At 41.1% G+C, this 144,179-nt stretch overlaps 1 protein-coding gene across 1 annotated transcript; it reads right to left on the reverse strand.

Annotated features, from left to right (window-relative positions):
* Positions 1-27,607: 27,607 nt before the first annotated feature.
* LOC148014911 (uncharacterized) lies at positions 27,608-70,214 on the reverse strand. The gene is made up of 9 exons (XM_087665018.1): positions 70,009-70,214; positions 68,425-68,472; positions 54,623-54,703; positions 54,455-54,499; positions 53,564-53,816; positions 53,009-53,105; positions 52,405-52,485; positions 49,048-52,235; positions 27,608-28,691 (listed from the first exon to the last, which is right to left on the reverse strand). Exons 2-9 carry the CDS (start codon positions 68,442-68,444, stop codon positions 28,407-28,409), a joined length of 4,050 nt encoding a protein of 1,349 aa, XP_087521144.1. The 5' UTR covers positions 68,445-68,472; positions 70,009-70,214; the 3' UTR covers positions 27,608-28,406.
* Between the last annotated feature and the right edge of the window lie 73,965 nt (positions 70,215-144,179).

Below are 144,179 nucleotides of genomic sequence, written 5' to 3' on the forward strand. Positions count from 1 at the left end.
CTTCAATTTCTTGATCAATTAAAAAAAGGATCTCATAGTGACTCAACATGATAAACATATCTCACAAATCATTTTCAAAATCTACTTCTAAGAATCCGAATAGTCATTGCCAAACTGTGGCCCTTGCTCTTTCCAAGTCAACTTTAAATTGTCACACCTCAAGTATGATCATGGAAAATGTATGATAGTCTAATGAAATCGCAATTTTCAAGGTGCCAAAGTACTCTATCTCCACACTACAAATATGTGGCTCATCGTTGACTTTCTTGCTCAAAATTTGCCAATGATGTCACAACCTATTGTCAAGCACAATTTATCAATGTGTTTTACTCGAAAATGTCACCCAAGCAACTACGCCATAACATAAACTTTGCATTGTGGATTGAAAATTAGGATTACTTATTATTTAGACTTATTGAAGACAAAAAGGATGAAACAACATGGTTAGCGTTGGGCTGTTAACCATCAGATGAACAAGGTGGAAAATTTGGAAAAGCTAAAGCAGAAGACAAAGGCCAAGGCAAAGTGAAACGGAAGACGAAGGCGCGCCAAGAAAAATCTAGAAACACAAGAAGCACAGAAAAGTCCTAAATAAGGGAAAAATGCACACAAGAAAAAGCGCAAGTCAATCCTTTTGTAAAGAAGCGCAAGGCGCACCATGATTTATTTTAAGGAGCGTCCGTGCAATTTGTAAATGTAGATGGGCAGTGGAAAGAAAGCTAGGAAGATAGAAGGACAATGGGAAAAAAAGCCTAGGCCACGGTTGGCCATGTAAAAAAGGGGATAAGGTGATGACCATCCAAAAGGGATTTAGGGTTTTGTATATAAAGTTGAAAAGTGAATGAGAAGCTCATTCTTGTGTGTGGCCAAAAGTGGCTCTCCTCTTCTTCTTCTTCTTCTTGCTTGCTTGAGCTTGTGCTTGAGAGAGGGAGTGTGAGAGTGTGAGGGAGTGTGTGTGTGAGGGTGAGGGACCGGCGAGGAGAAGCTCTCCATCTTCTCCTCTCTTCTTCTCTTCTCTTCTCTTCTCCTCTCTTGCTCGCAGCTATGGAGCTTGGAGTGTGGAGCTTGAGGATAGAGCTTGCTTGAAGCTTGCACTTGGATCGTGGAGCTACTGGAGTGTGCGGAAGAGGAGGTAACTCGATCGGCATGGAGGTAAGCTCACTACACCCGTAGATATGGATGGCGTGTCGACTATGTGAGAGGTAGCCATTAGTGCTCGGCTTGGAACGCTTGAAGCAATAAGCGGTCCGTGGGTCTTGGCGGTTGAGCGAAAGCTCCCACATTTTGGTTCCGTTGCCAGGACAACGGATTCAAGCTTGAGCGTTTGCGCACTTCGAATCGAGCATCGAAGTAAGGTTTTGCCCTGAACCGGTGCTTGAGGTAGATAAGTAGGAAGCGAGGAAGTTTGAAGAGGTATTCAATCTCCTTAGCAAGTAGATTTTTGGTTTTTTGGATTTGGAAAAGCATGTTGGACTAGGGTAGTTATTTGCTTTGTGATTTGGGTGCATTAGGGTAGGAAAAAAAAAAGAAAAAGAAGAAAAACAAGCATCAAGGTTTCTGCTATCATAACAGGGCATGAGGGTTTGATTCGGTTGCCGATTTGCATTTTGGAGTTTATTGGCTATTCCAGGTATATACAACTCTTCCCCTCCATCCATAGCTTTGATCTGGAGGTGTGTGTGATAGGCCGTGACTTGAATCGTGGGATTCGAGCTATTTATCGTTGCACCGGTCAGAGTCGCGCCACGGTCAGCTAATCCGAGTGACGACGATTTTGGGCCGAGTCCCAAAATCGGCCCTCGGCCCACTATCGCTTGGATCACCTGACTCCTCGGACCACTCGACTCGGACGCATCGAAATTCAGCCCTCGGCCCACTCAACTCGGACATCCACCGCTCGGCCTGGTCCGAATCGACCACTCGGACCAACTTTGAAATTCGGTCCTCGGCCCTGTCAACTCGGCCCAACCCCACTCGGACAAGTTGACATTTGGCTCGGCCGATTCACCACTTGGCCCTGGACCCACTCGAATACTCGACCCCCTCAGACAACCACACTCGAACTAGCTGAATCGGGCATTCGGCCCTTGCAATTCGAACCTGTTAGGCTGAATTTGTATTTCTTCAAATTTTAACTCGTAGACCCTAAAACTGACCGAGAGACCATATAGAGCCGAAACCATATCATAGATCGATCACGGGGCTGAAATTTAGAGTAAGTAGTTCAAAATTTGGCTATAAATGGTCCTTCAAATCGTGCATGGTGTTTACCGTAACGGCCTTGCAGGCCAGGGGGACTGCCCCCCCCAAACCCCCACCACAGAGGGGGCTCTACCCCCTCTGCACCTCCCCCGAGGAGGTTGGAGAGAAAACATGCACCGTGATAGGTCCTCCAAATTGGACCCTAGTGTACTAATCGCTCTACATGAGCATGGATTCTCACTTGAGAAGAGCAACCAAAAGCCCATACCCGAACAGAGACAGCAGACAGAGTTTCCTAAAACCTCAATGGGCCAATCTAGCCAACAAGGACAAAAAGGCCACACTGTAGAAACACATGTGTGTTGCATTCGGACTACATCTAGTCAAAGCGGAAAGCAACAACATCAAGCTACAACAGCGAGAATGACTAGATATGACAGTCCTGATGATAAATGCTCCTGGAATAGCACTACATTGATGATCCAAGACATCAGTGGAGAATCCACATCTGGTCGTACAGTTCGGGACTCAAGGGCATTTGTCAGAAGGCTTAAATTTACAAGCCAAGACCCGGAAGACGAATACATAGTACCGCCTGCTTATCTTAGGGTCAAACTCACCGCGAAAAGAGAGCACACTATCGATGCCCTGATTGATGAAGGAGCAGATTTTAATATCTTGACCTATGAAGCATGGACCCTACTAGGCCAACCAGAGCTCACACCGACTAATGCAACTCTTAGCTCTTACGGGAGACACCCACAAGCACTCATAGGAAAGTGCAAAATCCTTATGACAATTGAAACTGAAAGCTTTCCTATCCTATTTCATGTTCCTCTAAATAGTGCTAATTGCGGGAAGGAAACCCTCCTAGAAAGATCCTTCAAAAGGGTGACCAAGTGTGAAGCTGACTATGTAGCACAGAGGATACACCTGACACTACCGGGTGTGAGGATAGTCACAATCTTTAGCAAGGGTGACCTCATCGAACCTCGAGGGAAAGGCAAGGAAGGTGCTGACATACCAGTCAAGCCTACTAACGAGAGCAAGGACTTGTTGGAAGAGTTGATACAAGCACAGGCCGAACAACAAGAACCAGTGAGTGAGGCCATGCCTGAAACAAGAAGGTCAAGAGACAATGCCAAGGACGGGCTTTGGATTTACAAATATTGTAGAAGACCCCAAAAGAAGACCAAGCCTTATAGACGAAGGCATCAATGGAGGGGTAGCACAACGCTGCAATGGATATCCAAAGCGTTGCTACGTGCTCAACGGTATTATGTAGGTGACCAATGGATTTGGGTGCCAAAACCCCCTGCTAAACCTCCTTTGTCAACTGAAGGCCGGATCGTATCAAGAGCAAAGAAGCGTAGGAGGAGATCTAAACGAAAAACCAAGTCTCGAAACAAAAACATTGGAGTGACTGAGCCCCTCACGGTCGAAATCAAGAAACTAAACGGGACTAATCGGAGGGTAGATCCTCACCGTAGTGTGCTTGACAAGCAAATATCAGATCTAATAGTTGAGGATATGCAAAAGCCACTAGTGCCCATGGAGCCTTTGATTCCCCAAGAGGATAGCAGGCATCATAGGCACAACATTACTCATGGCAAGGTTAAATACTCAACAAAGCAAATGGTAAAATCATCTAACAGCCATGAGAAAATCTTCCAACCAATGTAGGAGCCACTTTTAGGAGTCCCAAGTCTTCTACACCCTCTTTCCCTAAACGGACACAGGAAGCACAATAGCAGTCATCATCAAGTGCAGCTACTATCTCCATCTAAGCTTCCAAATGTCCAAGAGGTGGGACATGACACCATCCGTAGCTCTCGGCCCAAGGGTATGCTTGTGCAACCTAATGTGACTAGATCAACTCATATTCGATCTACACAAGTGAATGCTCAAAGGGCAACAAAAGACACGACCACTTCCGATCGCCCTAGGGACTTGGCACTGCAATCTACTAGCAGTAGCCAGTCCATTAAAATAGCTACTACTACTTCCAATCAAGGATTAGAGCAGTCACAGCCCTTGGCCGTGACAAAGACCCTTGCGGAACGTGTCCTTAGTAGTTCACCTATGGAGGAGGTGCCGTAACCAGCATCCTTGACAACTCCATCACTTCCAAAGCACCTAAAGCCTAGGCTTGAGAAGAAACCTCTCAAAGATGTAGCCAAAGAGATGGCACATCTAACCAATCAACCTAGCAAGGCTGTCCAGCAGGTTGCAGCTATGTCCCATGAGGACACACTAGAGAAAGAGAATGCTGAGGCCCAACCAAGCACATCGACGCGACTGACCTAGTTCAAGGTCCCAAATCTTCAAGGGATACACCTCAATTGCCTAAGAAAAAGAGGAGAAAACAACGAAAAAAACAGCAGTTACAGGTGGTTGTGGACCCCAAGAAGATTGAAACCAAGAGTGCCGAAGAGCTGAGGAATAAAGCATCGAGACCATCCACCAATGAGCCCATTGATGTCTCTCCTAATAGCAGTGAAACCTCAGACACATCTGTGTGTTCTGAAAAATCAAAGTAGCCGTTACCATCAACTGTTGCTTGCAACACTCAATCCACTGACAACAGAACTTGCATTGACCAATCAGGAGTGGATACAACACTGTCATAACAGGGTGACAAATTTATACGAGTCACATCTAAGGAGAACCATGACAAAATAGCAACAAAACCTCAGGAAAAATGCACAAACCCCGAGAGCATAAGCAATCCTAGTGTTGACCAATCTTGCTCGTCTAGGCCTAAGCCCCCAGCTATGCTAAAGCCTAAGGAAACTCCCAGAACCTTGCATGAGATAGAAACTCAGCAAGCCCTCATTGAACATAGAAGTGTCGCTGAATGCTTAACTGAGTTGGATGCTAAACTCAAAGTATTCGCACGTGTCTACGTCCTGGCGGACATGGGTGCATTCCCTAAGGAGTAGCTTGAAGAATACTTTCCATTTATCCTATCCTGGGAAGAGCAAGAACATCTTGACGAGCACTATGACAGGCTTCTGCATGAACGCATGTGACTCATCTCTGACGAGGAAGCCGACGAACTACGCTTAACTGTAACATTCAATGATATGCTCTGCCAACCAAATCTCTTAGAGATAGAGCAACTAAAGCGACAATCAGAGGGTCGAAGTCAATTTGAAAAACGTTGGTTTGAAAGCCGCATTGCAATGGCCGAACTAGGAGCCCAAATTATGATAGTCTCATAGGAGCAATTGGCCAAATGGCGGTCTCAAAGAGACCCAACCTATGTGGCACCAACTTCCTTTCGAGTGCTATCTGCCATTCGGGGTACAGACTTAGCTGGAACTAGCCAAGAGAACTCTCTGGCTAATAAGGTTATCACTGAGGAGGAGTTACATGTTGCGAGTAGACTCGGACAAGGTACAATGCTACTCGATATTGCAAATTATCTATCGTTATTGAGTAAGCTGCCACGAGTATTGGATGCGTGTGCCACACTCCAGTACAATCCGAAGTTCTACAATTGGTTTTTATCCTCATGAAGTGACATGGATTTGTAAACATGTACATAAATACACAATGAATTTTGTGACCCTGTATAGATAATATCAACACACACAAGCAATGATAGTCAAGTGCAGGGACAAGAGTTGGGTTTGACAGGCTGAACTCCTCAGGTCCTTCTCTCACAACACATTTAGAAGTTGTGTGACCATTCTCTCCTCCAGGTGGAGGTCATGCAACCCTCATTACCGCCATATAAGAGTAGGCCTTAGCTATACATGGTCAAGAATGCTTCAAAGGTACTTCGAGTCTTTAAGTCTTCAAAACTGATGAGCTCAAAATGAAGTAGACAACTTGATGTATAAACAGACCCTATTGAACCAAATCTTCCATAACTTCTAGTTGTACAACTGTCAAAATGAGGTGTGCCACATGTCAAAATGTAGCTCTTGAAGAGTACTTTAACCCTTTGTAGATGGCATGATTTTGAAAATTAGGCAAAATAAAAACTGCCCTAAAACAGTCTGCTATGAGGTCCCCTCTCTACACCATAACTGGCTCCATACTCAGTAAGCTTTAACCACCAATGTGTCCCTTAGGAAAGGAAAATCATCTAATATGGAATCAAGCCTCCAATAAGCCTCCTCAAATGGTAGACCTCTCCATTTTATCAAGTATTCAATGATGGAACGAGATCTAAGCTTATTCTCACGCTAACCTATGACAGTCTTCGGGATATACTGAATAAGACCTTCTTCATCAATAGGTGGCAGCTCATCAACTATATCAATAGAATCACCATAGAAAGGCTTGATCTAACTAACATGGAATAAATTATGAATCTTAGTAGGAGAGGGTAGCTCCAATCTATATGCCAAGTCTCCAATGTGCCTAAGGATTTGGTAGGGGCCATAAAATCTATAAGTAAGCTTATTACTTGATCCGTTTTTCAAAGTAGAGTACTGAGACTTGGGCACCTTCAGCAAAACTAATTCTCCTTCTGGGAACTCTAAAGGTTGCCTCTTCTCATCAGCATACATCTTCATTTGATCTTGAGCTTTCCTAAGATTCATCTTACACTATTGAAGAAGAGTCTGCATTCTTTCCAATTCTTCTTTCCCATGAGGATTGATTCTTTCATTAAAGATGACTGTGGGTAAGGGCACCCTTATAGCCATACTATATAGCCTCAAAGGGCAAAACTCCAATGTTGGCATGAGTGGAGTTATTGTAGACATACTCAACCAACAGTAATCAAGAATCCCACAAATTCTGGACATTTAAAAAAAATGGTGTTTCCAACCACTTATTTACCCTTTTTGTCTGCCCATCAGTTTACGGATGATAGGCCATAGAGGGAGCCAATTTAGTGCCCATGGATGTGAATACCACCTATCAAAAGTTACTCATGAACTTTGAATCTCTGGAAGCCCTGGTCAACATCTCTGATGGTGTAGATGGGGCACCATCCCTTTCTATACACCTTTCCCCTTTTTCAGTCTATCCTTCCAAGGATGAGCCCTGCCCCACTCCATGACAACCAATCCACCCAACTTAGCATAAGCCAAGATCTGCTAATGAATGGAGGCAAAACGAACATCATCATGGGGGCCATCCCTCTACAACAAACACTACATGCCTCACCTCTCCCCTCCTCGTCATATGTGCTTGATAACCCACTGTATAATCCCTTCCATGCGAATAGTATTATCCTGCCTCATGGCCTAATCCTTGATTCGCATTTTGCAAGTCCCCCTACGGTAGCAGTCATGGACCACATGGTGCAGCCCGCATGCAAGGAAGCTCTCCGTCGTCGAAAAGAGCATAAGGCATTAGCGCCTCCACTAGAGCGCTATGTGCCTACTCTAAAGAGGTATGCTCCAAAAAGAACGACACCGCCCAAGACGCAAGCGAAAAATCCCCCAAGCCAAGAGGACGATGGCTCAAGGGAGCAGACAAGGTGTGGCAACACCAGCCGTGCAGGCTCCCACCAGACACTCGAGCACCAGGTGCTTGAAAAAGGAGAAGGCAGCTCGAGACAAGCAAGAGTTTAACGCATTGTTTAAAAGCATTTTGGAAACAGTTGTGGCCAAAGACTACACCATCCGGGTCCCAGCCGACATCTTCCCTACCCAGCCTCATAGGAGCCCCTCACCGGCACAGCCTCAATCACCCGACCACCCGGACTCGCCCCACCTCGTGCAATTAGAGTGGCCCCTATGATATATAAGCAACTTAACAAAGGCCATCTTGCCATAACTTTTTGTCTTTAAATGGTTAAAGGGGCAGGCTCCCCACCTGTATACACTTTCCTTGCCTATTGCTAATATGTGCCACGTCTTTAACAAGCATCAAAATATGCATCGCAATCAATATAATAGGATTTTGATAAAGTAATGTCTTGACATGATTGCATCTATTCGTTGTACTTGAGGCATGCGACTTGTATATACTCTCATGAAGTGACAAGTGGATGCAGGACGACGCAGGTCTTCATGCGAATGTGTTCAATGCCCAAGTCACTACAAGACCACCAACCTCATAAAGAGCCACAACAAAGCCACGCTGTCAAAAGTGAAAATCACCCTTGCGAGTGTCCACATCACATGGCCCAAATCATGATCTTAACCACTTCCTCTTTCTGGGTTACACTCTACATCGGGCACTCACGGCAGCTGTTACCCCAGTTGTACCAATATCGCACGTTCCAAAGAGGGTTGCAATATCTCAAGTGTATCTCCCCATCTCAACAATTGCTTCTCTAACAACGAGGCTAGGACACAATCATCACTGTAATATCCATTTCCTGAGTCTTCGAAGCTTGACATTTCCCAACCCATTGAAAGGCTGATAGCCTCAACATATTGCAATGGTTGTACTCAGGCAAGTCCAAAAAAAAAGGGAGAAAAGAGAAGAGAAAGAAAGAAAGAAAGAAAAAAACACAAGAAAAGAAACGAAAAAGAAAACGGAAAAGAAAAAAAGAAAAGAAAAGAATGAAAAGATACGAAGCACCCACGATCACAGCACAGCAACTAGGGGTCCTCAAATTAGGTACGTCCAGTGACCTTGGTCGAATGGCTCCGTCCCTAGTCCCCTAGCCCTTTAGCATCACCCACAACTGTTCAGGGTACATCAAGGGCAGAACACACCTAGGGAGCTTGTCTCGCCTATGGTTAGACCTGTCACCCTGACCCATTCGCACAATTCCCTCTTGCACTCTACCTTAATACCATTGCAATTAATTGTGGTAAGCACCGCACGAATGGCCATGAAAAGTACACTGTCCTCATCAAGCAAGTCCAATAGCTCCCAACTACCGAAAGTGCAGTGTCCCTATGTTCAATTATGCTACATCGTGCAGTCACAACGCAAAGGATGTCTCATACACCTTCACATGTGCTTCTTCTCAACATGGACAACTTTGCTTCATCCACACATTGTAACGAGAAACCAGCCCGCGGTCTTCTAACTACGTAATATCTAAGTATGCACGAGCACTCATATAAGATCGGCACCGAAATATATACACAGTTTGGGTCCTCAAGTGCAAGACAATACTCTCAGCTTGCTTAGAGTTTAACATGTCTCTCAAACTAATTGAACTATGTCTTGTGAATGATAGAGAAGACTAGCACTACCCCTAGGAAGAGACCACCTATGAGAGGTTTTCAATTGCAGGTATTGAAGACTCCAAAACATGGACACCCAACTCTGAATTATTATCCTTTAACATCCTGCAAGCCCGCCAAGAATCATCATGTGCAGAATCCCCAACAAACCAACACTTGTATTGGCCATTAATGCAATCCCCAACAAATAACAACCCTACCACCAACTCCAAAAACCCCACCACCAGCCACCTAGGCCACCAACGTGCCCCTGACAACCTTCCTCCACACCACCACCAACACTCCTCCATGGCAACCACCGATGTCCCTTCCACCCACGTCTTCAGTGCAAGCCAAAGCCTGCTACCTACGACGATGAGTGCCATGGGACTGGCACTCGTCTAGGAGGGGGGTAATGTTAACTGTCAGACGAACAAGGTGGAAATTTTGGAAAAGCTAAAGCAGAAGACAAATGCCAAGGCAAAGTGAAATGGAAGACAAAGGCGCACCAAGAAAAATCTAGAAACACAAGAAGCGCAGAAAAGTTCAAAATAAGGGAAAAAGGCGCATAAGAAAAAGCGCAAGTCAATACTTTTGTAAAAAAGCGCAAGGTGCACCATGATTTATTTTAAGGAGTGTCAGGCTCTCACCCGTGCAATTTGTAAATGTAGACGGGCAGTGGAAAGGAAGCTAGGAAGATGGAAGGACAATGGGAAAAATGGCCTAGGCCACAGTCGGCCATGTAAAAAAGGGGATAAGGGGATGATCGCCCAAAAGGGATTTAGGGTTTTGTATATAAAGTTGAAAAGTGAATGAGAAACTCATTCTTGTGTGTGAAAAAAAGTGGCTCTCCTCCTCTTCTTCTTCTTCTTCTTCTTGCTTGCTTGAGCTTGTGCTTGAGAGAGGGAGTGTGAGAGTGTGAGGAAGTGAGTGTGTGAGGGTGAGGGACTCGGGAGGAGAAGCTCTCCATCTTCTCCTCTCTTCTTCTCTTCTCATCTCATCTCATCTCTTCTCTTCTCTTCTCTTCTCTTCTCTTCTCTTCTCTTCTCTTCTCTTGCTCGCGGCTATGGAGCTTGAGGATGGAACTTGCTTGAAGCTTGCACTTAGATCGTGGAGCTACCGGAGTGCGCGGGAGAGGAGGTAACTCGATCAGCATATGGAGGTAAGCTCACTACACTCGTAGATATGGATGGCGCGTCGGCTATGTGAGAGGTAGCCATTAGTGCTCAGCTTGGAACGCTTGAAGCAATAAGCGGTCCGTGGGTCTTGGCGGTTGAGCGAAAGCTCCCACATGGGCTATATCCCTTGAAGAACTCCCATTCCTCTAATCTGACCACCTCACCTTCATATGATGCTTTTGTCAATATCTTGTGCAACCACCTCATAGGCACAAATTGTGCTAGTTCCTCTAGGACCTCACGGCATCAAATAGGTTACTGATGTGTAATAGGTTGAAGCTCTAACTGAGTTGCCTCTCCTTCAATTCTAGTAGCCTTGTACCTATGAACTCACTTCTTCATGGATGTACGTTTCCATTTTCCAACACCACGTGCTCACTTAATCTATCATCCTCCTTCAGAGTCCATGGCAATTCCTTGTCCATATCCATCTCACCACAAGCCATCAAAAATATGTACCATTGCATTTAGCCTTCAACCATGCTACCCTCTAGATGATCCCCTTGTCACATAATGCCCTTTAGAGTCTTCATGAACCACTCCAAAAAGAAGATCCACTAGCTATATACTAGTCCTGCAACCTCCACTTCATCCACAAGATATACTAGGAGATAGGTTTGTATTGTGAGTATTTTCATAGGTAAGTAATTAACAAAAATAATACTATCTCCATTTCTCTCTACCTTGTTAATTCAATTGAGGTTGTTCTTATCTCCTTTTGAGATTCACTACACCAAGTTGACAACACATCTCTCACACACTCTCGGCCTTGCTCTCACTCATTCTCTTTCTTTATCTACTACTTACCCCACCCCTCTATGTGTGTGTGTGTGTGTGTGTTTTCTTGAGCAAGAGAAAGTGAGGAAGAAGAGACTCTATTGCTTCTTTGTGGAATTTCATAAAGCCTTTGATACAATTCCACAAGTTAAACTACTACAATTCCATGACAAAGAGTACGATAGAGGTCATTGACATTGGCACTCGACCTTCGGCCCATGAATCAAGGAGTGCCCTCTCGGGGTAATCCATGGTCCGATCTTGGAGATGATCCACCCATGAAAAATATCCTTCCTTAATTATTCCAATTAAGAATCAAGCATAATCAAGGCAATCAGCCTAATAGAAACATTCCTTTATTTCCCATGGCTACTTGTCATTACTGACCTTTTCCATGCCTTTACCATCAAACACAAGCACTTGGAATATTTATTCAAATCACAATGCAACAATCAGTTGATTGTAAAAAGCATTTAGGGTGTTGTTCAATCAACCAACAAAAACTAATTGTATTTTTCCCAAACAATACAAGAACAGACATGATAATAATTCCATCTCATATAGGCTCTCCCCCTTGGGATCAAAGAGCGATTCTATGTAAAATTTACTTAATACTTGTATGCACAATTCCTAATGTTATTTTTTTACGATTATGTTGTTCATAACCCCTGAACGATTTCTCTATCAACGAATAAGCCATACACAACTAAGTGCAATTAACTTCCCTTTATACATGCACTTTGCAAACTCCATCTTTTGAATATGTGAGAAGAGCCTATCCCTTCCCATGACCTATTCTCGTACATCATAGTATGGAGCCTAATGTATCTCATGCGAGAATCAAAGCAAGCATCTATCAATTTAGAAATATATTACTTACGACCGGAATCGCAGTTGGATTGGTAGTAATGCCCTTGCCCGAGGCTCCGTTGCTTGTTGAGGGATTGCCATCTGCCCGTGACATTTTCCGCTTGGGGGCCATGATTTTCTTCTCTTCTAAACATGACTCACACAAGACTTCAGCAGCCACTTGCTTGAGAGGAGGAAAATTGGAAAAAATCGGCTTGTGGGTTAGGGGATGAGCTCAGGGAAAAGGAAAAGAGAGAATGTATGTGGCCACCCTCTAAGGAGGGGGAAAGGGAAGAATAACCCTCTCTCTCTCTCTCTCTCTCTCTCTCTCTCTCTCTCTCTCTCTCTCTCTCTCTCTCTCTCTCTCTCTCTCTCTCTCTCTCTCTCTCTCTCTCTCTCTCTCTCTCTCTCTCTCTCTCTCTCTCTCTCTCTCTCTCTCTCTCTCTCTTTGTGCCTCTTGGGGTCTCGTTGCACTTCCTTGTGCCTCCCCATGCCTCATATTTATAATGAATTAGAGAAGAGGGGATGTGGCTAAGAACAAGAGTTCTTGGTGGAGGAACTCTTGGAAAAATCAGTGATCTGATGCTTAACTCATAAATCTGATGGTTCCATTGGCTCTAAAAGGGGGGTAAAACCCCAAGACACTTGGTTAGAAAGCTTTCAGATCACTCCTTTCTCTCCCTGTTCGAAGTGTTGTCTATTGTATGTAGACTGCAATCACGGCGCGCGCGATTTCGCCAATCTCTCTCTTTAGTTTTTTTCTTTTTATAAAATCTGAATCACTTGTATTTTCTTTTAAATGACATCCATTTTTAGAAATCTCCATATCTTTTTAGGATAATATCTAAAATATCTAGACTATTCTAGTTTTGCCCAAAATCTAATATTTTTGGACATCCATACTATACATATTAACACTAGTGATTAATATGTCTCATAACTCTCGTTCACGTTGTAACTTCTGTGAAGGGTAGCTATGGTCCTTGTTAATCCGAGAAAAATATCAGATTTACAACGCTTGATTTTGTTTAATAAAATATTTTTTATTAAAATTAAATTGTTAGTTATTAATGTTAGTTATTTTTTACCTTAGTTAGTCTTTAGTCAGTAACCTTACTAACTTATTAATTTACTAACTAACTTTCGAACTAGCCAACTAACTTTTAATTGCATGGAAATATTACATCCAAGGGAAGAGAGGAATCACCCTCATTCTACAATAGAGAAGTGCTCTACCATGAGGCATACTGTCAACTAATCCAAAATTTCTATCACTTGTGGGTGTACAAGAGTGGTATTCTATCATAGTAGTGTTGTCCTAGCCAAGCCAATGCAAACCATCCATGCCCTTTAAAAAGAGACAGACACGAGTGCAAGGTTGTTAATGGGCTCAAGATGAATGTGGACATGGGAGCACGTAAATGAGGACCACAAAAAGAGAAGAGTAAGGAGCATAGAGAGCATAGAGTGAACTAGAAAAGCACTTAAAGGAGACTTAAAGTGAAATTTGTGATCCATAACCATGCAATAAGCATACCATAGATTAGATTGGAGTTAGACAAGGTAAACCAATGCATAGTTTCCATATCAACCTGAGAAGAATGATGTACATTTTAACTTCGCCAATGATTTGAGAAGTCACCCACACTGGAACCACATTGTAAGGTTTGACTACCCATATACATTTCAAAAACCATAAATGATATTGCGACACTAGCATGTTGTTCCTCTTAGTTTGCAATTTATTCTTGCTACTTGTTATCAAACTAGTTTCAAAAAGGGTTTTTCATACATGGACCATGGTAGGACCAGAACTAATAGGCATTTGTGAGCTTGGGCTAAATTCCACTCATAATAGTATCAACCCAAAAGGTGCGATCATGCATAGTGTGGACTATGCAAAAGGGACCCACCCATAGAAGCTAAAACTTACTAGGGAGCTAACCTTTCTTAGTGTTAAAGACCAACACCAACTAGCCTTTTTAAACATCTAGGACTTGCACTATGGATCACCCATTTCCAACACCTCCACCACTCTCAAGTTTCCTTTTTTGATTCCATATCCTAAATCCAAAAGGGTAAGGGCTTCCAATAGGCAATTCGTGCCCATAAGTTGAATGCCAAAAACCACATATTCCATAGGTGTCATAGATTCTAGAACCTACATAATCTTAGCGGGGAATATTTGGATGCTACTTGCATATTATCTAAAAAACTCGAAGTGCCAAATACAACATCTCATCCTAGTGTTGTGCTATTTTTTCGTGCTTCAATAGAAATCCTTTTAAATATCTTACTTGCAACTTTGCCAAGCCATTCACCTTTTGGTAGTCTACATGAAATTCTTGTGCATGATTGTGTAAAAGATAGTTAGTTTTCTAATGACCTCATTAAGGATGGAGTCCCCCATTGTTGATTAACTTGGTTGAGTATCTAAGGCAACTCTTTATAGCTCTATATAAAATGCTAGTCATGAATTTATCAACTTATTCATATCAACCCACTTCATAGAATACTCCTATTTGGGTTCCATCCATTTCATCTACTACTTTGTAATAGACAAGATGTATTGGTCTTCTGTATTTGTCGGGGACATTAGGAGAAATATGGACTCTCTTTTTTGCCCCTTAAGGGGTTTCTCTCACCCCTCTCTCTCTAAAAAGAGATTCCAAAATAATGTTATAATAAGAGATCTTCTACAATCAAGCAAATCTCATATTTTTATTTTTAATAGAATTCACCTACTATTTTATTCCCAAACTATAGGATAATGTCACTTTTTCTCAAAATCCTCACAACTAAAAAAATACAATTCTATTTTCTCCAAAAATGGATCCAATCATTGATAAACGACCCTTTAATACCCTTATGACTTTTCAATATTAAAATATATTAGAATCGTTCTCATTCTCGCTTCTTAAAAGGATGGAAGTTAAAAAATGGTATAAGATGACATACACATCGTATTTTAAGATTTTTTTATTCAAAGTCACCTTTTTTACTTAAGAGTTTCCTTCTAAATTTTTATCTATTTTTGACTCGAGAGTTTCCTTGAAATTTAGGTCCCACTTCTAAAATGGCTCGAAGAGTATGGCCAAATTTTGTGATGTATAATCCTTTAGAGCTAGGTGACCTAAACACTTAAATGCATCACATGAATCATGTTAGATCTCATCTAAGATGAAACTCAAGATTCAAGTAATACCGATTCTCAAGGCTTTTCCCCACAATTGGGGCCTTACAACTTAATGCACCATGGATCATTGGCAACACCCTTATGAGGGTGGGCCATTGAGCACATCTATCAACCAAACCAATGCCCACTTGCATGTGATCTACTTCTAAGGCCAACTTTGAGTCTCTCAAGATGAACTTGAAGTGGATCCTTTGTAAGTGCCTTCATGAAGATGTTTGCTTCATTCTCCTATGTTCTCATAAACTAACTCCATTATCCCATCCTTGATCAAATTACACATATAGTGACACTAAATGTCAATAATGTTTGGTGCATGCATGGAATATCAAAGTTTTTGGAAATGGAGATGCAATCTTGCCACAGTTGGCTCTTCATCTTGCACCCCATGTGCCAAGGGATCCTCCTTAAAATGGCACTGCTTCACTTATGGAAAAATAAGTTGCCTTGTACTAACCACAAAATATGTGTTGGTTTTTCTTACTACTTTGAGAGAAATTTCATGAATATAATGAGAAACTATAATAATAATCCCATTTTCTAAAACCCAGTGTATATCACACAATGCTCGACCAAAGAATTGCTAAAACTATGAATGCCACATACAAGAGCTTTCTTCAAGTACTTAAGCACTTAAATCATAGCTTTTCAATTATTCTTGGCTTGTTGAAAATCCTCCTCAATTAAATGCCAATAAACTAAGTCACATCTAGCTTCGTATAGCATAAATATATGAGACCAAAGGCCAACTTTTGTACCTTCCAATATCTGCTACTAGCGGTGAGATATTCTCAACAAATAGCTCTTGCAAATCTCAATCCCAAAACAATAGTGCATCAAGCAAAGTCTATCATTTCAAACTCAATGCTCAAAGCCCTTCAAGTCTGGTGGATTGTATATTCATAGTCCCTTGTAATAAGAAGACTATGCCAAATACATGATGATGGCTACAGACATTTCACTATCCTTACAAACATATATTTTAGCATCCAAGGCATATCTTTTGAATTAAATCCAAAACCAATGTATATATCCATTGATATCATGATGAGTCTAGGAGCTTGGTTCAACATGTGCAATGCAATCTTCACTAGTTTTCTACATTGCATGGGTTTTATGGGCTTGCATTGAGCACAAAACCCATGAAATGTACAAAATTAACAAAATCTCATAGATCATGGGTGATAAGTGCAATCAAATACAATGTTAAGGAACAAACAACCCCTACTAGTAGCCATCACCATGTTCCATATTGTAGCAACAACATGTTAGAAACTTAAACACTACAATACATACAACAACGGCAATGAGATAGGACCATGGATATCTAGACAATGGGTGATCAAGCCATTGCCAAGATGCCTTAGAAAGACCCTAATGTCGATATCAATCATCACCAATCCTTGACAACATAGAGTGGAAATAGTTGAATCTTGATGCTTTTCAAAAACTAGCTCTATGAAAAGCACATCATGATCATGGATTCCATGTCTTGGCCTGACATTCCAAAGGGGTCATGTGAGAAGAAACTATGAGTAAACATTGTTCTCTATCTAAACTTCGTATCATGAACTAAGAAGGTAAATCAACTCCAAGATTCAAAGCACTAAACTTCATGGTTGCATGTAGAAAGCCATGCTTAAGGTCTCTTGCAATTGAATACGAATGAGGATTACATGCCCACTTCCACCACCCTCTTTGTCTCAAAGAGTCTTGAGGAATGAAAACACTACTAGGGCTAGAAAACCAATTTCTTGATCATCATGTCTTGATTGAAATCTGAGGATGGTGAAGAGTGAGAGGACTTCTTGCCCATGTTCCTTCTTTTCCACATAGTTGCTAACTTCTTACAGTCCCTTCGAAGATACCTCTTCTTGCCACAAGACTAGCATTGCCCCTTTGTCTTCTTCTCTTCTTTGTTATGTCACCCTCTTTGAGCCAACCAATGCACAATTATTTATGCCATCAAAATGACCTAGTAGGCTCGCATGTATTCCGATTGTAGACTTGTGCTCTAATAATATAGAAGGCACGTGGTGAAAACTTTTTGGAGTCATTGATGTTTGAGTTCATAAGGCATTCACCACACCATCATATTCAAAGACAAGTATAGTAGAATCCCCACCAAATGAGCCTCATGTAGGGCTAACTTCATGTTATAAAGCTAGTCGCGAGCTAGGGCACTCAAAATCATGAGTTAGAGCTCCACCCACATCTTGGAAGGTATCCTGCAAGAGGTGATCATTAGAGGGACTTCCTTCAAGATATATTGAAGAAGCTTTGAATATGCTTCGGCTTCCTCTATATCCCAATCAAGTATCTCTTACTCAAAGTTTTGTTTGTCTCAATTTGATGATAGAGGAGATTCCATTCAAGGACAAGGAGTCAATCCTTGAAATAAGGTGTCATAGAACCTTTTGCAAAGGCCAAGCTTCTGTAAACCACACTCTAAGTTAGACAGTCCGAGTTTTTGAGTCTATCATTAGCATTCGAACATGGGCAACCATCGAATTATGAAATGGAGATATGAAAAATAATGTAAAGGATATGAGAGAGTACCTGGAGAACTTATCGTCAATAAGCCCAACAAGTCAAAGGTTCAACAATTCAACATGAAGTTCAAAGTGAAGAGAGTGTAGTGAGAAAACATGTCAATTGACATGCAAACCCTCTCTTAAGGTAAGAATGAAATCAAAATAACCATGATAATTAAAGGCAAAGTTGACACAATGCCAATTGGTAGTAGGAGTCTAAACCTGAAGCAAATAAGGTCAAATCCAAATTTGTGACAGGCTATTAGAGGTCAGGTGAAGATACCTACAAGTGAGATGAAGCTTTATTATATTGAAAAATTCAAGACTATTAACAGAAAATGCTTAGCAAAAAACATTCATATGGTGGAAAAATATGTTATGCTACAAGAATTAGGGTCACCCCAACAAGGAATATTGTTTTCTCACACATTAAATGACATTCAATGAGAAACACGATACTCATTCTCTTGCACTATTAAATGTAGCATGATAGGTTTGAAATAATACTCATAGTAGTAGAAAGATTGCACTAGAATCAAGAACTTGGTCATATGATACCATGTGAGAATGAGATATGAAAGCGGAAGAATAATAGACGACTACTATATAGTGAATGAGATGAATAAGAAAAGCAAGAACACATGAATGGAGAAATGCATCATGGAATCCATATATCTCAGCATGAGAAGATGTCTGAAACTAGATGGGCTATGGTTGACCACTAGAGTGGCCCCTATTGCCATCTCTCCACAAGATGTAGGTGCACAATATGTTTTCATAGAGAGTGAAGAGGAGGTCCATACAAAGGAATGAGGGATGACACATTACGTAGGCTAGAAATAGGCCACCTAACCACGCACTTGGGGGCATTTGAGAGGATGTCTTAGTGGATAGCTCAACCATCTAATTTTCTTGTTCATCTCATTCATTATTCAGTAGTTGCTTATATTGATGTATCTCATTCTCACAATCTTCAACTCACAAACTTTGTTCTCAAAATGGAAGGCTTAAAATCATGTGGTTGATCCATGTGCATCTCCTCCTTGAGATCACCAGTCAATATGGTATCCATTGATAGACTAGTCACTTCTTATGAGTAGCCACTATGAATATGGTGCTAATTCTACTAGTTGTAGCAAATGATTCATGAAAATCAAAGCCTTAAGCTCTTCAAAGTCCTTTTGTAAGTAGTACTTTTCTATGTCCCATTGACCTTGTATTTCACCTTCTAAACCAACTTGGTCCCAATAATCTTCCTCTTCATTATCCAATCCACTAGCTTCTAAGCGGCATGCTTTGTAATGTTTTCATGCTCAACTTGCACATCTAAATTCAATGTTGGACCTACACATTCTTCTTTCAAAATAATTGACCACTTTTCTTCTTACATAATCTCATCAATATGCCATGTTGATTATGTGAACAAAAGCCTTCCTTTCCTTCTTTATTCTCTAAGAGTGTATTGTTCCATATGTCTTTTCCTCAAGAGACATGGGCATAGGATTATTTTGATCGGAGTTGGTTCCCCTATCAATGTGATCACTTTTCTAATTGTGGGATAGCAGGTTGGTTTTCTTTTCATCATTTAAAAATGATGATTCTTCCTTTAGAGTAGGGATAGCTCTTTCAATGAGTTCATAGTGGACTACTTTGCTTGGTGATGAAGTGGAAGGGCTTTCCTTTGTCTCCATTGCATGTAGCTACTTGAACACCATGTCACTACTATGATCTTCTTCACATGCTGATCATATAATTCGTAAGTGTTTTGGTTATCACTGTACCCAAATACGATATTATAGTGCTCTTTACTTGTAACTTCACTCTCTCCTCATGAAACATATGCATAACATTAACAATCAAAGTCTCTAAAACATAAAGAAAAAAAATTTATGAGTGTTGGTCTCATGTAGACCTTTCCTCAAAAACTTTTGTGTAGCTCTAATTTAAAACCTCAACTACAATCTTGAGTCTTGCCCCAAATTCGGGTGGGCTGAAGAGATACAAAGAGATTAGTGTCAAAACAAAGACAAGTTGAAGAGATGTAGATGTTGGGGTAAAAGGCCCTTGGGCCTGCCCATGTATAGTGACCGCCCGTATTCTTCATTCATATATATGAGATAGTGCAATAAGGCTGTCATATCAGTTGGACAGCACCTATATTGTGTGTGCTCTTGTCTCCCGCATCTTCCTCTTCTCCTTCTCCACTGCCATTGCATCCCCTTCAACTGGTATCCGAGCTTTGGATCAGAACTTGATCGTGGAGCTTGGCTTAGCATTACTTCAGCCCGGATTGAAGACCTAGAGCTTGGAGCTTCAATGCCAGCCATGGCTTCTTCCCTTCAAGGTAAGATTTCATCTCCGCCTCTCCCCGGCCCTCATAGGCTCTTTGCAGGTGTTCCTTCGCTTCATTGGGCACCTTGTATGCCCCCATCATTTTCCCCCTTATCCTAAGCATAACCAACGTACCCCATACTAGCAGCTCACATTTTTTGCGCCTATTTCAAAATCTGGCTTAAAAATCCCATTTTTTCTCATATCTCGGGCATCTGGAACCTGATTTAGGCAAGGTAAGAGTCCAACTTGGGGTTTTGGCACGCTTCGGATGCAATGGTGATGTCAGATCTATCAAATTCTAATCACTGAATTTTTTGTAACAGATCTAAGTTGATTTATAGTAAGAAAATGTCATGCTCTTAGCTTATGTGATGCTCTCGAGGCTTGGTATTTGATGCCCAAATGCTTTGGGGATGTTTGCCCAATGTTTTGAGATGCTTTGGGACTTGGTTTGAGCTTCCATTGCTCGATTTATGTAGGGATTTACTACTGTACATTGTTTAGGCAACAAGATTTTATCAGGGACGGCTTATGCATAATGCTCTTTGTTGACATTCAGGTGTCCTATTGGATGTATTGATGCTTGGTCATCATGGTTTATGCCCGGATATGCTATTTGAGAGCTATTGAGCCTTGATTTGGATGCGAACACTTTGTTCTTGGTTGGGATTTATGCTACCTTGGTTGACAGGTTATTTTACCTCTAGTTTGGTTATGCCTATGTTCTATGGGTGCTCCTGACTACTCGAGATGATATGTTGATGTATTTGGATGATGCCACTTTGATGTTTATGCTCCCGGATGCTTCTTGAGCAAAGAGTAGAGCTCAATTCTTGGTTCACTGTCATTTTCTTTGCAGCTGGCATTTCACTTGACAAGGTTTATGCCCCGTGCTACCCATTATGGGACTGATGTCTGATGTGGATGCTTTTGGGTTCTACAGTATGGCAGATATTTGGGCTTGAATCAACTTGCATTTGAGAATTTTGTGGAGCATTTTGCATTTGGTTGGCTTATCACTCATGCAGCTTGGATGCTATTTGGCCCTTAATGCCCCGATTATGGATCTTGGATTTACTTGGATGCAAATACATGTTTTGAGCAATGCTTGCTCCATTGTCTTGGCAGTTGGTTATTGAGATTTCATTGCTCATTGATGCTTGGCTCTTTGTGGTTTACTCCTTGATCACTAGACTTCTTGATAGTGCTTGGGTTTAGCAGTTATGGCTTTGTTGCTTCTGTGTTGCCTAGCTTCTACGCTAGTTGGGTTGCTTTTGCCCACACATGTTAGAAAGCAATTGCTCTTGATGCTTACCCAGCTATGTATTTTGTCTACTATCATGTACTTTACAGAGCCACTTATTTGAATGTTGTTGTACAGATACTTGGGCTTCTCCTGGAGCTTGACCATTGCAGGATCTTATGCCACTTACCGGTCTTGCATTGACTTGGATACTACTATGTGGTCTAATGTACTGCAGAGTCATGTTTGCCATTATGGTTATGGGCTGATTTCATGGCTGAGTACCGTATGCTCTTTTGACAGATGTCTTGGCCTTCACACTATTGTGATTGGTTATGTCATGCACTTAGCTATGAGTCTTTTTCATGTGGGAGCTTCTACATCCCTAGTTGATGCTTATGTGCTTCCCTCTCCAGTGAGGATGGAAGAGTACTTGCAACAGCATGCTTCTACCACTTGTGCTTCTACTAACATTTGTCTTGATGAGCAGGTTCCCTATGTTGGGACAGCCCTCGACTCCTTGAGCTCCATGGTTGCTATGGATAGCCCTATTCATGGTGACTTGGATTCCTTGTCGTCTTCTACAAATTTTTCTTTTACAGATGTATGCGTCCATTGTGGGAAGCTTGGGCATGTTAAAAGAAAATGTTTGAGATGGATTAGAGAGCATCAGAGATAAAGACTCGACATGAGCAGAGAGTCAAAGATGCATGAGATGCAGCGGGTGTTACCATTGTTACTAATGGTGAGGTACATGTTGTTACCCATGATGATGCAGTTGAGCATGTACTCCTTTCATCTAGTTTCCCTACAAATTTCTTGCTCAATGATACGGCCTACGCCTCAAATTGGCTATTGGATTCTATGGCATCTTGTCATGTGACCCCTCATAGAGCATGGTTCTCTTCTACGGAGGTTAACAAATGTATTGATTTGGGCCTTCAGCAATCTTATCCTATTGTTGGTACAGGGGATATACACCTAGCTTTGCCTAATGGGACTTCTCTTATAGTCAGGGATGTTTTACGTGTTCCCATGCTCAGTAAGAGCTTGATTTCTGTCAGCTAGTTGCATAATGCAAGATATATTATTTCTCTTCAAGATAGGTCATGGAAGATCTGTCGTGGTTACTTGGTTTTGGCCAAAGGTTCTAGAGTTGGTTCTCATTACCCAGTGCATGTCTCTCATGTGGGAGATTCTATGGTTGCAGTTATCCAGATACCACATGCATTGGAGAAATGGAGATCTTGTCTCGTTCAGACTCGTTGCTACCTCTTATGTCACTTACAGATCTTCATGCTTGCCCTGATTGTACTCTTGATCCTTGCAGAGCCCCCTTGGCTTATGGCGATCGTACGAGGCATGCTTCTCTAGATCTTGTTCATTGTGCAGTATATGGGCCTATGCCTTCCCAGTCACTTGGTGGAGTGTCGTACTTTGTGACCTTTGTTGATCATGCTACCCACTGTGTTTGGGCTTTTCCCTTGGTGCAGATTGAGGATGCTACAATTATGCTTGACAGGTTTATGGATTCTGCTAGTAGCAGGCCTAGGGGCTAGCAGATGGATTATGAGAGTCATGCTCTCTCTCCCAGCTTTCGGACCTCTTATCAGCAGTATGGATTGGATTTCTTATGCCCACAGTATTATGGGATTGCTCATGGCATGTGCCTAACCTTACAAGCAAAGGTTGCTTCTATGCTTACCACAACTGGGTTGTCTTATGGCTTTTGGGCTAAGGCCCTTATGACGGCAGTCTATTTGGTTAACAGGATGTCATGCTTGACCTTGGATCTTATTACACCCCATGAGGCATGGAGTGGCATGCAGCCTTCCTATGATTACTTGAGGATGTTTGGCTTCCAGGCATCTGTATGTATGCCACATTAGCCTATGTCACGTAGATGTACCCTCCTTGGTTATGGAGATGGTGACTTTAAGGCCTACAGATTATGGAATTTGGATGCCCAGCAGGTCATACGCAACTGTCATGTTGTCTTTTATAAGACGCAGACACCTCTCAGGCCTCTTGATGAGCATTTAGTATGCTTTATGGCTAATTTTATAGCAGCTATAGTGCCATTACAACAAGCTATTTATGCTGAGAATGAGGCACTTATTGGCCCAAATGACATAGCTATGCATAGCACTCAAGGTTAGGATGTTGGTGGTCGGTTGCTAGACCCCTTGCAGGCTCATGAGAGCCGTTTTCTTGTAGTTTTGCAGGCTAGACAGCCAGCCATATGTTAGTCTTCCGCTTCGCTGAGACCACAGTAGTCTTGAGACCCTGTTGGACGAGTGTCCGGGATGTTGGCTCTCTTTCAGTGATTGACTCTGGAGAGTTTGATTGCTCTCCGCTGTCTTGTGTGCGCTATGGTGATGCTATGCATGACTCTGATGCTTTACAGTCGTACATGATGAGTTGTGCTTGCTTCATGAGAATCATTCTTAGATTGCTCCATTGTATGGAGCTACGGGATCGCTTATCTCCTGGATGTCATGGACTCGGGGATGCTTGACTCTTCTTCTGTAGAGGTTCCCAACACTTCTTGCACAACTTGCTTTTCAATTGGGCGTTGGGTGAGATGTCATGAGTCCTCACCTTGTCTTTTTTTTTCATTTTCTTTGTTTTCACTCCCCAGCCACATTGGCCTTTTAATGGAGGTTGTTGGGGTAAAAGACCCTTGGGCCTGCCCATGTATAGTGACTGCCCATATTCTTCATTCATATATATGAGATAGTGCAATAAGGCTGTCATATCAGTTGAACAGCATCTATATTGTGTGTGCTCTTCTCTCGCGCATCTTCCTCTTCTCCTTCTCCACTGCCATTGCATCCCCTTTAGTAGAGAGACTGAGAGGAGAGGAGAGAGAGAGAGAGAGGTATACACATAGAGACTATAGGGACTCGATTAGGAAACATGGACTATATGGAGAGAGAGAATGTGGAACATAAATGATAGTGATTGTGGACACAATTACATAGCTAAGAGAGAGAGTTCCTATTAATGTTTTCTATTGAATTGTCATTATGATTGTACTTGCATACTACAAACTTGGAAAGAAGAAAGTATATTGTACTTACATACTATGGTATTTGAACCCTTCTATAGTGACTTTGCTACCTCAAATAATTGTCTAATTCCCTTCTTTTTTAGCTACCTTCAATTATTAATAATCTCACAATGTCATGCTTTGAGTTGTGTTTGCGTCAGCTCATTTATGATCCACATTTTGATTCCCTTGAGCCATTTAGATTGCTTTAGGACTTGCAACTTTATCTTGTATATCTCCAAACTTGAAAGTTACTTGGTGATACAATAGGACACCACCTAATTGAACACTTACTTTTTCAATATTGGTCTTAGCTTGGTCTTTCACTATCTTAGTGGACTTCATCTAGTGCCTCTTGTGTTTATGCCACTCATTAGAAGGTCTCTTAATTGTGCACGAGATGCTCTCTTTTTTCACCATGTAGCTTCATTAACTACTTGAAAAGGAGTGGTTGTCATACCTTGTTTATCACATCACTTCCTTGTTTTGATTACCTTTATACTTGATCTTGTACTCTTACTATCATTTTTTTAATTCGTTTTCAATCCTTTCATTGATTATGGTCATCTCCATAGCCAACTTCACTAGCAAGTCCAAGCATGTGTGCATTTTAGCAAGTGAGTCCTTCATGGCCACATTTCTCGCTTCCAAGTTCCACACTCACTAATCCAAGTCCACTTAGCTTTTGAGTTGGCTTGGATGGTGCTATCAAGACAAAAGAGAATGCCTTTGGGTGTAGATACTTGTTAGGGCAAGAAGTCAAGTCTAACCCTCTCCCTGTGATAAAAAGATTGAAACAACTCAAAGAGCATTGAGCATCTAAATGAAAAGATTGAAAGAACTCAAAAAGCCTTGAGCATGTGAACCGTCTCATATCTAAGAGAGGAGAGAAAGGGCCCCAATAAAACAAATCTATGGGTGAGAAAGTCTGATACACGAGACTAATTGAGATTGATTGTGCCCTACAATCTAGATAGACATCCATTCCACTAGTTATATATGAGAGAGAGAGAGAGAGAGAGAGAGAGAGAGAGAGAGAGAGAGAGACACACACACACACACACACACAAGGCAAACTATACTCTTGCAAACCATGTCAGACAATCTTGTTCCTACCCATCAATTTCAACTACATCCAATACATAGATGTTTATTGGCAAATTGATTTTATATTAAAGGGCATGTTAAATATGCATCCACTAAGATTTGAACAACCTCAAAGAGTTGCTTTAGCATTCTACTCACTACCTTGAAGGGCATGTACTTGCTTCAACTTCATCAACCAAAGTTTAGCAATTTTCCCACTTACGAATGTTGTAAAATCATGTGACATAATGCCCTTTGTAAATAAAGTATACTTTTAAATGCTTTTTTTTCATTTCAAAATAGAAAAAATGTAGCCTCTAATAGAATTTGGACTAGTGCTAGCAAGCTACATGATAGTATAGTAATGGACATACTTGAGGAAGATCCACATAACTTCCTCCTAATAATAATTGAAATTTCATGTTCAATTCCAAATTTTGTAGATGTTGCTATCTAGATGATGTCAAAGGACCTTTGCAATTTGTTGCTTAAGAAAGCTTGGATTACACAATCTTGTTTCTCCACAATAAACATCCTACTTCAAGCTAGAAATATGTACGCCCTTTTGTCAATAACCTAAGCACAACATTAATCACCACATCAAGACCATCACATACTAAAGGTTAGACATTCTTTAAGGGAAAGAATGTCTCCAAGATCATTTATTCCTAGTCACTTGGGTACTTATTTTGACCTTCCCCTTAATTGTAGGGGCCATGGAAATTGCCCAACCTCTATTTGAAGTGTGAACTATACCACCACCAACAAATCGTCCCTCCATTCTCCATATGCTAAGCATCTATCCATCTCTATATGTTCTAGAAAGATCAACCTTTCATTGATCCTTTGTATTGGGGGCATCAATCGTGTGCACCTTACAGAGGACAAAACAATCAATCAATCAATCAAACTTCCCATGAACAAGAGGTTATAAGCACGTCAAAATCTCTTGCCAATATTTTCTCTCTTCATTCTCCGTATGCTACGCATCTATCCATCTCTATATGTTCTTGAAAAGCCAACCTTTTGCAGATCCTTTGTATTAGGAGCATCAATCATGTGCACCTTACAAAGGACAAAGCAAACAATCAATCAAAACTTCCTATAACAAGGTTATAAGCATGTCAAAAACTCATGCCACAACAAGAGCAAAACTTCTATATTCTATAACATAACATCGAGATTCATTAAAAAGTGCATGCACACAACCAAAGTTGCTGGCTGGAAGCATTGATATTGAGGTGAAGCAAAATAAACAAAAATTAGAGTGTATAAGCAATGAAATTGAGAGCTCAATACACATTCAATGCCAACGCTTTAAATTGAGAGTTGATCATCTTGCCTTCGTCTCAATTGTGAGTGTGAAGAAAATAAAAGATGAGGTTTCCCAAGTTACCTATTGAATTTAGCAACTCCTAATAAAATACATGTTTCAAATTTGCTAGCTAGAAGGCCTACTATTGAAATTAATCCAAATGGATCAAAATGGAAATTGTAAAAGGACGTGCAATAGAGGATAAAGTTTGGAGTACAAAACAAACACCTACTGACTTCATCCCTCAAAAAAAAACCTTAGATAGTCTATCCCACAATCCTTCTCAAAGCCCAACCATATGACTCGATTGTCCTCTCATAAACCACTCTCAATCCTCAAAACCAAATGAGCCAATCTTACAATCCTTTTCAAGTAACCATCTTTCAACAAGACATCATAGTTCCACTCAATTATAACCAACCATATGACTCGATTGTCCTCTCATAAACCACTCTCAATCCTCAAAACCAAATGAGCCAATCTTACAATCCTTTTCAAGTAACCATCTTTCAACAAGACATCATAGTTCCACTCAATTATAATGTTCAAGTAACCATCTTTCAACCAACATTGTCTCGTCAATTTCACTAGCTTCTCATTGTCTCCTCAATTTCATTAGCTTCTTTCATATTAATGTGCATTAATGCTTACGGTGTCCTGTATTATGATTGCAATCAATCCTAGTATTAGGAGAGAACATAGCTTTGCAAAATATGTAGAAAATAGATAATTGGAATCAAAGTATACAATTGGCATCAAAGATTATAATTATAAACTGGAGTGATCTATAAGCAAAAGTACACCTCGTTTTGGCTGTAGGCAAAGGTCCTAAAAGCAAAATAGTGAGCGGAATCTTTGGCTTTATCGCTTGCACTTTTTGTCCAAATAATACCACTAAATCAACATGAGACTTCAAGGGGTTGAAAGGCCAATTCTCTGTTGGGGCTTTTGGGGCATGCAAGGTTTTATCCTCTAAGGAAGCATCCCCACTACGCATACTACAGTTGATCGTCATCATAAAATGTAAGATGACAAGGTGGGCTATAGATGTAGTAAACGTATTCTGGCCACGCAGGTTCAAGTACAAATAATAATCAGATAGGATTTGACACAAGGACCTGAAATGGCTTCTTTAGCTTTCTGCTCACTGCTGGCCAACGTTTATAGTAATAAATCATGGCCTCAAAGAACCAATGTTTTCATTTGCTAAAAGTAGGACACAATTGTGTCCACTAAAGGCGTAAACTAGTGCGGAGGCTACACAATTATCAATTTATACATTCAAGCTAGATATAATCACACTACAAGATATTCAGTACACAGGTCTTGAGGAAGATGCTCGTCTTCCTGCTAATAATCAGAACTTCCTATTCAATTCCAAATTTTGTACAGTGCTGCTATCTGGATGATGTCAAAAGGGACCTGAGCAGTTTGTTACTCTAGGAAAGCTTGGATAACACATTCTTATTCTCCACATAGAATGTTCCACCTCAAGCTAGAAGAAAGAGCCCCACTTCCTACCAATCAGCTGAGCATAACACCAGTCACCACATCAAGAGCGTCGTGTATTGAGATTGGACATTGTTGAAAGAAAACAAGGTCTCCATGATGGGCGATTCCTACTAAGTTTCATACTTACATTCACCTTTGCCTTAAATCCTGCCTTAAATGCAGGAGCCACTGGAACTGCCCAAGCTCTAACTGGAGGATGAACAGTACCACCAACAAATTGTCTCTCCATTCTCCATGTACCAGGAGCTCGTCCGTAACTGTATGGCCGTCTCGGAAAATTGGCCTTCCATTTTGCTTCCATATTGGGGACATCAATATTCCGCACCTTCAAAGGACATAAACCAATCAACCGATCAGAACTTCCCATAAAAAGGTCATAAGCACAACAATATTTTTGGGACCAGGAATACAATACACCTAAAATTGGCTTGTTGGGATAGAAAGATTCACGATAAATTACATGCATATAAGTTACAACAAAGTTTGCTAGCTGGAAGCCCTCATATCATGATAAGCCCAAATCAACAGAAAGGAAAAGGAATACACAATAGGGTAAAGGAGCCAATAGATTGTCATCTAACAATCTTCCATTATTTTTAAAAAATTTCGTGAGTTGCATAAATGTTTTTTAATAGTCAAACTATTTAGATTATATAGAGCTCAAAGAAAAAATATTGGGATATTTTGATATTTTTATCAAGTAGCCTTAGTTACAAACGAAAGGTTCATAAAAGAGGAGCAGTGAGGGGCCAATAGAGTGACACTCGAGGATGCATTGCTTTAGGGTTTTACAAAATCTAAAATATAAAAAAATTTACATGGCTCAAATGTTTGGCTTAAACTCATCTATAATTTTAAAAAATTCATATTATATTGTTAAGTGACTAAAAAACCACATCTTTCTTGTAAAATTGTCACTCAATTGGGGTGGGGTGTGTTTTCCTTTTGGAAGGCGCTACTTTATTGGCCCCTTTACCCTAGTCGGAAAAGCTTGGAATTCACAATATAACGCCCAACATTTCAAACTAACAGATGGTCCTCACATTATCTGCATGTCTCGATTCAAGTTAGTACACACCAACTATAAACACAAGCCTTCCAAAAGTTTCCACTGCACTTAGCAACTCAATGCAACTTAATGCATAATAGATAAGCCACCAATTAGCGTCATATTCCACATAAATAAATTCCATTACCGCCTTACGTGAACCAGCACCTCATAGGCAGAGGCAGTGTTGCTCTTATTTGTGTTTGAATACACCATATCAATGAAGGCATTGTAAACAAACTACTAACATTGGCCTATGAAAGTGTTGTCACTGTAGACATGCCTACTACAAATAGCATACCAGTATAGTTTGTCCTACCATTGACTTGCACAAGAGGAACTGGTTACCAATGACCATTCTTTGAAAGTGATGTAAGGGACCAACAAGAATGTCAATACGTCTACATCATGCCATTCATATCAACCAAAGGCCCTTTGGGTGTCTAGTTTGAGCTAACATGTTGCATCTTCAAACCAGGGTGGTTTTGTACGTTTCGTATGATACGTTCAGTAGGTGAATATGTACAGTACGGTACATACACAAAAAATTTTGAGAGTAAAATACATTGTTTCATACATTCATTTAAAAAAATACATACAGAATTATATATAAAATCAGCCTGCACACATAAAATGTGCTACTTTTAAGATAGATCATGGAAAGCACAAAGTTTCATAAATTAGAGTTTAGAAAACAATTGCAAGGCCATATAACAGTTGAAGCTAGAGTCATGTAACTTGTTCTATTGACTACTCCAAAAATATACAAAAAGGCATATGCCATGGCACATGATATCACTCGATGCTCAAAAAAGGACTCAAAATGACAAAATACAAAATGACTCATGACTTATGAGGATAACTCAGCATCAGGCTCAGATACATCAGAAGGTGGAGACTCGAGAGCCACCCTCACCAAAAGAGGCCTAAGACGGCTCACCAAAGTCGCCATCACTGCTGACATTCCCATCATCATCGTACTCAGGCTCTCTAATTGGAGTATCCTCTACCCGGGCTCTATAATTGAAGAGGCCTAGGCATTGTGGAGAGAAATGGAGAGAAAGCACGAGAGGGAGAGGAAGAGGGAAGAGGGAGAGGGAGAGGGAGAGAAGGTGAGGGAGAGGAAGAGGAAAAGGAAGATGGAGAGGGATGGGGAGAGGAGAGTAAGAGAAGATGAGGGAAACGCAAAGGAGGAAGAGGAAGAGGGAGAGAGAGAGAGAGAGAGAAAGATTAGGATGATGAAGCTTGAATGGAGGCTTGAGCTCAACAAAGGAAGATTAAAGAAGATGTGTAATGAGATGAGGGGAGACCTACCCTTTTATAAGGGCTAAGGTGAGGGGGAAGAAATGAGGGAAATGGAACCTGTATAGTACCATATGGTATGAATGTACATTACACTACCATGCGAAACATAGTGTACGCAAACAAAATGCAACCCTACTTCAAACATACTAGAACGAAAAGATACACCACTTTAACGATCAACTAGTGACAAGAGGGTACCAATGTAGAGAGGCTAGTTGAATACTAAAGTTTCTAGCACTATGATAACCCCCAAAGCAATACAAAAGCTAGCACTGCTAAGAAAAATCCCACCTCTAAGAGAAGAATTAAAAGCTGCAAACAACGCTCAAGCCGTCACCAATAAAGCCAAGAAGAGAGAGAGAAAGCTCAACAAATTGAGAAGAAAAAGAAAGCTAAGAATGCAGAGCGCCTAGAAGCTACACATGAAGATGCTCAAGAGAGGTGGGTAATCTCTCAACACCACATTTGGATAAAGAGGACTACTTTAAAAGTATCCTCAAGTTCTAAAGAAATTGAGCAAAGGAACCCAAGGATGTCCATTAATAGAAGCTCCAAGCATGCACATGCGAGCACGCACATGCAAGAGAGAGAGAGAGATGGAAACACATTTACTTACACCGCTCAAAAATGGGTCATTAACCACTTTGCCCCAGTATACATCACAAGTCTTCTCCAAAAGATTGAGAAAGCAGAGATCTATCTTGACCATACACATCTAGACCAATGAGGAATCCCCACAAGCACCGAGAATCAACCGTTTGCTCTGAGACTTAGAGAACCCTCGCGGTATATTGACCAAGGCAAGAGACTCCAAAATTTGAAAACCTCTTGGTTGTCTACAGCTATATGTCATTGTCTTCTTAGTGGGTATTGTGTCTCTAGAAGTTAGATACTAAAACCAATCTTCCTTCCCCGAAGGGTGGTGATGACCTGATTAATCAATGAGTATAAATCCACATACATTAAAAATGCACACTTCACAACTTTTATATTCGACAATTGAAAAGGTGTTGGCCCCCAAAAGCAGTGCCCTATGTGGTATTTCTTTAGCTTTTATTGCAAATGGATGGAGTATAACTAAAATTCTCTGATCTCCTCCGCTAATCCAATTGCCTTTTACTGTCAACTCTGACCAACAAGCCTTCAAACCAATTTGCCCATCTGTTTGTTAAGAGATTGGCCTTCACCATACACCTTGAAAGACAAATTAAACCCCAAATCTAATCTAGGCCGGCTGGTCTCTTGAATCACCTTGAAATTCTTTAACTTTACTCTACTAAAATTCAAGTCCAAGGCCCTCAATTTTGAGCACACATCTTGAGGTGGCTGTCCAACCCTAATTTTTGCTATAAACTAGAATTTATGACAATAATTAATCAAAATCTCCATCTCTGATGACTCAAATGATTGGATTTTGCCAAGATAACTTGAGACTCAAGAGATAGACCTCGTGATAGACCACCCCCTAGAAAAGCCTTGCAATCGTCTTCAATTGCACTGCAATGTGCCAAAGCATCAATTGCCACTACTGGAAATACATATTGGTATCATAGTCAAACAACATATGCACCTATTGCTTAACCATGCTCATGCCCTCTACATGTGAAATTCCAATCACGTAAACCAGTTAACAATAACCACTGCCAAAACCAAGAGAGAATCACTCGCATGCCAAAACCCAACACTGTTCTGACCACCAAGGCATTGTAATGCGTAAACTAAGCATAAATAACGCCTCATAGCAATGATGTACCACATGATAGTCATGTTAAGTATACAATCAACTGTAAACCACATGTAACTTATGCAATTGTACTTCTTTTGCATGACCTGTAAATGTATATTGCATACCATCTATGTATTCAATACATACCTTGCAAATGCGAATCACATCAAAATATACATTCCATGTATTCCATACATGCCTTGCAAGGCATGCAACTATATAGTTTCAAAGCCTAGGTGCAAACCATATCATACACATATTGACTCATAATGACTAGTAATTGAATACTATAATACCCTAGATGCAAACCAAGTACATTCAAGATCAACTACATAACCGAGCTATCCACCACTAAGGGAGTGGAGATGCAACCTCCCCATTGAGCATCAAGTAATACTCTAGACCTTTTGTGCTCTGCTAAGCCTGAAAGAGCCCAATCCAAAATCAACTCTAATTGTATACATCAAGGTAAAGTACATCACTAAGAACAATCTGCTCAATCACCTTCCTCCCTCCAATTGCATTCTTTTATATGTGAAACAATGTTGAAGCTTCACCAAGAAGTACATGGAAACTTTATCTCCAACTTTACTTGTCTCAAATCCTCCACTAGGTTGTAGGCCTTTTTTCCTCTTAAGCATTGCGATGCTTTATACTTTCACATTATTGCAATTCTAACTTAACTAATATGCAACATTGCATCCAATTGACTAGCCCTCATGTGTACTTAACATGCTAGCAACACCAAATGCATCAGGAAATATTCTTGTTTACATACTTTGGACCATTACAATGTGACTATGCATCGGAATTTGCATCTATTGCATTTCCTAGTCCACAAATGGATGGATCCACTTTGGCAACAGCACTCTTACCAAGCATGTGCATGTTAGCACTCATAAAGACCAAATCTTTTGCCTTTTGTGTGCGAAGACGATTCCTTTTCTTGAATTCTATATGGCTGCAATGCTCCAAACAAGATGAACTAATTACATGGCGGAGTATAAAAATAGCCAACAATTATAGCTCATGCCCATCTGCACCAAAAATCCTCCCACCATAATGCTACCCCTATCTTTAAACAATCCAAAAATGCACCAAGACAACCGTAGATATATGATATGCTATATACTTACCCAACTAATTTTTTATAGTCCTTCCAATAGGCACCAATCTATCCAAGATAGCATCCAACCATCATGGACTTCTCTTCTTTATTTGTCACGAGATTTCCTCTCTAAGACTCCAAATGCAATAAAAATGTTGTTGCTTGCATGGGAGGTTGTAGGAATTCCATCTACCAACAACAAAGAAGTAGTGGATAGATAGTCTCATATCTATCTCCATCAAGCTCTAAATTCTTTAACCTATCTATGATTTTGTACATGTTCTCATAGACCTTGTCAATGGATAATTACATAATATCCATAAGTCTCACCAAACTCAATATTGGTTGTACCAAGTCATGAATACACTTCACATTGCCCCAAAACACAATATTTTCAGTCAACCAACTATTTTCATGCTTGGTCTCGAGGAGTGTTAATCAATGTTAAAATAGTAAAGAAAGAGTTGCTTTAAAGCATCTTTACATGTGCTCAATCAGCCCACACCCAATGTAAGGGAACTAAAAACAAATTGCGAATCCGAATGTTTCCAAAGCATTTTATTGACTCTTTATTGAATTCATTAAGTAAGGAACTAAAAGCAAATGGCGAATCTGAATATTTCTAAAGCATTTTTATTCGACCTCTTGTTGAACCCATGAAGTAGGAAGTAATGATTCAGCATTAATGACACCAGGTGATTTCCCCCTATCAATGATGGGCTCTATCCATGACAACTTTCCAATGTCTTTTCATAAGCTATTTAAACATTGTTGCCCTCCTAGCATGCTCACTATCAACAACACCAACCATAAGTTTCTAGTTGATAAATCCAAAGCAACTACCCACTCAAACAACTAGTACTGGATGATGTTTTGTACCTGAAGCATTGTGATGTAAAATGAAGCACCTCTCAACACAAGAGTTATCAACCATCTGATGGACAAACCTCTTGCGCGTCACTCCATCCATCTGCATTAAGTGACGACACCATTCTTTTGCCATGCACACTTCACATTTTCTAATGCTTGCTCTGCCAACCCCATTTCCTTTTCAAGCAATGTACAAGATCTTTGAGAAAAGATTGTAAGTCAAGCAAGACTCCCCGATCTTTTCCACATTTCTTTGAAATAGTAATGATCTTGCACATTAAATACAATGTGGACATGGAAAAGCAAACTTGAATCAGCAACGTCAATGTTTAAACCTCTTGTATTCATCACACCATCGAACTCTCACATCTTATGTGCAGCATCTATGGCTTCAACTAGTCACACATCATCTAATTCCAGATGCAACTCCACCAAGTCAATCTTGTAACCGTGCATCCACTAATCCTTTCAAACAATACCACATTCTTGATGTGTATAGGATCCACCAAAAAAAAAAAGATATCATACTCTCCTAGTTAAAGACCAAGGCTTATAGCCCCACATCCTTTTCCATGAACTCTTCTCTCTCCTCAAGACATCTAACACATTGGAGTATAATTGCAGCTTATGCCTATCAATACAAAGAAGTGAGCATAAACTTTGTCAGTCCTACTTGTGTGATGGTATGATTACATTATGCACATATACACACAAAATCCTCCACTCCCAAGACACTCTACATTCACCTTGTCTTACCACCATGATGATCGCCTCGACGAGAGTTATTGCCCGTTGCTTGGGATGATGAGTCACATAAGGATAGAAGATGGTCACATGGAGAGGAGCCTTTTTTTTTGTTTTGGGTGGGGGGGGGGGGGGGGGAGAGAGAGAGAGAGAGTATAAGTTGGACTAGCCAAGCAATGGCACAATGTTCACTAAAGCTGATGACGCCAAAAAGGCAAGATGATGACAAGCAAACAAGAGATAAGAGAAAAGGAAGCATAAAAGAATAACAAAAGGCAAAACATAAAAAGTAAAAGTCGATAACTATCAATCGATCCCATCCTTTGGTTCTACCTTTGTGATACAAGGCCTAGATCTACTCACTACATGTCCAATGCTCATGTCCTTCACTACTAGAGCAATGGTCACCATGCCCAAGCCTAGGTGTATCAAAATTGAAGTACGCTAATGAAAAATCACATGTTAATTTAATGAAAATACTAAAAGTTCTTTCACATTTCACTTTGATAACAGCTTTGCTTATATAAAAAGCCTTCATCCTTGGCATGCACATATTGCATCAGACTCCATCCCCCATTATTGGCAAACAATTGCATTCCTTGGTGCCTTTGAATTACCTACGCAACTCCTCAATAACTCATGTATATCGTCATTTAGTTATTTCATGTTTAATTACTTATCATTGTCTCTATCGACTAATCATTTTCCACATGCTTGTGATGATTTTACAATCTATCTGGCCCCCTCTCTATGCAAGCGTTTGATACGTTATAGAGCAAGGTTCTAGTGAAAGAATAATCATTTCGACTTAAGCGGTTAAGCATATACAAGAGAAGACATTTTCATCTCTTTGGCTTTAGATGAATCAAATTCTTACATTTAGGGTTTTGGGACCTGGAAGCATGAGTTCTTTATGAGCATGATCCCACTGATCATTTCTTTTTGCATGGTTAGTAATTAGGATTTTTTGGCTTGAGACTTTACATTAGGATGCTCATGAACAAGACGATTGCCATTGGAAAGGACTTATAGGCCCAAGTGTGGAGTGATTACATAATAAAGAATGTAAGATACTACAAGAATTAATCGGTGCACTATCATACTCCATCACAAAACAAGAGGTGGTGTATTAATGACTACAAGAGAGTACAATGCTCAAGGCAACCAAAATGAATAATGCCACACTTCTGTGTTTAGTGGCACACAGTGCCTTTCTATGATACGACATAACCCTAAACAACTTAACCGTCATAGGAAACCCTAAGTAAAACCCCAACCCTAGTGTCACTAGTGTCACTAGTGTCACTTAGTGTCTAGGACACTAGGGGGCAACAGCTTCATTTAATGATGACAACTTAAATGCCTAGCAAGCCCACATCATGGATCAAATGGCACCAAATCGTAGCCCATGAGAATGGCTTGCAAACCCCGCCCCCCCCCTTCCAATGGAATGGGTGGACTAATCAAGAAAGAGTGACAAGATCCTAGAAGAGATAATATATAGTCATGGTTCCACATGTTCATCTTGATGGATATAGCAACATGGCAATACAATGAATGACAAATCACATTTTAAAAGGTGTCAAATGTAGAGATAGCCGGATAGCTTGAAACTCTTGATGGAGGAACAACCTTCATAAAAAGATCTGCCAAAATGTCTTAATGAATAACCAAGCCAATCTCAAACCATGGATCCATGCATAAGCAAAGAAACAACCTTGAAGAAAAGGCTTAAATCCTTGGTGTCCTTGAGATATGCAAAGACACTTTTCACTACTTGCCAATGGTTCCCAAAAGGGTTGTCAATGATGAAGCTTGATAGGCAACTAAATACTTTGTCAATGATGGAAGTACGCCCCCCTCAATGGTGACAAATTGAGCAACCAAAGTCACTACTTGAAATAATGTGATAATGCTGCAATTTGAACAACATTGATCCCACTAATAAGCAAATCATCAATACATGCATAAAAATCAGCAAATCTGAAATATGTGGCACTGAAGTAACGTTTCACAAAAGGATTACTCGCTAAAGGAGTATGATCAAGAGAAATTTCAGCATGCTGCTGATCATAAGAATCAAGACAATAAAGTCCTGATGGAAGCGTGTTGGTCAATACAATGGAAGAAGGTACCCAATTATCATAAACTGCACACCAAGAGCCATCAAAGAGAGCACAGCCTGAATTAGCAATGGCTGAGATGGAAATGATGTTATTCTTAGTACCTGGCACATCGAGGACATCCTCCATGGTTCTAGAAGAGCTGAAAACAATAGAAACTTGCACACTATCAATGCCTTCAACTGCATAGGAGGCATTGTTTGTGCATCCTAATAGATCATTGCAATTGCTTGCTACGAGTGCAAAGTATTAAATAATTTCCAAATGAAGAGAGAAAATAAATCCCCAAACAATGGTGAACCACCAATAGAAGAGTTGATGGACACTTTAATGGAGTCAAATACAAATATATTTCTCCATATGCTAAGCATATTATGAGAAAAATTTTGTGAGAAATATGCTTAAAAATAATTTTGTGAAATGCAATATTATGTGAACAATGGAGCAATCAGCAATATATTGAAATCAAAGATAAATGGCTGACACTGCTGCTCCTTTCATGCAAAGACTTCAGAAGATTCGCCCAAAAATAGTGCCTAAAATCAAAGATAAATGGCTGACACTGCTCCTTTTATGCAAAGAATTTAGAAGATTAGCCCAAAAATAGTGCCCAAAAAAACTAAATATTGCTCCAATGTTGAGAGAAATTGGGAGCAGCATAGCAAATAATAATAATTTTGTATACACCGAGACCAATGAGGGTGTTTTTACATAAAAGCCTCGGATTTAGGGTCGCTTGGGTGGGAATTCCGGCGAAAGCCAAAAAATTTTGTCAATTCATTAATTGTGAAGAAATTTTTACCCAAATAGAGATGAATGTCAATCCAAACATTGGATTATGCCTTGACTTAAATAAACTTGTGCTGAATTTTACAAAAACCACAATTTTTGCCAAAAATTTGAAGAGAAATTTGAAGATTTTTCACAAAAATTACCAAGATCGTGCTGAATGTCACTGAAATCATGCCAAATGTCGTGCCTAAAAATGAATCTGCCTCAATTTCAATGATGAACACCAAATCCTTGAGAAGCCCCAAAGTCTCCAATGAAATTTGGTCAATTTTGACTAATTTCATTTTTCAATACCCCGAAGTTGAGAATACTAGTACCAAATTTCCTAGATTTGATGATTTTTTTTTGGAAATCGATGAAAGGTCTTGAACTATCTATGGAAGTTGGGGCTGAATTCGATGAATTTGAGGAAAACCCCCAATTTGAACCCAAACTATGCTTGGATGACAAGCGTGGAAACAAGGGCTTGTGATTGGAAAGTCAAAGAATGACGACATGGCTAGGTGTTGAGTTAACAAAGTTGTCGAAAAGATGAAAGCATCATGGTCCTACACTTGATTGCAACTAGCAATGGTGCAGACATAGATGATGTGATGGACAATGGACGGCTGGAATAGGTGTGACACGCAATGTGGGGACCTCAAGCAAGGAGTAACAACATGGGGCTCACATTGCAACTTTAGTTTTAAATCAAATAATTAACTTTTATTGTCAAATTTGGCCTTCATGACATGGCAAATTACAACACTCAAGGCAACCAAAATGAGTAATGCCACCTTATGTGCTAGTGATGCACAAAGTGCCTATTAATAATAAAACCTAACTCTAAACAGCTTAATGATCATAGGAAACCCTAACCCTAGTATCACTTAGTGTTTAGGACAATTATCCTAGGGGCAACAACTACATTTAACGATAATTCAAATGCCTAGAAAGCCCAAATCATAGATCAAAGGGCGTCAATGTATAGCCCATGAGATAGCCTACAGGACTATCCTAAAACCCCCTCTCAACTATTGGATCAATAAGTCCAAGGAAAGTTAAGCTAAGCAAAGGTGATTGTGCAAGTATAAGAATACACTAGGGTTCACGGACAAATATAAGATTGTTCAAACATGATTTTGACACACAATGAGCTCAAACAAAAATGCAAATGAAAATGAAAAGAATGAAGAAAAATGTGTAATGAAAGAATGATGAAGGAAGGAAAAATATACAATTCAATGCGAGACACGGTGTTTCAATGGTACGAGAGACAAGCAGCTAGAACCTTTGACAAATGTGACAAACTGAAGTATGCTTTCCTCACCAAGTTTAGACATGAAGGCTTTGAAGACCATTGAGAGAGAAATTCATGAACTTAAGTCAATTGACTAGAGAATAGGTCAAATCATGCGTCTATAGAATGGAGTCAGTACTGAAAAGATGGTCCACCAACCACAACCTAGATGATGGAATATAAAAGGGATTCCCAAGGAGAGGTTAACTGAATGTCCAAATGTTTGTGGAATTGAGAAGGCCAACCAATCAACAAGCTGTATTGAAATGTGTTATTCTATATGATGAAGTAGAGGTCTCGATTAGCCATAAATCAAGAAAGACGAATCTTGTCTCCCTCAATGGAAAGAGCAATGTATCAGCCAAATTCAATCCCAAGGATTGTACCTTGCCCCTATCCACAAATGCCTAAATTGCCCCAATATGGTTCTCCAACTCAACAATGGCCACAAACAATGCCTCCAATGATGACTCAACCACAACCACAATGGTCTCAGTCAGTCCTTAAGAAGTGAAGGCTATCCAAGCATAGTTTCCATGCATTTCAAAAACCGAAGTTTCAAAAACTAAAAAAAATGGAGTTTCAAAGTTTCAACCATTGGAAACTTTTGTGGACATGGCATTTCAGAAAATACTAATAAACTATAATACACATAAAAATATATGTGTTTATGCATATAAATAAACGTATAGATACACATATTAAGCATACTAGAGGCTAGAGTCACTGAACAATTCCAACTTTTAACGTAAGAAACCAAGATCCATGATTCACATGGAGCAATTTCATATTGTTGTCAATTTTACATGCTACAACTTATAAACATATCACATAGAATCTAAATCAAAAATATACCATCAAAACATCTATTATTCAAGAATCATGACTCAAAACTTAAAAGTCAAGTTTATGGATCTCATGATGATGTGAGCAATGATAGATCATAGTACATATATGATACATTTAAAAAAGGTAATCTAAAGACTTAGGAGTCAAGATTAAATGTCAAAATGATAAGGGACCATTGGTCAACCATGGAAAAAAACATGAAGTAAAATCAATCATCTATATGTGAGAGTGCGCTGCGGAAGAGGGAATACGAACACGGAGGAAGAGAGAGAGAGAAAGCAAAAAATAAGGAAGAGAAATCTGCACTGACTGAAATGAATGCTGAATACAAACGGGAAGGTGGAAGGAGACTGATCAGTCCTTGCACGCAGCCCACAGCGTTAGTGAGGGCACCAGATCAAGCTGATGATGATGGCAACACCACCACGAGGGAGGAGGGTCGGAATCTGCAAGAAGACAAGTGATTAAGTGGGGAGGGGGGCTGCCTATAAATAAGCAAAAGGACAAACTCTAACCCTAACCCTAAAATGGGCGCAAACCCTAAAAATGCCCTAAAATGGGCGCCCCACATCAGTGACCAAAAAAGTGGTCGGGCAGCCAATGGCTGCCCACTAAAAGAGGCCAAAAAGAAATGCACATCCTAAGATAGCCAATCGAGAGTGACTAGCCTCCCCCATCATAACACATGACAGACATGTCAAAGCTCCTAATGTCCTCGTCTGACTCAGACTGAGGCTCACAGGCAGGAGATGACAAGGCATGACAAGCATGACTGCTAACACCCCCTCTCAGATCCTGGATGTGACTGAAGGCCGAAGAAGAAATAGATCCTAGGGTAGCAAGAGGAATGCCAATGTCAATGAAGTCCGTCGATATAGACTACCGCTGAAGGAGTTCTTCACGATCCTGGGAATCCCCCTCTAAAACACTAGGGGCCACGGAATCCACAGCCGCATCACCGAGATCGTCCCCCGCTAAAAAGGATGGGGGGGTACGAGAGAACCACTAGAGGAGAAGGTTGGGGATGGGAAGGAACCTGTGGAATAGAAGGTGCACAAGCGGGAACGGTAGTAGCAATAGACTGCGTCGGAGGACCCTGCATCAAAGAAGGGAAATGGAGCCTGTAAAGCCCGCTCTCCTGCCAACCTATAGATAAGATAGCTCCTGTAAAAGAATCCTCAATAACAACGGCATGCTCGGTGAAGATCACTCGTGTGCCAAGCCTTGTAAGGCCATAAACTGAGAGGAGGGGAAGGCCCAAATCCGGAACATATAGGACCTATGAAAAGGAGCTCGAAGGTCGGTCGGTAAACAAAGGCAATGTGCCAACACCACTAATAGGTACCGATAAAATGTCACCAACAATGACTAAACCCTCTGATGGACGGAGATCCTGTAACAAATCACCTCGAGGAGTCATATGACTCGAAGCACCACTTTCCATTAACCAAGGCTGCGCAGAAGACACTGCAGCCACGGAAGAAGGATCCTCCTCCAAAGCATGGATATGAAGGAACACTAACTCATGGGTAACAGCTGGTGTAAAGGTAGAAGGCGGCTCCGATGTAGATCCACCCTTCGCTCCCGGACGAAGGTCAGGGTACTTCTTCCAGCATTTCTCCTCGAGATGTGTCCCTTTCCCACAATGTGGGCACTTCGGTCTCTCTGAATCTGAGTCAGAGCCTGAGGAACTGTCCTTCTTCTTAGCCTTTGACTTATTCTTCTTCTTCTGTCCTCCCGAACCTGCAACAAAGGCTCTAGTGGAGTCGGATCCACTAGCACTGACCTCTCTGAGTCGCTCGTCATGCTCCAAGACAAGCAGGGATAGCTCCTCCCATAGAAGCTTCTCACGGGTCCTTGATGTAAGAAGGCTGGTGTAGAAGACATCAAACCGAGGCGATGGCAGCTGAGTCAAGAGAATCATAGCCATGTCTTCAAAAGATATCATCCGACCGAGGGATGCAAGCTCATCCCTCATATCTTGTAATCTATTGATGTGGTCCTTCATGGAAGGACTATCATCAATAGCGAGCATCCGCAACTTCTTTTCGAGAGATATCCGGTGGGCAAACATCTTTTGTTGATAGAGAGACGCGAGCTTTCTCCACACGTCTGCTGCAGTCTTCAACCTGTGAACATGAACAAGGACAGAATCCTGCAAACTCAGAAAGAGGAAAGATCTGGCTCTAGAATTGAGCCGATCCCATAAGGCTGCACGATCCATAGATGTCCCATCTGCGGGACCCACCTTAGGCCGGGAAATAGGAACAGAAACAAGCTCCCAAAGATCGAAGGAGTCCAAGATACACTCCACCTTGCAGGACCATAGAGAAAAGTTGGAGCCATCCAACAGGTCCTCTTTGGGCAGCTGAGAAAGTACGGGTACTTGTACAGGGGGTACCAAAGGCTGCATCTTCGGCCCACTGGAAGGGACTCGCCGAGATACATGAATAGAAGGGGGAAGGGAAAGAGGAATAGACTCCGGACGACGGTCCTCGTGATAGAAATCACGCCTCCATTCAAATGAGTGTCGAGACAAAAGCTCGTCATCTGAGTCATCAAAGCCTGTAAACTGATGAGAAGACATCTTCCAATCTGCAAAACACCAAACACCAAAGAAAACTTTGCCGATGCCGAATAATGACCAGCAGTATGGTCACCAATCACCAAAACGCAGGCGGGAGAGGCCTATAGACACCTGGAGCTGCAAAACGCAAGGTTGTCTGATGAATAGCACCAAGACACAAGCTGCCAGCACCAAAACACAGCCTGGGAATAGGTCACCAACAGGAGAAGAGCCGCCTGGAGATGAAACGATAGCCAGATCAGCAAAACGCAGACTGGAGAAATGTCACCCAGCTGTAGGAGTGGCCGCCCTGACTGAAAACGCAAGCAGGAAGTGGTGGTTAATGACGTGGTAGCCTCTGGAGGGGATGCCTGCAACAAACGCAAGGATGGTGACCTCCTAGAAGGGCCGCCTTGGCTGTTGGGGATGAGGCCAGCAGCAAACGCAAAGATTTGGATGATCTCCCGCATAAATCTCAGCTCCGTGTACTCTCCTTCGGCTCTAATACCATGTGAGAGTGCGCTGCGGAAGAGGGAATACGAACACGGAGGGAGAGAGAGAGAGAGAAAGCAGAAAATAAGGAAGAGAAATCTGCACTGACTGAAATGAATGCTGAATACAAACGGGAAGGCGGAAGGAGACTGATCAATCCTTGCACGCAGCCCACAGCGTCAGTGAGGGCACCAAATCAGGCTGATGATGATGGCAGCACCACCACGGGGGAGGAGGAGTGTCGGAATCTGCAAGAAGACAAGTGATCAAGTGGGGAGGGGGGCTTGCCTATAAATAGGCAAAAGGACAAACCCTAACCCTAACCCTAAAATGGGCGCAAACCCTAAAAATGCCCTAAAATGGGCGCCCCACATCAGTGGCCGAGCAGCCAGTGGCTGCCCACTAAAAGAGGCCAAAAAGAAATGCACATCCTAAGACAGCCAGTCAAGAGTGAAGAGGCCAAAAAGAAATGCACATCCTAAGACAGCCAGTCAAGAGTGACTAGCCTCCCCCATCATAACACATGTCAGAGCTCCTAATGTCCTCGTCTGACTCAGACTGAGGCTCACAGGCAGGAGATGACAAGGCATGACAAGCATGACTGCTAACACTATAATCATCTATAAAAGCATCATCTATACCAATGGAGGTGATATTATCTTGATTCTTCACTGGCCCATCGCTATCAACATCAACTAATGAGCTCAAAGCATCAAAAGCCTCTAGATCTCCTGGAACAATTGAAATGCTAGCTCCATCTATGACTCTCTAATGCTGCAAAGCAATCCTGTTGCACATGGTATGACTCAAAACTATCATCTCCTCATAGAGTATGGTATATGTGTCATGCTCCTCTGGTGTGATTTTTGCAGTAAACCTTATCTTTTCTATATTAATCTTGTCATTAATTAACTGGGTTTTATTTGACATAAAGAAAGAAAAATATGTCATCTTTACAATTGGCATTCAAGTGTCAAAGACCAAAAGCTATTAGGAAAATAAAAATATCATCCATGTGCTAACTTGGAATTGATAGCGTCTCTCAAGCAGTTGGAGATTACAATGACAAAAAACTAACCTCTCTAGCTGAGCAACAGTAAGATTATTCATTGCAATGGACACATCACCATCTATCACCTTTGTCATATACTCCATGAATCCCTCATCTAGCTCCTCGCTTCCATACTGCTAATCATCTCACCAAAGAAGATACAAGACATGGATTAGTGTATGAATTGGTCTATGAAACTGCAACCAGTCTTCCTTCCGTGGATGGGTGGTAGATCCCTGATTACAACTTAATTACAATAGCAAACAATTAATGCAAATCTGAAAATACAAATTTACCTACTGATCTTAGACACTACATACTCGATTGGACCCAAAATTGATGCCCCTTTCGGTATTTCTTTAGCTTTATTGAAAAAAAAGTTGATTTACAATGGGATTCTTCCAATCCCTTTCGATATTCCAACTCCTCCTGCTGTTCAAAATCACCAGCAAGTCTTTAACCTGATTTGCCCCATGATTCGGGCAATCAATTGGCCTTCACCCGCTTTGATGGAGATGGAAAATGCCCCAAATTCAATTATTTGCTAGTCCCTCCACTTGAATAGGCTAAAAACAGCTTCAGTCTTGTTGAATCCAAGTCTTGGAGCTTCCAATTTCTAGCACGCTTCCCGAGGTTGCTACTAAACCCTAATTTCTACCGCAAATTAGGGTTTACAGCAAAGAAATCTGAAATTTCTCAGCCTCCAAGGGTCCAAATGCTGAGATCTTTAGAGCAAGGCTGAGAAATGGCTGGGAGATGAGAGGGAAAGCTGTAGAGAGAGAAAATTCAAAGTTTTGTTACGAAGAATGACTGAAAATCAATCAAATGCAACTGCTGCCCTGCCACAACAGCTTATAGATGCAAAGAACTGAAGAAAATCAATCATTTACTACTACTGCCCTGTCTCAACAGCCTGTAGATGTTGTCTCCTCCTGTTGATTGGTCTTCTCCTGCCCTTGGCAACCTCAAAAGGTCCTCCAATGGCTGTAAATCAAACCAGCAACCTCCCCTCCAGGCTCCATTTATAAAAATGCCTCTCCAACCTCTAAAGACGTTTTTCAATCTTGCATGGGCATTTTTGACAAGTGGCAACCTTCCCAAATGGTTTTTCCAACATTTTTCATAATTAAATATTCATTTTCAGTCTTTAAATACTAAGAATTAATCTAATAATTATTTCGATGCCCTGAAAAATAATCTGAGTGGCCAATAAAAAAATTTGGCTTGGCAACTTCCATTCGCGAGTGTCTTTCAACCATCTTTGACCATCAGATTAGCGTTAGGTATCATTAAACACCACTTCTCTAGTGTCACCAATTGACACTTATGGCCAAATGGATGACCTAGGCCAACAACTGACACCAAATATCACCAAGTACCTATGACGCATATCTTATAGCAACTTTTGCATTTGACATCCCATGATTTCTTCGGGTCTCGGGCTCGTAAATTTACTTTAATCCCAGTTGCACCTCACATGTGCAACATTTACTTAATCATGTGATTAAAAATTAATCCACATATTAAGTGAGGTTTGAAAAATACATGTCCTCATGACACAAACCAATTCCATCTCCCCTCCCACATAGCTATAATTTGAGCAATCCTAAAAAAATCAAGATGCCGGCATTGACCACATATGTAAAATGTCAATTCAAGAACAGTTATTCAAATATATTATCAATTTATGAAATAAAGAGTTACCTACTTGTTCAAGGGCAACAAGTTGTTCTTTTTTAGAGTCTCTCCTATCTTATCCATATATTCATAAAGGAGATCCATGATGCTACGCTCCATATTGGTGATGCACAACACTATATAGATAGATTAAGGATTCTCACCAAAGGCTCCACCTCTTTTCACCAAGTATCATTCATCACATTTAGCCGAAATGCCATGATCTTTGAATAATCACATTCATTCCACTACATGAACTCATCACACCATATAGTGCACATCAACTCCTTGTGAATACACACCAACCTCTCAAGCACAATGAAGATGGAGACAAGTTTGGTGGCAAAAGGGTTTCAAGTGCTCAAGGTGGCTAAATGAGAAAAGATGATAAGGACTTTGAGCCTCCTTCTCACAAATTTGACTATACTTATGGCAACCCTTTGAATTTTGTCTATATTCTCAATCAAAAGATCAATACAATGAGAAACGCATGGTGTTTGTACAATGGTTGAAAGCTCCTCTAACATGCTGCCCATGGAGACACAATTACTTCAATTATCAATCACAACCTGCACACCATATTTGGGCCCAATTTGCAAGATGACATCCTACAAGTGCTATTATATAAATACACCTGTCACAGTAAGGCCTAGCAAAGAGGCATCAATGGCCTTCACAAACATAGTGCCCTTACAACATGAGACTACGGACATCAAAGTATCCATTACACAAGATGGTACACCCATATTTCTTTTATGCATCTTTTCAAGGCTCCAACTAAACCTCAATGCATATCTTCTTCTTTTGGTAGTGCCTCTGAGAATGAACCCTCCCATACACATCCAATGTGACTGATGACTCTTATGGTTCACTTTCATTACTTTGTTTTAGCCACATGGAAGAGAATGGCACGCCTAATGAACAATCTCATCAAAACTCAAGTTGCCTTAGCTATGGCTTGCTTTTGCATAGAAACCTGTATACTAGCCCTCTACAATGAATCTCTTGATGCACTTGAAACATCGAGCTAAGACAAAGGAGTCCTCGTTGCACATGACTCAAAGACCAAAGCTAAAACTAAGATACTTGTAGCAAGAGTTGATGCAACCCTTCTTCTCTTTGATAGCTCAATTGCACTTATGCTACCCTCCTATTAAGCTATATGGCTAAGGCTTGGTCTTGTTCTGTGTTGATCGGAAGACCAAGCCATTGACTCCTCCACAAATCAAGAGAAAGCTTCACATCTCATGGCACATTTGCACACAGAGTTGTGTCCCTTCTCGGCACATGAGCAAGATGGTCTTTAACCTGAGTGACACTCCCTGCTTTCACCATGCCACAAAAAATGCATTTTCATTTTTTAGATCCACCTGACCCCACGTAAGAGTATAAAAGAGTAACATGGGACCCATTAGGATCGAGAGCCATGGTAATTTGTTGGCTGCAAGCTGCCCAAACATCAAACAAACAACATATAAGCCTAAAATAGTATGCACATGGTTGGCAAGATTAAAAATTTAGCATATCTTGCCTGAAAATTGCAGAAATTCAGGTCTGAATCTGCAGCAAAACAGGCTGAATGATCATAAACAGATGGCACAAAGGGCTGAAATAGTGTACACACAACTAGCAAGACAAAAAAATTCATATAACTTGGCTGAAATTTGCAGAAATCCAGCTCTCAAATCTGCAGGAAAACAGGCTGAATGTTCACAGTTGAAGCTTACCTTTCGAGAAGAGAGCTTTCAGCATTGCTCAGGTGACTGCAGGCTGGTGTGCATCAGTTTCAGGGGGCTGAGGCAGGTGTGCAGCAGTTTGTGCAGGTGCAGCAGGCGAAAACAATCAGGCAAGAGGCGAAATGAGCAGCTGAAAATGAAAACACAGCTTGAAAAGGACTTTTACCCTGCCTGAGACGGCATTCCCAAGAAACAGACACGGCAGGCCCAAAACGCCGCTTCTGGAAAGTCTGTCCAACAGCATCTAACTCTCATGGGAGTGAGCGCAAGGAGTGTGAAACTTTGTCGTCGAATGAGAATGGATCATGAGTGATGAAAGATGTTGAGGAGGTGAGAAAAGGACTGAGAACACCAAAACGCAACAATAACCCAGATTTGATGGAGGGTGTCTGATGCAAGGGAACAGCAACAGGATAATCACTAGCAGTGGAACACCCATCTAGGACAGAAAATGTGACATCCATGGTGCATGCAACAGGTACAGCAGTGGAACACCCATCTAGGACAGCAAATGTGACATCCATGGTGCATGCAACAGGTACAGCAGTTCCACATAGCTACAAGCAGGCAATGCCCAGGCCGCCAGATGATGTCAACAACCTGGTAAAGATGACAGCAACCTGGCAATGATGCTGGACAGCAGGGCAGGCAGGCAGGCAGCAGACATGCGGCTCCTCCAGAGGTAGGGTGGCTGGGCAGCAACCTACAGCAGGTAGACAGAAAACGAGATGATGGAGAGATGATGGTAATGATGAAGAGAGTGATGGAGGGGAGCTGAGATAGGTGATGGAACAAGGCATAAGAGTGGCATTGCTTGGTGAAAGCAAGAACCAATCAGAAGTGGTGGTGTCTAAGAGGGCCTTTCAACACTCTCACCAAAAATGTCCAACTCACATCTCCAGGAATGCCTTAAAGTTGGCTATTTCTTGATGCAAATTGTTTTGTTTTGTGCCTTGGGACAGATGATATACTGGTGCATGGGAGTTGTACTCAATGGTTGGGTGATGATTCAGCCTCTACATTGACATTGTATGATCTAGGTCAGCACAATTACTGGTAAAGAAGTAGGTCTACAGATTTCCCAGCTGCACTTAATCTAATTCAATGTAAATTCTAAAGACACTTCAAAAGTCTTCAATCAGTACTACAACAAACATATTCATCTCGATCAGATACACATGCATTTTATTTGCAATATTAAATAGAAAAAAGGTCTCGGCACACAACAGCTTCTCTCGCAGTTTTTTGTTTCATGAAATTTGGAACACATTTCTGCAATTTTCAACTTTCTATTGGATAGTCAGCAGCAAGATACCTTAAAGTGATTCTTATGCCGTTCAATGGGAGTATCCACTTTTGCTGTTGATGTTTCAGAGCTTCCTTTGCTTTCTAGACCAGATGATACTATAGAAGGAGAATCAGGCCTCCTTTTTTTCTCAGCCGGTGACCTGGGTCTCCATTCTTTCTCTATAACAGCTTTCCTGTCATTGGCTGGCACATAACAGGCCTTCCAATCCCGAGGCCTGTAAGACTTAGTATCCTGTCTGGCCATATGAGCAAGAGTCCTAGGCTGAGGAGAATTTACTGTTAATGTTTCACAGCTTGCTTTGCTTTCTAGACTGGGCTTTACTTCATCAGCTGCCTGGTAACCTTCCACAGAAGGAAAATCAGGTCTCCTTTTCTTCTCAGCTGATGACCTGGGTCGCCATTCTTTCTCAGTAACAAACTTCCTGTCATTGGCTGGTATATGCCTCACCTTCCAATCACAAGGCATGTACACTTTGGCATCTTGCCTGGCATTTTCAGCAGAAGTTCTGGGCCGAGGACTACTTGCTGTTGATATTTCAGAGCTTGCTTTGCTTTCTGGACATGATGATACCTCATCAGCTGCCTGACAAGCTTCCATAGAAGGAGAATCAGGCCTCCTTTTTTTCTCAGCAGGTGACCTGGGTTTCCATTCTTTGGTAGTAACAGTCTTCCTGTTGTTGACTGGCATAAGACTCGCCTTCCAATCCTGAGACCTGTAAAACTTAGCATCCTGCCGGGCCTTTTGAGTAGTAGAAGTCCTGGGTTGAGGAGAATCAGGTTTTGATATGGATATCTCAGAGCTTGCCTTGCTGTGTATGCCCACTGACGCTTTATCAGCTGCCTCATGGACTTCCATATCAGAGGAATGTTTCTTGACAGGTGACCTGGCTCTCCATTCTTTCTCAGCAACGGCCTTTCTGCCACTCACCAGTACCTGAGTTGCCTTCGAATTCCAAGGTCCACACACCTTTGGATCCTGCTTAGCATCTAGAGCAGATGATTTAGGCTGATAAGTGTCTGCTTTTGCTGTTGATGTGTTAGAGCTCACCTTGCTTTCTAAATTAGAGCCAGTCACCTGATAAACTTCTGTTACAGAAGTGATGTGTGTTTGAGCTGGTGGCAGGCAAGGTCTATTTTCTTTTTCAGTGGCATCTTTCTTCTCACACGCCAGTACTTGACATGAATTTGTTTCAGGTTTCCCCTTATGAGACCCAGACACCACTGAATCCAGCTTAGGCTTCTCAACAGGTGATTTGGGCTTCCATGCCTTCTCTCCTATAGCCCTTGCCTTTGTGTTAACATTATTTTTCAGGGTTAGATCTCCAGCAGATCTCTCCTTGATGCATTGAACACCGTTGCTTTCTAGCCTAGACTTTTCAAAAGGTGATCCAGGCTTCGAACTCTTCTCTGCCTTGTTCATGAGATTGACTTTTGGCTTTGCTGTGTGGTCATCTTTAGAGGTTGTGGTGTTCTTAGTGCACTCGATATCATCAGTCTTACCAGAACAGGTAGGACCTTTGAGGGAAGAATATTTATGATGCCAACTTTCATGATCATGATCACTTTTCAGGGCTGAATCTCCAGCTGGACTGTCCTTGATGCTTTGAACACCGTTGGCATCTAGCTTTGACTTTTCGACAGGCGACCCAGGCTTGGATCCCTTTTCTCCCTTACGCACAGTACTGACTTTTGGCTTTCCTGCATGGTCATGTTTAGAGGTTGTGTTGTCCTTGATGTGCTCAACATCATTAGTAAGATCACAACAGGTGACGCCTTTCAGGGAAGGATTTTTATGACGCCAACCCTTTCTACTGCTTTTGCTGTGTCCTTTACGATTGGCAGCAGCATCAATCCCATTCAATTTCCCTTCAACTCGACCATTTGTCTCTTCATCAGTAGATGAAAGAATTTTTGACATAGAAGCATCTTCTGAATAGGAAGACAATGTCAACAAGCTTTCACAGCCTGTTGACTTGGACGTTTCAGATGCTAAAACCTCAGGAGCACATGCTTGCCTTGATAGCTCTTCATTGCGGTTAGATACACCAACTTCCTGCCTGACTTCATGTTTTCTATTATCAGATGCTACTGCACTTGACACTATTGTATCCATATATTTTGCTTGATCAGCATCATGGGCCTCATCTTCCTGCTTGTCATTAGGTTTCCCTTCTCTTCCTTCAAGCAGCTCCGCCTTGCAAACATCAACCTTGACAGAATCACAGTCGTCACTGGAAGAATTTGCCTCCTTGCTACTTTCTTTCTCGAGGCTCACCTTCTCTGCTCCAGCAGAAGAGATGGTGCCCTTGCTAATGTCCTTCTCAGGGCTTGCCTTCTCTGCTGCAGCAGGCATGTTTAACAACTCTGCATCACCAGTCCCTTGACTCTCCTCTAAAGGAACTTCTGAAATAACACTCAATGAATTTGTTGACTGCTCCTGATTTGCCAAGTCACGCTTAGACCCCTTGGTCAACAAAGTAATCTTTTTCTCTGGAGCAAGCAACCCATCTACCTTGGGTGGCCTCCTTGAAGAATCCCTTTGTTCATCCACAGTACCAACATTGCCACCATTCCGTACTCCAGAGTAGTGTCTGCCCGCCTGTTTAGACACACCATGCTTCGCTGACTCAGAAAATTCACCAGGAACAGTAACAGTAGATAAGACACGTCCATTCTCATCTCTACACATTCCAAAGCATCTACCGTCTCTGGAGCTCCCTGTGCTCCACCCATTTCCATGTCTTTTGTACTCCTGTTTAGCTTCACAATGGCCTTCTCCTTCATAGCAAAAGAATTCTGTTCCTTCTGGGAAGAATCCTGCATTCATACCACTGTGTGAAGGCCCTGACATGCCAAAATGTTCGGGGGTCCCCTGTTGTAGAGGATAGCTTCCATAAAATCCAGGACCCCCATAATGCTCTGGGGGTCCAGCATGGAGATAGCCTCCATAAAAACCAGGATTGCTAACCATAGCCACTATAACCATTTCCCTCTCTTTGAAACTGCCAAAGCGAGGAGAACGGTAGATTCCTTCAAATTGTGCTGGGCCTGAATAGACTCCAGGTGCCATAGCTACTGCATGACTGCCTGTTAAACGTATTCTCTGCCTAATTAAAGGGGGATAAAAGCTATAGCAGTCTCCAGGATGACCAAAGCCTTCAGTTACATGACCTGCACCAATAAAACCATTTGCACCTGCAAAGGCACAACACGAAGCATCATATACAACCAAAGGAACTATTGAGTGACTCACTAACTTAAGTCCAAACACTGACCTTTACATAAACATACTTGACAGCCCAAAACATCCTAGTCTAGGATAAAAATATCCCATATCATCCAGGACAAAATCTCCTGCACTAACCTGGATAAACTCCAACAGGAGGTTGATTTTTCTCTGAGAAATCTCCATCTGCTGACGTGGGACAATTAACTGGCGTGGTGCCTGTAGGCAGGTCACTATTGATGTTAGCCAAAAACAAGTTTTCCACGCAATATGTCACATACTTCTTGCTTCATATCTGCCAATCAAAAAAGTGAGCATGTAAATCATGTCCGATATTCCTAATGCTTAAACACACTGCCCGTAATTCTTATCAACCCACATTTGCTCCCTCTAAAGGAAAGAAGTCATTTCATAGAATCCCATATTAACAAAGAAATGAAACACCAACCCCCCTTGGTGAACAATGATAAATGAACCCTCACACCATGCTCAACCTTCAGCTATCTCTGAGGAAATATGAAAGACCTCGGTACAGAGAGTCCAATCAGTGATAGCTCATGATCAAATATGTCCAAATAACTTCCTCCAAGACGTGATTGTTCCACTCTATGGCTTCTTAAGTTCCTAGACCACTAATCAAAGCAACAATGGATGGATAATAACAATTTACGGAGACAATGTAGGTGTCAACTGCAGCAGGCCATTAAGATGCCTAACTAGATTTAATCAAACAAATGCTCACTTGGTTGAGGCTGAGATTGGGAATTCTTCTGAGGTTCTGGTGCCGCTGAGTCCACAATACTTGAGGTAGAACCATCAGGATGCGCTTGGTTTTCTAGCTGTGGATAAGTGGCACAACAAGAAAACATTTGAGAGGGAAGTAGACAATCTTTCACTTTCCAAGTCATATAAGTCTAGAAGGAAATAGAACAAAGAGGTTTTCCAAAATATTCTTTTCCCCAACTTGCCCAAGGGCATCATTGAGCTGACATCAGAAAGGGTGAGAACTTGAAGCAAGAAATAACTATGGCTCACTGAACACAAAAAGAATCCAGACCTTCCAAATATGCACAGCACATTAAAAGCAACCCAGCCTTGAACAAAAAGCATCCGGACCTTCTAAATATGCAAAGCACATTAAAAGCAACCCAGCCTTGAACAGAACCCTTGGAACAGCCTGGCCCACTTATCACCCAGAACGAAGTCAATGCAGCTTACACTGTAATCGATGCATAATACCTGCACTAGAAATCATGAGGTGACAGTTATGACCCCTATAACATTTCCTAAGCCATACCTTTGAGGGTACATCTGAAACCCTGCTAGTAGCTCCAGGCGCAGAAGAAGGTTGTGTACCATTTCCACTTGAAGAAGTTTTTGAAGCAGTCTCTGAAGATCCTTCTATGTCATTATCTGAAATTGAACCACCTTGCACTTTTGCAGGACTAGTCAAAGTCCCAACTGTAGCAGAAGGCACAGGTGCTGTGTCTGTGTTTCCTGTTTTACCACCTGCAGGAGTTCGCCCAGTGCTTCCCCAGCTGAATGTCCCTCTGCAATTCACATGTCAGTTCTCCAACTTGTTCTGTCCCATTCTAAACACTACCATATCACTAGGACACTCTGAAACTATAGAAACATTGAAATAGACAAATTTCTAGTATAACCAGGAGCAGGACAAATAACCAAGCTATATCTACAAAAGCACACACAATTTAACATCTTTAACATCGACTGACCCAGGCTAAAAGCTACTCAAGCATATGGAGCCATGCATTAGGTCTCTTTATCGATATGCAAGCCTTAAAAACAAATTTCAGCAGTGGAGGTTGTGGTTGATAATCACATGTCTTTCAACACTGGAGACTGTAATTAATGATAAAGCAGTCATGGTACAGTTGAACTACTCAACATTGCAAATAGCAACATGAAAGTAGAGATTTGTAAACCTTGAAACCAGCCTTCAACAATAATGTTTGTGATTAATAATCATGCAATTATGGCCCAGTTGGTCAAGATCACAATAAGAGAATTCATCTATGTTTGACTCAACTTGAAAAATGACCAATACAGACTCTACTCCACCTAAAAGGATTTTCTTCTCCTAAATAGTCTATTCTACATTGCATAGGCTTTGCCTTTTATTCCTTTTCGGTGTATAGATTTATGAGTATGTAGGACTACGGAATACCGCGGTACAATCTCCACATCATTCTCAGCACCACGGTTCTCCAACCTGCAAGTTAACCAGGCCATAAACTAAGTTGAGGCAGAGTTCATGACACCCCAAAAGGCAGCTAAAGATTTCTTAATAAAAACTGCATATCCAACTCGCACTTCAAAAGCAGGTATTTAGTACCTCTGACTTGGTAAGTTGATTGGCTTCGGCACAGCAGGAACCTTTCCCAGAACTGTCATTCCCCTCCGTGAAGAACTAATTCTACAAATTTTGTAGTGTAACAAGAAGACAAGTTTAAAAACTTTAAATAGGACTTTGGTCATCGGGCATAGTGAAATAGAGAACAACTGTAGTCCAAATGAAGAAAACACAACAAAACAATCCTCAACTTTAAACACAAATGCATATTGTTTGCGTCTATAATTTCAGCCTTTAATATCATCAACAGTTCCTATCTCTCTTCTATTCTCATCAACAACTGCATACAAACAATTCCTTGGCTCTCTTTACATTGTGCTCAACCTTACTGATCCAACCAAAACAAGGAAGTCCAAAATATATGGGTCTCTAAATCCAGTTAGCTTATACAAGGAGGGACAGGATATCTTCAGACAAACAGTGTGATTGCAATCACCTCATGAAGTCAAGATAGAGCAAATCTGAAACAATTTGTTGGTCGTCCTTACATTGTGCTCGACCTTACTGATCAAGCCAAAAAGAGAGAGTCCAAAATATATGGGCCTCTATATCTGGTTAGCTTACTCAAGGGGGGACAGGATATCTTCAAACAAACAGCTTACTCACAATTTCCTCATGGAGTCAAGATAGGATAAATCTGAGAATCAACCTCACCTGGAGCTTTGCACAAAAATGACATCACATAAAAGCTGCACAAGAAGCTGTGAACAAGTAGTTTAAGACAAAATTAGTGGCTTAGAAGGACAACTTTGTGGCCAGCACCCTGGAAGGGAAACTGCATGTTGATTTTCTTCTCCCCATTGAAGGACATTAAGAGCTGGATTTGGATAGCCATCCAACAAGACATTGAAAGTAAGGTTCAATTTTGAGAGTGGCAGTGGGCATTTCACATATTATGCAAGAGTGGCTGAGGCTGGCCAGTTCTCAGCTGGCCGACTGGCACTTTGGGCACCCAGTTCGGGCTGCCTGACTGGTCTTCTACTTTGGTATTCTTCTAGAATATTTATAGGCTAGTTCCCTCCTCATTCATTTAGTTCAGTCTCTTCTTGGTGGAGAGAGGGACTCCATGCCCACTACCAGTGACCCAGAGCCCAAGCTTTGTACTATCTTTTGCCTTGGTATATAGATTCCATTTACCGAGCATATTCTTCGTAAGTTCTTTTGCCCTTTATAGTGTTCATCTTTCTTTTTTGTATTTGTGCAGTCTATTATAGCAGTCTTTTTTGTATTTGTCCAAGTTTTCTTTGTTCTGGTGTTGAACACTTTACTTGCAATTGACTACTGCACATGGTTCCGCAAGGCTTGGGTGTCATAACACAATTGGAAAAAGAATTTGCATCCTTCCTATTTATTTGTATATTTAATTGTTTATTAAATTTGTTTCATTTGCACTTCTATTCCCCAAGGCTTGGGTGTCATAACACAATTGGAAGAAGAATTTGCATCCTTCTTATTTATTTGTATATTTAATTGTTTATTAAATTTGTTTCATTTGCAATTATTAGATATACAAAAAAGTGCATTAGAGCTGGCCACTGATGAGTGGTCACAAGTTATGGTGGACCCACGAAGTGGGCTGAAGAAAAGATAGTACACACTTCCGCCTAAACGTTGTGGCCAATTCCAGTGTCAAAAGCTCATTTGAAAAAGTTGATTGACCTCTTGAATGAAAAGATTAAGATGGGAATTTAAGAGCCTTCCTCAACTCCTTACTCATCAAACAGATGATTCAATGTACCCAAGAAAAATGGAACTTTAAGATTCATACAAGATATGCAGCCAAAATAGGCCCATGTCATCCTGTTGTAATCATCTACAATAAGCATGAAATACAAACTCCCTCAAAGGGATTCCGTCCTCATCGATCCACAAAGATTGGTGGAAACAAGCTCCAAGGGTGTTGAAGACCACCTCGAAGCCTTGCTGGGAACAACATCACGAGTCTGCTTCCCACGGATGCAGGATACACAAGGCTGCTAACTCACCACAATATATCTGGCAAACCTCGAACAAAAACTGGTCCTTAGACGCCTTTAGAAGGTATTCATAATTGAGGTGACCAAACCGAGCATGCCAAAGCTCGAACTATGTTTGAGAGGTAAGAAGAAGAGAAGTCAAGGCAAAAGAAGACCGCAACTTGTAGACTCCATTCTCTTCATAACCTAAAGACAAAACCACTCTCGATCCTCAATCAAGAATCCGAAAAGAATCCACATCAAACTCGATCAAAAGGCCGAGGGCACAAATCTCGTGCACCAAGAGAAGATGATACCCCAAAGCTCACACATAAAGTACCTCAGAAACATGGGCACCACCACGCCCATCTGGAAGAAGATGCATGTTACCCCGTCCCTGAATAGGAATAGACAAACTATCTCCAATAAGAATTTATCCATGAGAAGGCCACAAATGAGTAACACTTGTTGAAGGAGTCAAGTGCTGAGAGGCACCACTATCAACAATCCACTGTGCGTGGAGCCTTTGCCAACTCCACCTTCTCACTGGAAGAAAGCCTAGACTCGTCTCATGAAGGACGGTTGATAGCCTCCCTAACAAGCACTGCCAAATCATAGGACTCCAGTATGGCAAGCATCATGACCCGCCAAATGCGGTAGTTCTCACCATCGAGCTTTTGATCTAAAGGAAGAGCCAGTAGGACAGGTACCTTCTGATCCATGATGGCTTAAAACCCTGTCTCGGCCTCAAAAGACATCTCCACCTACAAAGCCTACACAAAACACAAAAAGCAACCCCCTCTAACTGTGAAAATACAGCATGCTAGGGTTGAGGTTCGCTCGTTCCGTTCCTTCTTCACCCGCCAAAGGCGATGAAAATGTAAAATCTGCACTTGAAGGCCAAAAACACAGCATTCTTCCTTCTCTAACAGCAAAAAAACAACAGCAACTTCAGCAAATCTTCTCTTTTCTTGCACGCCCACACTCGCTTTAGCCTTGTTCTGATGCGCAGCCCACCTGCTCGCAGTTGAACGCTGAAAACGTAGCCTTGTGTCGCGCTGAAAACTCCTCTTCAAATAGATCCATCCTAGGTTAGTCCTTCAATGCTCTGATACTATGTCAAAGTGAAGCAATGAGGAAGCAAATGACCATGACAAAGAGTGAGCAGAGAGAGGAGAGAGAGAGAGAGAGAGAGAGAGAGAGAGAGACAATGAAACGCAGAAAATCTGCAGTGAAGGATGTTGTATAAGGATGCAGAATTATACACGAGTGCAGAGAAAATATCTGCGAATGTCTCTACCTCGAGGACCTTGATCTCCGTCAGCCCCGAGTGCAATCTCCATCACCAACAGGCTGAAATCTGTCAAATACAAGTATATAAGACTGCTGGAAACTCGGCCTTATAAAGGCTGAAAAGAGTACCTCAAAATAACCCGAAATAATCAAGTCGACTGCATTTAATGCAGCTGACTGCAGTCGGACAGTCCGATTGCTACCATGTGGCAGACTGCCACGTGGCACTGCTGATGTGGTACAAGAGATGACTAGTGACTCTCAACAGTGTCTCACCACCCTATCACTCCCTCTCTAGCACTAGAGAGCCATGAGGGATGACTGCATCGCCTAGACTAGAAAGAAGCAAAGAAAGGGGCCACTAAGCCCTTCCCTTGATTTGAAGAAGCGGATCCCTTCCATGCCTTGGATTTCTCCATGGCCGAAGGATCAAAGTCGAAGTCTAAGGAAGAGGATGACTCAACAAAAGAGACCGGATCTCGCTTCTTCTACTCCTCCTTCCTCAAAGCCACTAAGTGTCATTTCTTACCATAGCAACAACAATAGGCCTTCGACTTCTTATTCATGTCACCCCTCTCTAAAGCTATAAAGGCTTCACCCAATCCTCCATAATGAGATGGAAGCCTCCCTTATAAACAAGAAGATGCCTCATGCTCAAGCAACATCGAGGACATATATGTGAAGCTCACAAGTGTAGATGAAATTTGCACCCTCAAAGCATTTGCCACTCCATTAAACCCTATGGGGAGCTTGTAGAGTATCATTCCCACAAGATGAGCCTTTGGAAGGGCAAACTACATGTGTCAAAGCTAGTCTTATACCTGTGTAACACGAAGCAAAAATGACTAAATAGTGCCCTTAGGCTCAAACTTCATCTACTGAAGCTCGCCATAAAGGGTCACCGAACACATGGTGAAAGGTGCCTCATGGGTAATAGCTCCACCAACAATGAACCAAATCGGCTTCTACACAAACCAAGCTTTCATCACAGCACTCCATGTAAGATAGTTAGGTCCATAAAAAGAGAAAACAGAAGGTAGACAAAGAGAGAAGACAACCAATCAAACAACAAAGATTACACATTAAGAGAGTTTACACACTATATTCATAGGCTAAGCACAAAAATATAATTCTACCAATACCAAAACCTACAAGAAAATAGTCAAAAGATGTCACCCAGCAATAGAAAAGTGTTAGATGCTAAAAATGCAAAAAACCTCAATAAAAAACAAGCAACAGCAATACAAGAGCCGCCAAATGCAACAACAAGGTCACAGCCTGAAAATACAGGTCTTGTTGGGGACTGACGCCAGCTGGCGTTGCATTAAATGCAGCAAATGCAAAAGGGCACGCAGCAAACACATCATCTCTTGAGCAACAAAGAAGGTGAAGGCCTGAAATCAGTAGAAAATCCGGCAACAAGAACCTAGATCCTGCAATCCGATACCAAGTCAGAGTAGTGCAATGGAAGCATACGCAAGTGCTGAAATAAACTATTGAACACAAGACAGAAGCGAAAGAAAGAGAAAACACTACAAAGAAGAGAACTCGGAGATGTGCTCAAGAAATGGAATACATAGACCAAACACAAGACAATCGCCTACAAGAGTGAGTGGCAACGGCTCCTCTCTCCAACACAAAGTCAACCTAATGAATGATGATGACTCAAGAGGAGGAGAAGGAGCCCCACAATAAATAGGCACAAAATAGACCAAATACAACAGCTGGTCGGCCACCATTAAATGCCACAAATAAATCACTACAATAATGCCTAAAATAATGACAATGTGCCCAACCCTCACAGGCATGCACAAACCATGAGCTGACAATCCTACTAACATGGGTGTGTGGTGTGATGCGTGGGGTGGTAGTGAGCATGCTCATTTTCAACCCTCAATCTTGTCTCCATTTCTTACATTTCCATGGCTATAAATTGTCATATTCACCTTTAAGTATTTGTTCCGTCCATTTCTTGAAATATTAAGTCATGAAAACAAATAAATATAATAATTTGAGTATGCTAGGTTATTCAAACCGTTTACAAGGTGCTTGCTATTCCTAGTGATCCGAGCTGTTTCCTGCCCTGCCACACCAGCATCTTTAAGTCTATACCCTGCATTTTCTGTTTCCATTTCTCCACATTGCGTGCTGCACGATCTGGTTTCAAACCTCATATATCTGCACTTATCAACCAAAAAGCTGCATTTCCACTTTCTGTCCCTTCTGCAGGGCTTGGCAACACCCTGGCTGGCTGCATGTCTGCTATTTCTACTTCCAGACAATGGGTTTGTTCCCTATCCGGTTAGCATTTTTCTTGTTCTACAACAGTCACCTTCTTCAAACACATGTTTCTCTTGTTTCCCAAGACTGGGTAACAATAATCTTAAGCGGTTGTATACTCTCATTTGACCTTCCTCTAGCTAATTTTGGTTTGATCTCTCTTGTTTGATCTCCTCTCTGTGCTAAAATCGTTTCATGTGATCAACTGTTCTTTATACCATGTGAACTCTTGAAAATACTTCTTCAGCTCAATCTTGGCAAAACTCTCTCTCTCTCTCTCTCTCTCTCTCTCTCTCTCTCTCTCTCTCTAGCGGTTGTATACTCTAATTTGACATTCCTTTAGCTAATTTTGGTTTGATCTCCTCTCTCTGTGCTACAATCGTTTTATGCGATCAACTGTTCTTTATACCATGTGAACTCTTGAAAATACTTCTTCAGCTCAATCTTGGCAAAACTCTCTCTCTCTCTCTCTCTCTCTCTCTCTCTCTCTCTCTCTCTCTCCGTAAAAGGTAATTGTATTAATTACGAAAAAAGGTACAAGTTTACATGATTACATGATTACAAAAGACACGAGGGCCCTAGGCCAACGTGTGGAAAATCCCAGTACTAATCCACGAAAAAGGTTACACCAATCATCGCAAGACCCAGAGGCAATTGCCATATGCCAGGGAAGTAAGACCTCCCGAGGGAGCAAGTCCGAGTGCCGAATGAGATCTATCTGCCAATGCAAGAGCCCTTTAAGCTGGGCAATGTGTCTCGGTACATTAGAGGCCGAATCAAAGAGAGAGGCATTCCGCGTGGTCCAAATGTGCCAGCATCCCCACTATCTGAAAAAGTGGAATAAGATCTTCATATGTAACTGTGGCGGTGTGGGGTACTTTGGGCGCACAAAAACCCAATCGAAAGGAGTTAGTGAGGACCCCACCACTACGCGCCAGACTTGTGACAAGAGTGACCAGTTATTCTTGGCGAGCGGGCAAGAAAGAAATCGATGTTGGGCCGATTCCACAGTAGTGGTACAGAAGAAACAATTGCCATTCGAGATTCTACGCTTGGAAAGGGCCGAGGCAAGAGGAAGACCACAATCATTACCCACCAAAGAAAGACCTTGCATTTGAAAGGTGTCTTATTCAACCAGCCCTCCATCACAGTTGCCTTCCACCATGACTGCGATTTCCGCAATCCCCATACAGTATTAGCTTTCACACCCAGCCATTGATGATCTTGAATGAGAAGATGATACACCTGATTAGCAGAGGCCTTTTCCAGACTCAACCGGCCTGCAAGGTCCCAGTCCTGCCAAGGACTGGGACCTTGGCTGTGGAAAGGGTCCCAGTCCTGCCAAGGACCGGGACCCTTTCCACAGCCAGGGCAGGAAAGGGTTGCCTACCCTGAAGCACCAACAAAATCTGTTCCCATAAATCACGGTATCCGCGCGGGATCCTGAAAAGTCTCCTAGCAGTCCGAAACGATGCGAGGACATTGCGAGTGGCAAGGGTAGCATCCGCAACCGAAGTCACACCCAAACGGGCCATGCGGTTAAATCTCGGTCTGAGCTGATGTTTGTCTTCCCATGAAAGTAATCTCGAGACTGCCAACAATTCCAGTTGAAAGGAGTTAGTATGCAAGCGGTCCCCCATTGGATGCCAACGGGCCTTTTGGAGCACCACTTTCCAAGAGCCGACCAAGTGCAGTAACACAGAGGAAGAGGGACTAGAAAATCGAGAGTCAGCATTAAGGACATGCCACCAGGAGGCCCGAAGTCGTGTATTACCATGGCGTAGCCCGCTGTCCTCAAGAAAATAACGGGCTATAATGGTCCACGAGTGATGATCCACACACATGGTGCAAAAAAGAGACCAATGAAGAGCCAGCATAGGAGTTTCAGCATCCAAAATAGCTCCACCACCCATGCATTTAGGGGTACATGTATGTGACCATGAAATCCACGAAATACCTGCTTGCAATGAATCCTTCTTCCATAACATGAAACGAATGGGGCGAGTGAGAGCCTTCAAAGTAGTAGGCGTCCACGGCAGCAATGGCAAGAAATACGTTAGCATTGGCAGCATAATTGTCTGATCCACTTTGAGGCGATCCTTCAAATAAGACTTCAATTACCAGAAAGCGGCCCTGTACATCATTTTTAATAAGAACAGGCTGGTATTTCTCATGGACAATCATTAGCACGCCCGAATAGTCCATAGCATGTGTCCCCGCATAAAACAGGCGAAATCCATGACAATCCACAACTTTTCCTGCTTCACCGTGACTTTTGTGCTCAACCACACACAAGACATCCCACTGGTTCTCATGCAAGACAATCCACATGGCATGTTGCTTATGACGAGAGCAAAAGCCTCGCACATTCCACGTGGCTATCTTCATATATCTTCAAAAAAAGAGAATCAAGAACGAGGAACTTGTTGCCTTGATTTCACCTTTTCCGCGAGAGCGTCCAGGACACCCTCATCCAGAAAATCAGCCAACACTGCAAAAGAATTCTGGCGGTCCGCTTTAGAGGTAGATGGAAAATCCACTGCCTTGGGAGTGGGGCGGGGATAACGCCAATCCCAGGGTGTAATCACATTACCTTTAGTATCAAACGCCAGCTTAGCAGGTGGGCCCTTGGGACCGTCTGTATAGACTTTCCTTGTAGACTGATTACGGGGGGCAGACGGGGCCATAGTACGTGCAGCATGCTATGAAGTGAACATTTCTTTCCTGCGCATATACGTACGCATGGAATCCTGTGAAGCATTAGGCCCAGAATCCGCCAGGCCTGCATCCAACTTTTTACCTTTTTTGGACGTACCTCGATCCAATCAGTGCTACAGGAATCCAAACACAAGACCTGTTGTTTGCCTTTATCCACAACATTAGGTGGCTGAAGGACCTCCTGTGCCAGGGCATCAAGCACCATGTCATCCTTAGGCAGCACAACATGCGCATCATCGAAAGACGGTTGTCTTTCTGGGCATTCGGCCATAAAATGCCCCAATTTACCACATGAAAAGCAGTGTCCTGCAAAGTTGCCCCATTTCAAGCAAAAGTGCAAAGGATGCATGCCAGAGCAATTGAGGCGAAGCCACGCAGGCCTTTTCCTGGCCGTGTCCCATAACATGCATAAACGGTTTCGATTCATAGCCCTTAAGCTTGGGGAAACCAGCACCGTTCCCACAACTGCCATCGCATCCTTTAACAATGGCCAATAGACCGCCGGACAATTTTCCACTTCCACCCACACCGGGCATTCTCGTTGAAGCAGGCGCTGGAAGTCTGCCATAGGGCGCCATGGCACAGCATGGACCAAGCGGCGATCAAAGAATAATGGCAACTTGGACAGGAGCTCAGCCCGATGTGTCTCTGATTTCAGCAGCACCTCATAAAAGCCGCGAGGTCCAAGGAAGATCTCCTCAACACACTCCCCTTGCAATAAATGGTGCAACCACTGGCGAATATGGGAAAGCATTGGGATCTTGCCAGTGAAGAAAAGTATAACGGCACAGTCATAAAACACCGAAAAAGACCGCAAGACTGATTTCGGGTCCACTGTGGCTTCTAGCACGTCATCAATTCCCGAGTCAGAAAAAGTTTCATGATTATGCTCGACATAATCGCCAAGCAGAGTATTAGCAAAGTCCAACAAATGCCCCTAGTCAATCTCCTCCGAATCCACAGGATCAGAGGCAACCTGCGCATAGGAACGTTCCTGAGGGCCCATTGTCTCATCAGAAGTATGCTTGGAGCGTTTGCCCACAGGCGGCAGTTCAAAACCCGAAGGCATCTCCTCCGTGCACGGCACCATATCCTCCGGCTCCTCTGTATCAAAATCAGGGCCAAGGGCTGCCACCGTCCGGTCTAGAAAATCCATATCTAGGCCAGCCATACTGCTGTCGTCTCTCTCTGTCAGGGCGCGTAGCCAAGGGCAACTCTGTGTGTGTGTGTGTGTGTGTGTGTGTGTGTGTGTGTGTGTGTGTACAGGAGCATATTAGCTCACTGATCTGCGCAGAGTTGCAGACACGTGCTACCAGGTAAGGGCTCCTTGTCTTTGTCACGGCCCAGCAAGATGCACAGGGCAGCCACCCGCAGGAAGGCGGCGTGCAGATGACTGACGGGGCAGCAAACGAAATGTACCTGATTCTGCAAACGTCGTGGCCTGTCAGACTGTCCTGTGGACCCCATCCGCTCTGTGGACGTCCGTCGCTCCTTGCACTGAGCCCCAGTGGTCACGAAATACAGGCGAAAGTGAAGCAGACTGCAGGTGGCGCCTGCAGACAGGGCAGCAAGTCGAAATACAGGCGAACGTGAAGCAGACTGCAAGCGAAAGTGAATCAGACTGCAGGCGGCGCCTGCAGACAGGGCAGCAGGTCGAAATACAGGCGAAAGTGAAGCAGACTGCAGGCGGCGCCTGCAGACAGGGCACTCTCTCTCTCTCTCTCTCTCTCTCTCTCTCTCTCTCTCTCTCTCTCTCTCTCTCTCTCTCTCTCTCTCTCTCTCTATGTATCTATCTATCTATATATCTATATATATATATATATATATATATATATATTCTTTACTTTACTATCTCTCCTTATCCTTTATAAAGGCACCTCCTTATTGTTCAACTGATGATATGCTTAAAGGTTCTATCTCTCTCTCTTAAGAGTGCCATGACAAAGCCATGATTTGTGCAAAAGCATTTGTGGTACAATGTTTCAAGAACTAATGTGTGTCCTTGAAAATCACATCCTATTCCACCAAATTGGGGACTGCAACAACTATAAGAAGCCAATTCTTATTTGGAAGATAGATGATGCTCATGCATATTTTATCCTTCTCAAATGCACCTCTAAAGAGGTCCTTTTGGTGGTTCTCTCCTACAAGATAACTACAAAAGTATGAGAAGTTACAAATGTTGTATGAGGCTCCGTATAGCATACGATCTCTAATCCTCTATGGTCATCTACAAGCTATGAAATTTGAGCAGCCTAAGGGGATGTTGCCGCCCAATTTTTAGCCTGCGGCCTACCCTCATCAATTGTCCAGCCTTCACTCGCTGCAACCTTCACCTAGCGACCTGTTTTTACTGTTGCCAGCCACCACAAGACCCCTGAACAGGCTGCATTTGCTTCAAATCTGCCAGTCAGCCTTGCTATCACCAATTTTCTTCTACAGCAGTCTGTGTTTTTCAGCTTGCACTATTGGTGTCTGCTAATGTCCAATTTTTGCCACTTTAAAACCTATGTTTACCTGCTGATCAGGCCACCCTGCATCAACACACTTCCCTACAGATGTTGCCTTCCTCCTCTCTGCTCCACTGATCAGTTTTCAGCCTCAAATAAGTGGTACATTGCTGCATTTACCAGATTTCAGCCTCCAAACTGCCATCTCTTAACTACATTCACCACTTTGCCTTTGGGCGTACCTTACACTCTTTCCATCATTTACAGCATTGATTCGTTGACTTCAAAGTTCTCTTTCTTCCTCTATTTGTGTTTGTATTATTGTGTTTTGCATTGAAATTTTTGGCATATATTGCATTACTATCTTAGTTATTATATTTCAAGCATGTCCATACATTCTGTGTTTTCTCAATGCAAACCCTAGCATATCTTCAAAATTACTTTTGAGGCTACTATGACTGACAACGCCATTGGGTTTCCTTTGAGGCACCTTGGTGATGGCTTAATCACCCACTGCTCAAGTATCATCTAAGAGAAGTTTTTAACATACACCATTTCTCCAAGTCCTATTAGGAAAGGGGAGCCAATGCCCACAACCAGCAACTCAGTTGAGTTCTAACTATCTCGTCTCAATGTATAAGGATTCCACTTCCCAAGCATCTCTCTTCTGAGCTTTTTTGTTCTTTACAATCTTTCTCTTACTTCTTGTGTTTGAACAAAACCTATAATAGCACATTCTCACGCTTCACTACACCCTATTTTGACACACTAGGTCTAGACTCTAGAAAAACAATTTGATAGCTGCCACAGCCTATGATGCATGGTGGAAATCAAAGTTGGAATCTAAGGATATGAAGAATTGGAGGAGTCCTTGCCCTTCTTCCTAATCTCTTTCTAATTCCACATCACCACTAGTTTCTTGTAGTCCTTATAAAGGTGCATCTTCTTGCTACAAAAATAATAGTGGTGCTTTAAAAAGAATACTTGACACATCTTATGGTTACTAGCCCAATACTAAGAGTTCAAAAATTCAAGCAAGAAATATCAATTGAAGCCAGGAGAGACAAAAAGGAAAGTGAGAGCAGTGAACAAATGCATAACAATGAATGTGTGTGAACCTTTCCTCGAATGGGTAAATTAGGTTGAAAAACCAACAAAATGAGTAAGCAATCGAAGTTGCACCTACAAAAAAGCAAAACAAAATAAACCACTACATAATAGATGAAAATGTGAATAGCTAAGGCTAGGCATATCAAAAGGCTTGAACAACTATCAAAACACAATGTACATCATTATAAAGCACAAGTATACAGACCACCTAGATATCAAATCACGCACCCAAGCTAGGTGGATCTCAACAACAAAAAACACAAAGTTGACAACAATTAGTAAGACTTGAACCAGCAATCAAACGTAGAAGGTAGCACCAAAACCAAGACACTTGGGCTCTCATACAATGTATGAATGTGGAGCAACATAAGCAAAGAGATGAAGCTACTCTAAACATAGAGAGCTGAATAAAAGTACAAGAACCCATGAACTTAGAAATTATGAGCTCAAGAAACAAAATAACGAGTATCTACAAAGGCACAAGCTCTCGACAATCAACAAAGTACTCTCAATCTCCCTTTGTCCAACAAGTGTGCGCATATCAAAATGATAATGAGATGGAAGAAAGGTTTCCTATAAATAGGCTGGAATAAAAGAAAAAAATAATCAAGTTGGCCAAGAATAAATAAGGCCAATAATACACATTGGCCAGCTTAAATTTGCATTCAAATAGGTTGTCAATACAACAATGATATATACAATACAATTTGTAACAAATTTAGAAGAAACATTGACCTAGAAGATTGTAACACAATAAACTTGCCTTTTTTGCTTCCTTTGCTTAAATTTCATGTCACTTTCATTATGCAAACATGGCGGTCATGTGTATCACTTGACAAGGATATTATTCATGGGGCCTTGCAAGTCACTTTGGCCTTTTGAAAAGATTAATATAGCCCTCCCTCTAGTACAAACTCTGTCATTCGCTTTCATTTAGTTCACAATCGGCAAGCATGCCTTCATGTTCAATTTGTATCACTTGATGAAGGTATCCTTGATAGACATACATATGTAATAATTAAAATATGAGAACCCTTCCCTCCCGTTCACAGATCTAGTGAAAACAAACTCCTACTTGATTGAACACTTTCAAGGAAGAGATAGAAGAGGAAAAGATTTGGGCAGGATCATCTATAATCCTCATCTAAGTTCATTCTTGCTTTTCCCAAGACGTAGTTGCAAACATATTCCTATAGTAGATTGAACTAGTTGTGGATAATGAATGATTCCATACTCGTATGAGATAGGACAACTATACTTGACCCTCCTTACTTTTCCCATAATTGTGAGCATATTCTATATATCTAAGCCACATAATTCTACACTCTACTCTAGCAATCTATAGAGAGATTCATCTATTCATCCTTGATAAATTCAATTTGCCATCATCAGGGAACATCCCTGCTGAAATTTTGCACAACCTTTACTTTTTTCAAACAATGAGGAGAGTATATAAAAAAGCAATCCTTGAACTCTTAGATTGAAGAAAAACAAGCACCTTTCAAGTATCACACAAGGAAATGCATAAAAAACTATTCAATCTTGGCTATATACGTGTAAATGTCATAAGACGTGAAGCTAATTACCGTGTTTGAACTTCAATGGCACTTCCTTGTGCACATCATGTAATCTTACAACCCAATTGTTGAGCTAAGACACACCCAATACCAAAACAGCAAATATATTGCAAATGCACATTTGAAGTTCGCAACAATTCTACATATGTTCCCATCTTCAAACAAATGAATTCAATGAATTGTAATATAACATACAGAACTTTCAATGAACCAAAGATATTAGCATAAATAATAAAACTCGACCTATGTGACAAATGCACCACATTATCTCCAAGCTGCTAGCAAGCAATGGAAAAGAGTACAAAGTACACAAAGATTGAGAGAGAAGGTTGTAAATAATCCACGTTGTTACATTAATTATCATAATGACATGACAATACTAGAAGCACTCAATATCATACCTTCTTTCTGTAGTTGCCATGGAGTAGCCAAAAGGATATCCAAACAATCTACAAATAAGACAAAGCTTTAATATCAATGATGATACCTTGGCACAAATTAGAGACCACCTTATCCTGTCACATATTAAATCATTTTAAGTAGATAAGAGATGATCCTTCAAAGTAGCAAACACATGCGCAACATATAGTATTTTTACAATAAATTCCAAGTTGAACCTTTTTAACACAAATCTACGCCTTTGTTAAATCACATACATGCATAATAATCATTCCAATCTTTTGCATAGAGATATAATGTATTGTGCACGTGTGTGCACTTTTTTGTGGAAAGAGCCTCACATGTCCACATAGATGCATGTGCGTGTCACTTTAAGTATAGAAACTCGAATCGATAGATCAATTTGGCCCCTTGTACTAAAACCATTCCATCATTCCCTCCCACTACGTCTCATGTATGCAAGTTAAAAATTTGGGTTAAGGCAATCAAAATGCATCAATGAATAGTAAGACTTACAAGAGATATAAGCTCATGCTACACTGAACCCCCCCCCCCCCCACAATACAAGCACATAGGAGTCACATATAGTTGCTTTGATGGGAAAAGTACCAATACTTATAAAGGCTCACAAAGTCTTATGCTCAAGTCTCATTGGAAATATGTACTAGCACCATGCTATTTGCCATTAACTTTGCCCATCAAGAGCCCTTTCCACAACATTGCAACATTAAACTACATTATGAGTTTCATTATACAAAGCACAAATTGAGCCAAAACTATACTGGATACTCCCAGTATTAGGTGTTCCCTTGCCAAAAACAGTAATGTCATCCCCTACTAGGCCAGCAGCATAATCTTTCAATTAAGGTTGCAACAATGCGCTCAGTGTTTCACCCGGCACAAGAGCCTACTCAGTAAAGAAAGTCAATAGCTTGGTTTGGTGTGAAGTGTGTTAGGTGTTCTGGTGCAGTCAGCAAAGGATATTTTGCTTGCAAACTGCATGAAAAGCAGCTTCACATCCTTGTAAATCCCTTGCACTGAGCCCATCTAAAACTATCTTGCATGCTAGGGGATCGTGCACAATTTTGACCATAAAAATTCACAGCAAGCAATGCAGAAATGAGCTATGAGACTACTCTATGAAATAACCTGGTAGAATACTATCCGGCAATGAGCCCATTCTAGAAAGAAGTCAAGGAGACAAGGACGGAGGTGTATTAAGCACTCTGCACTACAAAGATAAAGCTGTTAGTTTAAGTTAACGATGCCGTCTGCACTATGAAGATAAAGCAATTAATTCAAGAAATCCATACGGATTCGGAGAAAGCTCTGGTTTCGCAAGGGTTTTAGTAGGGGTTTAGTAGGGTTTTAGTGGGGCTTTAGTAGGGTTTTGACCGTTACAGTGGAAGACTTGCAGCGTGTACAGCTCAGTGAAATAAACTGAATAGCAGTCCGTTATGGAAGCAATGAAGCCACCAGACACATCAGAACTAAGTGAAGTAAGGCCACGATTTTACCAGCATAAACGAAAGCTTCCAACCGTTAGCGAGAAGCAAACCCTAGATGACAGAGAATGGGGTGCATACCTGGAGATATGGAAGCTTGGAAGAGAGCCCTAGTAGGAGCGGCGGCAGGCGGCCCTCCAGCCTACTTTACTTCATCTTCTCTTCTCTCTCTCTCTCTCTCTTTCTCTGCTGCTTTGCTTGTTTGTTGGGGGCGTGGGTGTGGTTTGTAGTAGGTATTTGCTTTTGTGTAAAAATGTATTTTCATTCGCTATCTAAGCGGACAATGCAAGAAAGCGAGAGGGCGAGAATACACGTCGTATTTATACTTGCTATCAAAAATGGAGGATATTTTGCCCTTTGTTCTCCCAGAAATATCCCTACCACGATGGTCTGATTTTCATGCTCCCACGCTCCCAACTCATCATCGAAGAGGTGATGCCATAAATATTTTGCCCTTTGTTCTCCCATAAATATCCCTACCACAATGGTCTGCTTTTCATGCTCCCACTCATCATCGAAGATGTGATGCCATAAGAGCCCCGACATGTACCAGTCAATAGACTTGCCTTTGATATTTCTAGCTAAGTGTTCCAGCCACACAACTATTGACTTGTGATGGCCCCTATCATATTTTGCTTTGATGGAATGAGACATCGAGATGACCCCATCACTTCTTGTATAGTCTATTCTATATAGTATTTAGACCTTTGGCTCAGGGATACCAAACCAATAAGAAGGCTTTCGAGCCTATGTGGTAGAAGGAGGAGAGGTTTGGCATGCAACAAAGAAAGAGGCCTTGCTTTCTTGATGGGTGAGGGGAATTCCCATGATGGCAATCTGTGTGTGTGTGTGTGTGTGTGTGTGTGTGTGTGTGTGTGTGTAGCTAGGTAGGCAACCATGCAAATGGCAACAACTAACACGTATCTGCAATAACACCATGCACAGCATGCTCCCATCAATGCAAAGGCAAGATCTATGTAAAAAGCTCAAACGTGGCACGAATGTGGTTGAGGATGGCACATTGCAAGGGTGTATAATCCAATATCCTGGAAGGCTAGGGGAGGTAGGAGGGTTGAGAGCTACGTGGAGGGCTTGCTAGAGCATGCATGGAAGGTGGTCAACAATAAGGCATGGCAAGCAACAAGTGAGGCCAACCTCAGAGAGGTGGCCTTGGATGGTGGAGTTGGTGTTGTGGAGGAGGGTGGATGACAAGGAGAGGATGCAAAAGAAGGGGTGGTCAAGGCGGAGGGTGGGGTCAATACCAATGATCAAGGCGACAGTGCTATCATTACTACTTCCTTGACCCACCAATTGTCCAAATGTGACCTTGCCCTAAGTATGCCACATTCATCTCACTACATACCACCAAGTTCCACACCCTATCCCCCTTTCCATTCTCCATAAAGTCCTTCGCCACCCTTAAGGCCACCTCGCTCTCACAAAGCACCCTTACCAACACATCATGAAGCTCTTTATCATGGACTCCAACCCTAATGCTTTGGACAAGGCCCAGTTCACCCCCGGCATGTCTAGGGTGCTCAATGTGCACACCATCGAGTGCGTTGTCATCCCCCTCTGTGCCCCCCACCCCTCACTTCATTGTTTGCCTAATCAACGAGATATGGTCCTTGACTCTCAATGTATCACCTCCCCCTTATTGTAATGGAGATATGCATGCTAATAGCGATTCTCCCCTTGATGTTTTTCATGAAAGCATGTTTCTGCAACCCATACTTTGTCATTGTGTTTTGTTTCATGACTCTCTGCAGCAACAATGTTAAGGCATCTAAATGTTAATTGAAGCCATGATGATCTTCTTCTTCTTTTTGTGAACCTATCTACATGTTTCAATTAGTTTTGTCACGAGCCTCTTCTTTTAGTTGATATGCTAACATTTTGTGGGTGCATCTCAAAAACCATATGATTTGACTTCCATACATTGCATTTGGATTACTTTAGCCATGTACAATAGAAATTGTTATCTGGGAAAGACATGCATAATGCCAAATAAAGAATTAATCATTCTTAAATGCGAGAGGAAGGAAATGCCATTATTTAGGAAGATTATACCTTTAAAATATTGGACCTTAGCTTGAACTAAGATTATGCTTTACAAAATTGAGTATGCTTAGCAAGATTAAGTAGTTAAGGCATGCTTCAATTTATTCGACATTAAAGCCACTACGTATTGAGAAATAATCCCCCTTCACCTAAACACACAAACACACAAAAGACAATCCTGCTATAGTAAATGTCCCTTCAATGGTGAACTAAGCACAAGCCTATTGAGGGTGTTTGGGGTATAACTTCCCTTGAGTTGTCATCCTGTTACCTCTATATGTATGGAATATGCAGACACATTTTTTGGATCTAACTAAATGTTATGTACCCTCTTGCAACTTTTTAAGGTTTCAACATCATAGAAAACTTTAACACTTCCCAACCTTGACTTAAATAGCCATGACATCAAGGAGGACTTAAACAACCATGAGGTTTTTTAGACCCAACAAACAAGGTCGATGAAATGTAATATCTTCATAAGGAAAACACCAATATTCTTTTTTGCAATGAGATTGTGAGATTGCGGAAGTTGCATGCTTCTCTTCCCTGAATTGGCAAGCTCCTCTCTTTATCACTCACACAAACACATTAATGTCTTGATGGTTGGAACCTCACCTTATATGCTTACCACACACACACACACACACACTCTCTCTCTCTCTCTCTCTCTCTCTCTCTCTCTCTCTCTCTCTCTCTCTCTCTCTAATGGGGGGTCTCAATGGTTGCAAATGCCTATACCTACCTTCTCTCCCTCTCATTAATAGGGTCTCAATGGTTGCGTATGCATATACTCACCCACCCACACACAAAATGGATCCTCAGTGCTAGCTCCTCGATGCTTCCATGACAAACTCTCCCTTTGGCTAATCATCGTTCCAATACAAATCTTTAGAGACGTGTTTTAAAATACAAGCATAAAAAGTCCCTTTTAAATTTAGATATATTTTTAATTTTCTGTGTAGAATATGTATAGATGGCATGAAAGCTTATTGATGCTTGTTTGACATTATTGGAAAAAGCGTGACATGGTACACATGGTTTCTTCTAATAGCTTTTGTGTGATTTAGTATCATGTGTGAATCCTCTTGCCATGTTGGGGTAAAAGGCCTTTGGGCCTGCCCATGTACACTGTGACCGCCCATTCTTTATTCATATATAATTTGATAGTGCAATAAGGCCGTCAGTTCAATTGGACAGCACCTATATTGTGTGTGCTCTTCTCTCCCACATCTTCCTCTTTTCCTTCTCCATTGCCATTGCATCCCCTTCAACTGATATCAAAGCTTTGGATCAGAGCTTGATCGTGGAGCTTGGCCCGGCATTACTTCACCCTGGATTGAAGACCTAGAGCTTGGAGCTTCAATGCTAGACATGGCTTCTTCCCTCTGAGGTAAGATTTCATCTCCCGCCTCTCCCCGGCCCTCATAGGCTCTTTGCAGGTGTTCCTTGGCTTCATTGGGCACCTTGTATGCCCCCATTTTCCCCCTTATCCTCAGCATAACCAACATACCCCACAGTAGTAGCAACTCACGTTTCTGCGCTTGTTTCAAAATCTGGCTTTAAAATCCCATTTTTTCTCATATCTCGAGCATCCGGAACCCGATTTAGGCAAGGTAAGAGTCTAACTTGGGGTTTTGGCATGCTCCGGATTCAATGGTGATGTTAGATCTGTCAAATTCTGATCACAGAATTTTTAGTAACAAATCTGAGTTGATTTGCAGCAAGAAAATGTCATGCTCTTAGCTTATGTGATGCTCCCAAGGCTTGGTATTTGATGCCCAAATGCTTTGGGGATGTTTGCCCAATGTTTTGAGATGCTTTGGGACTTGGTTTGAGCTTCCATAGCTCAATTTATGCTAGGATTTACTGATGTACATTGTTTAGGTAGCAAGGTTTTATCAGGGACGGCTTATGCATAATGATCTTTGTTGGCATTCGGGTGTCCAGTTGGATGTATTGATGCTTAGTCATCATGGTTTATGCCCAGATATGCTATTTGATAGCTATTGAGCTTTGATTTGGATGCGAACACTTCATTCTTGGTCGGGATTTATGCTACCTTGGTTGGCAGGTTATTTTACCTCCAATTTGGTTATGCCTATGGTCTACGGGTGCTCCTGACTACTCAGGATGATATGCTGATGTATTTGGATGATGCCACTTTGATGTTTATGCTCCCGGATGCTTCCTGAGCAAAGAGTAGAGCTCAATTCTTGGTTCACTGTCATTTTCTTTGCAGCTGGCATTTCACTTGACAAGGTTTATGCCCCGTGCTACCCATTATGGGACTGATGTCTAATGTGGATGCTTTTGGGTTCGACTACAGTATGGCAAATGTTTGGGCTTGAATTGACTTGCATTTGAGAATTTTGTGGAGCAGTTTGCATTTGGTTGCCTTATCAGTGATGCAGCTTGGATGCTATTTGGCCCTTAATGCCCCGATTATGGATCTTGGATTTACTTGGATGCAGATACATGTTTTGAGCAGTGCTTACTCCATTGTCTTGGCAGTTGGTTATTGAGATTTCATTGCTCATTGATGCTTGGTTCTTTGCGGGTTACTTCTTGATCACTAGATTTCTTGACATTGCTTGGTTTTAGCATTTATGGCTTTGTCACTTCTGTGTTGCCTAGCTTCTATGCTAGTTGGGTTGCTTTTGCCCATACAGGTTAGAGAGCAGTTGCTCTTGATGCTTACCTAGCTATGCACTTTGTCTATTGTCATGTACTTTACAGAGCCACTTATTTGGATGTTGTTGTACAGATACTTGGGCTTCTCCTGGAGCTTGACCATTGCAAGATCTTATGCCACTTACCGATCTTGCATTGACTTGGATGCTACTATGTGGTCTGATGTACTGTAGAGTCATGTTTGCCATTATGGTTATGGACTGATTTCATGGCTGAATACCATATGCTCTTGTGACATATGTCTTATGCTTTACCATATTGTGGTTGGTTATGTCATGTAGTTGGCTATGACTCTTCTTCATGCAAGAGCTTTTGCATCCTTGGTTGATGCCTTTATGTCCTCCCGTCCGTTGAGGTTTCACGAGCCTTTGCATCATGCTTCCACCATTGATGTACTTTGCAGATGATTGTCTTTATGAGCAGGTTCCCTTCGTTGGGACAGCCCTCGACTACTTGAGCTCCATGGATGCTATGGATAGCCCTATTCATGATGACTTGGATTCCTTGTCGTCTTCTACAGGTTCTTCTACTTCAGATGTTGTTTGCTTCCATTATGGGAAGCTTGGGCATGTTCAAAGAAAATGCTTTAGACAGATTAGAGAGCAGCAGAGACAGAGACGAACTCGACATGAGCAAAGAGTTAGAGATATAGTAGATGCAGCAGGTGTTACCACTCTTACTAGTGGTGAGGTACATGAAGTTACCCATGATGATGCAATTGAGCATGTACTCCTGTCATCTTGTTTCCCTATAGCTTACTTGCTCAGTGATCAGGCCTATGCATTTGATTGGCTTTTGGACTCTATGGCATCTTGTCATGTTACCCCTCATAGAGCATGGTTCTCTTCTTACATGGAGGTTGATGGATGTATTGATTTGGGCCTTGAGCAGTCTTATGCTATTGTTGGTACAAGGGATATACACCTAGCTTTTCCTAATGGGACTTCTCTTATACTCATGGATATTTTACATGTTCCCATGCTCAGTAAGAGCTTGATTTTTGTCAGTTAGTTGCATAATGCAAGATATACTATTTCTCTTCAAGATAGGTCATGGAAGATCTGTCGTGGTTGCTTGGTTTTGGCCAAAGGTTCTAGAGTTGGTTCTCATTACCCAGTGCATGTCTCTCATGTGGGATTCTATGGTTGCAGTTATCCGGATACCACATGCATTGTTATGGCATTATCGCCTAGGCCATATGCACCACAGAGAAATGGAGATCTTGTCTCGTTTAGACTCATTCTTGCCTCCTATGTCACTTACATATCTTGATTCTTGCCCTGATTGTACTCTTGGTCCTTGTAGAGCCCCCTTGGCTTATGGCAATCGTACAAGGCATGCTCCTCTAGATCTTGTCCATTGTGCAATATATGAACCTATGCCTTCCCAGTCACTTCGTGGAGCGCCGTACTTTGTGACCTTTGTTGATCATGCTACCCACCGTGTTGGGCTTTTCCCTTGGTGCAGATTGAGGATCCGACAATTATGCTTGACAGGTTTATGGATTCTGCTGGTAGCAGGCCTAGGTGCTTGCAGATGAATTATGAGAGTCATGCTCTCTCTCCCAGCTTTCGGACCTCTTATCAGCAGTATGGCATTGATTTCTTGTGCCCACAGTATTATGGGATTGCTCATGGCATGTGCCTGACCTTACAAGCAAAGGTTGCTTCTATGCTTACCACAGCTGGGTTGTCTTATGGCTTTTGGGCTGAGGCCCTTATGATGGCAGTCTATTTGGTTAACAGGACGCCGTGCTTGACCTTAGATGGTATTACACCCCATGAGGCATGGAGTGGCATGCATCCCTCCTATGATTACTTGATGATGTTTGGCTGCCAGGCATTTGTACGTATGCCACATGAGTCTATGTCACGTAGATGTATCCTCCTTGGTTATGGAGATAGTGACTTTAAGGCCAACATATTATGGGATTTGGATGCCCAGCAGGTCATACGCAACCATCATGTTGTCTTCTATGAGATGCAGACACCTCTTAGGCCTCTTGATGAGTGTTCAGCATGCTTTATGGCTGATTTTATAGCAGCTATACTGCCATTATAGCAAGTTTTTTATGCTAAAAATGAGGCACTTATTGGCCCAGATGACATAGCTATACATAGCAGTCAGGGTTAGGATGTTGGTGCTTAGTTGCTAAACCCCTTGCAGGTTCATGAGAGCCGTTTTCTTGTAGTTTTGCATACTAGACAGCCAGCCATATGTCAGTCTTCCGCTTTGCTGAGGCCACATATAGTCTTGAGACCCCGTTGGACGAGTGTCCGGGATGTTGGCTCTCTTTCAAGGATTGACTCTGGACAGTTTGACTGCTCTCCGTTGTCTTGTATGCGCCACACTGATGCTATGCATGACTCTAATGCTTTACGGCCGTGCACTAATGAGTTGTGCTTGCTTCATGAGAAGCATTCTTGGATTGCTCCATTGTATGGAGTTGCGGGATCGCTTATCTCCTGGATGTCATGGACTTGGGGATGCTTGACTCTTCTTCTGTAGAGGTTCCCGACACTTCTTGCATAGCTCGCTTTCTGATTGGGCGTTGGGTGATATGTCATGATTCCTCACCTTGTCTTTTTTTTGCTTTTCTTTGTTTTCACTCCCCAGCCACATTGGCCTTTTAGTGGGAGGTTGTTGGGGTAAAAGGCCTCTAGGCCTACCTGTGTACACTGTGACTGCCCATTCTTTATTCATATATAATATGATAGTGCAATAAGGCTGTCAGTTCAGTTGGACAACACCTACATTGTGTGTGCTCTTCTCTCCCGCATCCTCCTCTTCTCCTTCTCCACTACCATTGCATCCCCGTAATGCCACATGAAGCATCAGTTCTTAGGATGCAAAGCACCCTAATTACTAGTAACATCAATGTGAAGCATGGCTTGGTGCCATGCATGGCATGGCCTAGGCATGGAGCACCTAGTGTGATATTATATATTAGGTTTCAATAGATAAACAATGTAAATTGCTTAAACACCTCTATTAAACAACTTGGCCACCACTTTATATGTTGGACACATCTTACCTATTCTAATAATTTTAACACCAACTTCCTTACTATATTCTTTTTAGAGTTGGCAATGGAAGCACCATATGTATATATTATACCATTAAGTATACTTTTTCTAACACCAAATCTTGCAAATAGTCAATACTCTAACTATGCCCTAATTTTTTTAAGATTCATAGATGGTGAGTGGTCTATCTTATTTCACTAGACTAGACTTCAATGAATACATTGGTTGGTATAGCCAAGTTACATAGAAGGCATGAAAGCCTAGGTTAGATGTAGTAAGCAAGTCATGAGATAATGCCAATATATAGCATGGACATGTTTAATGCACATGGAAAAAAGATCAAGTTAACAAGTTACATAGATCTAGATTAGGTTGGCTATGCATGTGATGTGATATTGCATGTGGCTATTCTTTCAACCTAATAATGGTCTTATCAATTGGAGTAGCAAGTAGCAAAATTGGAATATTGAGCACATAGAGCATCTATGCACAGTATAATTGCCACATTATGGACTCTTTCTTAGGACAAAAGTAGAGCTCCTTGGTTGGCATCATTAAGCTTCTCCATATTTTCCACCAGGCCTACACCACATCATGCGAGCTTCATCTATCAACTTTTGAAACTTTGAAAGGTTCCTACCTCCATCTACATGCTCTTCTACACAAAGACATGCAATAGAGTATGCTTGATGGCACTGTCCAAGGTGGACGATGATTTTCCCAATGGGAGTTGTCCTATGGTAGCTAGACGGACTCAATTAGTCAAGTGGCTTCTCAAGGTTTAGGGTTTGGAGTTGAACAATGACTTTCTATGGTCCAAGTCTTAGAGTGTGATATAGCACCATTTTAGGGGGCCAATGTGAGATTGCCTTATGGACAAAGGGATCAATGTTCTACTCTCCCTCATTTTTTCTCACTTTCATTGAAGTAAGTGCAGTACTTGTTTGCTTAGTTTTGATTGATCACACAAGTGGCTCTCTTAGCTCAATGCTAGAATGCTATTAGTGATTGTAGTTGAGTCATTAGGACCCTTAGTTCAATCCTTATCGGTCAAACTAGATGGTCCCCTATGAGATGGACCCAAAGGAAACCTAACAATATAAGCCCATACATTTCATGGGATCCAGGTGGTGACACTTAGGACAAGCAATTGTGCACCTGCCCAATGTTACTCCTTGGGTTTCCTGTGTGAGTACATCTCATCTATCCATTGAGAAACTTATATAATCTTCATTGATTTGCTAGTTGAATTTTAGGTGATTTTGAAAGTTTTCTCTTCCTTAATAGGAAAAAATAATTTAGTCTTATTGGGATTTCATTTGGTTATCACCAACACAATTGGCTATTTAGGAACACACATGTAGATCCTTGAATTCCTTGCCAAATAATTTTTGATGTTGAACCATTGCCATGTTGGTAGGTGGAAGTGGTATTGGCTTGAGTTACTTCGCATACTAATGAAGATGCTATACCTAGGGAGGTGGAGGCAGTATAGGAGCCACAATTGTAGGTTTGGCAATCAAGACTATGATCAACATTGTGTTGATGGAGAAAAGGAGTGGTATCATTAAGATGATATATTGTTACATCAAATGTAAATTACATCAATATCTATAGAACTCAAGGGATCTTGTGGCCATATCCTTGGGTCACTTGCATAGATAACATCAAATGTCAAGATTTGCATCAGTCATCATCACCATGGCAAATGCCTAATAATTATCCACACTTCTAGTTGACCATGGTTGAGAAGTGTTAACAATCAAGAATTGCTAACAAGAAACACTATAAAAAAGTACTTGTGCTATTCAAAAAGATATAAAAGTACAGAACGAAAATAGGCACTTCAATGCTTCAACTTTCCATTGTCAACACAATAGAGAGTATTGCTCATTGGATAGTAAATACTGAAATGTCATACATTAGAATGCCATAGGGACCACACATGACACATTGTGCTAATATAAAGAGGAACAATTCAACCATGCCCATTAACATCCTGGAAGCCAAAGAGGCACATGTTTGTTGTTGGCCTGCACCATACAACACATTCATCAAAGTTATAGTCAAATTTCACCAACCAAGTCCTCAATATCAGTTGGTTTAACATGTTACATTCATCACTTGCCAACTAAATATCGATCTTATCATAACATCATTTGAGTCGTATATGCATTTAAACTCATATTGAACTAGAGTCTACAATAGTGCCACCCCACATGCAACTAATGTTGCTTCTTTATACTTAGACTGTGGTAGACAAACAAACTATATTGCATACTCTATTGCATGTCTTTGTGTAGAAGAACATGTGGATGGAGGTGGGAACCTTTCAAAGTTTCAAAAGTTGATAAAAAAGCAATGAAGCTCCCAAGTGATTGATCTCGTCCTAGAGCCATGAAGGTCTCCCTAGAGCATTGCTAGTTATCATGGTCGTAGGTGATCAATCATATCTTGTGGAGAGACCTTTTGTCTACAAGCTCGATCCAAGCACCCATAGATGAACCGATTCCTAGAGGTGGAACTCAATGCAATGTGCTTGAGGATAGTCACAACTTCTCTCAATCTATCAATAGCTTTCTTATTAATTCATAAAACATAGTGGAGAGCTCACAAAGCATTGACCATTAAGTTCTCCAATAGTAGCTAGTGATGCAAATACAAAATCTACAAACTAAAATCACAAAGTTAGAAGTTGTAAAAACCACAAAAGAGGTCACACTTATATCGCAAGGTGATAGGCAACACCTTGTTGAGTAGCATCCTACCACCGAGTCCACCTTGGGCTTGCAAGAGCGTAGTCTAGTACTAAGTGTGGGAGGAAATTTTAGCACTCTAAAGTTATAGTGTGAAGAACTTAGACATGATAAAATAAAAGTACTTTCTAGAGAGTAGAAGCTCTAAAAAAGGATAGATGACACACAAGAGGCCTATAGAAAATTCATACTTTAGACCCAACCTATAGATACAAGACCTCCAACATGATTAAGGGAACATGATCTAGACTTAGGCTCAATTGAGAAATGGAAGAGGAGATAGAATGATATGTAAGCCTAGCTAGTAGACCTTAGTGTCTAATTAGAGTAAGACAAGGCCAAATAACTCTTTATGAAAAAGAAATCCAAGTGAATTAATAGGTCCAAGAATCACTCAAAGTATATTGTACTAGTTTGCAATAGACCATAGATGCAATTTTGATTAGAGTCATTACCATAATCTTTCAATCCTAACCCCAACAAGAGCGGCTCTTATATGTCCTTTGAAGAGTATAGCCAAAGAGGGAATGCTATCAGTGTTCCATTGCCTCCATATTCGAAACCTAGCTAGGAGGACGCAGATGAGTAGAAAGCTGAAATGGCCAAAGTTTCTTATGCATGTGTAATAGTTGGTAGCATGATGTACGCCATGGTTGCTACATGTGCAAATATTGCCTATGCAATGGGAGGTTTTAGTAAGTATATGTCAAACATGGGTAAGAAACTTTGGGAGATACTAAAGAGTATCATGAGATACTTGAATAACACTTTATCTATGTGCATATACTTCAAAAGGAAGAATTCATTAGTTCTTGGATATGTAAACACTAATTTTGCAAGGATTGTAGACTCTACGAGGTCTACTATAAGTATTGTCTTTACTTTCACATGTGGTGAAGTCTCTTAGGCCTCTTGATTGCAACCGTATATGACATTATCTACCATAGAGCAAACTATGTTGCAACCATTGAGGCTTGTCGAGAATATATATGGCTTACTTGTTTAGTAGGAGACTTGGGTATTATAGGAGAGAATTGCACTATGATAGTCAAAGTGATATTTAATTGGTACAAAACCCCATATAAGTGAACATAATAAAGAATAAGTGTAACATTAAATTTTGTACCCACAAAACTCTCTTTTGTTCTTCTCCCTCAACCCTCTTACACTCTATAGCTTCTACCTCATTTCCACCATTACTTTTCTCTTAATGCTATCCTTGCAATGTCATCAAACTCTAGGATAGCATGCGATCATTCTAATCGAAGCTTCCAAACTTCCCAAAGCTTGTGTCAAATGTTCACTTCGGAGCTTATCTTTTTGAAGTTGACAAACTTCTCATAGTGCATCAACATCTAATTGCTTCTTCCATATTCCAACAATATTTTTCCCTAATTTGCTTAATGTTTGCACATCATTCTAGGGTAGAGTCTTGTAGAGATTTTCTTATGAGACATTTAAAATGAAAAGCTATGGCCAAGTATTTTCTCATTTCCTGATAGGTTGCACTTTCTTTTTCATATAGATCATCAAGCTTTTTCCATAATCATATGCACCTGCCATATCTTCTATATTAAAATACATAGACTTGGGAGTGTCAACATAATAGTGAAGCATATCAACTCATCCAAAGCCTCCCATACATGTCCATCCATGTCCTCCAGCTTCACCCCACTATATTTGATGAGCTTAAGTTTCTTCTTCTAAATTAATGTACTATGCATTTGCTCTTTTAAAAATAGATTGTACCATCAAGCTTTTTAATATCAAACCATTTATTTTTTTAACTCAATCAAGAAGCCATAATGAAAAAAGTATGTTTTGCACACCAAGCTATACCTAATTACAAGCTCAAAAAAAACCAAGGACTATAAACAAAGTTCTCCCCAAAGCTAAACAACAAGTATTAAATATCAAACTAGCATAAACTTGATGTAAAGATGATATTTCAATGCTCCTAAAGGTATATGAAATTTTTTGCGAGCTTTCCCAAGTATTCTATCTTCTATAAAGTATAAAATAAGAGTATGAGATTAAGTGCATGCAAACTCATCCACAAATCAATCTTATCTTGGATAATCTCCATATGGTGAACATAAACTAGCATAATAAAATCTTCAAGATAATAAATCCATCAAACTTTATGTATAATCCAAAGTTGACATTAATCCAAGAGTATTTGAGTGCAAGCTAATGTCTAAAAGTGATGTCCAATCTATAACAATTCTATTCTATGTAAAACAAAGAACAAAAAATTCCATAGACTCAACTCTATGATTTACCAAAATTTGTAGCTATTGTCATGCTCTTCATTTTGAGTTGGTATAGAACACCTCAATCCAATATCAGATGCAAAAGTTCCAATATCATCTCAAGTCATCCCACATGAAATCCCGATATCAATACATGAAGTGTATGAGCGTCAATGAATCCTAGACAATAAAGAGTATGCTACCCATAACTATATACAATAGGTTTGCTATGAATATATAGTAATGACACAGGTTGCACCACTCCAAAGGGTAACCAATGTAAGCCAATGATGTTAGGACAATGTCTAATGAGTGGCAAAGGACCATGAGCTAAAGTAGGAGCCAATGGCCACATGAGATTGATCAGAGATAGGGGTTGCAATTAGGCGCAGCCTGTGTGACCAGTTCTTCAAGAGCCTGTAATGGTGGATATCTAGCTTGAGAGTAGTTGGAAAGGCTCAATCAATCCTTGCGAAGCCTTGGAGTAGACCTAGAACATGCCTAAAGAATAGGAAGCTCAATAGAACCTATATATACCTCAAAGGGATGAGATAATGGCTACCATGAAAATAAGGAATGAAGCTTATTCATGGGTTAAAACAAAATGCCAATGAATCTCCTCTAATTCCCACTTTGACACTAGTTGAAAGGTAGAAGCAAGAGTGGAAGCAAGAGAGAAGTAGAAGCTATGGAGGTTCAAGCAAGAGATCAAAAGAGAGAGACACTATATGTGGGAACTCCAATGGTCACAATTGTGATCAATCTTCCCTTTGTGGGAGCTTCTCGCTCAATTGCTAAAACCTATGGATTACTTATTGTTTCAAGCATTTCAAGCCAAGTGCAATGGCTACCTCTTACATAGCCATGTGCGCTCTCACACCTACGAGTGCAATGACCTAACCTTCATGCCCAATTGAGTTGCCTCCTCCTTTAAGCTCTCCGATAGCTCCACGATCCAAGGTGCAAGCTCAATCCTCAACCTCCAAGCACCAAGCTCCATTGCCACATGTGACACAAGAGAAGAGAAAAGAAGAGAAGAAGAAGAGAGAGGAGAAGATGGAGAGCTTCTCCACCATTGTCGCTCACCCTCACACACTCACTCTCTCACTCCCTCACACTCCCTCTCTCAAGCACAAGCAAGAGCAAGAAGAAGAAGAAAAATAGAGCTAATTTTGGCCACACACACAAGAATGAGCTTCTTCATTCACTTTTTGCCTTTTTATATATGCCTTACTTCTCTTTGGGCACCCATCCCTTTTTACATGATCGACTATTTTAGCCTAGGCCCTCTTTTCCTATTCCCTTCCTATTTACACGGTTCCTTTACCCATACTTGTCTACATTTACAAGTTACATAGGAGGGAGTCTAGCACTCGTTTACAATGATTTAGGATGTGCTTTTATATTTAAAATATGCCTTTCTTTATAAGTTGCATAGGAGGATGGCACTCTTTTACAAGGATTTAGGATGCACTTTTATATTTAAAATGTACATTTTCCCCTTGCACTTGTCTTTGACTTTTGAGTTTGCTTCTTGCGCTTTCAGCTCTTTTTCTCTTATTTTTTTCATTGGGCCATATTTTTTTGCTCTATTCTCTTCCTCTTTTTAATTTTCATTGCTTTCTTTGCACTTTCTTTGCACCAGGGTTAACATTACCCCCTCCTACCCGAGTGCCATTCTCATGACACTTGTTGGAGGTGTGAGGGCTCGGGTGGTTGAAGATTTGACATGGGGGTCGATGATAGGGCTTTGGGGAGATTGGTTGTGGAGAAGAAGAATAACAAAATGGATCAGAAGTTGTGGAGGTTGAGGATAGATTGAGTGGGGAACAAGGGCCTTCGATAGCACTGGTTGATCACAGATTGCCAATGTACTTGAAAAGGAAAAGGAAGTGCACTACCTGGGGGCGTGTCGACCTCACTGTGCAGTGTGTGGTGTCTCTGCCAATGGAACTAGATGAGCTTACACTCAACCACCAATACCCACGAACCGCTTATTGTTCAAGCATTTCAAGCGAACACCTATGGCTATCTCTCACCTAGCAGACGCACCTTCGATCCTATCGGGGTGTAGTGAGCTTACCTCGATACCCAAATGAGTTGCCTCCTCCCTCAAGCACACTGGTAGCTCCATGATTCGAGATGAGAGCTCAAGCCTTTACCTCCAAGCTCCATCCTCCATAGCTGCGTGCAAGACAAGAGAAGAGAATAGAAGAGAAGAAGAGAGGAGATGATTGAGAGCTTCACCTCCAAGATCCCTCACCCTCACACACTCACTCCCTCACACTCTCACACTCCCTCTCTCAAGCATACACAAGCAAGCAAGAAGGGGAAGAGAAGAAGATGAGTCCACTTTGCTTCACACCAAAGAATGAGCTTCTCATTCACTTTTTGAGTTTATATACAAAACCCTAATCTCTTTTGGGAGGTTATCCCCCTTTTTACATGGCCGGCTGAGGCCTAGGACCTCTTTTCTATTGTCCTCTTATCTTCTTAGCTTCCTTTCTACCACCCGTCTACCATTTCAATTTGTACAAGGAGGGAGCCTGACGCTCTTTTACAAAAGTCTCAGGGGTGCCTTGCATTTAAAAATGCACTTTTGCCTTTAACTTAGCTTTTGAGACTGCCCTTGTGCTTTCGGCCATTTCCCTTCCCGCTTCTTCCATTTTGATTGATTTCCTTTTGGGCCGCCTCTTTCAGCTCCTGACTTGTGCTTTTCCACTTTTTCTACTTTTTCTTATGTTGAGGTTAACATTACCCCCCTCCTAGTTGAGTGGTAATCCCATGGCACTGATGGGTAGTAGTTGGACGGTGGGATGGATGTAGCCAAACGACTTTTTGAGTTTGTATACAAGCCCTTACTGGGGATGGTGTTGGATGGATCTACCCTTGAAATTGAAGATGGTGTTGGGGTGGGTCCCTCCCTGACGCTAACAGTGGGTGGATATGTTCCTTGAAATTGAAGATTATGTTGGACAGATCCTTCTTGGAGAATAGCATATGGATGGATCTGTCCTTGAAATTGACGATGGTGTTGGAAGGATCTCTCCTCTTGCCCTCCGAGGTCGATACAACATGATCTTAACCTGGCTTTTCCCTATTCCTTCCAATTGCCTTATCCCTTCACCTTTGTTCTTTTAGACTTTACAATTTGCACAGGAAGGAACCTGGTGCTCTTATAAAATGAATGACATTGCGGCTTGCACTTTCCTTGTGAGAGCCCTCAGAGATTCTCCCTCATCCTTGAGAGAACCTTGCTAGAACATTTGGTGCTTCCCCACGTTCTTTCTGAGAACCTTGCTAGAATCTTTGGTGCTTTCCTTCGTCCTTGAGAGCACCTTGCTTTCTCCTCCACTTTTTCTGCTTGGGTAGAATGAGCTTCTTCATTCACTTTTTGACTTGAGTTTGGTCCTCCTTTGATTTGTTTCGACTGCATGGTGACATGTCGTGTAACATTACCCCCTCCTAGATGAGTGCCAGTTCCATGGCACTTGCAATTTTGAACTAATGAAGATTCAATGATTTAAAAGGCGACCGTGTGAGTTGATGACAATGGGGTCTCGTGGGGATTGGTCCTAGGAAGAACTTAGCACCCCGTTGAGGAGGTGGAGGTCAAGACTGAATTGAGTGGATGATGGGGCCTCCGAAGTTGGTGGGTTGCAGCATTTGTATTTTCCTGAAAAATAAAAGAAGGTGCACTACCTAGGGTGTGTCTACTTTACTGTGTGGTACATTGTGCTCGTGCTAGTGGAGTTAGGAGTTGGGTCAGAACCACAGGTAAGCTTAGGTGTTGTCCCACACTTGAGGACCCAATTCATGCGTAAGGGTGGTGCAGTGAGTGTGGCTTAGGGAGATGGGTCTAACCATAGACATGGGCGACCTTCCTAGGTATGTCCTGCTCTTGATGTGCCCTAAGCGTGATGTGGGGCAAGTATGACCTACGTGCATTTTTTTTTTCTTTTTTGCATCATTGATCTAGCCATTGCATAGATATCTTTGTCAGCGTTGAGGTAAAAAAAGAGTGGTGGGTTTCCATCCTAGGAATGGCCAGTTTAGCATCATTAGGTGCTGGGAGAGCCAATGGGGCTCCCCTCTTGAAAAAGTTTGGTGGTCTATTCCCTAGATAAGGATGGTTGTAAGCTTGCAAGTACAGGAGTCTCCTCGGTAGTCTGCAATGCATGGCATCATGACCGAGCCTACCACAATTGTTGGCACAAGGTTATGGGACCTTGGGTCTTGACACTTAGTTGACATGTGATTTCTGCCACAATACTTGCATTGGACATGAGGGCGTGTTGGTCGTCTCATCATCTCTTGTAATTTGGGGTACCAACTAGGCAATACTAGGGGTTGGGTATCCATGGGTATGTAACCCTTATGAATAAATCCTTGAAGTTCTTGATTTTGGGGATAAACTCTTGTCAATAGTGCATCTCCACCACCCAATTGGAAAGAAAAAGACCTAGAGTGATAAGATGTGTGTAATCATGACATTCCCCACAATGATAGGTGCAACAAAAGTATGTGCAAATGAAGGTGTATTAAAAGGAAAGGCTTAGATGGATGGGTTTTGAAAATGAGTGGTGGATAGAATTGAAGTGTATGTAGTGGAAAATATTGTGAATTCAATGGAATTGATTGAAATTGAAATTTTATACATGGATTTTGTGAATGAGATGATGGAATTGTTAGCCTTTGCATGTGTTAGTCATGTTAATTTGTCATCTCTTGGTTGTGGGCTCCTATTAGAGTTTGATAGAGACATAGGAGCTTTGGTAGTTTAGGTGCATTTTCTTTATTCGTCGGCTTCTTGTGTGTATTTCTAGGCTAGTTACTACCTTCGATAGTTTGCCTACACCTGCAAGACATTGTCATTGCCATCTAGGATTTTTTGGGGGTGTTCCCTATTTTTTTGGCATTTCTTTCTATGTGACCACCATTTAATCTTGGTTAGCTAGCATTTATGGCCTTTCCTAGATTAGATCGACCTATTTTTTGGTGCTCTTACTATTTATAGTTGCACTCCCCACTTAGCAAACACACACATTCTTCGGTCTTTAGTCTTCCCTTTGCAAGTGCACATTTTGACACTTCGACTCTCCATGCTTGATGTTGCCACCATCATCTTTCTAATCCAGTGCCCTCATTAATGCTTTGGGCTGCGTACAAGGATTAATTAGTCCATCGTCATTGTATTGACATTCTTTTTCAGTCAATGTAGTATTCTTCCCTCATCTTCAACTTCCTCCCTCTCTCTCTCTCTCTCTCTCTCTCTCTCTCTCTCTCTCTTTCTGCTTCTCTCTGTGTTTGTGTTTCTCTTTCATTGCACACTCTCATATGGTATCATCACCTAAGTGAGGACACAATCTAGATATTTCTTATAGAAGAGCGCGATGAGCAGATTTTCAGCTTGATTTTACTACCTTTATAGATCAAATAGTTGGTGGCAGCTTTTCTACATCAGTCAACATCAACTTTTGTGTTTTGACCAAAACACAAATTTGCATTTTTGCTGGTGTTCACTCCCTACTACAAGCATCAGCATATTTTTATAGGCGATAACTTCCTCCACCTTGGTGATAGCTTTCTATTGTGGGTGACAATTTTTGGGCAAGTCCTAGCCTCTTCGTGGTAGGTGATAGTTACTTTTTATGTCAAATTCAGCTCTTTGGTGATTACGGATTTGAAGATGTCTTCCTAGTTCGTGAGCTTTTATGACTTAGAGGAGGAGCTTCTTTCCAGATACTCTTTTGAGTGGGATGTGATTATAGTCGGCATGAGAAGTCCCTTGTTCGCACTTATCCCCCTTCTATTCATCTTTCATAGAAGGCTCCATCCTCAGTGAAGATGCCATCCTTGATACCTTCGGTGTAGGTGCCTATCTTACCTTCATTATGAAGACAAACTCGATGGTTCAAACTATTCATTATGGTCATGTAAGGTGGAGTGCATACTCAACGCCTTCAAATTTGGGCTTTTGTTTCCGATTCCATCCCCTATCCTAAGGAGGATTCCATAGATGGAACTTCTATGGATAGTGCAACGTTGTGGGATTGGCTCAACTCTCAAGCTTGATCCTTCCTCCTTATGAGTTTTTAAGATTCTACCTTGTGCATGTTCGGATTGAAGACCGTAGTGGAAGTGTGGAAGAAGCTTACATCCTTGTATTAGCAGAAGATGTTCGCCCACAAGATTTCCCTAGAGAAGAAGTTATGAATGCTCGTTCTTGATGATTCCTTCTCCATGAAGGAGTACATAATGAAGATGGAGGACATGAGAGGTGAGCTTGCCTCTCTTGGTTGGATGATATCCTCTAAAGACATGGCTATGATCCTTTTGACTCCTCTGCCATCTCTTGGATTTGATGTCTTCTACACTAGCCTTATCACATTGAGGACCCACAATATGCTTTTATGGGAGGAACTTTCACTTCTTGTCTTGGAGCATGACAAGCGACTCAAAGAGATTGAGGCCTTTATTTCTAGCTCTATCAAGGCATTTACCGCAGGTATAGGAGAAGAGAAGAAGAAGAAGCCACAGGCCAAGGACAATAATTAGGAGAATAATGAGAAGAAGCCCAAATGCCCACATTGTGGGAAGGGTACTCATCCCAAGGAGAAGTATTGGCAAAAGTACTCCCATTTGAGGCCTAAGGAGGAGAAGGATTTGAAGGCTACCTTAGTGACAACAACATCTGTTTTTGTGCATGTATTTACCGAGGAGGATATAGCTCTTGCTTCTTCCACTCAAGAGAAGCCCTGGCTCATTTACAGTGGGGCCTCTTCTCACATGGCCTATAGGCAGGATTGACTTTAGGACCTGAGTGCCAAAGGGGACACAATCACCATTGGTGACAATATTGTTCTCATCTGAGGAGTGGGGACTATTCCTCTATGACCAGATAGGTAGTCTTCTTCAGCCAAAGTTCTCTATGTACTGGATTTAGATTTTACCCTATTGTCTATTCATGGTCTTACATAGCTTGGTACCTATGTGGTCTTTATACAGGATGTGGTGACAATAGAGGATCCTTCTACGGATACTATTCTTTTTGGAGAAGATCCTAAGAGGGTGAGCTTTACACACTCACAGCCTTAGCGAGGTCTTCCCATGAGCTTGGGCTACTTTTGCATGCTCATTATGGTCATCTTTACTTTGATGTGATGTGATCGGCTTCTTAGAAGAAGATGGTGGAGGGACTTCTTGATTTCCCTCCTATTCACACTTTGTTCCCTAGTTGTTTGGGGGGCAAGCAACATAGGTAGCCACATTCCTAGGTTGGCACATGGAGGGCTTCCACCCGACTTGAGTTAGTTTACATCAACCTTTGTGGACCCATGGGCATGACCTCACTTGGGAAGGCCAAGTATTTGATGCTGATTATAAACGACTTGAGTCATTATGCGTGGCCTTATTTTCTAGAGTATAAGAGCGAGATGTACTCTTGTTTTTGCAAGTGGCAGGCATTTGTGGAGATACATACTACTTCCAAAGTTCATGGTTATGAGAATATCATTGTGGCGACTTCTAACCTATTTTCTTAGTTTTGTAGGGATCACAACATTTGAGTAGATTATACCTATCTGAACACACCTTGGAGAATGGTGTAGTGGAGAGCACAAATCAAACCATGCTAGAGATGTCCTGGTCAAATTTGGAGCATTGGGGTCTTCCTTTTACCCTTTGGGGTGAGGTAGTGGCTACTGTGGTTCACATCCACAACCACTCTCCAACTTCTGCATTACAAGACATGACTCTTTACAAAGCTTTCTTTGGTCAAAAACCTTCCATGTCTAATTTTTGCATCTTTGGTTGTGATGCTTTTGTCCATGTGGACAAGAAGAAGAGGTAGACAAAGCTTGACTCAAAGGCAAGGAAGCTCATTTTCATGGGTTGCAGCACTACCATCATGAAGGGTTATCGACTCTATGAGCCAATGACACAGAAGCTTGAGGTGAGCAAGGATGTGATCTTCGATGAGGGTCTGCCTTCGAGGATCCAAATGATGGTTTTATTGTATATGATTCTTTGTTAGACTGACCCTCTCCCACCCTCAATCCCTTTTCTCCCCTCTAGGTTGCCTCTTCTCACCCCTTCTTTGTCTTCAGCTCCTCCCCCTCCTCCTTCTCCTTCCTCTACTCTAGCTTCCCTACTACCATTGATGGATGCGACTACTTCTTGTACTTCGTCTCATACTTCCACCCTTTCTGCCTCCTCTCCGGATGGCATGGTAATTAGATGGACATGAATTCTGCCTCCTTGAATGCAATCCTTGAGGACGAGATTTATGTTTCATAGCCTCTTGGTTTTCTTGTGCAGGGAAGGTCTACAAATTGTGGAAGGCCCTTTATGGCCTAAAACAAGCTCCAAGAGCTTGGTACCAAAGGATTGATTGCTTCTTTTTTTAGACTGGCTTCCATTGATCAACTCATGACCCCAACGTATACTTCCAGGTTGAGGGTGACATGTGTGTTTTGCTCTTCTTATATGTGGATGATCTTATCATTATAGGGATCCATACTCAAGAGGTTAATCATATTCAAGAGGTTTTGTGATAGGAGTTTGACATGACGGATCTAGGGATCCTTCACTTTTTCCTTGGCTTGGAGATTTGTTACATGTCATAGGGCTGGCATCTTTGTTTCATAGCACATGTACATTTTTGAGCTTCTCTCAAAGTTTGGTATGGCCAATTATCGGTCTCTTTCGTGCACTATGGAACCAGAGTCTAAGCTTTTGGCAGATAGAGTTCCCCTTATAGATGCCACTCGTTACAAGTGTCTCGTTGGCTCCCTCATTCGACTTATTCACACTCGGTTAGATATTTCTTTTGTTGTGGCTTTGTTATCTTCTTTCATGATGGCTCCCACTTAAGAGCATTGGATTGCGGCCTTGCATGTTCTTCGTTATTTGTAGGGGACTCGATCCTATGGGATCGTGTATGGAGAGGGAGTTACTCTCTCTAGCTGGAGTGATTTTGATTGGGCAGGTGGTGTGGATTCATAAAGGTCCACAATAGGTTATTCCCTCTCCCTTGGATTGGGAGTTATCTCATGGACCAGTAAGAAGTAGCCTACTATAGCCTTTTCTTCTACATAGGCCGAGTACCATGCCTTATGTTCTACAACTATGGAGGTAGTTTGGCTTCACTACATGTTGGTAGGGATCAACTTCCCTTAGCTAGGACCTATGGACCTGCATATGGACAACCAAAGTGCTCTAGCTCTGGCTAGAAACCCTGTGTTTCATGCTCACACAAAGAATAGAGAGGTTTAGTATCACTATATTTGAGAGCGGATTGTGGATTCTGAGTTGGTAGTGGCCTACTGTCCCATGAAGGACAATGCAACTAATCTCTTCACGACTTTGCCCAAGGTACTACCTTCCATAGTTTGCCTACACCTGCCAGACATTGTCATTGCCATTTGGGATTTTTTTGGCATTTTCTTTCTATGTGACCAACATTTAATCTTGGTCGGCCAACATTTATGGCCTTTCCTAGATCAGGTTGGCTAGGTTTTTGGTGCTCTTGCTATTTATAGCCACACCCCCACTCGACAGACACACACACTCTTCAATCTTTAGTCTTCCCTTTGCAGGTGCTCACTTTGACACTCCAACTCTCCATGCTTGGTGTGCTGCTATTGTCATCAGCTTGATCTAGTGCCCTCACTAATGCTTTGGACTACATGCAGTCCATTGTCATTGTACCATCATTCTTCGTCAATTAATGTAGTATTCTTCCCTCATATTCAACTTTCTCCCTCCCTCCCTCTCCGCTTCTCTCCATGTTTGTTTTCTCTTTTGTTGCACATTCTCATAGGAACACCAAAAGTAGACTAACTAGAAGATGGAAAATTTGGAGAAGATATACCTAACTTTTTCTTATAATAATCTCTTTTGAGGTTGACACAGTGATATGGATCTTCTTAATGACTTACCCAAGTATATTGTAGCATAGGAGGAGCAACAGAAGAATGACTATAAATTGAAACTTATTGAAGATGGACTAGAAATCGAAACTTGTTCACCTCTTAATGATGAAGATTGAATTAGAGTAACAAATGGTATGTGCTTGGTGTATCCTACTCTAATTGGGGGATTTGGCCCAAGGTATGGCCTATGGGATCATCCAATTTGTGAAGAAAATCCAAATGAAGTTTTTCATATTTAGGAACTCATCCCAATAGCTATCCTTACCCTTAAGGAGGAGGAAGCATCATCTTTAGATAATGAGGAGAAAGTTTGACAACTTGCAATTAAAAGCCAAGTATCTTATGGCATAGGAGGAGCAATAGAAGGAGTATAAATTGAAACTTATTGAAGATGGATTATAAATCGAAACTTGTTTACCTTTCAATGATGAAGATTGAATTAGATTAACAAATGCTATGTGCTTGCTGTGTCATACTCTAATTGGGGGATTTGGCCCAAGGTATGGCCTATAGGATCGTCCAATTTGTGAAGAAAATCCAAATGAAGTTTTTCATATTTAGAAACCTGTCCCAAGAGCTATCCCTACCCTTAAGGAGGAAGAAGCATCATCTTTGGATGATGAGGAGAAAATTTGACAACCTGCAATCACACTACCCAAAAAGCCATTGCTGTGATGGGTAAAGCAGCTCTATGATCATGATAATCCTATGCCTATGACTATTGAGGAAAAGTTAGATGAACCAAGGAGGTCTCAAAGAATAGAGGAGAAAAGGAATGCTTCTAATCACATAGTCAATATGGCCTTGATGGTGAGTGAGATTATGAGAGAAGTAACATAACTAGCAAACTTGGAAGAAGCACTTGCCGATCTAGCATGGAGAGAAACTATGCAAGCTGAGTATGACATCATAATAAAGAATGATACTTGGAAGCTAGTGGATCATCTAGAAAAGAGAAAGATTATTAGCACCAAGTGGGTCTAGAAGATAAAGTATAAGGCTGATGGAAGCATAGAATAATATAAATCCAAATTAGTTACACATGGATTTTCACAGGTCAAAGGATTTGATTTTCAAGAATCATTTGCTCTAACTACTAGAATAATCACCATTTACACAATTTACAGCGCCAACACATAAGAAGTGGCTAGGTCACCAAATGGATGTTAAATCAATGCTCTTGAATGGTGACCTCAAACCACCAACATATATGGCTCAACCACCAGGGTTTGAGGTCCCCCAATTCTGAGAATAAAGTTTGTAAGCTAAAAAAGACATTGTATGGGTTGAAAAAAATCCCTAGAGTATGGTATCAACAGATAGATAAATTCTTTGTAGGCTTGAATTTCAAAAGATATGCCTCAGATGCTAATTTGTATGTTTATAGGGACGGTGAAAAGTTTGTAGTGATTATCCTACATGTGAAGGGAGTGAGCTCGGAGTGGAAGCATGTGCATGAAAACAAGAGTTATCGTGGAAGGAGTAAGAGCAAGAGAGAGAGACACACAATAACTCCAACAGTCACAATGTGTGACTAGCCTTTGCTTTATTTAAATATCACTGAAAGAATAAAGAATGAAGTGACAGTGATGGGTGTCCACCACCTGCAGTATACAAGTGTGTGGGAACTGTTAGTGTAGTAATATACGGACTGCTAGGCAACATAGGCATCTTTAACCCCAATAACCTCCCACTTAAAGGAGAATGTGTCTTTAGTGAGGAGAGAGGAAGAAAAAAGTGACAAAGTACAAATATACATAAGTACAATAAGATGAGGAAAAACATAATCTCATCCAATGCCCATCAACTTTCTAAGGAAGGCAAAATGCTCCACTAATAGACTTTTTTTGAGCAGATCTGCACGATTTTGGTCAATTGAGATCTTGATAAGGTTAATAGACCTAGCCTTAACGGCCTCTTTGATGAAGTGGTAATGCTCCTCAACGTGTTTCCTATTTGCATGAAAGACCAGATTCTTGGCTAACTAGATAGCACTCATAGAATCCAAATGTAGTGTAGAGACCACATTAGTAATGCTAAGATTGATGGCCTAACCAAAGAGCCTCCTTGTAAGCCTTGGTGGCCTCACAATAGTTAAGAGGGCCGCGCATTTCTATATCCTAGACATCCAAGAAACATCACCTCTAGTAGCAAAGGTGAAGACAAAGCCAGAGGTGGACTTCCTACTATTTCCATGTCTTGCATAATCAGAGTTAGTGTACCCCATGACTCATGTATCCTAGCTTTCATAACATATGCACATAGCTGTTGTACCCTTTAGGTACCTCATGATATCCTTGATGACATCCCAATGTGGTCTACCAGATGTAGCCATATAGCATGCCACAACTTCCACTGGAAATGCTATGTCAAGATGAGTGGCTAACATGGCATATATCAAACCGCCCACAATAGATGCATAAGGGATCTCGGCCATCTCGGCCTTTTGCTTATCAAACTATGGACAATTAGCTTGACTAACCTTCACATGAGAAGGTAGAGGATTGCAAATAGACTTACCAGCCTGCATATGAGACATATTGAGGACTTTTTTGGATATACATCTTTTGAGGAAAATAAAGGAGCCCCTTAGAGTGATTGTGCATGATGGGCATCCCAAGAATATGCAAGGCCTATCCCGTCCTTCATCTCAAAGCTCTTCTAAGTTTTCAAGGCATCCAACTTATCATGAGATCTCCTAGTAACAATCATATCATTCACAGAGAGTATCAAAATCATAAGGTAGCCACCATGAACCTTCTTTGTATATAAACACGGATCCATATCACTATGGCTATATCCCTGTGAATGCATAAAAGCATCAAACTTGTGGTACCATTCCCTAGGTGCTTGCTTAAGGCCATAAAGGCTCTTTCTCAACCTGCACAGTAGGTGTTCCTTACCTTTTTCTTCAAAACCCTTAGGCTAATGGCATATAGATCTCATCATGCAAGTCCCTATATTAAAAAGTCATCTTTATATCCATCTGATAGAGATCTAGATCTAATTGAGCAACTGATGCTAGTACAAGCATAGGGCCATCATTTTGACTATAGAAAAAAAAACTTCATTGAAGTCAACACAATATTTCTGCTTGAAATCATTAGCTACCAATTTGGCCTTATAAGTAGGCTTGGGGCATCAAGGAATACTTTTTATCTTGTATAGCCACTTGCGTGGCAATGTCTTCTTGCCATTAGGAAAAGGAACCAAATCCCATGTATGGTTAGTAAGAGGAGTCAAACTCAAATTGTATAGTTCTATCCCATGAGTGACTATCATCTATGTGCATGACCTCATCATAAGAGAGAGACTCACCTACATTTGTCGCTATAACATAATTTATGGAGGGTGTAAAGTGCTCAACTATCTCTAGTAGAGCATCTCAAAGGAGGTTGATCTTGCACAACAAGTGGGGCATGGGCCACTCAAGTATTATCTACTACATGCTATCTAGTTGGTCATATGGGAGCACGAGGCTCCTCCTGAAATATTGCCATGTGTACCTCAACCATCTGCTCAGGCTGCTTATGTATCTTTTCCTCATGGAAAATGACATCATGGTTGGGGATAACTTTGTAAGCTTATGGATCCCATAAGCAATAGCCCATATCATGTGCATTCCCATAACCAAGAAATATGCATTTCATATTGGGATCCAACTTATTGTGCTTGTCCTTGGAAATGTGGCAAAATGCCTCACAACGAAAGATAGTCAAATGAGTATAGGATGGAGGTTTCCTAATCCATATCTCCTATGCAACCTAGCAATCAATAGCAGTGAAAGGGGACTTGTTAATCAAGTGTATGATAGTAGTAACTACCTCAACCCAAAAGTGCTAAGGTAAGCCTCCTTGGCTAAGCATACTGCAAACTCTCTCTTGAATTGTCCTATTCATGCATTTGACAATACCATTCTAGGAAAGGGTGTAGGAGGCGATTAATCAATGCTTAATACCCCACTCATCGCAAAACTACTCCCAAGCTTTTGAGACATATGCATCCCCATTATCTAACCTTAGGCATTTCAGCCTATACCTAGTCTGGTTCTCAACAAGAGCAAGTCAATGTTGAAAGGGATACAAGGGATCTAATTTTTGCTTAATTGGATAAGCCCAGACCTTATGTGAGTAATCATCAATGAATTTGACAAAGAACTTCGCATCACCTAGCATGACGACTGATAGGGCATGTGACCATATACATATGAATGAGCAAGAGCCAAAGGCTCACCCGTACACTTAATGCTGGACTTCTTATGCATACTATGTGTTTTTCTTGACTACTATATAAGCAATGATCACAAGACTCAAAACACTAGGGATGGGAGATATTGCAAATTGGTAAGCATTTTCATTCCTTTCAAAGACGTGTGCCTAAGGTGATGATGCCAAAGAGATACATGTGAATTTGTAGCCATAGCATAAACATGGTCAACTAACCTAGATACAAGCAAAGAATAGAGGGTACTAGACTTAAAGCATGTACAATAACAAGATTCCCACGAGTAATCTTTCATGAAGAATAACCAAAAGAGACAATATAACTTGCATCATCCAAGGTGCCAGCAGAGATATGGCTCTTCATGACAGTCGGTACATGATGTATATCATGAAGAGTGAACATGCTGCCTAAACCAAAATACAATTGGATATCACCAATACTAACTGTCTCTAATACCAAGTCATTCATTACCCAAATAGACGGATCTAGTCATACTATGATAGGAGTGAAACCACTCTCTATGAGAGGTCATATGAAAGGAAGCCCCTGAATCTATCAACCAACTTTGAGTATACCCTAACAAAGTATTAGTCAGCAGTGGAGCATCCAAAGAAGAAGCTTCCAAGATAAGTTCAAATATATCAAGCTGCACTATATTAATTTCCTCAATCTTGATACTAGACTTGCTAGGCATAATGCTACGATCATCATTCTTGTCCTGCACTTTACCTTCTCCCTTTTTCCTTGCGCTCGTCTTTGCATAGTATTTTATGGTATTGTGGCTGAATATGACTTGCTTTCCCACAATCATGACAATTGATACTAGACTTATGACCACAAGACTTACTACGAGACTATTCACATGTCCTAGTTTGAGACCTATTAGAGTCTCTACCATGGCCATTTTCATCATGACAACCTCTCACAATCAACACATGGAACATATAGAAAGCATCCACATTCTTTTTGTTCACCTCTATCAAGAGGGCACTCTCGACATCATCCAATTTTAGCCCATCCTTAGCATAGAGAGCCGTATGGAAAGTGTCCCATGACTTAGGTAGAGTACTGAGGAGAAATAAAGGATACAAAGTATCCTTGAACTCAATCTCTTGTGAAGATAAATGGCTGATGATGGAGTGAAACCCATTCAAGTGTGTAGACATAGAAGTCCCTTCCTTCATGAGAAGGTCCATCAATAGTTTCAACCAATACATTTGAGGTGCAGGACTCTGCTTGACATAAATATTCTTAATATGTATCCAAAGCTTATATACAATCCGATTTCCAATTACAACATTGTAGCGAACCTACTTAGAGAGTAATAAAATGATTGTGGACTTGCATAGCTCATCCAATTCATCCCAATCCTTGGCTACAATGTTTTCACGTTTGGCATCCCCATTTTTGAGTGGTCTAACTTGCAATTTTTGCACTAAAACTTGATATGTCTAGGTCTTCGAATAGCTGCAATTGGTCCCATTTAGTTTCTCAATATTGAAGATAGCACTGTCGTGAGAACCACTAGCCATAATGAGACCAAGCAAGTATACAAAAGGGGCTATTGTAACACCCTACAAATTACCCCCAAAAACTATAGCTAAATAAAGCAGGAGACAAGAGATAATACCTAACTAATGAGTTATGCACAAATTGTAAGCAAAAGATCATCAAATCCAAGTGACTGCCCTCAAATAGAATGCATAGAATTGAAATGATAGGTTGCTATATTAAATTGTAGCAATATGCCAACAACCAACTGTGAGCAACCAAGAAGGAAGAAGCCAAGAACAACTCGCATTGAAGATTGTCATAACTACAGTGTGTCAGAAACCATGCAATAGGCATAGACATCATGTACAGGGTAGTTCTCAAAGGTAAATGAAAAGAATTGCTAGACGCATAAGCCACTATGCAAAGCTCAATACATAACTAACAAGCACAAAGATACAATTGACAACACCTTGATAGACATAAGTATTAGGTCCAAGCCAAGAGATCAAATCAGCCCATGATAGGATAACAATTTTCTAGACACGATAACAATATCTGGTTTTGGAGTGTCGAGTTAGTGTTTCCACATGATAAACCATTCGTGTATGCACTTGATTCTCTTGCAAGCCTTCAAACTGCACCTTGGACTTTTAGAGCAATACCTACTTGTTTCCTTCTCTCAAACTCCTTCGACCTTATGTAGCTATGGATACCTCTCTACCTCACAAGCCTCAAGGATGTGGCTCTAACACCATGTTACAAAACATTGTTGAAGATGGTTGAGCACAAAGAGAATAGTGAATTAAGGGGTGAAGAAGAAGACATGAATTCAACCATAATGTCATGGAAGAAAACTGGATTGATTGATGGTTGAGCTACTACATCTTTTTATAGCATTGTAGCTTAGAGACACACCTCATACTTTGCTTATGAGATTTGGTCACATGTGCCTCTAGCACCATACATATATTTCAAAACAATTGAAAAGAAGGCTATGTCTTTGATGCATTCCAAAGTATTGGTATATGTAGAAAAACATTTAGGTAAGAAGCTCAGATGTCTATGTACTAATAGTGGAGAGATTACACTCCTTACATCTTTTAGAACATTTGTTAATTGTATTCTATTAGGAGGGACTTGACTACTCTAGATAACTTAGATCAAAATGGGATTGCATAGAGATGAATAGGACCATACAATAAATGATTTAGAGCATGCTAAATGTTGCAAATCTTTCCTATGAAATTTTTATTAAAGCTGTCAAAATAAGGATTCATTCAATCAATAGATCACCTGCAAATCATTGGATGGAAAAATCCCTAAAGAGGTGTGGTTAGGAAAGAAACCCTCTTATGAGCACTTACATGTGTTTTATAGTGAGGCGTATATGTATACTTCCAAGGAAAAGAAGCATAAGCTTGATCCTAAGTCAAAAAAATTGCACCTTTCTTGTGGAGTTTCATGAGAGATGGAACATGCTTTATGGATCCATAGGCCAAAAATATAGTACTCTATGTTATTTTTAATGAAGAAAAGATGCATAAGTAGCTTGTAAAAATTGTTGAGATACACAAGGTTATAATTTTAGATGGATGCAACTAGAATATGATTTGCACCCATGACTTGTCCCACATGATGTAGGATTAGGACAACTAGGAATTGTTAAGATGGATGTGACATAGCTAGGCATATAATCTTGCATTCAGTAGAATAGATAGTTGGGACAATAAAGTGTTGAGGCTTAGTAGATATTTTTGTGTGCTAGAGAGTCTCTAGACCTCCACAAAGATACACTCTTTCTCTTGAATATATCTTGGTGATAGATTGTAGAGAGCCTTCACAATATGAGGATGCAATGTCTAGGCATGATAGTCATTAGTGGAAAAAGGCTATGTAGTGCGTAAAGGCAAGCATGGATTACCATGTAAGTATGTGGCTAAGGTAAAGATATCATAATCAAATGCATTGCTAAAGTATAAGGCAAGGTTAATAGCCAAAGGTTTTAAATATGAGAAGGGGATAAACTTTCATGAGATTTTCCCACCAATAATCAAGATGACTGCTCTTAGTGTAGTGACTTTTATAGTTCCCCCCAAGGAGGATATGGAAGTGGGCTAGATAGATATAAAGATAGATTTCTTGGATGGGGACTTATATGAGGATATCTACATACAACAACTAGAGGGATTTCTTGTCTAATGTAAAGAATGGATGGTATGCAAGCTTAAAAAAGGCTTTAAGTAGAAGCACGCTCCAAGGGAGAGGTACTATAATTTTTGTGCTTTTATAAGATCTCATTCTGAGATATATTATTATTTCTACATAGAGAAGGCTATCAAGAGTAGCCTTGAAAGTTTTGAAGTGCTCAAATACATCATTTTTTTCCCTTCATGAAATATACCCATGACTTCCTTGAACAATCATTAATAAATGTAACAAAATAATTAATGCTACCAAGAGATATGTTCTGTGTAGGCCCAAACATCTCTATGCACAACATCAAGTATGTTTTTGCTCACATCTCTGTCATGCGAAAAAGGTTGTCTTGCATGCTTACCAAACTAACATGCTTTACACACTTTATGAAATTCTACAACTCTAAAAGTAGACAACTCTATAGCCAATTCTTTGGACTACATTAATTTTGGCCTTTGCACATTTGCATGTCCAATACATTTATGCCATATTTCAATATTTGAAACCACTCCTTTTCCTTTAGTATACATAATAGCATTCATAGCAAGAACTGTAGCATCTAAAGTGAACATGCAACCAACTCTACTTCCTTTTATGACCAACTTGCACTTATCATTAAATTCTTCTACAAAGAAACCTTTTGCATTAAATCGAATCTACAGCCCTTGCTCTACCATTTGGTCAACATACACTAAAATCAGATGCTCATTTTTGTCTTTATTCTCTTGTGAAAACAATGTATAGTTTTCTTGCTACAATTTACCACTATGTATATCATCATTCTTAGCATATGTTAATGGGCTACAAATATAATCTATTTTGCCACAATAATGGCAAACAATACTAGAATTGTTAGAACCTCTGTTCTGCCATCCACCTCTTCCTTTAGAGCTCCCCCTGCCTCTAAAGTTTCCACGGCCTCCTAAAACCTGTATTTCATTGAATTGTTGATTTAACATGTTTTGCAAGTTATCGCTCGTAAGTCTCATACCATGGCCTCTTGAAGAGGATTTGCTACATCCCATTCTTAAGTAAAAAAAAACTTGGATTTGTTCACCACTTTTTTCAGATAATTCACCTTGCTATATTGATCTCTTCGGTGATCATGAGAGACCAACTCATCAAAATTTGGAAATGGCTTTCGTACATATACAAAAGTGATAAATGATTTCGAGGACTTCTCATTAATAAGGCCACCTAAAGTAGATGAAACCAAATCATCATCATCAAGCATTGCATCAATCAATGCAAAAGCATCATCATCATTAATAAGGCCACCTAAAGTAGATGAAACCAAATCATCATCATCAAGCATTGCATCAATCAATGCAAAAGCATCTGTAATGCTACTTACCTTCAAAACATACTCATTGACATGCATTTTTCCTTTATTCAAATTATTCAACTCTTGCTTGAGTTGAATCTTCTATGCCTTTATATTTACTAAAAATAGGTTCTCAAAAATTGCTTAAGTTGAGTGTGAAGTTTCTGCATTTTTTATATGCCCTAGCATAGTATTATCAATGACTGTAGATAGCCAATACATCACCTTTTTGACCTTTGCATTCCATTCTTTCCATGCATTTAAATCAATTACATTCGCAATGTTACTCAGCTCTGACTTCTTTTCTTCACCTGAAATGAACTCATAAAGGCCTTTTCCAATAAGAAAGCTCATCACATGGAACTTTCATAATGGGCAATTATTGTTGTCCAGCTTCTCAATGATGGGTTTCCATTGCTATTTGCCATTATTACAAAATGATACAAAACAACAAGTCTTTTGCAACCTTTCACAAGTGTGCAACAATATGCCAAATAGCCTTTTTCATTGATTCCTCAATAGTATATGTAATTTGCAACTTGTTTATAGATAAAACTTATGTTTGCTTCCTGGCAAACACCTCAAAACTTATAGATTTGAAATCTGTAACATGTGCACCCACTTTCGGCTGACACAATCGAAATTGTAGTGTGCCTTGAAATTTTGTCCACAACCTTGTGTATCTAAAATGGGGCTCGGAATGGCCTTAGATGCCCAAGAAAGCAGTGATAAAGCCTAAAGGGCATATTTGCAAAATATACAGTGCTATACTTGCACACCAAATCTCATAGCAATTTGAGATTTTCGTTGCCCTGCTTCTGATGCCTCCATAGGCACTATCCAAGAGAAAGAGTGAAAGAATCAAAGAGCTTCTTACTCATTTCTTGCTTCCTTCTTCTCCTTCACTTTAGCCTTTAAAACCGACCTCTCTTAGTGGCATTGCTCTAATACAATGTCAAGAATTGCATGATGGGGGGACTTCCGTCGCTATAAGCATCTCATTATTTATGTCACTACAACAATGCAAATAACCACAATTGTAGTAAATTAGCAATGGCTATAGTAAAAGTAGTGATGTTGTAGGTTTTTTTTTGGGTGGTAGGGATTTGCCTTCTAGCCTTTTTTAGCTGAGAACTATAGTAAAGAATTATTTTATGTTCATTGTTGCATGATATTACAAATTTATACGAGTGTACATAATCCATTTTATATTAAAACATATACAAAATAACATATATCTTGACATAACAAAAAGTTGAAGGATAAAAAAATGATTAAAGAAATAGTATTTTTTTTGTAGTATAACTAGAAGATCAGTTTACAAGAAACCCAAATTTGGCTTATATATAATATTTTAGGATTGAAAGCTATTAAATCCTAACATGCATGCCTTATTGGCGCACATGGATGAGGTTTTGGATCTCCTCATGACATTATGTGCATCGTGCATGGGTCAAGCACAATGTTTTACTCCTTATCATGTGCCTCCTCCACCTTTGCTTGCAATATTTTGCTGAATACATAAGCGGACCATGCCAGAATGCAAAATAGCATCTATAATAAGATAAAAAAGAATATATCCCTCCATTTGCATGCACAAATACAATGAGATAATTAAACATTTAAAAAAGAAAAAAAACTTAAGCATATAAATATTAAAACAATGACCTTTGGATGAAAGACTGTAAACATGACTAGATGTAACTCTATATTCTTTCATAATAAAGAAAGATAAAACAAACTAGTACCAATTTGGAAAGGCATGCTCATCTTGTAATATATCGTCCTTCCTTCCTTGCATATAACTTTCTTGTTTCATGAAAGCTCTCTCAACCACCTCTTGTATATTAATATGTATCTCTCGAGCATATCTCTCAACCAAGACATGAGATAGTATAATAATGTGAGTCACTAGTTGTGTGGGCACTTGCACTAGCTCCCCCTCTCCATCAATACTTGCAATGGATGGATGCAAATGAATGAATGATTCAAGAGGAGGGAGTTTGAATGTGTAGACACAAAACAATCCCAAATATACATGACATCGGCTGTTGAATAAAATCATAACAATCAAGTCATCTTGGTCATAAAATGACCAAAACCCCATAAATGAGGCACCATCTCCCTCTCCTTTCCTATCTCTCTTTCCCTTTCCTCTATATGTGTGTGTTTCCCTCTCGCTTAATCTTCCTGCTTACTTTACAACAAGTAGTAATCTTTTGCAAAATGCTCCCATATGTTTAATAGACTTTGAAAATATGGGAAAGCTTTAATAAATGATCAGTGCTACCCATTGTAGGTTGGAATCGACTTAATTTTTTTTTGCAAAACCTCTTTACATGGAGCCCTCTCTCAAACATGATAATGTTGTACAAGCTCCACTCCAACCTTGCCACCAAAGCCCTCCTCACTACACTCAAGGACAAGCACATCCTTTATATACTCAGCTTTTACAACCATGAGATAGACAAAAACTCGAGAATTAACCTTGGTTGACATATATTTCTCTCCCTCTTTCCATCTCTCTATCTCCTTCCCCCCTCTCTCTCTATCTCTTTGCTTCTCCCTTCCTCTCCCTCTCCCTCTCCCTCCACATCTCTCTCTCCATGTCTCTCTCTTACCCTCTCTCTCTTTCCATATCTCTTTGTCTCTTTGTCTCTCTTTCTCTTTCCATCTCCCTCCCTCCCCCTCTCTCTCCCCCCTCCATGTCTCCCTCTCTCTTTCCATGTCTCTCTCACTTTCTCTCTCTCCCTCCCTCCTTCTCTCCCCCCTCCATGTCTCCCTCTCTCTTTCCATGTCTCTCTCGCTTTCTCTCTCTCCCTCCCTCCTTCTCTCCCCCCTCTCTCTCAATCAGCCTCTTTCCCTTCCTCTCTCTTTCTCTTAATATCTCTCTCTTTATCCCCCTCTCTCTTTCTTTTCATCTCCCTCTCTCTTTCCATATCTCTATTCTCTCCCTTTCTCCCCTCCTCTCTCTCCCCTTTGCTCTCTCTCTCTCTCTCTCTATAAGAGAGAGAAAGATGGAAAGAGAGAGAGAGAGAGAGAGAGGAGATTTTCACTCCCTCCCCCCTCTCCCTCCCCCTTACTTCTCTCTCTACATAAACAAAAATATAGAAAGGAAATCTCTCTCCCTCTCTCTCTCTCTCTCTCTCTCTCTCCTCCCTCTCTCTCACCCTCTCTTTCTCCTTCCCTTAATCCCTCCCCTCCCTCCTCTCTCTCTCCCTCCTTCTCTTACTCTTCCCTCCCTCCCTCCCTCCCTCTCTCTCCCCCCTCTCTCTCTCTCTCTCTCTCTCTCTCCACAAAAAACACAATGTACAAAGGAAACAAGGAGAGAAAGAGTGAATGACTGACCTTGAGCCTCGAAGATGTGCATTCACCTTGAAGCTCTTCTTTATCATCACAACATTCTCATTTTGCTTCTCCCTTGCGATTTTCTCCATGCTTCTCTTTGCCTTTTTTTCAAGCTCCTTATCCAAGCGTCCTCTCTCTCTCCCGTATTTTCAGTTTCCAGTTTTTAGCTTTTCATTCAGCACTTTTATTTTGGATAGCTGGACCTCATCAGTTGTATCACAGTTTGTCTCATAGGCCAGTTTTGGTCTTTAGAAGACGTTAATATAACTTTCTTTCTTTCTTTCTTTCTCTCTCTCGCTCTCTAGCTCTCTCTCACATTCTCTCTCCCTCTCTCTCTTCCTCTTGCTCACTCTTCTCCTCTCCTCCTCATCTCTCTCACTCAAAAGATTTATGAGTTTTTACCACAATAACTATTTCGCCTCTTTTTTTTCCACCATATAGCATCACTATATAGTAATACTTATAGAGACACTTGTAACAATGCTTATTCTGACATTGATAAAAAACATCACAATTGAGCATTGCTATAGCCCCAATCCCTTGTAGTGTTTGCCTAGGAGGGAGTACAATGATTCTCAATAAGGTTTGATTCTTGTATTTGTAGGGCCGAGTTCAGGTTGTCTAATCTTTGTCCATACTTCATAAGTCAGAATGTTGCAATCCAAACCTTCATCAATGAGAGCATCAATGATCCTAAGATATGATAGGGATTTTAGCTCTTCATCTTTAGAGTCAATGTTTATGGCTTTGACCTTTTGGATGTTAGGTTGTGTACATCTAGGTAGGGTGCTAATATACACCTTATGTAGGACAATTAGATGGGAATGTTCTCTCGTTGTTGTTGCCTCATTAGAATGGAGGACTCCTAGGGTCTAGTCCATTATTTAGCACATCAATTGAGTATCAGGATTTCAACAGCTAGATGAAACTAGTGACTCTTCTTGCTAGGTCAAGTTTTTGTGTGATCTTGTCTTGTGTGTGCATCTTTTCTTATAAACCTCAAGGCTTGTCAATCCTTCTTAGATCTCACAACTACTAGTGACTCTTCTTGCTAGGTCAAGTTTTTGTGTGGTCTTGTCTTGTGTGTGCATGTTTTCTTATGAAAATCAAGACTTATCAATCTTCCTTAGGTCTCACAACTTTGTTTCTTGAGGCCCTTGGCCCTCCAATTTGTATATTTGAATTGCTAATTCAATGCCTTTTCTTTGCTCTTGTATTAGGTGCAAATTTCCTTGGGCTTTTCCTTGATGTGCCTATGTGCTTAGCTAGCTTTGGCCCCTTAAGCTCTTGCTCTCAATTGGTCATAGTTCCCTTAGACTTGTAGATTCAATTGGCCTTGTGAGTTGGAATGTGTATATCTTGGCCTTCCAGATGCTTAGCTTTTCAGACTCTACACAATTGGCCTCTTAATTAGGATGTGTCAATGATCCACTTAAGGTGTTTCTCTCTATTCTCTCAAGGCCAAGTAGCAATTCCTAAGGCAAGCTATCTTGCAAGCCATAGTCAGTGAAGTGAGTGCAACTCACTTGTGTTCAACTCAAGTTAACAACTTAAAATCAATTGGGTCTAAGCTTGGAATTCATAATGCCACACTTGGGTCTTAAGCATTTTTAATGTTGAAATTTTCAGCTTAGTGGTTAGCTTCTCCTCTCAATCAATTGGTCTTGGTATGATCTTGAATATTTCTTGGCAAGATGATTTGAAGTCAACTTAGTACTCATTGTCACTCAGTCAATAGCTCCTCTCTTGTCAGCCCCTTGGAATGATGTTCCCCCTCCCAAAGTGTAGCATGTCCTATGCCTAGTGCTTGTGTTTGTGTGCTATGATTCTAGTGAGCCTAAATAGTTGTAGGTGATCTCGGTCTAACATCCTTAGCCCAAATGCTACAAGAATCAATTCTTAATGATGCAAACCTAGAAATGGTGTGACTTGGGATAGAGAGAAGGAGCCTTTGGTTAGGGACTTGGTGACCCTATGAAAAGATGCCTAACTTAGGGTGACGATGTTTTAGTGGGTGTTACTTCAAGTGTACCTACCGACCCTATCTAAGACTACACGTGGATGGGCCCTAAGTTGGCGTGCTGGTTGTGATATCCTAGGGCAAAGTGCACTTATACACTTGTATAGTGTGGGAGTGCAAGCATGTGCATGTGTGTGGAAGGTGCGAGTAGGTGGCGCAAGTGGAAGGTCTGAGTGCAAGTTGGTGCAAGTGCAAGTTAGGAAGGTGTGAGTAGGTGGTGTGAGTATGAGTAGGTGCAAGTGCAAGTTGATGTTAGTGGGTGGTGTGAGTAGGTGGCATGGGTGCAAGTGTGTGAGTGCTAGTGTGAGAGTACTAGGTGTCTAGGGATTGCAGAGAGTGTATGATAGCATAAGTGTATGTGATATGAATAGGATTAGGTGAACATGTGTCATGCACAAGCATATGCATGGGTGGTAGGCTAGTGTGGGTGTGGATGTAAGTGTTGGGGTGTGTTAGGTGTGTGCTAAATGTGTATTTGGTGTGTCAAGTGTGTATGGAGCATGAGTTGTGGTGTATGTGTGCATGGGGTGCATGTGGATATATCGATATGTGGAAGTAGACCGCGTTTTTAGGTAAAGAGTGTGTGCGGGTAGGCTAGTGGTAGTGAGGGTAGGGAAGTGCACCCAAAAAGTGAGGTGAGACTCAAGAGTGTAATATGTATATATGTGTAGTGCAAAAGGGAAGGCTATAAGCATACATGTGAGAGTGAATGCATTACACTTATGTGAGAGTGAGTGTGCGTGCAAGAATGATTAGAATTTAGGCATGCTAAAATACCTATGTGCATGGGTGTGCATGAGTGAGATTATGAGGCTATGCATGAGTGCCACTGACACATTCAATGAGCCGACTTGGAGGTAATGTAGAGAATAAGACAATTGTAATGTAGACATGTGTATGAGTCAATACCATTGCCTACTACATCTCGAGAGAGGTGCAGTCCCATGAATTGAGGCAACATAGTAGCCCGAGACTACCGAGAAGTGGAAAATAGAGTGCTACCAGTAATAACTATCAAAGAATGCCATTGAGGGAACGTGAAGTTGGCTCATGGCCCGAGGCCAATGACGAGCCCAAGGTAGTCACCTTGCACATAGTATGCTACTCCAGCCAGAAGATCAATCACCACATCAATTCATCATTGCCTCATGCAACCCAAGCATGGGATTTTGTTTATCCCTTATTGAGGCCTCTTGATAGGCAAGCCTATTGATCAGCCTTGTTCTGAGTACTATGTGTGGAAAATTAGAGTTTGTAGCAAGAAGAATGTGCACAAGAGGGAGATGAGAGCTCAAAGTACAAAAAAAAAATCTTGCTTACTAAGTTTCTTAGAGTACAACTTGGGTACACTCTCTCTCACACTTGATAGTGACCCATAGGCTATTTATATAGCCTCTGCCAAGCTAGGGTTAGGGTTTCCCCTACCCCTTAAGGCCATTCATATCCATCTTCCCTCATAGAACCTTGCTGAGGGTGAATTCCCATGCCTATATTCTAACACCCCCTCAATGCCAGGGTGGCATTGCATCACATAACATGTTAAGGATCCCTCCCTCAATCAAATGGAATGCCTTTATAAATCAAGCTACAAGGATATTCGTAGGTAGAGGATGTTACAAGACTCAAAAGAGTTGGTCATCTGTGGATTGGGAGGCAAAGTTGGTCTCCAATTCCTTAGGTACTTTTGGAACACTGGGACACTTACTGGTTATATGCACGATCTTTTTGCATTTATTGCACTTCATTTTGTTAGGATATTTATTCCAGCAATTGCTTACAATATGCCCTTTTTTGTGACAAGAGGAGCACTTAGTAGAAGTGGTATGGACTAATGCTTGCTCACGGGAAGTAAATGCTGAAGTTCCTTCAGTATGGTTTCTCTTCTCTTCATCTAAGCAAGACTGGATGGTACTTGCCAAGGTTGGGTTCAGGATATTAGTTAGGGTAGTCACAAGGGTTGGAAAAACCTTCTTCACAGACTTTAGAAGGATGGCAATGGCATCTTCATCATGAATGGGTGCTTGAATGGAGGCAAGCTATGCCATAAGCCCCTTCATATGTGAAATAAACTTGCTTATAACTTCTCCCGGTTTGTATTCCAAGCTGAAAAACTCAATCTTTAGAAAGATCTTGGAGTTCTTTCCTGTAGCACCGTAGAGCCTTTCAAGTTCATCCCACTTCTCCTTGGCAATGGAGAGTTGGTCAATATGATGAATTAAAGATTCATCTAAATGAAGCATGATGATGGCTTGAGCCCTTTCATCATATTCTACATCAAGGGGATTGGATGGGTCAATAACTTTGGTCCCTTTTAACTGAATAGTAGAACTGATAGCCAACTTTTTAAATTTGTAGAGTTGAAAACGGTTGGAAATTATACGTATGCAATATCTCAAGATAGGATTTAGGAGGTCTTGTTCTTCAAACAACTCTTGATTTAAGCTTTACTATTTTCTTAGGTTTCAACGAGGTGAGCTTTGACTAGACTTCAGGCTCTTCCTGATAATGTGGCCTATTAGAGGAGTTCTTGGTGGAGCACAGCTTATCAATCAACTCTATTGTATGGGATGGATCAGAGGAGAGTACAATAACACTCATATCTCTCATTTACCAGCAGCAAACTAATATTGGGATATGGTCTATGTGTTTATAGTTGTACACATAGCCTTACAACCAATCAAGAAGAGGTTAATGACATAAAGCACTTGATAGATTTAATTTTTTGATAAAATGCTAGATTGAGTCAATATCTAGCTTGCAACATGATTATAAAATGCCACATTAGTGCTTACAAGCACTCATCTCAAAGTTTTATGCCACTTGAGATGTGAAATGTGGATTGTTTGATGAACTAAGGAGGTCCACCAAGGGTAAGCGACTTTGAAATAGAGCTTTCAAATCTTCAACTAACTTTGGAGAAGATCAATCAGTGATTAGAATCACTGTTAATGATAGCAGTAGTGTAAAAAAATTGAAATATAAAGAAAGCTTGAGGTTTGGCTATGGCTACCAGGAAATAGGCAGTTAGGGTTTGCCTTTGTGTGGCTAGCAAAGATGGAAGGTTGTCAAATCCTTTTAGGGTTAGGAAGCCCACTTGGGGGCTACCATTGCCCCAAGAAGCCCACCATGATTGCACCTTCTCCAGGTCATGCTTTAGCTCGAATCAAGCTGCCTACAGCTCTATGCCAGATTTGATGATTTGAGTAATGTTGCCCTCCACAACGCGTCATGTTGGCCTCTAATGTGCCATGCTAGGTCGTCTTGTGTTGGGGAAGAAGTCTTCAGTAGAAGTTAGGAGCCGAAATGCTCTCCTTTGGCTTCCCGAGGTCCTCCAAGGTCAGGGGGTCAAGGTTTGGCTATGAAGGTAAGAAGGAGAAGATGAAGATGATGGAAAATCATGTGCACTTAGTGAAGTTGAGGATAGAAGAAGCTGAGAGGATTAGAGATGGCTCTGATACCATGTGGAAAATCAGAGTTTGTAGCAAGAAGAATGTGCACAAGAGGGAGATGAAAGCTCAAAGTACAAGATCTTTTGCTAATGGTCATAGCTCTCTCTAAGGATCTAGAGATAGTGTTATCTTGAGTTGTAGCTCTTGAGCTTCTCTCCTTGAGCAGGTCATCCACACATATGGCTTCTTCAAAGACCCTAGCTAGCATGTTGCTCTGTAGATTTGAGTTTCTCACTAAGGCCTTGTAAAGCTGTTCACTTTGAATTCCGTTTATGAATATAGTGGAGACTGCTCATTTGTTAGGTCGTTCTACCCCACTAGGATTCTCTTAAAGAGACTCCGCACATGAATGATGTAGCCTCAAATATCCTCCTTGTCCCTTTGGCTGACATTCATCAACCTAATAATGAGGTTGTTAGAGTATCCTACCTCAGAGAATCTTCTCAAGGTTATTAAAGAATCTTGCTTACTAAGTTGCTTAGAGTACAACTTGGGTACACTCTCTCTCACACTTGATAGTGACCCATAGGCTGTTTATATAGCCTCTTCCAAGCTAGGGTTAGGGTTTTCCCTGCTCCTTAAGGCCATTCACATCCATCTGCCCTCATAGACCCTTGCTTAGGGTGAATTCCCATGCCTATATTCTAACACTATGAATCATCATCATGGGCATATGATCAGAATGGTAAGGAACTTGATTTTGTATTTTGTGTTTTCTTCTACTCACACAAGTTCACTTTTCTCAATCTCAATCCAATAGATCGGTTCTTCTTGATTCAGCCTTCCCAAAACTAGCTACATGTGTTTTGGAATCTGGAAGTCACGGGTGTAGATAATCAATGTCCCATTGAGCCAATCCATACTCAAGTAGACAAGGCTCCTATTCTACCACATGGTGGGAGTGTGAGAATCTTGACGGTTGTCTTTGTCTCAACAAAATAGAATCAAATTTTTTGGATAAATACACAATAGTCACATGACATTAGATGGACTTCTATTCTTTTAGAAGTTGTAACTCGTTTTGGCGACAATCTCTCACCTTGTCTTCTCAACACTTCACTCTAAATGACCATTCATTGTTCTCTCTAACCCAAGAAATCAATATCACAAGATTAGCTTTGAGGTGTAGTAAAATCACCTACACAATCTCTCATCTTATCTTCTCAACACTCCACTCTAACTAAACATGCATCTCTCTAATGCAAGAAAGCGATATCACAATATTATCTTTGAGATATAGTGAACTCACTTACCTTATCTTTCGATGTTGTAGTCCAAAGGCTTGAAGGCTTGATAATGGTTCCACAACCCAAGTAGCACAATCTAAAGTCATTGCTCTTTCGCATCCACCACTAAGTATGTCCACAATGAGATAAGAAAATAGAGAAGAATAATGAAAAGAAGATGGAAAAGAGCTTCACGATGTGGGATCTCTCACTACCTCGCAACCTCACATACAACTCCAACCTCAATCCTCTTACCATGGATGGGAAGAAGAAGAAGAAGATTATATAGAGCTTCACTTTCCTTAGTTTCTTGCTCAAACATATCTCACACACACTCTCTCTTCCTTGCTCTCAACAATGGAAGCAAGATAATAGAATATAAGAAGTGAATAGAAAGCTTCAATAGTTACACTAATAGAGCTTCTATAGCATGGATGCACTAAAAGGGTAAATACAATTGAGACTTCCCACCCTTATATAGAAGAATATTAGAATTAGGTTTAGGCCGCTTCTATAGGGTGGTACCCTATTTGCATTTTAGAGTTTCACCCACTTTGCATTTTAGGGTTTTCACAACTGTGAATTAGGATTTGCACCCGCTTGTGGGCATCCTACCCACTATGTGGACTCTAGGTTGGTCTGCAAGCTTCTAGTTTAGCCTAATTAGACCTAGTCTATGCTCTTTTGATTACACATCCATATGTGCAATGCGTACAACAATTGTAAGTGTGACAAATATAACTATGGGTGATGATACAATGTGCATAGTCGGCTCTCACAGAATAATACAACCATAAATATTATATATCCATTGCGTGAAGTACCAGAATTTTCTAAAGCTAATATAATGAAGCTTAGTAAAATAATAGTCCACAAAAGAATAAATCCAATACTTATGCTTTAACTTTGCATCTTGGATTTCTTGTTAACAATAATAAAAAGACTTGGGAACAGCCTTTGTTATTTTTGTGCATATACAAAAGTGATTTCTTGATTTTGATAAGTTGATCTATCTCTTGGTGGGATGTGCTAGTGGTAACTAGCAAAAGTAGATTGACTAATAGTTGGTGATATACAAATTTCAAGAGACTTTGATAACTCTAGGGTCAAGGGAGCTCTAGAAGAAGATGTGGATGACTAGTAGAATAGAGGTTCTCATAACTTAAGCATTGTCTATCATTATTATGTAAAAATAGATCATATTGCAACTAAGTGTTATGATAAGAAAGATGACACCAAAAGTGATAAATTGTAGCAAGGAAATTATCCTCATCATCAAGATAGAATAATGATAAAAATGGGTGTTTGTTTGTCATGTAGTATATGAACAATGTTATTGTAGAGAAAGATACTTTTAAGGATGTATGCCATGTTAATCTAGGTGCATTTAACACTATGACTAGCTATGCTAAATGGCTTGGAGAGATGTACAATTTACAAAGTATGGGCTATATAGAGAGAGTTTATAATTCATGTCGCCCAATCTCACACATTGGAAAACCATTATATGATGGTCAGAAAAAATATTTATTTGATGTATTATATGTGACATCCATTACAAAATTTAATCTCTGTTGGTTAGATGATAGATCAAGGATTGCATTATATGTGACATCCATTACAAAATTCAATTGGTTAGATGGTAAACCAAAGGTTGCATGTTAATTTCAATGCAATGGATTGCTTTGTAGAGGACTTCAATAATAAATGTAGATTAATTGCAAAAGGAAGTAGAGTTGGCCTTATATTTACTTTGGATACTTGTATGTCTACGATTGATGATGTTATATGTGCTAAAGGCAAAGGTGCAGTTGTAGATATTGAAATTTTGCACAAATATATTGGTCATGCAAATGTATATAGACTAAAACCAATGCAGTCAAACGGGTTGATCTCATTTTTACTTGCATTTGAAGTTGTAGAATTGTATAAAGGTCATGAAGCATGTTAGTTTTGGAAGCAAATAGAGGACTGAATCAAGTACCTTGACAAGATCAAGAAGTATGTTGTAAATATTAATTTCTATGTTTTTGATATAGATCACTCACTTTGTGTGAGAAAGGACGATGTGGATTCGATTGTCATATCATCTATGTGGATGACCTAATTATCATAAGTGATAATAACATTGGTATTGCAGATCTCAAGTGTTGAGATGCCAAGCTCAACACGAGCTGACACTCTTATATCTAGATGACTCTTTTCACATTCATATTATTGATATGGTTGGTATTTGCATCGTCATATCATTCCAATGATACTTTATAGAACTAGACATTAGTTAGTCCACCTATTTGAGTTATGAGATATCTATCTAGTCATCTTTTTAGTTAGCGTGCTTACACTATGGACAACTTGTATATTGTGTATATTGTACTCTCTCTTATTCTTACTAGACTATTATAATGGAGAAGAAGAAGAAGAAGAATAAGAAGAAGAAGAAAGAGTAGGGTTTTTAACTTCTTATCTTGTGTGCATTTTTTGTTTGTTGTGAATCTTGCAAGAGCTCAAAATCCCTCTCTCTTCCCCCATCTTTTCATAGTATTAGAGTGGGTTTCAAGTGAGGAACAATGAGACACAAGCACAAGAGTCTACAAGGAAGCTTGATGTGGAGTACACTTGTTGAGATCTCTCTCATGCAATATCCAATTGATGAGCCATCTTCATGAGCTTGCAGTGCTTAAGGGAGTGTTACTAACCTCTAGATTTATGTTATAGGTGTATTTAGACCTCCATTCAAGAGTTAGAGGTTGCAAATATGACAAGATTAACCAACTTTGCAAACCTCATCATTTCACAAACAAGCTGCAGGTGTTGGGTTATAGGTATTGCATATTAGTTTGCGAGATAGTATTTGGATATTGGCAGATATTATAAGTGTTACTCGGGATATGCTTATGTGCTAAGTTTAGTACATGTGACAGTTTACTTGAATTATGTGGTTGTTGATAAAAGTAAAATTTTGGATTTTTTTGCACAACGTCTAAGAGATTTAATCAAATTGTTAGTTACAAGCTTGACAAGCGTAACTACTATGCTTGGAAGTTGGAAGTTCAAATTGACTAATTTGCTTATGGATCAAGATTATTAGGATTACGTTGAAGGAGATAATGTTGAGGCTCCAGAATTATAGGAGGAAAATGTCATGTCTGCTGAGCAGATCGAGGCATTTAATGAATAGAACCAAGATGCTAGAAAAGCTATGCATTCTCTCCATTGGTGTTTCAAACAACACGATTGGGCATATACAAGATAAAGAAAATATTGCAAAAGCATGAAATAACTCGGTCAGCAAACTATTTCGTACAAATACCAAAGCTAGAAAGTTGCACATGAAGTTTGAGTTAAATAATGTCAACTGTAACGATCTATCTATCAATGACTATGCATTAAAGATTAATAGCATTATTGAAGCTCTTGGATCTATTCAAGTGTAGATTGATGATGATAATATAGTGGTGCATGTTTGGATAGTTTGGGTGATGAAGCAGTTCTAAACCTCCATCAACACAAGAGACACCATCCCTAATTTTACAGATCTAATATTATATTGATATTAGAATAGAAAAAATTCAGGCTTACTACATTTTTGTCATAAAGCAAGAATATTTCAGAACATATACTCTACTCTAATACCAGTAGATATAGAGGTCATGATAGTAGAGGTCACAATGATGGTCATTATGAGCAAAGTCAAGAGTAATATCATGACTCACAAGAGTAGTCGCATATAAATGCTAGATGCCAATCTTGAGGTAGGGAGAGCCATAAATGACAAGGCAAGTAGAATGCAACTTATGATATCAGAGAATGTTATAATTGTGGTTAGAAAGGTCATATTGAATATGATTTTTTAGAAAAGAGAAGAGGTGGAAACAAGAGAAATGGGAGAAGGTGGCATAATAATTATGCATCCATCAGTAATGAGTAGTTATTTTCTATGCAACATATGATGAATGCAATGAATGTAGATGCATTGGTAGTAATGATCGATGATATATAGTATGTGGATTTAGGTGCATCTAATCACATGAGGTCTCATGGAGAATGGTTTAAAGAAATGAAAAATCTTGAAATGCCTAGTTTTGTGAAAATAAGTGACAATATAGTGCATCCTAGTGCTCATATTGGGAGTATTTCATTGTCCGTGCATGATGTTTAATATCATAAATAATTTGGTTTTTGTTAATACAAATGGTTGAGCAAGGATGTTCAATCAAAATGGCTACTTTGTAAAAGATTTCAAGAATGTATGTAAACTCGTTAGAAAAGGCAAGTGTGTGGGAAAGTTATTTACCTTGGATGTAAAAATGTCTGAGCTAAATGTTGCTATGTTTACACAAGGTGTAGGAGTTGTGGTTGATATTGATGTTTGGCATAAACACATTGGGCATGTAAATGTGTAGTGATTGAAGAATATACAATCACATGAAATTGTGGCAGGCTTGTCTATGTGTCAAAGTGGCTGATATGCAGAAAGTGTGTGAAGCATGCCAATTTGGAAAATAGACAAGGCATGCATTTCCTTAAGATAAACATATAAGCAAGCACATACTTGGTGTTGTATATTCAGATTTGTGGGGTCCTATAAATACTATGCTAGTGGCTAGATATAAGCATTATATAATCTTTATTGATGAACATACGAGGAAGGTATGGGTGTGTTTCATGAAGGATAAAAGTGTGGTGTTCTCTCAGTATTTTAAAAATATGATTGAGAAACAAATAAGTGTGCATATTAAATGCTCGAGGTTAGACGGAGGGGGAGAGTACCTCTTCAATGAATTTAGAAACAACTTGGAATTCAAATGTAGTTTACATATAGGTACATTGTTGCTAAAAGGAAGAATAGGTATATTCTAGAAATCGCACAAGAGAGTGAAAAAAACATGCCTCATTATTATTGGGCTGAAACTATCTCTATATCTGCATATATTATGAATATGACTCCCACTACTTTAGTGAATAATGTGACACTAGAGGAAAAGTTTACTAGCAAGAAACTAGATTTGTTATATGTTAAAGTATTTGGATGCATTGGATATGTACATATTCCTGATGAGCTAAGAAAGAAGTTGGATCTAAAGGTTGAAAATAATTCATTTATTGACTATTCCCTTGGGAAAAAAGATTATAGTTGTTAAAATATAGTTGCATGAATAAATAAGTAAAAATGTTATATTTGATAAGATGAGGAGTTGGTATGTTGCTGAAAAATAGTTTGTTACAGATGATGTAAAAGAAAAAGTGATTGCACAAATATGGATCCACAATCACAGATATTGAGTGGCCAAAATAGTCCACTTCTAGTAGGTCTACTGAGAGACCATGGAGGGGTAGGTTGCATGTGAATAATACTCCTACAAGTACTGAAAATACATCATAAAAGGGAAAGAAAAATGCAGATGAGCCACTTGGTGTGCTTGATATTTTTGCAAGCTATTTACATGTGGATGGTGGGTTTGATGGATAAAATTAGAGTATGAATGAGGAGTTTGATATTCCAACTATTTGTACACCTAGTATAAGTAAAACTAAGGTTGATGTAAAGGGATCACATAGTGCTCCACAAGCATGTAGGTCAACAAGAGTAATATACCCCATAAATAGGTTGACATATGATGGTTATGTTGCACTATTATCCATATATAGCAAAGGTTATAAAAGTAGTTGAGTTCACTTCTTTCGAGGAAGCTATTGGTCATTAGGAGAAAGCCATGGATGAAGAAATGGCTGCATTGGATGTAAATCAAACTTGGGATTTGATACCATTACTTGAGGGAAATAAAGCTGTAGGGGCTACAAGTGGGTTTACAAAGTAAAGCATAATGTAGATGAAAATGTGAGCAAGTATACAATAAGATTGAGTGCAAAGGTTATGTACAAACTTATGGGATTAATTATGAGGACCCATTTGCTCCAGTGCTGCCATGGTTGCAGTAAAAGGTTGGGTCTTGCATCAAATGGATATAAAGAATATATTATTGCATGTGGAGTTGCAAAAAGAAGTGTATATGGAGCATTCATTATGGTATGAGAAAATGGTTTATCCCGGTTATGTGTGTAGGCTAGACAAAGCCTTGTATGTGTATACACTACACAAAGCCTTGTATGGAGCATTCATTATGGTATGAGAGCATGGTTTACCTCGATGATGTGTGTAGGCTACACAAAGCCTTGTATGGGCTAAGACAGATACCGAGAGCATGGCATGAAAAGATAGCACAATATCTTATTTCTATTGATTTTCATGTTGGAAATATAGGGGCATTGTTGTGATTACCCTATATGTGGATGATTTGATTGTTGGGGGATAATATACAAGATGTGGAGTATGTGAAGAGTCTTCTCAAGTAGAAATTTAGCATGAAAGATTTAGGAAAGTTGAAGTACTATCTTGGCATTGAGATGATAAAAATATTTAAGGGAATATGGATCTCACAAAGATACTACATCTTAGATATGTTGACGAAGTATGGTATGGCTAATTATAACCCAATCTCAATGCCATTAGATCAAAATGTGAAACTACATGCTACTATGGGTGAGATATTAGAGGATCCCACAATATATAGGAAGATGGTGGGAAGTTTGATCTTCACTACTACCACTAGGCCAGATTGTAATTACACAATTGGAGCATCCTCTCCTTGCATTATGTCAGTCTGGGCCCTACACAATATGTGAAGGGGGGCCTTTCAAAAATTTGGACCTCCCTCTTTTGCATTTTTCGGGTCCAACTGTGGAGTTCTCTAGAGAACACCAAAGAAATGAAAAAATAATGCCTTCAAATATATATTGTATCATCAACAAGCTTTTTCTTCATGCTTTCAAGAAACCATAAGAAGAAAAAGAACACCAGGAATATAAATTTTCTATGTAGCATTACAAAATAAATCTCCCACAAATTTATCACAACTTATTCTTCATATCCATGAACCACAAAGGAAATGAATACAAATTAATACTTAATATTGAATGAAAATAATCCCATAAGCTTCATTATTCATGATTCATTGTCTTCTTCTTTCAGTCTCTCACAATCTCTTATAGATACAATGTTTTGGCCTAGAAAATGACAATCTCTCACACACATATACTTTTAATCACTCATACATCATAATTCTGATCCAATAAAATAGAATAACACTCAATAATCATCTCTTGGTCATGGAACTTCCTTGGTATGCATGATCCTCTCTTGGTCATGGAGCTTCCCTCCAAAAGGTATGCCTAATCCAAAGAGACATCAAAGATACTACAGTGACCTTTCAGAGCTCACTATTGTCACTATTACTTCAATATTTACTTCAAGTCTTCAATATCTACATCTTCACTTCTTCAAACTCTTTTAAGCTTCTATTCTTTCCTTCCAAGATAAAGAAAACTTTCCCAAACTAAACATTCATTCCACAGAACACTTAAAGAAATAAATGAAACACAACAAAAGACATACAAAAGCTCAATAGAACATCATAAAACCCCATAACTCAAACCAACACCATTTATAATCATCAAAACCCATCCAACTCCTCCTTGGCTACCACCACCTCAAGGCTGTGGATACTGTGGAATTTTAGATGATTATAAGCACGGTTTTCTAAGCTAATGTCGTACTGTGTCCTCTCCTCCTCCTGAAACAGAGTCGGTGAGCATGATCTTGCTGCGACATCTTTCATTCCTATCACGAACCATGATTTCCATTAGTGCTTTCAAAACAATTATTTGCTGAAAAGAAAGACTTCATGTTTGTTGAATGAAAACATTTAAGCTCCAAAATAAACTTTCCTTTCAGACTTTTCACCCTTTATTTCAAAATTTTTGTGACATTTTTCCTCAATCACAAGTTAACATGTTTCTTTCCTTTCTAGTTTAAGTGTAGACTAAGGTTTTCATGACGGTGTGTTTTTTCTTATGTATTTATGTGTTTACTTGATTTTGATTGGTTCTGATTTGACTCACCTTACCCCCTCCCCTTCCGGATTTGAGAAGAATCCTTCCTAGGATTGAAGGTTAGCGGGCCAAGGGCATACGGGTCAAGTGTTTACCTTCACATGAGCCAAGCATAGAAATCTGGATTGTACTCCAACTGAGCTTCATGGTCCAGATCGAAGGGTCAACTACCTATGTGTGTGATGTAAGTAAGGACATCCATTAGGAAGTCCCCGGAATCGACACAGCTAGCGATATGTAACTCTTCCTCGGTCAGGAGAGGCAATCAAGATAAGGGTGTCCTTTGATGTGCTCTTCCATGGGTCAGCCACAAATAGTTGTTAACACCCTATACGAGCTTGGAGTGACATAAGTTGGGTCATACTCCGATGTCTTGATTGCACGTTGCTGCTCAGCATTGGTCATTATTTGGCATCCTTCAAGTTTGCATTGCAATCAAAGAGCATGCGAGTTCTATAAGGATGGGGATTCGATTTCAGCAAGTTGTTTCAACTCCTCAATTTCTTGGTCAATGTGATAGCAGAAGTAGCTCACTTATCATATGACATAATGAGATGCTGTTTCATGGCTTGCTCTCTAGATATCTCAGTGTTGAGCAACTCTGCAAAGCTGACTGGGGTGCTTTGACGAATGCAAATTCGAATGTGTCCCATGAACAAGGCATCATACAAACTTTGGTTACTAAGGGCTCTTGCAATAGATCCAAGTCCAAGCAGTCATAGCTCAGAGCCACCAATATGAATGTGACATCTAAGCATCTAAGGCGCTTGCAATCACATCATCCCCTGTGTCTTTGGCTAGATCTGTGGCTAGTATCAAGAATAATTTCCACTCATAGGAGGATCTAAGGCCTACGGGTGGTTAGGGTTTGATAGAACTAGAGAGTTTGGCAACAGATGGTTGCAGTTTCGGTTGTTCTTGAGATTGCGGTTTGGTTCCTTGCACAATAGTGGACTGCTAATGGGGCACTGCTACTTGCAGATGTGGCTTCCTGAGTCTTGGCAGAGTTACGTGGTACTAGTTTGGGAGTAGCAGATTGAGATTTGGGCCAATAGACTTGGTCGATCTTCATGGGCATAATCAATTGTGAGTTTGTGGGCTTGATGTCTCGAGGCTTATGCGGCTTTAGGCCACCTTGACACGTTGTATGGCTGGCTATGGTTAAAGCATGAGGGCAGTGTTTGATTAGTGCCTTTGGATGTTTTAGCCTTAGGGGTCCATCTCCAAGCATTACCCTCATAATAGCCTTGTGCTTGACCGTACATCACTATCTGTAGCTTTGTCTTGGCCTCCTAGGTTTTGAGGTTACGTTCTTAGTCTTGCGAAGGCGTGGCCGATTGCTCCTCAGTGGCAAGCTCTGATGTTTAGGTACCCATCTGAATTGGGGTTCATGGGCATTGGCTTTGGCCTTAGCGAGTTGCTGGCATAGAGGCTTGGTGGGTTGTAACAAGTCACAACCCCCCTCCTTAGACTTGGCTGCAAGTGTTTCTACCGATGGGTTTGCGGATCTCATAGGGGTCGCGCAACCCTTGCAGAAAGCTGCTACTATGTGGATTGCCAATGGCTAGGTGGATATGCTGCGACTCATAATCGACATTGCAGTGATCTCCCTCATCGATCAAGGTGTTGAAAGTACATGTTTGCTTGGCAATGACCTTGATACAAAGGTAAGCAGGTTCTACAAATTCCTCATTTTCATCATCAATCTCTGTGATTATGGCTACTCGTACCTTGATAGGGGGTTCTAACATTGGTGGTTCATGCAGAGGATGCATGGGAGGGTAGTACTTCTTGATTCGATTGCCATTGAAGAAGCCTATGCCCTCACCTTCCAGAGTCTCGAGTTCGACATTACCAATTCAGTTAATGGCACGAACCTTGAAAGGCCCTAGACCTTTAAACTTCATTTTTTGTTTATGCCCCTCAACAAAGTACAAAAGCACTAAGTCTCCCTGTTCAAAGTTGCGATACTTGACATGCTTGTCAAACCAGCTTTTGCGTCATGCTTTCTCACATATGAGCACATAGGTAGCCAGAAGTCGAGTTTTCGAGAGGCATTCAAGTTCAACTAGACGTTCTATCCATGTCTCCTTCCCTTCCCATCATTCATGAAGTGTGATCCTCAAGCTAGGAATGAAGAACTCTATAGGTAGAATTGCTTCAGTTCCATAGGTCAACCTAAAAGGTGTCTGGCCTACAGTCATTTTATTGGTTATGCAGTAAGCCCACAAGGTTGCCATCAACTTGTTATCCCAGTCATTACGCAAAGCAAAGACTACCTTGGTCAAGACGTTTACTAGAATTTTATTTGTGGATTCCGCCTGACCGTTTGCCTAAGGGTAGTATGGTGAGGATTTCCGATGGATAATTAGAAAGGTGGATAGAAGATGTGCAATCACTTCATTAATAAAGTGTGTGCCCTGGTCGCTAACCAGTTCGATAGGGAAGCCAAATCGTGAGATTACCTACTTCCATAGGAACTTGGTAATCATTCTAGCGTCATTCTTTCTCGTAGCTCTTGCTTTTGCCCATTTTGTTAGATATTCAGTGGCTACAATGATGTACTTGGCTTGCGAGTATTGTGCCACGGGACTAATGGGTGCTATGAAATCAATTCCCCATTTTTTGAAGGGTTATGCAATTATTGGGGTTAGCTCCATCTGATCCTTGCGAATTGGGACCTTTGTTCGCTGACACTCGTCATAGTGCTTAACAAATCATGCTGCATCACGAAAAAGTGTGGGCCACCGCAGTTGAGACTGCAGCACCTTGCGGGCTGTCATATCTCTGCTAAAGTGTCCTCCAGCAATTCCGTTGTGCGTCTCTGAGAGTGCATCGTGCATCTCATACTCACATATGCATCTAGGCAACAATCCATCTTGCCCTAGCCTATATAGTTGGCCTGCTATCAACTGATAGGGTTGGATCTTGAGGTGATAAGTCGCCTAACTCGGGCTTTCTCCATTAGTTATTCAGGTGGTCCATGCTCAAGCACTTGTATGATGTTGTCTACCCAATATGGCATCAAGTCGGCCCGAAATAAATCTCTCTCACTGGATAGGCTAAACAAGTGCGTGTCTTGCAACTCATAAGCGATGTCTTGTCCAACGGCCTCTCCTGTGGCAATGCATGACATGTGATCGGCCATGTAGTGATGCTTTCCCTTTCGTACAACCACAGAGAAGTCGAATTCTAAAAGTAGAAGGAGCCATCGAGCTATGCATCCCTGTAGCACAATGTTTGTTTACTAAATATAGCAAGGCTTGATGGTCCACAAAGAAAGTGAAAGGCGTGGCTAATAAATAATGCCAAAATTTCTTCACAGCAAATACCATGGCCAGACCTTCTCTTTCTGTCATCGAGTAGTTCATCTCGGTCTCAATGAGTTGTCTGCTAGCAAAGCTCGCTGGATAGACGAGATTGTGTTTGCCAGGTTGGCACAACGCTACCCCCACAACGAATTTCGAAGCATCAGTATGCACGTGGAAGGTAATGGTCTAATTTGGGGCTCGTAGAATCGGTGTTGTGGTCTCAGAGCCTTTTTCAATTCCTCATATGGACATTGGCATTCTTTAGTCCATTCGAATATAATCAACAGTTTGTACTATAGAGGTCTAGCAATCAATGGATAATTCATCACAAACTGTCGATAATACCCCGTATGACCTAAGAAGCATTGAACTCCCTTATAGTTGGTTGGGGGTGGAAGATCAACAATGACCCTAACTTTCAAAAAGTTCATGGCAATCCGTTCTTTGACACCACATGCCCTAGGATGCATCCGTGCTTTACCCAGAACTAGCACTTTAAGGGATTCAGAGAGAGATGATATAGGCAACACCATTCAAAGACTACTCGGAGTTTGTCTAAGTGTTCTCTCCAGGTCAAGTGAACACACAAGTTGTCTACGAATTCTTCTAACTCTTTCCTGAGCATGTCTTTAAATATAGTGCACATAAGGCATTGAAAGGTGGTTGGAGCGTTAGTCAACCCGAAGGGCATGACTATGTAGGCAAAGATACCCCACTCAGTGGCAAATGCAGTCTTATGCCTATCGTCAGGATGCACATGCACCTGATTATATCCAGAGAAGCTGTCTAGAAAACTGTAGGCCTCTTTGCCCGCCACTCTCTCGAGCATGTGCTCGGTGTATGGCAATGGGTAGTTTTCCCTCTTAGTGGTAGCATTCACCTTCTTGTAATTGATGCACACTCTAATCTTTCCATTTTTCTTCATTACAATAACTGTGGGTGACACCCAATCTATGTGACCAATTTCATAGATGAATCCTGCTCTCATTAGCTTGTCAATCTCTTCCTTGACTGCATGAGTCTATGTGCCCTTATCGTTTGGCATCTAGCAGGATCACTACCCTATCACCCTTCTTGAACTTTGTAAATCTCTTAGGGAGGTCCTATGGTTTTCGTTATTCGTCTGCTCGTGCGTCCTTAGGCTATTTTGCCCTTTCTTCCTTTAACCATCTACGCCTCAAGTGGACGAGTAGGTCCCCCTTGGTACGTCTAGACTTGGAAGGCCTATGTATTTTTGGGTCGCTCTCTAAGCTCTCTTCTGACTCAGAATTGAACTCCCCATCTTCGCTAGAAGAGGCTGTCTCTCCCGATGGTTGCAACTCAGAGGGTGACTCTATTCTAAGCACTGGCGTGGCACCTAGTTGGATTAGGCCTACTTGTTCAAAGTATATGGCTCCTCTATGTTCCAACCAAGCGTGGTCACAATCCACGTGCATGACCCCTCGCTCTATCCTGAAGGTGTTCTTTCTCTGTGGCTTGAGTCTACTCATATATGTTCTATCTCTCGTCCTTTAGTGTCGTATCCTATGGTATCTATCTTACCCCCACTCTCATCACTGAAGGAGCGGCAGTCTTCGTATTCGTCATCAGAAGCATCTTCATCTAACTGCTCGTCATCTCCTAGGTCTTGCTATGTCTCATGTCTTTGATAGGGGACTAGGACCCAATTGTACATGAGGTTTAGGTCATGCACCCTGGTCCATTGCCACCTTGGTTCATCTAAGAGATCTTGGAGTGGCTCGAAATTCGCTGCTGGATTGCCAACTAGCTTGCTGGTCAAATACTCTAAAATCTCCTGGAGTTCCCTCTTGTTGTTTGACACTTGGAAAGTGATAGGGTTGGGTCTTCTGCGAAGATTTCCTGCCATCATGCAAACCGGTATCGAGGGTGTACCCTTGGGCTTGCCAATCATTTTAATGGCATTTTCATAGTCCTCATTGTGTGAGAACGGTAGGTTGATGGTAGCAAGGATATGCATCCAATCTTGCTCATCTTCAGATATGGGATATACTTAGATAGGGGCCCATAGGATTTCTTGATCTGAGCATCACCCTTAAGCATCACAGAAATGGTGTCGAGGTCGACTGGTGTAGTCTTTCAGGAGTCCATTTCTACCCTTACGACTTTTGTTCTATTGCCTAGGAAGATGAGACCATTCCCCCAATCTTCGATCACTCTGGCATTGCACATCCAGGGTCAGCCCAATAGGATATCGTAGTCCACTCCCTTCATGACTATCCCCTATGTCTACAATCCCTTTCCTTGTTGTGTCGCCTAGGGCTAAGACCGGTAAGTCCGCATGCATCTTGGTGCCTTTCCAAAAAAGCATTAACATGCAAGGACTTAGGCATAGAGTGCAACGTCAAACTTGGTATTTGCATCTTTGCATCATGTTCTTGTAGGTTTGCAATAGCTTGCTCTCATGATCCTTCAACCCACTGCTTCAATTCTTGCCATAGGGTCGGATGCTGCCTAAGCAGATCTCCCAGGCTTAGCATCACACAGGGGTGGTCACTAGAGTAGTGAGGAGGTCATTGGATGCTTGTCTTTCTCCTATTCCAAATTGTCCTGGCCAATGGTTGTGACTGATTTATTGGCCCATAGCATTAAGGCTTTGCCTAAGCGGTACTGCTTGTAGCACAGTCGTATCTCTCGATTTTGGTCGAGTAGGTGAGATTGGCGTGCTTATGTTGAAGAGATCCTTGATCTTGTCCTCTAAGATGGGCTCAATATATTTTAGGTATTCTTTGGCCTCCTTTACCCACTCCTTCACCTTCTCAAAGGCCTCTAGTTGGCACTTCGGGTTGGGGTACTCCCTAACCTTAGCACTTCCCTTTTCAGTCATCTTTGGGGGGGCTGATGTCTCTACCTCAGCGTTAGTGACTTTCTTTCCAGTAGGTAGTGTTGTGGCACTCTTAGTTTTGAGCATGACTTTAGCTTTGGGTTCTTCTTCCTTTGCCTACAACTCTTCTTTCCTATCGAGACTGCATCAAGATTACTAGGAGACCTGGCACTGATATGCTGGCTTGCTTCATTTGTGCATCGGTCAGGACATGCAATGGGATAGATATAGCCTCTCCATCGAGATTCTCGACACTGAATAGCCCCAATGGGACAAATGGCACGTTAGCCAAACTCGAGGATGGTTTTCACTTTGGACAGTCAATGTGAAGAGATGAGTGATTTCGCACTCAGGGAACCTTAGGTTAGCCTTGTCTCTATTTTATTGCTCCCTTTCAGGATAGTGTGATGAGACGTGTCCTAGGTGACTGCAAGTCCAACATATGATTGGTTCTTGGGTCTGCCCTCCTAGGCCTCTACCTCATCCCCTACCTAATGCCATCATCGGTACTAGTCGATAGTCCATAAGGACTGTGTTGCCCTCATCGTCATGTGAGACATAAGAGTATACGTAAATCTCTTCCTCATTTGGCTCTTCCATGTAGTGAATTAGAGCATCGCTCTCGGTGAATGGGTCACATAGGGACCAACCGGTCTAGGTATTCCAACAGGATTTATGTCCATTCTAGGAACAGTCGGCTTAACGTCATTTGACGTGGGAAGGGCCAATGGGTCTTCCCTTTCGAATAATTGTTGCGGCCTATTCGCTAGGTAAGGTTGATCGTATGATTGTGAGTACGGAAATCTTCTAGGAAATCTACAATGCGCAACGTCATGACCAAACCTACCGCAATTAGCATAAGGTCATGACCTAGGATCTTGACACAGCTGGCAAATGGTTTCTGCCACAGCACACGTATTGGACGTGTGGGCACGTTGGTCGTCTTAACATCTCCTGCATCTTAGCTATTTCCATTTTCATGCCAACCAATTCCTGGTTGGTGTCTGTGGCCTTTTCCTTATATTGGGTACTTGTGCTTGATCACTCGCTGGATGTTGAATCTCTCTCCGAACTTCTAGAGTTGGTCTCTTCTTGGTTCAAGTCCCTAAAGCTCCTCTCCTTCAATTGGTCATCTACTCGAATGGCTTCTTCAAACACCTTAGCTAGTGCATCTCACTGCAAGCTCGAGTTGCCTGCCAAGGCTTTATGAAGCTCCTCATTTCATATTCCACTGATGAATACTATCGACATTGCTCTTTCAGTTGATTGTTCACCCATCAGGATTCTCTTAAAGAGACTCCTCACGTGGGTCACATAGTCGTGGATATCCTCTTTTTCTTTTTGCTTGACATTTATAAGTTGTACTAGCAGGTTGTCAGAGTATCCTAGCTCAGAAAATCTCTTAATGAAGAGGTTTCTGAGGCCATTGAAGTTCACTCGCTCTGCGACATCTAGACTCGTGTACCAAGTCTGACCCTTGTCACCTAAGTAAAGCCCGAATGCTTGAGGGTGTCGAGTCAAGTCAGTAAGACCGTTGGCCTCGTAGACCTGCTCAAACTGCTCTATGAAGCTGTATGGATCATCGTGGGGATGGTACTTATCGAGCTGCTTAGCGACAATTGGTATCTTAAACTGGCTCTTGGAGCCTTGGTTTATCCCTAACCCTGCTAGTAGTGATGTCGCTAATACTGCAGCACTCTGCTCTGCTACTATCTTGTCTAGCAATCGCTTCATGAGAAGCTCGCTTAGCATCAAGTCTCCTTCTAGCACTCTCTCATAGTCAGTTTGAATCCTGCCTACTAGATTCAACACTCATGTATCTCGTGCATCTCTGCATTCTGCCTCAGGCTCCTAGTCTGTTGGTCTCGGTTGTATTCCATTATGCTTTGTAGTGCTTTGTGGGCTAGCTTCCTTTCCTCCTCTAGGTCAGCTATGATTGCTTCTGGCATTCTACCGCAGTGCTCATACCAAGCGTGAGAATCATAGTTGTTCATCAATTGTTGGATCGCTTCTGGGAAAACTCCTAAGTCGAGTTCCTCATTCTGCCTGCATTCTAAGCTTTCTTTTGACATGGTTGTGTTCTCGTGCTCCACCAAGTTATCGATAAGGTTAAGCAGGTCGGGTAGATCCACGACTCTATTGCTATTTTCTTGGTCCTATGCTGGGCTTTGATAGCCCATCTATGTCTTGGGATCTTCTCCTATTGGTGGGTTCCTTCAAGTTCTTTTATCTGAGTGAGTTCCTTAATTATTGCATACAATCCTCAAATTACCTCCACTTTGTGTGTGTGTGTGTGTGTGTGTATGTGTGTGTTTGTGTGTGTGTGTGTTTGTGTTCTTTTTTGTACACGTGCTCAATCAGGATGTTCTTAGGTGTACTTCAAGTGCTTGAAATCAAGGTGAGTGCGAAGAACAAGTGTCTAAGCGGCTTACGCACTCTATTTTCATCTTAGGCCTAATAGGCTTGTTCTGATCATCTTGATAGGTTTTAGGGTTTCTTGGTGCATCGTCTTACTCGTTTTAGATTCGTTTCGGGGTCTATAAATCCATTGTCTTTCGTTAAGGGCGCTGACTCTCTCAACAACCTACTCAAGCTGCTAAGCGGCTGCGTCTTGCGAATTTGCCTATTCCTTGAGCTAGAATCGAGTTCTGGGCGTCGAGATGGCTCTCAAAGGTTTGTGCGGTTGAAATCTAGCTTGGTCTGGTGCAATTTTTTGAAAAATTTACAAAAATCTGACTCATCCCAACTCATCCGAATTGCAGGGGTCAAGTGGTAAATTCGGATGGGCCGAGAGCCGAATAGGAACAATGGCCAAATTTGCAGCTTGAATAGTCTAATGGACGTGGCCGAGTCAAAAAGGACTGAGTGGAAATGGCCGAGTTGGTTTGGGCCGAATCAAGTTGGCTGAGGGCCGAATCCAAACAAGGTCGAATGGTACATTCGGTCGGGCCAAGGTGTGAGGATCGAGGGCCGAATTGGTCAAATGCAAGAGGGCCAAGGGCCGATTCTGGGACTCGGCCCAGAACCAAACCACTCAAGCAATCATAAGGCACACAAACTTCCAGATCACAACAAGGACATAGGAGGAAGGGTTTGATATACTTGACGCGTACGAAGAACTCCCCGATGGCAAGATCAAATCGAATCACCAATGGAAGCTCTCTCTCTCTCTCTCTCTCTCTCTCTCAATGCTAGGGTGAAAAATGAGCTCTTCTATGGTCTCCTGGCTTTGCCATCCCCAATCACTCACTTGCCGACATTAATAATTTCAAATACTCTTTTTTCCCCATTTACCATAATTTGTGCCTTGTTTTGCCATGTTTTATAGCAGTAAATCCTATGCTTTTCCAATCCGATTTCTTAATGCTAACCTATGCTAAATGCAACAAGAATCAAAAGCAAATAACTGGAATTATTTCCCCTTCATTTCCAATCATCAAAAAACCAAAATACTTGTATCGAAGATCAAAAAACCCAAACTTCCTACCTATCTCAAGCTCTGTTTTGAGGATGAATCCCTTACTTCGATGCTCGATATGAGGCACACAAGTGCCCAAGCTTCAATTCATTGGTCCTAGCAACGGAACCAAAATGTGGAGGGAGCTCACACTCAACCGCCAAGACCCATGGATTGCTTATTGTTTCAAGTGTTTCAAGCGAGCTCTAATGGCTATCTCTCACCTAGCTGACACACCTTCAAACCTACAAGTGTAGTGAGATTACCTTGATGCCAAAATGAGTTGCCTCTTCCCTCGCACACATTGGTAGCTCCACGATCCTAGATGCTAGCTCAAGCATCCTTAAGCCTCCTCCATCGAGCTCCATCCACCATAGCTGCACATGTGAGAAAAGAGAAGAGAAGAGAAGAGAAGAGAAGAAGAGGAGAGGAGATGGTGAAGAGCTTCGCCCTTTTGATCCCTCACTTCCACACACTCACTCCCTCACACTCTCACACTCCCTCTCTCAAAAGCACACACACAAGCAAGGTAAAGAGAAGAAGAGAAGAGAGGACTCTTGTTAGCCACAGACCAAAGAATGAGCTTCCATTCACTTTTTGAACTTTATATACAAGCCCTAAAATACCATGGGCACCCATCCCTTTTTACATGACCGGCCGTTGTGGCAAGGTCAGTGTAACCTCTCAAAGTACCTAGAGAAGTTTGCATAGGAGCCTGACCACACAAAGTGTGTGGAATTTCTGAGAACGTACAACCCTGATCAAGAATGTGGAATGGTGACTGTGGGAGGAGGGGAGAATGCTAAACAAGTGTCGGTGTCATTGAACCAGGCCTTGGTGGAGAAGGCACTGGGGTTGGAACCTAAGGTGGAGAAGAAACATAAGAGAGATGTGTATGCTATGCTAAAGATGAAGAGGGAGGGTGTTTTGACAAACGACAGCATCAGGATGATACAGGATATCCCCGATGTTGAGGTCCACATGGAGGAAAAATTGGTGTACTCACTCTTCTCCAACCAGTGCTATAACTCCCTCATGTACCCAATCAGTGTGCTTGTGCTGGAGAATGTGGTGGCCCACACCTTGGATGAGGTAGACTAGAACGGCTACATGCACAAGACTATAGACCAAGCAACCAAAGCACTAGCCTTGGGTGGCAAACGGCAGGTGGAGAGCCCCCAGCCTCTAAAAGTACCAAGAGAAAGAAACCTTCCTCGAAAGCCTCTTTTATCGAATATGGAAGTGTGCTAACAGCCATCATCCAGAAGGCTGTAAAAGAAGCTCAGCAAGGAGAAGAAGGAGAGGATGAGACTCCATATAGGTCACCGATCCACCACGAGAAAGAGCCATCAAGCGACAGGACAGAATTTGAGATAGAGAAGGAGGATCAGGAGGCTCAATCCAAAAGGAAAAAAGCAAAGAAACCCACTAAAAAGATAGCTCGGAAGAAGAAACAGGATGAGGACAGGAAGAAGGAAAAAGAAGATCTAGAGAGAGCCAAAAGGGAATCCCTAAGAGAGGCTGAAGAGAGGGAGAAGAAGAAAAAGCAAGAGGCAAAGGAGTTGAAAGAGGAAGCGAGAAAAGCCAAGAAGGAGTTGGAAAAAGAGGCTGAAGAGAGGAAGAAGAAAGAGAAGGAAGAAAGTAAAAAGGTGGTAGAAGAATCAAGGAAAAAAGAGGAAGAGAGAGATAGAAGAGCTGTGGAAAAGGAGGTGGAGTTGAGGAGAAAGGAGGAGGAAGACATGGATGAAGCAACTCGCCGGTCCATAGAACAACAAAGCCGACCCGATGACCTAGTGGCTTTAAGTCCGCCCAGGGATGAGCGACCTAGCTCAAGGACTCATGTACCCAAAGTCATACCACCTGTGGCCATTGAAGGCAAGGGCAAGGCTCCCATCCATCCCATCCTGCCCCTCTTGGTGCCCCCACCAGCGAAGAAACCACTCTCACTCCAAGCATCTAGACCAACATCGATGCAAACAATTTTGTGGCATGGATGCAGTACTTCATTAATAAGGAACTAGCCCAAGGAAAGAGTGTGGAGACTACGGCCACTAGGTAGAAAAGACCAGCCATAGATGTCGAATCTAGGCAGGATTCGAAACTCCAAAAGGTGGAAGCTTCGACCACTCCAATCCCTACTACTATGATGCCACTAGCGAACTATGATGAATATGTTGCTGAGGTACTCTCTCAGCTAGAGATGGCAAAGGAGGAAAGAAAGATAGAGGTGGATGATTTGGAAGTGAAAAAGGAGTCGGTGGCAACCTTCTAGCTTGAAAAGACGAGGCAAATAGCTATGCAACAAAAGGAGACCTTTGATCCAAAATAGGAACTAAAGGCCAACGATGACAAGGAGGAAAGCTGGCAGCAACGACTTGAAGATGAAAATCAAGAGCTAGTGAAAATGTAGAGAGGATATAAACTTTTAATCATGAAACACGAGGATTTAGCAACAAAAATAGATCGGATCAAATGAGGCATGGAAGAGTTTGCGGCAAGGGAAGAAGAAAGGAAGCAAGAAGAGGAGCAACACCACAGAGAGATGGAAACCATGACCGAAAAGTTGAGCCTTGAAAGAAAAGACCAGGGGAAAATGAGCAGGGAATTGGAAGACCACGAGTAGAGACTCATGGCCTTGGTACAAAGACAAGGAGAAAGTATGGAGGAGATGAAAAAGAGAGTCGAAGACTGGGCATGCCTTAATGAACAAAGAGTGAAGACCTTGGCGTGTCGCATGGCTCTTGTGGAAAAAGAGAAAGTCCTAGTAGAAAGTAGAGCAAAGGCAGTCCAAGTGGGCTTCAATACTCAACAAGGAGCTTTCCTGAATACTCTGATGGATGCCACTCACACAGAGGAAGGGGAGTCCCTTGAGGTGGTAAAGAAAAAGGTGAGCATAGCATGCAAAGTTGTGCAAGCAGGGCTACACATGCCACCACAACCCATTGCAGTTGGGTTGAGCCTTAATGAACAATGCAAGTAGGGTTACAAATGAAGCTGTGAATACCATCAACCAAGCATCCGTCATGGATCCTGAGGTACTATATTTTTATAATAAAGGTAGCTAGCAGGCTACCATCCCATGAATGGGCAACAAAAGCTACATTTATAAGATAAGATTTTATTCAATTCCCGCATATAATCTTTTAAAGGAATTTCTAACCGCAAATTCCAAGGGGTAAATTGGGTTTGTACAAGATGAACCTAAGCAAGTACAATGAAGGTACTGCATCCCTAAGATACTTAATATTTCTAATTGAAACCCCTGATGGATAATCACGGACACTAATCCTCAGTATATAAGAGACCTTGAGATGGAATTGCCAAAGAATACTATTTGTAATTAAACTAACAAAGAATACTATTCATAATTAAACTAACCAAGATATTCTTATATTGTGGGCAAGGACCCACAAACTCCAAAGGAGTTATTCTCAAGAATGTTCTTATTTAGATTCAGTCCAAACTAGATCCCGAGGAAGGGAGAATCCAAGAAGAGTATCGGAAGGTATTGCCACTTTACACCGAGTTTTCCTTGATGTTATTATTTTTGAAAGAAAATATTTGTCTTGAAAAATAAATTTTTTATATATAATGCATTTGAATTAAGATGTTTGTGATTGCAAGTTACGTACTGATCTTTCATAAAATCATCAGGCTAAAAGACGGATGACCGAGTACAGATCACCAACTGAGGTGGTATTCTAGTGATCACAGAATGCTAATCGAGGCAGTATTCTTGATGGCACTAGACCTCCCCAAGGCCAATGTGAATAAAATCTACTCTAAGGGGTTTTCTCTTTTTGTTTCGTGCTAGTAAGTATAGACCAATCATGACACGAAAGGTCTCATCATAGGGAACTCTAGTCGGCAGGAGGAGGTGAGGATACCAGGGGCTTTGGTCATAAAACTCCTTAGGCTCTTATGAACTGCCACTATCCTTTGATTTCTAGATTGTGTCTTGGAAGTTCCAATACTAGTTGGGAAACGGAACTTGGAGAGAAATAATATATTCGAATAGAAAACATTGTAAAGAGCCATTTTTCTAAAAGGAACTATTAAGAAGGAATTCCTTTACTTTATTTTTGTGTCGTGAATTAAAGGCGTGTAATGAATTTGTATCAGGAGATAATTAAAATAAGCTATTTTTATATGTTGAACCTAAAGTGATAGGTAATTAGGTAATTAAAAACACTCTCTTGAGGGAAGCAGGAGTATGGACCCTGATGGATCCAAAGCTATGGTTGGCTGGTCTTGGTAAGCCGAGAGCTTTCCTAAGAAGGAATAAAAATTGCATTTTTGATAGACCATTAGAGATCTGAAAGCCTGACTCACATCACTTTAGAACCCTGGGGAGAAGGGATTAAAGTGTCATACTTCTCCCATTCTCCTTGAACGCAGCACAACGTGAGTTTGTTTCAGTCTTAGCAAATCCTATAAGGGATGGAATCTCGAACCACTAATATTAATCAACCATTAGAAATTTATTTGACCAAAAAGACTCAGGTCAATCCTTGTGGGAACGGCAAAAAATTCCACTGTGGGGTAGACTCAAGCGAGTCTAGTTAGCAAACTCCAAGGGTTTTCATCAAAATCCTGGATGACACTTCTTGGGATATTTCTTGATGAGCTACTAAGAACGTACCACCAAAACAAGGAAAGCTTGAGCAGGCACATTACAACCATCCCTAAGCTCTCATTTACCATGATTATAAAATATATATGCAAAAGGAGCAATTTGGGCTTCTGCTAACATTTCACAGCATTTGATTGCCTACATGATGTTGGGGGTAAAGGCGCCTCTACCTAGCTGCCCGTGTATTACTACACTGACAGTCACCGCCAATGCACACTGCAGGTGGCGGGCACCCGTCACTCACTGTCACTTGATTCTTTATTCTTTTAGTGACAGTTTGAATAAAGGAAGGCCTGGTCACACATTGTGACTGTTGGAGTTCCCATTTCTAGTCTCTCCCTTTCTTGCTCTTGCTCTCTCACCATAACTCTCGAGTCCAATCTTCGATCCATCGCTCCCTTTCAACTGGTATCAAAGCTTTGCTTTTCGACTCTGGAGCTTGGTTCGTAGCATATTCAACATCCCATCGACTCCCTACTTGCATTGGGTCTCCTTCTCGGCAGCCATATTCGACTCGTTCGAGCTCCCGTCACTCCCTGGCTTCTTGAGCACCTTCCCGGCATTGTTGGGCACCTTCAAGGCATTACATCAGAGGTATTTGATCATTTTCTTCAGGGTTTACTTCAGTTCTTAGGTCTCACAGGCTGTAAACAAGTTGTGGGCATCCATAGCTCACACCTCTTGGAGCTTCCTTCACCTGGATCTTGCTTCCAGCCTATCAAGGCTTGCTGAGGCTTGGTGTAGGCCTTCTTTGGCCCTCATTTATGCCCCCTTTGGGCCCCATTGTTGACACATGGGACAGCAGACCCCCCCAGCCAGCTCACGTTTTTTTTGCGCCTGTTCAAAATCTAGCCCAAAAATCACTCTTTTTGTCATATATCGGGCATTCAGAACCCGATTCAGGCAAGGTAAGAGTCTAATTTGGGATTTTGGCACGCTCCGGACACGATGGTGATGTCGGATTTGCCAAATTTTGATGATAGAATCTTCTACAAACTGTATGCTTATGAGCTAAGTCTCAGTTTTGGATCCGTATCTTTATGAACTGACACCTACTTGTGTCAAGTTTTGGTAGTGGCAGGAACACTTTGTCCCGTTGCCTGGGGGGTGTCTACTCACTGGCAGATGTTTGTATGACATACTTGGGTGTTGGATTCATGCTTATCGACTGTCATATGCTTATGCTATGCTTGCATGATGCCGGCTTTGGTCTTGGCAGTATCTGATTGCCTTGGGATCCGATTTTGGCACTGTTATCTCTCTTTTACTGAAATCTGAAATTTATTACAGCAAGCATATATGTATGGACTAACATGGATTTTTCATGCTGAAACACTCTGAAATGATATACTTTCACTAGTACTTGGTGGGCAGCAATTTTGGTTCCACTTTCTTTGCCATTTTTCCTCGATTTTGGTGATTTTTTTGTCATTTTCTGCAGTAAACAACAAGTAGTTTTGAACTGTCTACAATCTTCCAGCCTACATTATGGCAAGTTTGTCTACTGATCATGCTATTTTCAACATCACTAAGCTTGATGGTACGAATTACTCTTATTGAAAGAGCCAGATTTTGCAGGTGTCGGTGCAGAAATCGCAGATCAAACCTTTGAGGTTAAGCGGGCATCCGCCTGCAACAACTATGCCAGATGAGGAATGGCTTGAGCTTGATGAGTTATGCAAGTCCACTATTGTATTGTCTCTCACAGAACAGGTTCACTATAATGTTTTTGAGGAAGAATAGAGTGCATGGCAGTTGTGGGAAAAGATAAAAAATTTATATGACAAGAAAAGTCCAGCGAGTTAGATGTATTGGCTGAAGCAGCTTATGGATCTGCGCATGAAGGAGAATGTGACTATGTTTGCTCACTTGAGCCAGTTCCATGCTATACTCAAGAACTTGACTTCGCAGGACATCACTTTTGCAAAGGATGTCACTCCTCTTTTCTTGCTTGGTACTCTTAATGACTCATGGGATGTATTCCGCACTACATTATGTGCCTCTACTGCTACCTTGAAATTATCTGATGTTGAGAGTGCTCTTCTGCAAGAAGAGGTTAACCGTAAAAATTTGGATGCCTCTCGTGTGTCGCATGCTATGATAGTTAGAGGCAAGAATGATGGATATAGAAAGCATGGCAGTGGCAGTGGCCGTGGACGGGATTCTCAAAAATCTCGGTCCAAGTCTCATGGGAAGTCATGTAGCAAATCCTGTGGCAAGAATGTAGATGTTACTTGTCACCATTGTGGGAAAAAGGGCCATATTAGGCCACAATGCCATGAATTGCGCAATGAAAGGCGCAAAGATAAGGGGAAAGACAAAGTGCAGGATAAGTCTTCTGATTGCAGCATAGTACCTGCAAAGTCCAGTGTTAAAATTGAAGAGATCAATGTTATGCAGCTTGAGAATGTTGATGATGATGATTATATCCTAGCAGCCTCTTCTAGTGCTTCGCAAATGACAGAGATACACTCTATGTATGCACAGTGTTGGCTCTTGGACTCACGTGCATCCTTTCATGTGACACTTTGTCGAGAGTGGTTTCATTCATACCGTACTATTTCAGGTTCTGTGCACTTGGGTGATGATAGCTCTCTTGATATTGTGGGCATTGGTGATGTTAGGCTGCAGTTTCCTTCTGGCAGCAGTTTTGTTATGCAGGATGTATGTCATGTACCTGCTTTGACACATAGTCTCATGTTAGCTGGACAGCTTGATGACGTAGGTTATCATGTATCTTTTGGAGACTCTGCATGGAAGATCACTCGTGGCAGACTTGAGATTGTGAGAGGTGCCAAGGTTGGCAGTCTCTACCCCTTGATTGTATTAGCTTCTTCCCTTGATCATGTTTTGTCTATGGGTTCTATCCCACATGTATCTCTTTGGCATGCCTGTTTGGGCCATATGTCTTTGAAGGGAATGAAAATGCTTTCTAGTTTGTAGTACTTACCGTCCCTTGATTATGCATGTTTTGATTCATGTGAGCATTGTCTTTATGGCAGGCAGACTAGGTCTACACATAAGAAGTCTGGTAGGCCATGCATGAGTGAGCCCTTGGCATTGGTACATTCGAATATCTGTGGGCCCATGCCTTGCCAGTCTATGGGTGGTGCAAAGTATTTTGTTACATTCATAGATGATTTCTCACGGAAAGTTTGGGCTTATCCCATTAAGTTGAAATCCGATGTCTTGGCTGTGTTTCAGAGATAGCTTGCATTGATTGAGAACTAGTTTGTGTATAGGCTAAAATGCCTAAGGACAGATAATGGGGGTGAGTATGTCTCACATGCTTTTGAGCAGTTATGTGATGAGAGGGGTATTAAGCGTCAGTTGACCGGCCCCTACACCCCCCCTAGAATGGTTTGGTTGAGCGGATGAATAGAACCATCTAGGAGCGTGTACGCAGTATGCTTAGCCATGCAGGCCTACCACAGAGCTTTTAGGCTGAGGCAGTTAGTATAGCTGTGCATGTCATAAACAGATCACCTTCTAGTGATTTGGATTTCCAGGTTGCAGAGGAAATATGGAGTGGAAAACCCCCCTCTTATGCACATCTCCGTGTCTTTGGATGTGAGGCATTCTGCCATGTGCCTAGGGACAAGAGAAGTAAGCTGGATCCCAAGAGTGTCAAATACATTTTCCTTGGTTATGGGGATGCAGGAGAGATGGGTTATCATCTCTGGGATCTGCAGGCGCGGAAAGTCATCCGCAATCATGATGTAGCCTTCCATGAAGACAAGATGCATAGGCAGCCTGAGAGAGTTATTGAGATCCGCAGGGTCATATTTCAGGAAGAGTTGAGAGCTCCTGCACAGCCAGTTGGATAGCCTACAGCTGCAGAAGATGCTCATGGTCAGGGTATTGGACAGGCAGCTGGGCAAGCAGTAGAGCCTGCCGTGAGATGGTCTATTAGAGACAGACGTCCACCTGATAGATTTCGGCCCTTGATGCATTATGTCTTGGTTACAGATGCAGGAGAGTCTTTCACCTATGATGATGCTATGCGCAGGGGTGACAATCACTCCTGGGAGAGGGCTATGCAGTCTGAGATAGACTCCCTGTATAAGAATGACACTTGGGATTTGGTTTCCTTGCCTACAGGCAAGAAGGCTTTGCCATGCAAGTGGGTGTACAAGCTAAAAAGTACCCCTGGACACCCCAAGCCGGCATACAAGGCTAGATTGGTAGCAAAGGGTTTTAAGCAGGAGCATGGTGTGGACTTTGACGAGGTCTTTTCTCCTGTGGTTAAGATGACCACCCTGCGCTTAGTCTTGGCTTTGGTTGCTCAGCTTGACTTGGATTTATACCAAATGGATGCCAAGACGGCTTTCTTACATGGGGATTTGCATGATGAGATTTATATGGAGCAGCCTAAGGGCTTTGCAGAACCTGGCAGGCAACACCTAGTGTGCAAATTGAAGAAAAGTCTTTATGGCTTGAAATAAGCATCTAGGGAGTGGTATCATAAGTTTGATGCCTTTATGCAGTCACAGGGCTATAGCTGGAGTGGTATGGATTCATGTCTTTACATGAAGAAAGCCCGTGATGGTTCTTTATTGATTTTGGTACTCTATATGGATGATATATTAATAGCAAGGAAAGCTCATGATGAGCTAGATGCTCTTAAGGCTCAGCTCAAGAAGAGCTTTGAGATGAAAGATCTGGGACATGCCGCTCACATACTTGGTATGCGCATTACACGCGACAGGCATCAGGGACTCCTCTACTTGTCACACAGGGAGTACATTCATAAAGTCCTTGAGTGCTTCCGCATGCAGGACGTAAAGCCTATTGGCTGTCCATTGCCTTCTTATGTGAAGGTATCATAGGCTGATTGTCCGCAGACAGAAGAGCAGAGGGCCGAGATGGCCAAGATTCCCTATGCATCCGCAGTGGGCAGTCTTATGTATGCCATGATAGCCACTCGTCCAGATATTGCCTTTGCAATTGGTGTTGTGGCATGCTATATGGCTACACCTGGCAAGAAGCATTGGGATGCCATGAAGGGTATCATGAGGTACCTGAAGGGCACTACAGATATGTGCATATGCTATGGCAGCCAGGATACATGAGTCATGGGGTACACTGACTCTGATTATGCAGGACATGCAGATAGTAGGAAGTCAACTTCCGGCTATGTATTCACCTATGCTGGAGGTGCTGTTTCTTGGATGTCCAGGGTGCAGAAATGTACGCCCTTTCTACTACAAAGGCCGAGTATGCTGCAGCCACTGAGGCTTGCAAGGAGGCCATTTGGTTGGGTCATTTGGTTGCTGACCTTGGTATTGATGCTATCCCTACACTGCATTCAGATTCTATGAGTTCTATTCAGTTAGCCAAGAATCTGGTCTTCCATGCGAAGACGAAACACATTGAGGTCAGGTATCACTTCATACGTGGGGTCGTTGAGGACAAGTTAATCTTGTCAAGATCTCGACTAACTAGAATCCTGCAGATCTGCTCACGAAAAGCCTCTCTATAGAGTGCTTTGCCTTCCTTAGGAGGTTGATGGGCATGGGATGAGATGATGTCTTTTCTCATCCTGTTGTACATGTGCACATGTTGTACTGTCATTTTTCTTTTTCTTTTCACTCCTCACTAGGGCAAATTCGCCTTTAAGTGGGAGGTTGTTGGGGGTAAAGGTGCCTCTGCCTAGCCACCCGTGTGTTACTATACTGACAGTCACCGCCACTGCACACTACATGTGGCGGGCACCCATCACCATCACTTTATTCTTTATTCTTTTAGTGACAGTTTGAATCCGGTCACACATTGTGACTGTTGGAGTTCCCATTTCTAGTCTCTCCCTTTCTTGCTCTTGCTCTCCCGCCATAGCTCTCGAATCCAATCTTCGATCCGTCGCTCCCTTTCACATGAAGCTACAAAAGACTTTATGGTCATGTTTTTCTAGGATGCATACATTTTGGTAGCTCATGTGCATAGGGCTGCAGTTATGCTAAGGGATTTCACATTCCTCACGCCTCTCTAATTCAAATATGGCAAGTTGCTAAACAATCTAAACAATCCAAATGACATCATGGATAGACAAATAAAGGAAATCTTGGAGATCCCTCCCCTTAAAAAGAGCAAAAATGTGAAGGTGACTGATGCCATTGAAGAACCCTCACATTCCCACCAAATAAGGCTAAATGCTCAAAGGGTAACCCAAGAAGAAAGAGAGACGCATGAGATAGAGGCTTGAGAGACTAATGAGATCAATGAGAGAGAGACACACACACATTAGCATACATGAAGACAATCATGAGACCCTAGAAATGAATGGCCCATCCTTTGATGTTGTATTTGCTCTAAGAAGGCCGCACTAGTACTAGCAGGAACTTATTTTGACCAAGGTCCCTCCCTCAATTTTGACCAAGACTTGGTAAGTGAGTTTACCCTAAAACATTATTTCTCAACATTGAGATAGCATTGATCCAAGGAGTCTATCAACCGACTCACTTGGTCGCATATTAATCCACTCTAATCAAGATCGACTCCTCAACACCTACCAAGGGAAATTGGAGTGCCATAAGAGCCTAAGCATAAGTACGTTGTAGCTCCTAAAGCCAACCAAATCAAAAAGTCTAAGGGACCCAGTGACCATCAGGCATAAGACAATTGATTGAGCACCTAAAATACCAAAAGATTGGCCAAGAACAAGGGCACAAAAAAAAAGGACAATGACAATCAAGCTACAACAAATCATACTTTTTGGAGAGGCAAAAGAAAGGTCTGCAAGGGGAAAAACATTGAAAGAAAAACTAGTGATGAAAATCATAAAAAATTTGAGAGACATAAACTTTGGGAAAGAATAAAATTGAGAGATCAAGAAAAGACAAGCTCAAGAGCTTCAAGAAAATAAGCACATACATCGACTATTAGGACACACAAAGAAAATTGAGCTTGTAAAAAGAGTCAAAGAGTTTTTCATTTGGCTATTTAGATCTTGAAACTTTGTTGCATAGTAGACTAGAATAGACTCAAAGTTCTATAACTCATGAACTCTTGCAAATCAACAAGAATTTGAAAGCATTCCTAGCTAGGAATTCATTGATAAGATGATAGAGCTAGCAAACTAAGACAAACCGAAAGGCTAGTGGACCAGATGGAGACAAGCAAATTCACAAGGGCTAACCTAAGATGCATTCAATGTAGTATCACTCACATGTATCATGGTTGTCCTAAATGCAAGGTAGTCACTAGCACCCCATTTAGGCCTACAAGACCTAAGAATTGAACGGTTAAAGCCATAAACATTGAGCTTGAAGATGAAGATGTAATATCATCGATATATCTTAGGTTCAAACTCATTGCCAAACAAAACAGAGCACATCAATACTACTCACATCTTGATGAAGGTCTACATTTCAATATCTTGACCTATGATGTATGGATTGAAATTAGACACAACATAAAATACTATTGATGTTTTAAATGCAGCTATCAAACCTTACAAAGGATCCCTATATTCCCTCCTAAGTAAATGCAAAATTCTCATGACCATAGAAACTAAAAGCATGCTAATCATATTTTGAGTGCTTCCAAATCAAAAAGATTTGGGAAAGTAAGTTTGCAAGAAATATCAAGCTTATGGTTGATTATGTGTGGGCTATAAAGAAATATGGATGCACTTGACCTAAATAATCACTTCTTTTAGTAAAATATGCCTTGCCTCTTCTCAAGAAAAAGGTAAGAAACCAACCTCAAAGTTAAAAAAAAGCTATAGTGAGGAAAATTGAAAAGTTTTAAAGAAGGCCTAAGATGAGAAAAGGAAACCACACAGTAAAAATTCTCATAATACAGAAGGGAAAACCAAAGTTGCTAAGAATAATACAATGGTCTCTAAGAAAAGAGCTCTATCTAGTACAAAGAGGAGATTGAGGGCTTACAATCAATTGTAAGCATTCATGGAGCATTAGTGCAAAGTTGCGATGGATTCCCAAAGCCCTCCTACCTACTCAAGGGTATTATGCAAGAACTTGATAGATCTAGTTATCTAAAGCACTTGCATAATCACCTCCATTGATCATAGCCCAAGTTTAATCCAAAAAAATAGAGAAGAACATCTAAACAAAAATCTAGATCAAGAACCAAGTCAATTAAGGAGACAAACCCAAAAAATTGGAGGGCAGAAATCCAATTCTTGCATATCAAGAGAAGATGCTTGAACTTACAACTACTAAAGTACGATAGAAAGAGGCAATTGTTGCCAATGCACAAGAGGAATCAACAATGTCTGAGAAATTATCAACCCAAAAGAAGGAAATAAAATAGCAACCCTATGATGCTAGCCTTTGTCACACTTTTTATTTAAAAAATGAGAGACACAATAGTAATAGCATCATGTTGCTACCCAATCCAAGAAAATGGATCCTCAAGGGATAGCCAAGGAAATAATAAATAACTAAAGACCTCCCTTTAAGAGTGTTCTCCCAAACACATCCAAAACTTCTAAATCCAAGACTGCTTACAAAAAGACAAGTTCCTTAATTGCCACATCCACTGAGTCAGTAGTTACTACTTCCAAATCCAAAGTGGAACCCAACTAATCACAACCCTTGGTTATGACCTAAAATTTTAGTTCAGCTAATGAACACATCCTTAGTACTTCAATAAAAAGGGATACAAGCTGCTAAAACAAAACTCACACTTAACTCACCAATTCACAAAGACATGCTCTTCATGATTAAAACCTCCAATAGACTTAAAGCTTAAGTTGGTTAAGGGATACATCATGGAGATGGTAGAGGACCAAACACAAAGAGAGAATCATTTGATAATTGAATGGCATAATGAACTTGCTCTTAGGATGTGATTGCTTGCTTATGTACTACTTATGTATCTATTCATGATGACTTTAGATGTCTAGTGAAAGAATATGAAAAGTTTCTAGAATGTTTATTGACATGGGAAGAGCAAGAAACATTTGTGTGTGAGAAATGCGGGATCTAGAGCATGGCAGTGAGTTATGGTGGATGAAAGGAGAAGTGTGGACTCATGATGGAGAAGTCAAAGACACTGTTTGTTACACAAGTGAATTAGGTTCCAAGATTGAGACTTGGACACATAAACACAATCTTGTGTATGTAGACAATGACATTGAAACTTCACTGAAAAGAAAAGAGTACTATCATTGCATTAAGAAAAGGAAGCAAGTACAATGCTTTATAGGAAAGTAGGAAATTGCAGTAGGCACCATTGTGCATATGGGATAGGTTAGCCTGCATATCCTTGACCCTGAAGCTCCATACAAAGAGGCTGTTTAGTGAGTGTGATTGCTGATTCTCAACACCCCTCCTCAATCACAACTGGAAAGGCACAAAGTGTGTAGAGGCTGTAATGAGAACCACCTGCAAAGTGTGGGCACACCACAAACATGGTAGACACCAGAGGTTGTCGCAGAAAAGGCTAAGTGTGGGCACCAAAACATGATGGACATCCAGAGGCTGTAACAGGGGCCTCACAAAGTGTACAGGGACTGTAATGCCAAGTTACATAAGGAGTTTACAAAGCTTATGGCAGGAAGCATTAGGGCAAGGAAATACAAGGCTTTTAAAACAGTCTATCAGAGTTATGAGAGTAGAAGGACTGATGAGTCTTGTCCTTCCGATCCTGGTGGTCTTCATCTTCATCTTTTGGTCCATGGTCTTCTTCTTCTTTCACAGCTGCAAGATAGGCCTTTTGGGACCTCTTCCTAGCATGACAGAACTTCTCAGTATGTTCGGTCCTTTTGCAGAAGTCACAGAAGAGCGGTTCCTTTTTACCTTTGTATCTGTTGTTTACATATAACATTTGTTCATCCTTTGAAGTGCTGGGCTCTTCTTTGCTTTTAAGTTTCTTTTCTTCCTCTAGCAGAGAGGCTTTAATATCAACAAGTTGAGGATCAGGGATGTTGGTTAGAGTGGTTGATACATTATCATAAGCAGGAGGCAAACTTTTTAACAAGACACCAATACAAACATCTTCATCCATTTTTAGCTTTATTCCTGCAAGTTGAGTAAGCAGGCTTTCCATGTAGTTTAGATGGGATGCCAGGGATGTATGAGGCTTCATA

Source organism: Lygodium microphyllum, chromosome 24 (genome assembly GCF_053477565.2).
Source record: "Lygodium microphyllum isolate KBCC chromosome 24, Lygodium_microphyllum_v1.1.10, whole genome shotgun sequence".
Taxonomy (NCBI): domain Eukaryota; kingdom Viridiplantae; phylum Streptophyta; class Polypodiopsida; order Schizaeales; family Lygodiaceae; genus Lygodium; species Lygodium microphyllum.

Coding starts and splice junctions, on each gene's coding strand:
- LOC148014911 (XM_087665018.1), bottom strand. CDS start 68,444: ATGGCAACTACAGAAAGAAG. Junction 54,704..68,424: donor ATGGCAACTACAGAAAGAAG/GTATGATATTGA, acceptor CAAAATTTGTAG/AATTAGTTCTTCACGGAGGG. Junction 53,817..54,454: donor GATGTGGAGATTGTACCGCG/GTATTCCGTAGT, acceptor TGTGAATTGCAG/AGGGACATTCAGCTGGGGAA.